The sequence below is a fragment of the Vulpes lagopus genome, chromosome 12 (assembly GCF_018345385.1).
Source record: "Vulpes lagopus strain Blue_001 chromosome 12, ASM1834538v1, whole genome shotgun sequence".
Classification (NCBI taxonomy): domain Eukaryota; kingdom Metazoa; phylum Chordata; class Mammalia; order Carnivora; family Canidae; genus Vulpes; species Vulpes lagopus.
The window spans coordinates 82,116,198-82,238,093 of NC_054835.1; the positions used below are offsets into that span (position 1 = coordinate 82,116,198).

At 38.4% G+C, this 121,896-nt stretch overlaps 2 protein-coding genes and 1 pseudogene across 8 annotated transcripts; 2 read left to right on the plus strand and 1 right to left on the minus strand.

The window, feature by feature from the left end:
- Nucleotides 1-12,070: 12,070 nt before the first annotated feature.
- Nucleotides 12,071-12,215, minus strand: LOC121474337 (annotated as a pseudogene).
- Nucleotides 12,216-16,137: 3,922 nt separating this feature from the next.
- MOB1B (MOB kinase activator 1B) lies at nucleotides 16,138-76,323 on the plus strand. 7 transcript variants are annotated; one of them, XM_041724080.1, is made up of 8 exons: nucleotides 16,169-17,398; nucleotides 17,846-18,153; nucleotides 18,388-18,655; nucleotides 54,462-54,628; nucleotides 59,526-59,619; nucleotides 65,364-65,497; nucleotides 67,632-67,795; nucleotides 70,345-76,323. In XM_041724080.1, exons 3-8 carry the CDS (start codon nucleotides 18,615-18,617, stop codon nucleotides 70,420-70,422), a joined length of 678 nt encoding a protein of 225 aa, XP_041580014.1. In that variant the 5' UTR covers nucleotides 16,169-17,398; nucleotides 17,846-18,153; nucleotides 18,388-18,614; the 3' UTR covers nucleotides 70,423-76,323. The 7 variants fall into 7 exon arrangements, 6 of the variants coding, with proteins under 6 accessions (XP_041580012.1, XP_041580014.1, XP_041580015.1 ...); XM_041724082.1 differs by lacking the exons at nucleotides 16,169-17,398; nucleotides 17,846-18,153; nucleotides 18,388-18,655 and adding exons at nucleotides 23,286-24,150; nucleotides 25,598-25,693; XM_041724081.1 differs by lacking the exons at nucleotides 17,846-18,153; nucleotides 18,388-18,655 and having other exon boundaries at nucleotides 16,779-17,398.
- Nucleotides 76,324-82,289: 5,966 nt separating this feature from the next.
- On the plus strand, nucleotides 82,290-113,266 carry DCK (deoxycytidine kinase). Its single transcript, XM_041723735.1, has 7 exons — nucleotides 82,290-82,569; nucleotides 87,401-87,516; nucleotides 104,500-104,693; nucleotides 105,729-105,876; nucleotides 107,447-107,562; nucleotides 108,316-108,406; nucleotides 111,028-113,266. Exons 1-7 carry the CDS (start codon nucleotides 82,479-82,481, stop codon nucleotides 111,052-111,054), a joined length of 783 nt encoding a protein of 260 aa, XP_041579669.1. The 5' UTR covers nucleotides 82,290-82,478; the 3' UTR covers nucleotides 111,055-113,266.
- The last annotated feature ends 8,630 nt before the right edge of the window (nucleotides 113,267-121,896 follow it).

A 121,896-nucleotide genomic window follows, 5' to 3' on the forward strand; every position in this document is an offset into this window, starting at 1 on the left:
AGTTTTAGCAAGAAGTAAGTCAATTTAGCTAGGAACCCACCCTTGATATCTAATCACTCTAGATACCTGATCAAATTCCTCATCCTCCACCATTCTCCAAAGGATACCTGAGCCCCTTGGCCTGCCTTGAGTAGTAATCTTGTCAGGTTGATTTAGCCAGAAATCTGCTTTTACACTTGATGTTTCCTCTTAGAAATTTTCCATTCACTGACCCCTACCCTGCTCTCTGGCTATAAATCCCTACTTGTCCATGTTGTATTCAGTTCTACACCCTATTATTTTCCTCTATTGCAATAATCTTGAATAAAACCTGATTTTAACATGGTTCTGGTGTTTCTTTGACACAATGTTGTTGCCTCATATGGCAAAAAGGATATTCAGATTATATTAAATTAGCGGTCCTGAGATGGGGAGATCATCCTGGATTATCTGGTCCAATATAATCACAACGGTCCTTAAAAGATGGAAGAGAGGCAGAAGATTCAGAGAATGAGATATGATGAAAGAAGCAACTGTTGGAGTGATAAAAAGCCATGAGTCAAGGATTGTGAACACACAATAGAAGCTGGAGAAGACCAGGAAATGGATTCTCCCCCAGATCCTCCAAAAGGAATGCAGCGCTGGAATTACCTTGATTTTAGCCCAGGGAAACCACTCTTGGACTTCTGATCTTCAGAAATGTAAAATAATACATCTGTGTTGTTTTAATCCACTTAATCTGTGGTAATTTGTTTTACCAACAATAAAGAAATTGATAACGTGGTCTTTTATTTCCTCTTTTTTTTTTTTTTAAACAAATGATTTAGCAAACAATAAAGAAACAAATGTTTTAGCAACATGGTCACTAAAATTTGTTTGTTTTAAACAAATGATTTAGCAACGTGGTCACCCCTCCTCTTTTTTTTTTAACTTTATTTATTTATTCATGAGAGACACACAGAGAGAGGGGGGCAGAGACACAGGCAGAGGGAGAAGCAGGCTCCATGCACCGGGAGCCCGACGTGGGATTCGATCCCGGGTCTCCAGGATCGCGCCCTGGGCCAAAGGCAGGCGCTAAACCGCTGTGCCACCCAGGGATCCCCGGAAATTTTTTTCATGTATCAAATTTATCAATATCTGCTGTCAATATCTGTATGGATTTGGATTCTGGAGTTCTGTCAAGCTTGAGAAGGCTTTCTCCATAATGAGATTATTCTTTTTTTTTTTTTTTTTTTAAAATTTATTTATGATAGTCACACAGAGAGAGAGAGAGAGAGAGAGAGGCAGAGACACAGGCTGAGGAAGAAGCAGGCTCCATGCACCGGGATCTCCAGGATCGCGCCCTGGGCCAAAGGCAGGCGCCAAACCGTTGCGCCACCCAGGGATCCCAATAATCTAATTTTCTTGCATTGACTTTGTGTATTTTTTGTCTATATCTTTTCTTTCTATTCTGTTCCATTGATCTAGCTTGCTTTTCAAGATTTTAAACATTGTATTTTATAATGTTTTAATATCAGATAAACTGTTCTCCCACCTCACTCTCCCTATTTTTTAGAATTTCCCTGGTTAGACTTGCACATTTCAGTTTTTCTGGGAAATCTTATCTTTTTTTTTTTTTTAATCTTATCTTTTTTTAAAAAAACAATCTCCACCCTATTGGTTTATTTGTTGGGTGGAGAATTGCATTAAATTTGTAGTTTAATTAGAGCACTGATGTCTTCATATAATAATGTTATCTTTTCATTTATTTAAATAAAATTTTAAATTGATTTGTGCAAAAACACATTGTATGGCAATTTGAATTATAAATGCAGAAATATTTTGCCAATTGGGGACAGGACAGAAGAAAGTAGAAACATTATTATAACCAGTGCATATCAAAGCAGAGCATAATAAGGGCTATGAATTCTGCTTCTTAGTACTCTGGAGCTTTCCTGAATCTAGAATCACTCACCAGATCTCCTTGAGACCTATTTGTCCCTATTAAGGTGCCCGTTTTGAGGTTTCTTTGACATTCATTCTCCATTGTTGTTCTGTGAGATTGTACATAAAATCTATTATAAATGATCTAGTTGAATAGATTTATTATTCTTTAAAACAAAAAAAATCCAGAAAAAGATACCTTACAATTATGTATCAGTTTACAAACCTCTTTCACTTATATTGTCTCACTTACTCTCTTCATCACCCAGTAAACTAATGAACTTTGGGGATAGAGAACTTTTATTTTTTTATTTTTATTTTTTTATTTATTTATTTATTCATGATAGAGAGAGAGAGAGAGAGAGGCAGAGACACAGGCAGAGGGAGAAGCAGGCTCCATGCACCGGGAGCCTGACGTGGGATTCGATCCCGGGTCTCCAGGATCGCGCCCTGGGCCAAAGGCAGGCGCCAAACCGCTGCGCCACCCAGGGATCCCCGATAGAGAACTTTTAAATGTTTTTAATTTTTAAATTTTCCATTAGAACTTTTCATACACCTTATCTTTTAAATTTTAAAAATCTTTTAATTTTTTTCAATGTCCTCTGAACATGGTTGGGTGTGAATATGAAGTCCCAAAATGCTATAGTCAATCTACCACCAAGTTGAGGATGAAGCTGGCACACAGAGAAAGGCAGACTCAAGGGAACTGTAGAAAATGAAGCTAGATTGTCTGAATTAAGGCCACCCTGAAACCTTCCCAATTTTGAAACTCTATTTCCGTGAACCAATACATTTCTTCGTTGTTTTGACCAAATATAGTTTAGTTTTTTGGTGTGTGAAACTGAAGGCATATCCTCCAATATGGCATCAATTACATTTTTTCATGTATTCAAAAAATCTGAGAATAGGGCCTTAGGAGAAGAGAAGAGCATCCTTGGTTGAGGAGGGAGGGGTCTACAAAGTCTAGACAAAGAATGTTGCCTCCTCAGTCTCTGGGTATGTGTGTAAAAGGGGGTGTAGGTCAGCAGACTGATTGAAAGAGGACATAAGATAAGAGAAAAAGAGGTCAAAGAAAAATTTCATGAACTTACTAGCTCAGCTCCTTCTAAGTTGTGTGAATACCTTTAGCTTGAAAGGAAACTTAGGGCAGCCCTGGTGGCTCAGCGGTTTAGCACCACCTTCAGTCCAGGGCGTGATCCTGGAGACCCCGGATCGAGTCTCACATCGGGTTCCCTGTATGGTTCCCTGTATGGAGCCTGCTTCTCCCTCTGCCTGTGTCTCTGCCTCTCTCTCTCTCTCTCTGTGTCTCTCATGAATAAATAAATAAAATCTTAAAAAAAAAAAAGAAAGGAAACTTAGAGCATAGTCATGAACCCATAAATAAAAATAGTACTTGCTGGTTTCTATAATTAAATTTCAAATAGTACTATATAGAACAGTGTTTCTCAAACTTCAGGTTTTCTCATAATACGTTTAGATATTAGATATTTGTCATGTCTAAGTCATGTCATATTTGTCATGTCTAAGTCATGTCATGCCTAAGTCCTATTTTTACCTAGTATTTTCTTTCAAATAGTAATAATCAAAGATTATTTTGTCCCTATAGGGCCATTTGGCAGTATCTGGAAACTTCGTTTTTTTTTGTTTTTTTGTTTTTTAATTAATTTTTATTGGTGTTCAATTTACCAACATACAGAAAAACACCCAGTGCTCATCCCGTCAAGTGTCCACCTCAGTGCCCGTCACCCATTCCCCTCCAACACCCACCCTCCTCCCCTTCCACCACCCCTAGTTCGTTTCCCCGAGTTAGGAGTCTTTATGTTCTGTCTCCCTTCCTGATATTTCCCAACATTTCTTCTCCCTTCCTTTATATTCCCTTTCACTATTATTTATATTCCCCAAATGAATGAGAACATACACTGTTTGTCCTTCTCCGATTGACTTACTACACTCAGCATAATACCCTCCAGTTCCATCCACGTTGAAGAAAATGGTGGGTATTTGTCGTTTCTAATTGCTGAGGAATATCCCATTGTATACATAAACCACATCTTCTTTATCCATTCATTTTTCGAGGGACACGGAGGCTCCTTCCACAGTTTGGCTATTGTGACCATTGCTGATAGAAACATCGGGGTGCAGGTGTCCCGATGTTTCATTGCATCTGAATCTTTGGGGTAAATCCCCAACAGTGCAATTGCTGGGTCGTAGGGCAGGTCTATTTTTAACTCTTTGAGGAACCTCCACACAGTTTTCCAGAGTGGCTGCACCAGTTCACATTCCCACCAACAGTGTAAGAGGGTTCCCTTTTCTCCGCATCCTCTCCAACATTTGTTGGAAACTTCGTTTTAGTTTATCATTACTGGATGTTCCTGGAATCTAGTAGATATAGGACAGTGATGCTATTAAAAATCCTAAAATACACAACATGGCCTCCCAAAGAATTGTCTGGTTTACCATGTCAGCAGAGGCAAAAATGAGAAATCCTGATTTATTTATTTATTTTAAAAGATTTTATTTATTTGGGAGTGAGAGAGAGAAAGAGATCACAAGCAGGGAGGAGGGGTAGAGGGAGAAGCAGGCTCCCTGCTAAGCAGGGAGCCAGATGGAGGACTTGATCCCAGGTCCCTGGGATCATGACCTGAGCCAAAGGCCCTTACTTAACCAACTGAGGCACCCAAGCGCCTGAGAAATCCTGATTTAAATCAGTTTCTTTTGGGAGTGGCTGGGTGGCTCAGTTGGTTAAGCAGCTGCAGGCTTGGGTTGCCATTGGAGTCCTGGGATCAAACCCAAATTCGCATCTCAATAGATCGGGCTCCCTGCTCAGCATGGAGTCTGCTTCTCCTTCTCCCTTTGCCCCTCCCTCTTGTCCATGCTGTCTCTTGCTTTCTCTCTCAAATAAAGAAAATCTTTTTAAAAAATCAGCTCATTTTCTCCTAAACTTCGTAATATCTAACATTTATTAAGCAACACTATATTTTGAATATTTTTCTAAATGCTTAATATGCAATGTCTCACTGAATCCACACATTAACCTTCTGTGTTAATTTACCATTAAACCTGTTTCACAAGTGAGGAAACTGAGAGTTACTTAATTTATCCAAGGTCTAATAGCTAGTAAGTAAGTAGAGGAATCTGAATAGTATGATGCTAGAGATCCTGAGCTTAACCAATGGGATCTACTTTATATTACTACTTAAATGAAAACCAGTATTACATGCTTTATGCAGTAGAAGAAAATATAAATAAATTCAGTGAGAGCACAGTGTTATTAAGCTGTAGCTGCATATTGTTGCCTACATAGAAGCCTCTGGGTCTAAAGCCTGTGGCTCTTCTTAAAACCAGAGACTTAGTGTTAAAGAGGTATTAAAGATATATTATTATCAAGCCAAAACTTTCTCCTTGATATAATGAGAAGAAATGAAAATAAAGGGGAATAACTTTATTTCTTTTTTTTTTCAAGATTTTATTTATTTGATTATGAGAGACACAGAGAGAGGCAGACACACAGGGAGAGGGAGAAACAGGCTCCCTGCGGTGAACCCAATGTGGAACTTGATCCCAGGACACTGGGATCATACCCTGAGCTAAAGGCAGACGCTCACTGAGCCACCCAGGCATCCCAGGGAATAACTTTCTTAATATGTGATCCGATATTATATAATACTGTGTTTGGGGCACCCAGGTGGCACAGCGGTTTAGCGTGCCTGAAGCCCAGCGCGTGATCCTGGAGACCCAGGATCGAGGCCCACGTCCCTGCATGGAGCCCGCTTCTCCCTCTGCCTGTGTCTCTGCCTGTCTCTCTCTCTCTCTCTCTCTGAATGAATAAATAAATAAATAAATCTTAAAAAAAATACTGTGTTTGTGTGACTTAAAATCCCAACTCTTCAATAAAAAAGCCCTGGGACATTTTGATTCTCCATGAATTAGTACCTGGGTTCAAATTCTGAAATCTCCTACTTGCTACTGGTGCTATATTAGATGTGATTTAATCTCCTACTTGCTACTGGTGCTATATTAGATGTGATTTAATATTTCTCATTCATAGAACTTGGACAGTAACGTCTGTCTCAGAGGGGTGTGGTGAGAATTAAGACTCTGAGATACAGAGTCTTGCAAGATTCCTGGCAGAAAATTATACAGCATAAAATAAATATTAGTTCCCCTCATTTCCTAAAGACTCTGTGGTCTCTTTCAAGTACTGGCTTAGATTTTCATATGCTTCCACGATTATACAAGCTTTCTAACAGCTATGGCAGTTCAGGCAGGCCACAGTTGGCTCAGAATATTCTAGGAAACAAAGAGCTGCCTTCAGCCCTATCCAGAGTAGCTACTGAGGCCTCTTGGGAGGCACTGGCCTTTTGAGCCATGCTGTGTAGCCACAAACCACCCCTTTCCACCCCCCTGCCTCCTGTGAGGGGTGTTGATGATCCAGGGAAGATTTAAGGAAATTGTAAGCATGAAGGCCCCGTGACAGTGATTTTAATAAATGACACAAATCCCTGGAGGTTGCCAGAGGGAGGAAAGACACTGGAGAAGGAGGAGCCTTTGTTCCTTGGAACAGAGTTGTGGTTCCATCTTAATTTCTTTACACATACACCTGCTCCGATTTTATTTTATTTTATTTTTATTAATTTTTTTTATGATAGTCACAGAGAGAGAGAGAGAGAGAGAGAGAGAGAGAGAGAGGGGCAGAGACACAGGCAGAGGGAGAAGCAGGCTCCATACACCAGGAGCCCGACGTGGGATTCGATCCCGGGTCTCCAGGATCGCGCCCTGGGCCAAAGGCAGGCGCCAAACCGCTGCGCCACCCAGGGATCCCCACCTGCTCCGATTTTAGACCTGCCATTTGACCATGCAGTCATTGAGCTATGGCTAAAGGCTGTATATTAAATATTCACAACACTATAGAATTTAGTTTGCAATTCTGTGGTATCAAATAAAGCAGAGTTCAACATAGCATTGGAACTACTGTCCGCTTGGTGGTCAGAAGAACTTTTTTTGTCTTTACACTGTGACTCTGGAATTTCTTCCCTACTCGATTCCTGATACCTTTACTCTTCTAAAACATTGCTTTAATAAGGTTTGAGATTTCATGCCATAATTGGGGATCGTCAAAATGCAAATACAACTAGAGTTAATGCACTGACAAATTCAGAAGGTCTCCTCCCCACTAGAATATAAACTTCTTGGGGTCAGGGAATTTGTTTTGTACCCTGCTATATTCCCCAAGTGCTGACAAAAGTAATAGCATATGGTTAGTACTACTAAATATTGTTGAGTTAATAAATGAGAGTTCATACTATGGCAATCGGTTGTAGCAGTCAACATTTCCTTTGTTTACATGTGTTTTTTTCATGCTTCTGGGCTTTACATATGTGGTATTATTTTTCTTTTTTCTTTAATTTTATTTATTTATTCATGAGAGACACAGAGAGAGGCAGAGACATAGGCAGAGGGAGAAGCAGACTCCCTGCGGGGAGCCCAATGCAGGACTCAATCCCAGGACCCCAGGGTCACATCCTGAGCCAAAGGCAGATGCTCAACCACTGAGCCACCCAGGCGTCCCCTGGCATTATCTTTCTGTAATGCCTTCTCTCTGCCTCTTACTCCTCTATCATTCCTTCTTTTTATTTTTTTAAAGATTTATTTATTTATTCATGATAGAGAGAGAGAGAGAGAGAGGCAGAGACACAGGAGGAGGGAGAAGCAGGCTCCATGTGGGGAGCCCGACTCAGGACTCGATCCCAGGACTCCAGGATCGCGCCCTGGGCCAAAGGCAGGCACTAAACCGCTGAGCTACCCGGGTGCCCCTCATTCCTTCTTGATCTGGAGAAAGTCTACTAATTCTTCAAGACTTGATTCTTTGGTAAAAGTCTCTGTGATCTTTATTTTCCTTCTCAAATTAACTCTTTCCCCAGCTGAGCTCCTTTAGCTCTTTGCACATAATCCAGTTAGATTTTGTGTTGTAATTATTTGTTTATAGGTCAAGCTCTGGCATTAGAAATGAGCTCCTTGAGGGCTGAAATCTATATTTCTTTTGTATCCTCCTCTCTAGCATGGTGACTAGTTTATGGGAGATCTTCAATAAGATCTACTGACTGAATGAATAAATCTTGCAAGTGGTCCTTTATAGTAGGGTTCCAGAAAGGTCTCAGATCCCTCATTAGGAGTGCATTACAAGACTACTTCCTTTAAATGCCTTATTTTGGATAGGAAATCTTCCTGATCATTGTGGTTTCATTCTACGACAGCCCTTGCCCTGTACTCAATTGAAATGATCAGTGTGGAAACATAGAGCCTATAAATAAGGGATCTGGAAACGGTCAAATTTCAAGGTGGGACTGATCATCCTGGGCTGCTTCTCTACAGACGCATCCTGGTTACCTTGATACTGTACTAACCTTAAAAGTAGTGATATTTTGGGAGGGTTGAAATATTTCTTCCAAGGAAAAAATAAACAGGTTGACTATCACGGACATATTCCTATTGGTGCAGTATAGAGGAATTATATTGTACAAAGGAGTAGCTCACGTCTCCAGCTATACGAGGATTGTGGCCTTCTCAGGTTGCTATGGTTGTGACCATGACAACTGTGAAAAACATGAGAGAATGCCAAGAAGAGGGTGTGGTAATGACCATAAGCAAGAAAGAACAAATGGCTGGGACTAGGGACTGCCCAGGGTCCCTAGAGTCCCTAGGCAGGGATTCAAGACCATATTGGAAGATCTGAATTCCATATTTCATTGATGTGAACCCTCAACTGCTCATAACTAATCTCTATTATTTATCCATTCTGCTTTAAGGAGGGGAATGGAGACGGGGGAAGCAGCTGAAGAACATAGGGCATAACCCAAAGGGCTGCAGCTCTTGAGAACAGGCACTATTTAATTAAGCCAACTGTGAATTTGTGTGGGTGAAAGTAACAGCTGCTGCTTCTTAGGATATTTTTAAGTTGCAGCCAGTTGGGATACTCTCCATGCCTATATATGGTCTTTCATGCTAAAGGACTTCATGGCGATGGGTGGGCTAAAAACATAGACTCTTTGAAACTGTATCATCATCTCTTGGTCTTTGACAGCACATAAGCAGCTTGCTCTTAGGGAAACCTTAGCAAGGTTAAAAGCTGAGCTGCTCATGTGACATACTTAGTAGTGATTCCTCTATCCCTCATCCTCCACATTGTTGCTAGGCCTCTTTGAGATTAAAAGAGAGACTTATTTGTTTAGTTCCCATACACTTTCAGGCTGCTTAGCTACCACATCTTGTGCACATCTTGTGCACAATGTGCACTCCAGGCAAACAAATTTTAAGGGCACAACGGATTGAAGCGGCAAGCAAGCCTACCAGATTGAGCCCCCTGAGCCCATGTGCGATATGAGGCAAATGAAAACACAGCTGGTAGAGTTAATTTTAGGCTTTCTGACCTTAGAAATGTCCTATCAATTCGGGAAAAGCAGCTTTGAATAGGTTCAAAAAGGACCCTTCTCCCAATGCAGCTGCCTAGAAAAGTGGCTACATGGTCTAAGTTTAGTGGGAAAAACCAATTAATAATGGACCATAATAAACTTGATAGATCAAGAAATTCAACATTTATTTAGCAAGTGCAAAGTCCATGCAAGAAATATTTTATGATTTTTGTCCTATGAACTAAGATTCTAACACTTGTACAGAAACTAACGCCTAAAAAGTTCTAAGACTGGCTTCTTGAAAACAAAAATCAATTTCGATGTCACAGTGCTTCAAAACATCACAATTTGGTAAGCAATAACAAGAGGGTTAATAGTTTTATTTAATCATGCTGTTTATAAACATAACAGGAATTTAAATCCAAGGATAAATATGTACTATTCATTTCTTAATGCATAAGAACCAGCACTCTGGTAACCAAAATAGATGAGGTCCCTGTAATAAATACTCACATATAACATGAACTTTTCCTTCCTGAAAGTTATACAATTTTTTTAAATTTTGCTTTTATTTATTTGATTGCCTGTATTTTCTAATGACCTATAGGATTCATAATGTTTTTTGCTCCAAGAGGCCATAGTAGACAATAAATGCTTGTTCACTGGATAAGTGATTTGCATCTCATCATTGTCTTAAATTTAGCATTCCATTGCGCGAACCTCACTTTCAAAAGAATGAACAGCTTGAAGGGGAGGGTACTGGGTAAAGTTTAGGATCAATGGAAGATTTATTCTTCTATTATAACACATTACATAAACTTTGTGTTTTGATACTTTATGGCTTTTAGTGATAAATGAATGCACTGAGACACACCAAGCTTCATGAACCAATCTTTTATACTTCCATTCTTTTCTATTACATCAGAATAATATGTCCTTGAGAAACATTTATAACCATACACTGGTTGTGAATACATGTTTGTCTGTAATGAAGCAAGATATAGAGTTGAAATCTAAAGAGCATTAAAAAGGGTTAAGTTGAATTGCTAGGTATGTTACGTGGGATTGTGTAGCATGCCAAAATTCACTTAGGATATTTTCATTCTAATTTAGGTCACCCTGGGAACGGGGGTAGGGAAATGGGTTCTACTGAATTCAGATCATGCTTATTAGCTACGTGATTTTGAGCAAGTTACATACATAACCTCTTAGCATTAGTTTCCTTACCCATAAATGGGGGGAAATAACACCTAACATCAACCTTATGGGGCAGTCTAAGGAATAAATGACATAAGGATAAAATATATGAAAAGTTTAGCAGAGTGACTAGACTATTAGAAATATTCAATATATGATAGCTATAAAAACAATCTTATGTAATAAACTAATTAGGTGGAATAATTACCACATCAATCTAGATGCTATGTAATCAAAATACTCCTGTACAACAGAATGCATTTTATCAGGTTACTAAAAGATTTGTTGCCCGGGTATACTTTTTCTAGTATATACTGTTTGGGTGTCTATTCTTTCACAGTCAGATCACATTTCTAAATCAGAAGGGATCAGCTACTCAAGAAATACTGAGGCCTAGATTTAGCCACAGAGTTTGAATTCAGCATTTCTTCTCTCTGGCATTAACAGCATTTGTTTTTACTTTTACATGTTAAAGAATATCTTAATATATAGGCAGAAAAAACTGGCCAATATGAGGGCAAGGAAAGAATGCTCTAGTCCAAAAAATCATTGTCTACATCAGCAAATTTTAAATTCCCATCATTAATAATACTTCTTATAGGCCTCTTCAAAAGGAGACTTACTATTTATTTTTCTTTTTTATTATGGGAAAATTCAAAACTAAACAAGAGTAGACAGGAGAGTATAATGATCCTCATGTACTTATCACCTGGTTTTGATGGCTATCAACTCATGGCCAATCTCCTTTTTTTTTTTCTTTTCTTTTTTTTTTTTTTAGTTTATTCCTGAAAGACACACCAAGAGAGATAGGCAGAGACATAGAGAGAGAAGCAGGCTCCATGCAGGGAGCCTGATGTAGGACTTGATCCGGGGTCTCCAGGATCACGCCCTGAGCCAAAGGCAGATGCTCAACTGCTGAACCACACAGACATCCCAACTCATGGCCAATCTCAATCCATCTATACTCCTACTTCCCTCTCCCACATAATTTGAAGCAAATCCCAGGCATATTATTTCACCTGTAAATATTTCAGTATATATTTATAAAACATAAGGACTTTTTGAAAAAACACAATTACAACATCATCATCATAACTGGGTAAGTGGGGGCATCTGGGTGGCTCCGTGGTTGAGCATCTACCTTTGGCTTAGGGTGTGATACCAGCGTCCTGGGATCAAGTCCCACACTGGGCTCCCCGCAGGGAGCCTACTTCTTCCTCTGCCTTTGTCTCTGCTTCTCTCTCTGTGTCGCTCATGAATAAACAAATAAAACCTTAAAAAAAAAACTGGGTAAATGGCGATCAGAAACTGGAGATATCTGGGAAGGGAAGTAAAGAATGAACAAACTCAGATGCTTACAGGTAACACTTTGCTATGTTTATCCTCATTGGGCATATAAATTTCTTTTTGGAAGCCCATCTTATGGCTTCAAATACTTTTTTTAAAGATTGTATTTATCAGGCAGAGAGCCCGGTGTGGGACCCGATCCTGAGGCTGCGGGATCACACCCCGACCAAAGGCAGATGCTCAACCGCCCAGCCACCCAGGTGTCCCAAACACTTTTTTTTTCCAAACTATCAAACTCCACTCATTGGGCCAGAGACTCGTGTGTTAGGAGAAGACTTGCCCCTCCTGTAGCACACTATCTACACTGTGTGTTCATCGGCCAGCCAGTGGCCTCAACTCCAAGCTCTAACAATGTGGGGTTTCTTTTTTTTTTTTTTTTAATTTTTATTTATTTATGATAGTCACAGAGAGAGAGAGAGAGAGTCAGAGACATAGGCAGAGGGAGAAGCAGGCTCCATGCACCGGGAGCCTGATGTGGGATTCGATCCCGGTTCTCCAAGATCGCACCCTGGGCCAAAGGCAAGCGCCAAACCACTGCGCCACCCAGGGATTCCCCAATGTGGGGTTTCAAATATGATTTACTTACTAAGGTGTGTATTCATGCCACTAATTCAGATCTTGACCCCCGCCCTCGACATGCTTTGCACTGTAGGCAAAACTCTACCTGGTACCACTACTCTGCTGTCTAATGGACATCTCAAAGCAAACATATCTAAGATGGAACTTTTAGTTTTACTCCCAAATTGTGACTCATATCTTCCCTATTTCAGTAAATGGGTATTTCCATCAATTGCCAAAGCCAAAATAATAGTAGTAATCTTTGTCTCCTTCATTTCCCCAACCTCCACAATCAATCAATCACCAAGTGCTGTTGGTATTACCTTGAAATTATTAATTTCTTCTATTATTGATACTACACGAAATCAAATCACAACTGAGAAACAACTGGACTATTAGAATAGTCTTCTGGTTTCCCTTCTGACATGTTGGCCCCTTCTGGCCCATTCTCCACAAGAAGAGAGAGCGATCTTTCCAAAATGTTAATCACAGATCATGAACTGATAATTGCTGAAGCTATGTGATGGATTCATTATATTAATTTCTTCCCCTTTGTATATGTTTGAAATTATCAAATTTGAAAAACTGAAATGTTATTTGGATTATTTTATTTTACTTCTCTGCTGACTTCTCACTGTTCTTAGGATAAAATCCAAATGTCTTGCCTAGGCCTATGAACCCCAGCCTGCCCTCTGACAACATGTCCAGCTTTATCTGATGCCATTCTTCTTGCTCACTTGCCCAGGTTATAACCTTTCAGTTTTAAGAACTCCTTAAGCTCTTTCTTATCTTAGAGCATTTGTGCTTGTTATTTCCTCTACCAGAAAATGCTCATCCCCTGGCTCTTCGCAAGTCTGGCTCCTTCTCTGTTTCAGGTCTTAGCAAAAAATGTCACCTCCTTAGAGAGGCTTTTCTTAGCCACTCCATCTAAATTAGATCCTCTCCCTTCACTGGTACTATCACATTATTCTATTTACTTCCTATCTTACCACAATTTATAACTATTGTTTGTTTATATTTATATATATAATTACACTTACTTGTAAATTTGAACGAAACTTTTTATTTTAACTTTTGTAAAATATTTTATTTATTCATTTGAGAGAGAGCACAAGCAGTGGGAGCAGCAGAGGGAGAGGGAGAAACAGGCTCCCCGCTGAGCAGGAAGCCCAACATGAGGCTCAATCCCAGGGCCCCATGATTATGACCTGTGCCAAAGGCAGACGCCCAACCAACTGAGCCACCAGGTGCTTCTGAATGAGTCTTTTAAAAAGATATTTGAAGGTATATCCATACATGTTCTGTTCTATTCTTGTTATAGTGTCAATTCTTTGAAAAATTAGTAAATACAAATTTTAATCATCTTCCTTCATAAACAAAGACTTATTTTGGGGGAAGATTTTATTTATTTATTTGAGATAGGAAGAGAGCAGGAGAGAGAGAGAGTGCATGAGCAGGGGTTGGGGGCTAGGGGCAGAGGGAGAGGGAGAGCAGGCTCTCCACTGAGCAAGGAGCCTGATGCGGGGCTCGATCCCAGGATCCTGGGATCACAATCTGAACAGAAGGCAGATGTTTAACTGACTGTGCTCATAAACAAATATTTATAAATAAAATAAGATTTTGATCAGGAGAGTAACTTCTTGACATTTTAAGAGGAGAGTAATATGAAATATGAATTGGTGAGGGGAAATTGTCATTAGAAACGTCTATTTGAATATACCCTTTGATTCTAAATTTTCCAGTGCTTTTGAAGCTGAATAATTTTGTGACAGCCACAGTATGATTTAAATGTTTAATCTCTGGAATTGTATTCTGTATTATTGACATGACACCTCTATCATTTCTAAGACCTATTTATTTATTTATTTATTTATGATAGTCACACAGAGAGAGAGAGAGAGAGGCAGAGACACAGGCAGAGGGAGAAACAGGCTCCATGCACAGGGAGCCCGATGTGGGATTCGATCCCGGGTCTCCAGGATCGTGCCCTGGACCAAAGGCAGGTGCTAAACTGCTGCGCCACCCAGGGATCCCAAGACCAATATATTTAAATTTTATCAGGTGTTAATTTCAGGTAGCTCTCCTTGAGATATGAAAAGAACAACTCAGCAGGTAATTTGGCAGATTCTCTCCTCTGCTGATCATTATCCTGATTCAGTGTCATAGAATTCTTCTAAACTGTGTTAGAACAAAAGCAAAGCCATATAAGCCACCTACCAAATCAGTGAGCAGATGAGAAGTCCTTTGAATATATTCATATATTCAAATAGTATATTTGAGTATATTTCAAATAGTATATATTCAGCGGGTATATTCAAATAGTCCAACCGGTCCTTTGAATGAAACCCCTGACATAACAGATTTTAGAACTGGAAGATATTTTACAGATCATGTAATAATCCAAGGCTCTCATTTTATTATTATTATTTTTTTTTTATTTTTTTTTTTTTTAAATTTTTTATTTATTTATGATAGTCACACAGAGAGAGAGAGGCAGAGACACAGGCAGAGGGAGAAGCAGGCTCCATGCACTGGGAGCCCGATGTGGGATTCGATCCCGGGTCTCCAGGATCATGCCCTGGGCCAAAGGCAGGCGCCAAACTGCTGCGCCACCCAGGGATCCCCCCAAAGGCTCTCATTTTAACAGGGGTGAGACGGTTGTTTGAACAGGTCAACTGATTTACTCCTCCCAAACATAATTTCCTAATCTGGTTAATTCAAGGTCTTACTTTCAGAAGACCCTTAAGGAATTATGGGATCCCTGGGTGGCGCAGCGGTTTGGCCCCTGCCTTTGGCCCAGGGCCTGATCCTGGAGACCCGGGATCGAATCCCACGTCGGGCTCCCGGTGCATGGAGCCTGCTTCTCCCTCTGCCTGTGTCTCTGCCTCTCTCTCACTGTGTGCCTATCATAAATAAATTTTTAAAAAAAAGGAATTATATAGTAAATTAGTAGTACCAAATCAAGATCTGGGCTTTTTGTCGTAAATCCATTATTTTCACTATATTAAGATGGATTCTTCCCCTCTTCTTTCCTGCGTCTTCTGAGTCTTTAAGTCTCAAATTATTCCAGTGACCTCTGCTTCTTTGGAGTTGGTGTCAAGATTCCAACATTTTCTTCATTTTTTTTATTTTATTTTATTTTATTTTTTTTATTTACTTATGATAGTCATACAGAGAGAGAGAGAGAGAGAGGCAGAGACACAGGCAGAGGGAGAAGCAGGCTCCATGCACCGGGAGCCTGATGTGGGATTCGATCCCGGGTCTCCAGGATCGCGCCCTGGGCCAAAGGCAGGCGCCAAACCGCTGCGCTACCCAGGGATCCCCATTTTCTTCATTTTTAAAACATGGTTTGATTTGCCAAAGTAATAGTGCACAAACGCAACAGAATATACTGCATATTAGTACTTCTTTTAAATAACCAACGCAAGGTGGGTTAATTGCTGCACATTATTTAAGTTTTGTTCAGATACTTTGAAAATTTACTTGTCGATTTTATTAAATTCATTTTTTATCGGTGTTCAATTTACCAACATACAGAACAACCCCCAGTGCCCGTCACCCATTCACTCACACCCCCTCTTTTTGTTTGTTTGTTTTTCTTTTTAATTTATTTTTAAAGCTGCCGATTTTTTTTAAAGATTTAAAAAATTCACTTATTTGACACAGAGAGAGAAAGCATAAGCAGGGGGAGCACTAAAGGGAGAGAGAGAAGCAAGCTCTCCACTGAGCAGGGAGTGCAATAGGGGCTGGATCCCAGGATCCTGAGATCATGACCTGAGCCAAAGGCAGGCACCTCACGGCTGAGCCAGCCAGGCGCCCCTTACTTGTGATTGGATGATTGGATGCTTGTTGTGAGTGAAGACGGACATCTCACCTAAAATGAACGGGTTCTCAAACTGATGACGTTGTGGTAGGTTGGCTGTCAGTGGCAATGCCGGTTAAGGAAGCATTTATGGGGCCCGAGACCACTGCAACCGCTGGGCGCTGCACAGAGCATCCTAGAGGCTGGAAATGTTTCAGTCCCCCTTGCAGAGCTTTGCATTTCAGAGTTAAGGGTTCGGGGCCAGACCTCCCAATCCGTTTAGGGATGCTCCACGCACCTGGGAACGTCAGCACAGCGGACCTCCCAGCTGCCGAGGGCAGCCGAACTGCCTGCTGAGACGGCGATGGCCCCAGACGTCCCCTGGCTCAGGGTTTTAAGACACAACCATAAAATGTCAGGGCCCTTGAGAGCCCACCCAGATCCCTTCCCGTCTGCCGGCCGAACCACGCCCAGCCCATCGCACACGCGTTCAACCTCCTCCTGTTTCTGGGCAGCAGCAGGGACTCCGCAGGCTTCCGTCATCCTCGGAGCGCTGACAGCCGGCGCAGCTCCATCCCTCGAGGGGGGCAGATCCTCCCTCGCTGCAGGACCCCGACATCCCGGGGTCGAAGCTCACCTCCCTCCTGGCTGCTGGACCCCAGCTGGGCAGCTCGGGGCGCTCTGCCACGCCCCCGACTGGGTGCACGGGCCGCGGCGCACCGGGGGGCGGGCGGGGGCGCGAGCTGCAAAGCCGCGCGAGACCCTGGCGGCCCCGCGAGCACCGCGGGGGGAGGAGGTGGGCGCGCGCCGCTCTCGCGAGAGCTCGCGGGAGGAGGGCCGCGGGCCGCGGGGGGCGGGGTCGGGGGGAGGGGAGGCGGCGGCGGAGCAGCGCGAGGGCGGCGGCTGTGCTCCCGGGAGCGGGCGTGCGGCCCTTTCCTCCGCCTCCCAGGGAGTGGCTGAAGCCGGGCGCCTCTCGCTCCCGCCCCCTGTGCCTGCCGTCGGAACGCCAGGGCCGAGCAAGTTGCGCCGCGGAAGAGCCGGCGCCGCCTTCCGCTGCCCTCCTGCCCTCCTGCCCGCCCTCTTCTCCCCCGGCCGCCGCCGCCGCCGCCGCCGCCGCCGCCGCCCCGAGGCCTAGAGACCGCCGAGCCCCAGCCCACGCCGCGGCCGACATGAGCTTCTTGTTGTGAGTAGCCGGGCCCCGCGCGCCGGCTTTGTTCGGGCGGCCGCAGCTCCCGGGCCCCGCGCTCGTCTCCGGGACCCAGCCCGGTCGCTGGCGCTGCCTGGCGGCGGTCGCCCCCCCCCCCCCCACGGGCCCGAGCTCCCCTGCGGCCCCCGAGGAGGCCCCGAGCTCCCCTGCGGCCCCCGAGGAGGCCCCGAGCCCCGACACGCCCGGCGCCTGGATGTGCATCTCTCCATCGCCCCGATCCTCCGCTTGCCCCTCGTCTCGGGTTCGCACGCCCTGCGGGGACACCTGCTCCTCCTCCGTGGGCCTGTGCGTCGCGTGCCGGGGAGCCCCGTCCTCGTTCCGCTCGCCCGTGGCCTTTTTCTGGGTCCCGAGCACACAAGATTGGGCGCTGCACTTTTTTTTTTTTTCTCTGTGACCTCAGCACCCTTTTAACTTTCCTCTTAGGTTTTAGGAGTGGAAAGTCGGGTGCCAAGTCCCGTGGATGTAACACCCTTAAGGAGGCCGCTTTCGGGTCCGGATGCCCTCGAGACAGCCCGAGGTCCTGGGGTCTGCAGAGCTGCCCGCTTCCCCGCGGCGCCCCTTCTCCCATCCCAGTGTGCCCCCCTGGAAAGTTCGGGCCTTATCTTGTTAGACAACCACCGACCAGTCGGGGTGGTGTGTCCGGGGTTGATGAGGTCCGCGGGGAGTTGTTTTGCAAAGGATTTGAAAATGCCAATAACGTCCCGTTTAGGACTGGTCGTTATTTCATTCGCGTATCCTTTATTGCAGACGATTTTAGGGGGGATGGGCAGACAAATGGGATGGCCAAATGGGAGTATGGGGGCAGCAGACAGCCTCAGGTCGTCAGTAAATAGGACACGACACCCTTGGAATTCCTCTTTTGAAGGCTTCGTTGTGATTCACCTCTGTTTAATCTGTGGTTAGAAAGCTCATAAAAACTCGGAGATTGAAACTTGCACCTTATACTCCTTGACTGTCGTGCACAGGATAGCATTTTTCTTCACGACAATAACACTAGCAGTTCCGTCCCGATTTTCTTCTTTCCCCACCTGTAATTTTTAGTCATCAACATTGGCACTTGGATCCTGAGAATTTAATTGACCCTTAATTTCGCGTGCTCGTATGTGGAATTTTAATCGTTTTTCGAGCATTAAGCAAAGCTGGGATCACAGAACATTAACTGGCAGGTGGTGGGCTTGCTAATATTTCTCATATGCACAGGAGCCCTGCCTCGTGTCACCCTGCGGAACACATGTGAGTTGGTGAAATCTCTTTCTTAGGCTCATCCTGGAAGTTGATCTGAGTGTGTCATACAGGTGTGCTAGATAGATGAGAGGACTGGGTGACTTTATGAAGGTCTTTGCTTCCAATTTTAGCTTGAATCAGGATATCCAGGCATCTCAGCTTGAAGCTTCTCATCTAGACTATGTTTTACATTGCTTGTATTTGATTTCTTCAAGAATGTAGAAGCTGTCTTCAAAATAGCAATGTGGATGATGTCCATGACTGCCGCTGATGGGCTTGTGTCTCTTGGAACTCGGAGCTAAATTGGTTGAAGCAGGGAAGAACCATATTTGGCTGAAACTAGGGGATGGAGAAGGTCTTGGTGATATTTTCTGAATACAAATAGAATAGTATCCTATTTTTACATGGCTCAGTATTTTATAGTTACTGAAATGCAGTGCTTAAGTACATTTCTTCTGAAGCATACAAGTTACATAAGAAAAATCCTGACATAACAAATGTGTGTGTGTGTGTGTGTGTGTGTATATATATAAATATATATAAATATAAATATATATATGGCACATTATAGGTTTGTACTCTCTGGAGCACAATTTTTCAGTTAGGTTTCATGTAGCAGTTAATACATTCTCAATATATTTGGCCCTCATGCCTGACAATCCAAAAAAAGTTAATCCAACCTTACTGGTTTTGTTTTTTGTCTACCAGTAGTTTCAAATATAAAGTGAAGACCTCATGGATAGAAGTAATTATTATCAAAGTGAAAGAACAAAGTTTTGATTATTTCATCTATATATTATTTGGTATATCTTCCTGAAGATATACACCTATTTCTGGGGATCCCTGGGTGGCGCAGCGGTTTGGCGCCTGCCTTTGGCCCAGGGCGCGATCCTGGAGACCCAGGATCGAATCCCACATCAGGCTCCCGGTGCATGGAGCCTGCTTCTCCCTCTGCCTGTGTCTCTGGCTCTGTCTCTGCCTGTGTCTCTGGCTCTGTCTCTCCTTCTATCTCTCAAGAATAAATAAATAAAATAAAAAAAAAAAAAAAACAAACACCTATTTCTGTACCAGTAGGTGAGCAGGAAAATTAAAAGTTGCAAGTTAGGAAGTAAATGTAAACATTTTCTTCTAGCTCTTGAAGCCTACTTGTAAGGCTACTGTAAATGATGGAGCCGAGGAAATAGGGGCAATGTGAGATAGGTTTATGAAGGTGCTGACTCATAACTCCTGAGGGCTTTAAGACAGAAGGAGAGAATTATTGGTTAAGAAAGTCGTTTATTGTGCCAGGTACTGATGTAGGCACCGGGTATCATTTATGAACAAAACAGACAAAAATTCCTGTATTAGTTCAGCTTATGTTTTGGTAAGTGACCATAAACACTGAATATCAGTAAATTATATTGCATTGTAGGAGGATATAAGTGCCATGGAACAAAGTAAAGTAGGGTAAAGAGGTTTTTTTGGAAGGGGAGATGAGGTAGATTAAGTAATCCCTAAACGGTACCCAGATAATCAGCAGCAGTGATACCTTTTATAGCTTTTGTGCAAATGCTCAGAATAAATTGTACAGCATCTATAGATATGACTGGGACAAAGCTTTGGTTGTGCTACAAATTGGCCTTTATGTATCTTCAGATTAATAAGCTAAACTCCCAAATGTACATAGGGAAACTTCACGGGAACCTAATTTAACTTTGTAGTCTCAAATCTTTAAACATCCTCAGCACCTGCTGTGTGCTAAGCATTGTGCACGATGTGGAACTCCAGAGTGGTAGACAGTTTATAAATAGTCATCTGTAATTGATGCAATACAGTCATGGAGGTCTAAAGAATATGGAATAATTTGTTTTATTTGGGCTGGAGGAAGGCTTCTTGAAATAAGTGATAGTTAATGGAATGTATAACAAGGGTTCTCTAAAAGGGTATGGGAAACTAGAAGATTTCAGTCAGAGGAAACATCACAGAAACGTGAATTTGCTTGTGAATTGTCCATTTTCAGGTTTGTCCAGGAGGCTATGGAATTGTGGAGCTAGATGGGATCTATAGTAACATAGCTTACTCAACCTCTTTTGGGTAAAATGGCAAAATCACCGACATCAGGTTACCCGCCTAATTATTGGCTTGCGTTGAATTGAAACACAGGCCTTTTAGGGTTTTTCCTCTCTTGGCATTTTATGCACATAACATTCAGGGAAATTTAGGATCAGAGTGAGTTCTCAACGTTCATTCAGAGTACGTTGAGTGTTTTCTGTTTCTAGCATTTTGTAATTGCTGGTCTCTTCTGACCAATAGAATTTCACTGAAATATTTGACTTGGAAAAGACCAAGATATTATTTCCTAATGTAGGGCTACTTGATTGGAACAGAGTTAAAACAAATACTTGTAGTTAACTTTAAAATGGAAGTCTGGAGGAAAGGTGGTTTAGGGATGTGAATGAATATAAACCAGGTCTGTTTCTGTATAGGGAGAATCAGAGAGATCCGTTGGGAAAGGAAGGAAATACTGAGCATTATTCTAGGTAAATTCAATTTATCTTTTCTAAAAAAATAGCAATTTAGGAAAGGAGATGTAGCTGTGTTTATATGTGTCTCTGTCTCCCTCTTCTACCTCTTTCAGTCCTGCCCCCCTCACCAAAAATAACCCCAGCATCTTTGTTTTAAGGCAAGTAAGTTGACTGACTGGAGTGCTTCAGCATCTTCACCTATAAGGAAAAAGATTAATATTAATAATAGTAATATAATAATAAATATTGCTAAGTGTTTACCATGTGCCAGGCACTCAGTGCTTTAAATGATTAACTTAGTTCAATAACTAGCAGAAGAAGAAACTAGCAAAGAGAGGTTAAATAATTTGTTTAAAATTATGGGGCCAGTGATATAGCAGGGGTCTGAGTTTTAGCAGTCTAGATCCAACAGTCCTGCCTCATATCTATAATTGATAAAATTATATAAAAAGATAGTATTCAAAAGGCCTTGTTTTTAGAAGTCTCCCATTCCCAGGTATTAATAGCTCATACTCCTGGACTGTTTGCTAAGGGTCACCAAGAATATAATAGTGGAAGAAAAAAATAGAAGCTTTTAAATTTAAATAATACTTATAATTATTTTTGACTTCCATCTTTTAAAAAAGGTTTTATTTATTTATTCATGAGAGACACAGAGAGGCAGAGACATAGGCAGAGGGAGAAGCACACTCCCTGTGGGAGCCTGATGTGGGACTCAGTCCCAGGACCCCAGGTTCACGACCTGAGCCAAAGGCAGATGCTCAACCAGAGTCATCCAGGTGCCCCTTGACTCCCATTTTTAATGTAAAAATAATACACATGTTGGAGAAATCACAATATAGTGCTAAGAAAAGCGAGGAAAAAAAAAAAAAGGCGAGAAAATAAGTCACTCATAATCATTACACCTTCCAAAATAACTATTATTTGTATTCTGTGATACAGTTTCCTCATCTTTCTTGCCACGTTTCTACCACATATAGACCAGATTTTTCATTTGGGAATTTTTTTATGTCAGCAAACATCATTCTGCAATATGATTTTGAATGGTTGTTGACCAAGTGTTAACAGTTTTGTTTTCTGACAGCCTGATTTACTATGTTATGCTTTTTTGGGGGGAGAGGGAGTAGATTAAGTGTGGTCATCTTTTTAAAACTACAGTTTGAGAATTGTAGATACCTGACTGGGTTTAGTTTACTTTTCCTCTCTAATATAGAATTGCCTTTGCTTTACATTACTGAGTGCAAAATAATTACTATGTGATCACTTTTATCATTATTGATTTTTCTTTTTTTTTTTTTGCCCTCATAGTTGCAGAGTTTTTGTACCTTTGGAGTGTCTAATATACAAAAGCACATGTAGTACTTCTTCTCAGCTGTATATTTGATTATGAGGTATTGGGACAGAATAGCTATGTGTTACTTGAAAAAATAGGAAAAAATGGTACCTTTTAGGAGCGTTAAGTCTTATAGAGAAATTTTTTTAACTCTTCTTTCCACATTTCCATTTTTTAAAATTGAGATATAATTGATATATAACATTATGTTAGTTTCAAGAGTACAACTTGCATTTTTGTTTTGTATCAATCATCTAACTTAAGGCCATCCTTCATAGCTCATTTAGTAAAAAGTGTAGCTGTGAAACCTGTTCATTTGTAGAAAGTGGTTTTTAAATTTTATTTTGAAAGATTTTCAGATTTTTAGAAAAGTTGCAAAAAATAGCCCAAAGAATTCCTACATAGTTTTTATCCAGAGACCCCATTTAGTGTGATCCAATAATGTTATCCTCAGCAAAAGGGTCCAGTCATGACTCATCCAATTTTGTTCTTCAGCCTTCTTCCAACTGAAATATTTCCTTAAGTTTTCCCTTGCCTTTCAGGACCTTGATATTTTTGAGGATTATAGGCCAGTTATTTTGTGGAATACCCTTCAGTTTGAGTTTGCCATGTTTTCTTGTGGTTAGACCTGGTTATGCATTTGGGGCAAAAATATCACAGAAGTGTTACATAGGTTTATCTTATAGCTTCTTATGGTGCATTTAACATATGTTTGCCCATGACTGGAAGTGATCCTTTGATTAAAGTGTCTACAGAGATTCTCCAGTGTGACATTATTATGTATGTTTTTTCCTTTGAGTAATTAATATTTTGTGGGGAGGTGTTTTGAGACTGTGGAACTGTCTCATTCCTCATTTTGTTTTCACCCACTAGTTTTAGTGTTCATTGATGTTTCTTGTCTAACTTATTACTGTGATGGTTGTGTTCTAATTCTGTCAGGCTTTTACATTTATTTGACATTTTTACTGAAGAACTTTATCAGTGGAGGCATTTTGATTCCTATTGTATTTAATGATTTGTAATCTATAATTATTTATGTTGATGCTCATAGTGTTTCAGCTTTGGCTAGTGGGAGCCCTGTTCAGTCTGGTTTCTATGTCTCTCTGCTTGTCTCTTTTTCTGAGTATTTCCTAACTTTCTGGCACAAACAGGTATTTCAGATTTGTCCTACATTTTCTGTGCCCTGTACCTGGAAATGGCCATTTCTCTAAAGGTGTTTATTCTGTTCATTGAAAAATGGTATTTAGAAAACAGAATGTAGGTGATAGGTATGTTAGTACAGTTATGTTGCTGTTCCCAGGCCCTCTCAGCGGATAGTGCTAGAAAATACCGTGTCCACATACATTTACATATATGTATATTTTTTTTCTATCTGTATGTATTGAGTGAGTTCATACTAATATCTGCAGGTCTGATCTGAGTAGCACAGGGTTCATTCTACTTTCTCTCTTCACATATTTTTCACTTTGTTAGTGAAAAATAGGCTCCCATAATCCTCAGCATATGTATTTGCTCAAACGACTGTGCATTGCCATTCTCCTTAACCTTTCCTGGCCACCCTTGTTGTGGCTCCAGCTTCCACATGTCATTCATGTCTCCGGAGCATGTGCTGGCCCCTGCTTCAGCTGTATTATGGTTGAAAGCAGACTGAGACTCCACTGTGTATGGTATGAGTATGACAGTAATCTAATTTTTTTCCTATGAATCCTGTGTTAGGATCAAGACCTCAGAGATGTTGGAAGGATTAAAGATATTGAATGTAAAAGGCCTAGCTCAATAAATTATAGTTAAGTGCAGCAGCAATATCTAGTTCATTATTGATAACTCAGCAGTGTCATGATTGCTAGTAGCTGTTACTATTTTTTATTGACATATTCATCATTCTGATTACTTAAATCATACACAATTTCTGTAGGTTTATAATCATATGTATCAGTGCTACTTTGATTTTTCTGCAGTTAGAACTTAAAAGCAGGAGTTTGAAGGCAAGCAAATATTTGAGTAATGGTTTACCTCATAGCCAAGTAGTCTTATTATTACTATTTATGAAGGAAAGTTTGCATTTTCTTTTATTGCTACTATTATTTTATCTTTCAGCCTAAATCCTTTTGTTCTCAAATTCAAATTTGATGAGAATAGTTCAGTAGTTATAGTATTAAGTATTAGAGGAATATTTTTGTGTGTTTCTTTGTAGAAGTAGATAATGGTATGACAAATACTTTCTTAATAATCAGTGTAAATATAGAATAGGAAGTAGAAGCAATAGAGGTGAAAGCCTTTTATGGCAACTTTTCTGGTATCTTGGTGCCTCGATCATGTTCCAGACAGAGGAGCAGCAGCATGGCCTTTTTGCTCGTAGGGAAACTTTTTGCTTGTTAGTGTCCTGTTAGCTTTAGATTTTACTACTGGAAGAACTCTGTTTAAAAACTCCCCGTGGCTATAGTTTTTACTTATAGTCCAAGTTCCATTCTCCCTAATTCTTCCCCACATCCTGCCAAATATTTAGCTGGGTCTCTTATTTTCAACTCTTAAGAAATGTCACTTTTGAATCCGTGACCAACAAACTGAATTGACAAAACTGTATTCTCTCAACCAGAATGAGCCAGTGTTGAAGAGTGTTGCTTGTGTTTCTAGTCTATTGTTAAGGACTTCCAAAGGGATCTTATCAGTCAGCTTGTTTAACTCTTTAATCAACCTATTGTCAACCTTGTCATTTTTTTTTTTTTTTTCTTAAAGTAAACTCTACCTCCAACGTGTAACTCCAACTTTACAGACTGAGCCAGCCAGGTACCCTAAACTTGCAGTTTTTAATTTTGGAAATGACAAGTTACCAAGAACCAAAATAAAGTTTTTTGTTTGTTTTTTGTTTTTTATCAGACTATATTTACAGCCAAACTATTCCAAAAAGTACAATTCTAAGTTCCTGGATATGTATGGGAACCAAAATGTGCCTCAGTTGAGTTGTACTGATTTTACCTTTTGCTGAAGTGGGAACATAATTTAGGTGTTGGGACTGTATTGCCTAGTGATACCTGTAAGTTCTAGAAATATCTTTATTTATTTATTTTAATGCCATTCAACATTTAGAAAAAAAGTACCACTGTCATTTTATAGCACCATTGGGAAGCAAGGCTGTAGTTGACTCTCTGGTGTCAGAAGACCACCCCTAGGACTGAGGAAATCCATATCTGTACATGATTAAAGCTCTTGGTAAGTCTACTTTAGACCCTTAAAGTGTGGGGCTTTGGGCATCACATGGGAGCATGTTAAAAATGCAAGATTTCAGGCCCAAAACCTTGAATTAGAATGCATTTTAAGATTCCTAGGTGAAAAGCATGTTCAAGTTTAAGAAGCTTTAGATAATAGCAAGTGGACGATGTCTGTATTGAGTTAAATGATTCAAAATAAGGTAAAGAAGAAAAATCCTTGGGATTCAATATTAACACTACCTCCTTTTTTTTTTTTTTTTTTCACGTTTTAAAACAACACTACCTCCTTTTTTGAGACATTCTGTGAAGCCCTGGTGCTCTTGAGCCCTGGTAGAAGCTTGACAAAACTTTAGTCAGGCTCTTGAGCCTTCTTCTAGGCTCATCTGTGTACTTTATAAATTTTAGTTTTAGCAGAGACCCTACTTGCTGAATTTAACCAGAACCCCCTTTCCCCAACTTCAATATCTGATTTAGCTTCGTCATCTACCATTGTCCCTCAGGTGATGTCTGATCACCCTGGCTTGTGTCTTCAGCAAGAATCCTGTTAGGTCAATTTAGTTAGAACCCTTCTAACCCTGATGTTTTCTCCTAGTAATTTTCTATCCACTTATCCCTATACCCTGCTCCTTGCCTCTAATTCCCACTTGCACATGCTTTATTTAGATTTGAACCCCATCTCCCCCAATGCCACTCTCCCCCACTGTAAAATCCCATTGCAGTTGTTGCTATATCTATCTCATTGTTCCTGAATAAAGTCTGCCTTACTATCTTTGACAATTGTCAGTGAATATTTTTTTTCTTTAACAGTTCTCAAGGAGTTTAGGTCCCTTGGTTGTCTTTGCATACCTGTGATTACTTTTATTAATTATTAATTAAGGTTTTTCTCCCCTTCTGAACATTGTTTCATAGATAGGGTTTGTTCGCTATTTTATTTCCCAGGGTGTTAGTACATTGCTTGGTAAATATGTCATCTACTTACCTATCTGGACCAAAGACTTTGAAACCCAGGACCCCTCATTGATAGGCCACTACTCTTTCCATAACAACATTTAGGAAATAAATAAATATATATAAAGAATAGTGGCCCATGAATGAGGAGACCTAGGTTTCAAAGTCTTGGTCTGTCACCAGACATGTGACTTTGGGCACATCATTTAATTTCTTAGCTTCTGTTTCCTCTGTCTACTGGGTGGAAAGGAATGCCTTTTCCATTGGGTAAATGTGAGAATTGAATGAGAATGTATATGGAAGTTTTTATAAACCAGAGAATCCTGTACAAACACTATTACTATCCTTACTCAAGAAGTTCCCAAGCCCAGTATATAAACTCTTTCTGCATTCCAAATTTATTTAGCTATCTTATAAATGAATGGTATTATTGCATAATACAATAATTTATTAGATACCTCCTGTGTCCAAAGCAAAGTGTTAGCTGGTGTTGGGAGGAGAAAGAGGTCAGGAATAATACTTGGAACACCCCGGGAAATTAAAGAGTAAAGGAAGGGAGTGGCTGGAATCCTTTGGATTTTCTTCCTGCAGTTCACTTCAATGTTTCAGGTAGAGATTGGAGTGTGCTAGCAGTGGTTGGCAAAATCCCAAGACATAGAGAACCTCTGTGATATGGTGTTTGCTTATTACTCCAGCCTCATTTGTGCCTTCCTTCCATGTCTTCCCTCACAGAGCCCAGCCATTTTATTTTATTTTTGGAGGGGGAGGGGCAGGGAGAGAGGGAGAAAGAGAATCTGAAGCAGGCTTCATGCCTGGCCCAGAGACCGACTTGATCTCACAACCCTGAGATTATGACCTGAGCCAAAACCTGGAGTCAGATGCTTAATTGACTGAGCCACCCAGGTGCTCCAATTTGCATTTCTTTCAACATGCATTTCTTCCTTGTCTGCCTGCCTCTGTAAATGCTGTTCCTGTTGTTCTGGCTGGACTGCCTTTCTTCCCACCCTCATTTTTTCAGTTCAAGAGTCAGTTCTTCTTCCCTGCCCTGTGCCCCCTTTCCGGTTTGTTACCATTTGGTACCATTTCAGATTCCTTCATGTTCCTTATTATAACCATTATCAAAAAAGAGACCGTATTTGTCCGTTTTCAGGCCTTTCTTCATCAGAATGTGTGAACTCGCAATTTCAAAAGCCGTTTTTAAATCTCTGCCACCTAGCATAGTGCCTAGCACATACTCAGTAACAAATTTTTTTAAAAATCCGTGACATTCAAGTGTTTCCTGGTGGTAGGTGGAGGTGTGAGTGATTTCTTTTATTCTGCTCTGATTTTGACCTTCAAGAGACTTGGGAAATATAAATAGGTGGCTACTGTGCACAGAAAGGTTTGGAACACCTATTTATTGGATCTGTATCTCACAATTTTGTAGAGACCTTGTTATCTTACCCTCTTTTCAGGATTGATATATGCCAGGCACATTTCCTACCTGCCACTGTAAATGGTGTTCCAGTAGTAGTGAATGAGAGTGCTTATTTCCCTTTATCCCTACCACCATTATACTAATAAGAATAATCATCAAAAAAACTTCTTGGCTTCTTAGGCTTTTCATATTAATACCAGGGAAACAAGTTGTTGTTTTTTAATTTTTTAAAAATTAAAGTGGGGCTAGAACTCATGACCCTGAATTAAGACCTGAGCTGAGATCAAGAGTTAGATGCTTGGGCAGCCCGGGTAGCTTAGTGGTTTAGCACTGTCTTCAGCCTGGAGCGTGATCCTGGAGTCCCGGATCGAGTCCCACATCAGGCTCCCTACATGCAGCCTGCTTCTCCCTCTGCCTGTGTCTCTGCCTCTCTCTCTCTCTCTTTCTCTCTTTCTCTCTCTCTGTGTCTCTCATGAATAAATAAATAAAATCTTAAAAAAAGAAAGAAAAAAAAAAGAGATGTTTAACTCACTGAGCCACCCAGGTGCTCCCAAAGTACACAAGTTAATGGTATGGTAAAGAGTCTTCCAAAGAATTCCGCCCCCCCTTTTTTTAAAGACTATTTATTTATTCATGAGAGACATAGAGTGAGAGAGAGGCAGAAACACAGGCAGAGGGAGAAGCAGGCTTATGTAGGGAGCCTGACGTGGGACTTGATCCCGGGTCTCCAGCATCACAACCTAGGCGGAAGGCTGAGCCACCCCGGCTGCCCCTTCTTTTCTAATGGAATAGTTAGGGTACTTGCTTACATTACCATCAGTCTTTTTCCTCTTTTATTTTAAAAGGGTAAAGTAATGCTTTATGTTATAATTTAGAATGGAGCTATTTATTAATAATTGAAAATTTAAAATTAACAGTCATGTAAAAAATAATAGAATATAATTAAAACTTTTTTGTTGCTCAATGTGTTTAGCAGTCATAAAATTAAGTTTTAAAATATTAGTAACTTATTAGGAAGATATTAATTTTCTCCAAGATCTGTACAGATTATGGTCTGTAAAGGGGGATTTTACAAAATGAAATATTTTTTAATTGGATTTCTTCTTAATTATCTTTGATATTTTAATGCAGATAATAAGCTACTGATTTAATGCAAATGGCATGTTTGGGAGGCAGATGGCATACTTGGAGCTGTAAAAATGACTTATAGATTCTGGAAATAGATTTAAAGCAGCTTTTCAGGGCACCTGGGTGGCTCTGTGGTGGAGCATCTGCTTTTGGCTCAGGTCATGATCCTGGGGTCCTGGGATTGAGTCCCACATTAGGCTCACCACAGGGAGGCTGCTTCTCCCTCTGCCTATGTCTCTGCTTCTCTCTGTCTCTGATGAATAAATAAATAAAATCTTAAAAAAAAAATAAAGCTGCTTTTCACCTATTACTTTTAACATATTTATTACTCTTCTCATGGAGTCTGATAGAGAGCTCTGCCAGGGTTTTTCTCTCTGTATTATTTCAAGGTAGAGAGTGGTTTTTTTTCTTCCCAAGGTGCTGTTGAATTTGAAGCATATGCTTTTATGAAGTGCTTATAGTTTTGAGCATTTATAGGCTGATTGTTATGAGTAAGGTATATGGTGTGACAACTCAAGGACATTTTATCATTTTATCAGTAAATACTTCACATATTTGTATATATGAGAAACCCTGATAACCTTAATGGATTTGTTCCCTTTTCTTGTGGCAGTTCTGATACATTTCACTTAGTTAAAAAAAAACTGTGGGTGATGAGGGAAGATTTTTATGATTAGTTTTATGCATTTTTTTTTCTTTTTCTCCTCTTTGGTGGTTTTCACTTATTTGTGTTATCCTTTCATAGTTTTAAATGGCTGCAGTTGACCCATTGCAGGTACTGGGAAGTATTGCTGAATCCCAGAAAATGTCATTTTTTTTTCAGTATTAGGATTAAAGTGGCTTTTTTTTTAATTGTACCATTCCTTGAGTTTTATGTAGTCTTTTTTCTGCCTTGTGTTCCCACGTTTGATTATTATTTACACAGGAACCCTCCTGACATTACACTGGTAAATATAAGCTGCTTGTTAGCTTTCATTTAGAGGAATGATTGTCCTGTGTTTGGGTGCCGTAGTCTCATGCTTAAATCATTGGTGATTGGAAAGATGGAACCCTTGCTTCCCAACAGAAAAGGAGAATGAAAAAAAGAAATATTTTATCTGAATTTCTCTAAAGAAGAATTCAGTTTTTCTGATGACCTACAGTTGTACTCTAAAACAGTATACTAGAAAAAATAAAATAAAACCGTATACTAGAGCCTGTGTTGTCTTCTTCATGGTGTTTGAGATTTATGGTGACTTGTGGAATTGGTAAGAATGAGATCAAATCTCTGGATAATTTACAGTTTTAGAGTTGGAGAAGATTCTAGTCCAACCTCTTTTATTTTTAGATGAACCAGTTGAGACTGTGGGATCTTGTGATTTTCCATGGCTACACTTTGTCAGTTGTATAAACAAATTCTAATGAGACAAATCTTGATTACACTAAGTATTCCAAGTATCTTGTATTTTAGTTGTATTTTTTGACATTACATGATTTTTTTGCTCTTTTTAGAGTTGCTTCTTAAATATGTACAATGTGTAGCTGTGACTCAAGCTTGTATATATGGATGGGCTTTTGCTATAAGGGATAAAGAGATGGTATGAATATATTTAAGTGGTATCAGTTTTTGAGTGCTGACTATGCACAGGGTGGTTCCTTACGTTTCTGTACATATTGTTTAGTTTAGTTTTTTTTTTAATATTTTTAAGATTTTATTTATTTATTTTAGAGAGAGAGAGTGAGAGGTTGGGAGGGACAGAGGGAGATGGAGAAGCAGTCTCCCCATGGAGCAGGGAGCCTAACATAGGGCTTGATACCAGGATACAGGATGTGGAGATCATGAGCTGAGCTGAAGGGAGATGCTTAACTGACTAAGTCACTGAGGTGCCCCCATATCATTTAGTTTTCAGAACCATCCCACATGATAGGTGATACAATTTCTCTTTTCTGTAAATCAGAATGATTAAGTAGTTTACCTAAAGTCACATAACTAGTATAAGCCAAATGAGGGATTCCAGGGTACCCAACTACAAAAATCAAGATTCTGCATGAAATAGATAACGCCCCAAGTTAAATAATAAACAGTAGGGATCTTTGTGCCAGGTATTTTTACTATCTGGTTTCTAATCCTGAAACAACTTCAGCATAACACTTTCTCCATTTTGTGGATGAGGCAAATAAGGCTGTAAAGAGGCTAAGTAACTAAGTCTAAGTGTCTCACTAAGTAGTAGAGGCACCATGTCATTCTAGGGCTATAGGATTCCAGTTAGCAGTCAGTGTTCTCCCATTACTCTGTGCTGTAGGCTGCTTTTACAAATCTCAAATTGATAATGTACTTAATTGATGGCTTTTGGTTTTCTCAAGAGCCATTGGTTCATTAAATTGAATCTGGCAGTTTCTAAAGTGAATGAATGTTTTTGAAACAATTTGATAGTAGAGCTAAGCAATAGCAGCCACCAGCTACTAAACCATTAGGATGAGAAGTCTCCATATATATATAGGTGATTTTGGCTTTCTGATCTATGGTGTACTGTAAATATGAGGAATCATAAATATATTGCATAGTATGCTTTTGATTTTAAAGATAGAACAGTTTATTAACATTTCTGTAAACAATCCATTTTATTGCCATGTTTTCATAAGCATTCACATTTTTTAAATTAAACTTTCATACTTTTAAAAATTTACTTTTGTTGGTATTATACATGCACATGATTTAATTTAGAGTTAAATAGTTCTGTAAGGCTGTCATAAAAACAACCCCTTTTTTCCTGCTTCAGGGTACAGCCATTTGAACTCTTACATCGGACTGTTTTATCTTTATCTCTAATTTTTTATCTCTAATTTGTATTGTTTCTCATTTTTTAAAAAATTTCTATGTGTTAAATATTGGGTTCTTTTTTTATTGAAGTATAATTGACATACAGTATTAGCTTCAGGTGTACAACAGACTGATTCAACATTTGTATACATTGCAAAATGATCACTAAGAGTCTAGTCAATTCATGTGTCATCAAAGTATGATACAGTATTATTGACTCTATTTCTTATGCTGTATATTACACCCCTATGACTTATTATATAGCTGTAACTTTGTATTTCTTGATTCATTTGTACTTCCCCAACCTTCCTCCCCTCTGGCAACCACCAGTCCCTTCTATGTTTCTATGTGTCTAGGCTTTGTTTTGTTTTTTAGATCCCACACTTAACTGAAATCATGTAGTATTTGCCTTTTCTGTGATTCATTTCACTTAGCATAATACCTGTTGATCCACCCATGTTGTGGCAAATGGTAAGATTTCATTCTTTTTTATGGCTTAGTAGTAGTCATGTGTGTGTCACATACTCTTTATCCATTCATCTATTGATGGACACTTAGGCTGTTTCCATATCTTGGATATTGTACAAAATGCTGCAATAAGCATAAGAGTGCCTTATGTCTTGTCAATTTAGTAGTGTTCCCTCCCTCCTATAGATGCTCAGTAAGTGGTGGAATTGCTAGCTCATACGGTAGTTCTTTTAATTTTTTGAGGAACCACCATACTTTTCCATAGTGGCTGTAGCAGTTTACATTCCCAGCAACAGTGCATGAGGGTCTTCTTTTTTACACGTCCTCACCAATACTTGTTATTTCTTATCTTTTTGATAATAGCCATTCAGACAGGTGTAAGGTGATATCTCACTGTGGTTTTGATTTGAATTTCCCTGTGATTAGTGATGGTGAGCACCCTTTCATGTGCTTGTTGGCTATGTCTTTTTGGAAAAATGTCTATTCAGGTCCTTTACCCATTTTTTTTTTAAAGATTTTATTTATTTATTCATGAGAGAGAGAGAGAAAGAGAGAAAGAGGCAGAGACACACGCAGAGGGAGAAGCAGGCTCCATACCGAGAGCCCAATGTGGGACTCGATCCCAGGTCTCCAGGATCACGCCCTGGGCTGAAGGCGGCGCTAAGCTGCTGAGCCACCCGGGCTGCCCCCTTTACCCAGTTTTTAATCAGATTTTTTTGTTGTTGTTGAGTGGTACGAGTTCTTTATGTATTTTAAATGTTAACACCTTATTGGATATATCATTTGCCCATATCTTCTCCCATTCAGTAGGTTGCCTTTAAGTTTTATTGATGGTTTCCTTTGCAGTGCAGAAGCTTCTTAGTTTGATGTAGTCCCCTTTGTTTATTTTTGCTTTTGTTTCCCTTGCCTTTGGAATCAGATCCAAAAAAGGTATCACTAAGACCGATGTCAAGGAGCTAGCCACCAATGTTTTTTTCTAGAAGTTTTATGGTTTCAGGTCTTACATTCAAGTCTTTAATCCATGTTGAGTTAATTTTTGTGTATGATGTATGACAGTGGTCAGTTTAATTTTTTTGTATGTAGCTGTCCAGTTTTTCCAACACCATTTATTAAAGAGATTGTCCTTGGGGCACCTGGGTGGCTCAGTCAGTTAAATGATTCTTGGTTTCAGCTCAGGTCATGATCTCAGGGACATGGAGTTGAGTCCCATGTGCAGCTCTGTACTCAGTACAGAGTCTGATAATTGGTATTCTTTCTCTCCCTCTCCATTCCCCTGTGTCCCTCCCCTGGTTCCATGTGTGTATTCTCTCTCTGTCTCAAATAAATAAATCTCTAAAAAAAAAAAGATTGTCCTTTCCCCATTGTATATTTTTGTCTCCTTTGTTGTAAATTAATTTACTATATATGCATGAGTTTATTTCTGGGTTCTATATTCTATTCCATTGATCTATGTATCTGTTTTTATGCCGTTTTGATTACGGTAGCTTTGTAGGATAGTTTGAAATTAGGGAACGTGATACATCTGGCTTTGTTCTTTTTAAAGATTGTTTTGGCAATTCAGGGTTGAATTCTTGAAATGGGAGAAAAAAATATCACACTCCCTCCTATACCAAGTATATACATAGTTCTTATCCTGCCAGCTTCTCAATATGATTGGTACTTTGTAAACACTGTTGACAGTTGAGCCAAGTATGTACTGTAATTTTCTTTTTCCTTTCCTGAACAACTTTAAGCTGTCTCTGGAAATGTTTTCTTTGTACTCATTGTTCTTTTAATCCCCAATACTCCCCAGTTAATCTTTAAAAATATTTATCTTCTTTTGCTCTATTTTCGTAAGTGCCTGTTGGAGTTTTCTGACCTGCTCTAGTCTGTATTGTCTAATGGTATCTAGTGCTGTTGCATAGCTGTTACTTTTGGAATCTCTTTTCACTTTCATTCTGAGGATTCCCCCTTATATGACTTTTGGGTTGGGTTTCTTGTTTCTTGGGTATCATGTCCTTTCTCTTGGGTTTTCTTCCTTATTTTGGTGGGGCAGATCTCTAAAAACTCCCTAGACATAGTAATTGGAATGTAAATATTTTAAGACCTTATGTGTATAGAAATATATTTTATCTTCATACTTGATTTTATTTTTATTATGTCAGAGTATAGAGTTCTAGGTTGTAAATAATTTTTCCACAGAATTTTAATTTTAATTTATATGAGAGCTAAGCTCCAGCTGTTGAGAGACATCTAAATACCTTTATGATTCTTAACTCATAAAAACTAGTTTTTATTTTGTCCTCTGGACTATTGTAGAGCCTTCTCTTTATACATATAGTTCTGGAGTTTCATAATGGCATCTTTTGGTGTGGATCTATTTTCATCCACCCAATTAGGTTGTTCAGTCTAAAAGTGCATTTTCAATTCTGGGAATTTCCTGATTTATTTCATTGATAAAGTATTTTTATGATTAAATATTTCCTTGTTATTCTGTTACATCTTTTTGGAATTTCTTTTTCTTGGATATTGGACCTCTTAGACTGGTCCTTGATTTTCTGCTTTCCATCTCTTTGTTTTGTATGCTTCGTGTCCCAAGAGATTGTTTACTTTCTATTTTTTTTATTATGTTTTTCATTTCTGCTACCATTTAAAAAAAAAAATTCAAGGGTTGGGATGCCTAGGTGGCTCAGTGGCTGAGCGTCTGCCTTTGGCTCAGGTCATGATCCCGTGGTACTGGGATCAAGTTCCGCATCAGGCTCCCCCCATCGGGGAACCTGTATTATTATTTAGTTTTTTTTTTTTTTTTTTATATAGTGTCCTGTTCTTATTTCATGAAGCATTTTTTTCCTATAAGTATTAATGTTTTTTTGGAATGGAGTAATTTTTATTCTTTTGCATTGTTTATTGTTCAAGTTGCCTTTTTTCTGTTTTAGTGTCTTCTTTCATGTTAGAGGGTTCTTGCAAGTGCCTGGTAACCCTTTGAAGCTTTCTGCTTTTATTTACAAGTAGGACAACTGAAAAGCTAATTGGAATCTGTATAAAGGGTGAGTGGTCTTTGCTGAAGGATAGTGTTTCTGCTGGGCTTTCCCTGAAGAACTCCTAGTATGAATCCTTTTAGGTCTTTGTACATGGGTGGTCAGATTTGTTAGGAAGAGCTCTTCTGATGTTTGCTTGGAGATTATTATCCTGGCTGCAAGGTTTTTAGGATTCTGATGGGGAAAGGTGCAGGGGAGGCTAGAGGTCTTTTTTTTTTTTTTTTTTAAACATTTTTTTTAATCTTTATTTATTTATGATAGTCACAGAGAGAGAGAGAGGCAGAGACATAGGCAGAGGGAGAAGCAGGCTCCATGCATCGGGAGCCCGATGTGGGATTCGATCCCGGGTCTCCAGGATCGCGCCCTGGGCCAAAGGCAGGCGCCAAACCGCTGCGCCACCCAGGGATCCCAGGCTAGAGGTCTTGACACTGATTTTTCACCGTCATCTAATCTCCCAATGTTAGGTATGGTGCATGTGCCATAAGTGTGCCTTGCCTCCCAAATCAGACACCCTCTCTGTTTTGCCTTTTTCATAGGATAACCCTTAGCTCCTAGTCTTTTCTTAGGGTTGGGATAGTATAGAAACACACTGTGCAAATTGCAGAGGGAATTTGGATGTGTAATTTCTTAGACTGTGAAAGTCTTATTCCATCTTCACTCCCATTTCCAGAATATTCTTATTTCTGAACCCTTTGTGGGATCTGTGGTGTAAATTGGGTTGCTTCTAAGTTTAAGATTGGGTTTCCTTAGGTAGGTTAGTTACTTCAGTTATTTATTCATCTACTTTTCTAAATTTCAAAATTTTATTGTCTCTTTCATTGTTTTTGTCCTTATGGGATTATGATTTTTTTAAAATTCACTTTATTATCATTTTTAGTAGGGAGTGGAAACTAATGTGTATTTGTAGCCCAGCCCACATCTTCAACTATCACTCTTCAAAATAGTTTCATTATAAGTTCTAATTCATTTTATTGCCATGCTCTGTTAAGTATTGACAGTTCTGTGCTGTCTCTAAGTGAAAGGAAATTATGTCTCTGTGTTAAACTACTCTGTGTTTTTTGAGTTTTGTTTCAGTGATGTATTAGTAGGTAGTGAGTCTGAAAGTCCTTTTTCCAACTAACAGGCTCAATAACTTATTTTTTTTTTTTTTTCAATAACTTATTTTTACAAGAAAACCGATTAATCCAAATTTGAGCTGTAAGGAACTTTTATTTATTATTTATTATCAATCTTCATTGAATTCCACATTATTCAGGTTATGTTTCTGAAGTATATTTTAGCAAATCTCATTTAAATCTTTAATGTCTTTGACTTTAATTATTCATTGGGTGAAATATATTTCCAAATCAAGAATGATCCCTTTTATTCAAAAACAAATAAAAACCAATCAGCTGTATTTGAAATTATATATATGTTTTTAAAGATTTTATTTATTTATGTTATTTTAGAGAGAGAGAGAATAGGGGGAGGGACAGAGGAAGAGGGAGGAAAATCTCAGGCCGACTTTGAGCTGATCATGAAGCTCCATGTGGGGCTTGATCTCATAATCCCAAGATCATGATCTGAGTGGAAACCAAGAGTCAGACACTTGACTGATTGAGCCACCCAGACACCCTGAAATTATATTTATAGAAGAAAATGGTTTATAACTTTTGTATTCATGTCTGTGATCTCTTCCTCCAGCTCTAATAAATAAAAGAAAGACTTTTCCCATTTTCCTGCACACTTTATCAATTTTTATAGGCATCAACATGAGCTTCCTTATTTTCTTAAGACCATTAATTTAATGCATTGAATTTCTTATGAATGCCATGGTTTTGAACTTTATTCTACAAATATGATCAAAGCTTGCTTTCTTTTAGAATCACTGTTTAATAAATGGTAAACCATAGAATATAAACAATAGATTTTTTTCATTGAATAGACTGCACTTATTCATTCTGAATGTCTGTGTGGCTTTATCCAAAAGAGTACATCTATAGGATTAGAAAATAAGTGTAGAGGGGCACCTGGGTAGCTCAGCAGTTGAGCCTCTGCCTTTGGCTCAGGGTGTGATCGCTGGTCCTGCAATCAAGTCTTACATTAGCCTCCCTGGAGGGAATCTGCTTCTCCCTATGCCTGTGTCTCTGCCTGTCTCTCTCTGTCTCTCATGAATGAATGAATAAAATCTTTTAAAAAAGAAAAAGGAAAAGGAAAATAAATGTGGAGCTGATAGAAGATTTCACAAGAAAATGAATGTTGTCATTATAGCCTGAGAAAAAGGAGACAGGTTAGGACAGGAGTTGTTTATCTGGGTTTATGAACAGGTTTTAGTGCTTTTCTGAATTTCCTGTATGTAAAATATTTTGTCTCTTATATCTCTAGAGAAAGTTCATAAATGTCGTTCAGATTATCAGAAGCTCAAAACAGATTAAGAACTGGAGGCAGAAAAGTCAGTAAAGAAAAAATAATGTTTAAATGTTTTAAGTATATCTATCGTGGGAGGTGTATTTCTATAGTATGTAGCTCAGAGGTATGTCTTAGGCTAATGTTCACTGCTTTAAGTTTAGTTTTGATTTTGTTTATTGAGGTATTATTTACAGTGAAATCCTCAGACCTGAGTTATGTAGTTTGATTAGTTTATTTTTTACATTTTTTTATTTTTAAAGATTTTATTTATTCATCACACACACACACACACACACACAAAGGCAGAGATAAAGGCAGAGGAAGAAGCAGGTTCCATGCAGGGAGCCTGACGTGGGACTCGATCCCGGGTCTCCAGGATCACACGCCGGGCTGAAGGCAGCGCTAAACCACTGGGCCACTGGGGCTGCCCAGTTTGATTAGTTTAGACAAATGTGCACTCCTGTGTAACCCCTACCCTTGTCAAGACCCAGAACATTTTTATCACCCTTGAAGGTACATTAACTTTTTAAAGTAAAACCAAAGGCCATTCTTTGTAGCTCTTCGATATTAGGACACACTTCCCCTTCACTTCATGTAGTTCTGGACAATCTATTGACTAAACGATTGCTCAGTTTTTTTTTTTTTTTTCCAGTTAAGTTCAGTGACCACAATGTGGGGCTTAAACTCACAACCCCAAAGAGTTGCACACTCTACTGACTGAGCCAGCCAGACAGCCCATAAATTTTATTTTATTATTTTTATTTCATTTTAAGTAGGCTCTATGCCCAACATGGGCCTCAAACTCATGACCCTGAGATCAAGGATCATATGTTCTACCAACTGAGCCAGGTTAGCATCCCTTGAGTTGCCCAGTTTTAATGGGGGAAAAACAAATAGTCTCCTACAGTCTACTCTTCACACTTGCTGCTAAATTTCCCCCATTAGACAACACAGCCTTTTTTTTTTTTTTTAAGATCTATCTATTTTATTTTATTTATTTATTTATTTTTATTTATGATAGGCACACAGTGAGAGAGAGAGAGAGAGAGGCAGAGACACAGGCAGAGGGAGAAGCAGGCTCCATGCACCGGGAGCCCGACGTGGGATTCGATCCCGGGTCTCCAGGATCGCGCCCTGGGCCAAAGGCAGGCGCTAAACCACTGCGCCACCCAGGGATCCCAAGATCTATCTATTTTAAAGAGAGAGAGTGCAACCACTAGTGGAGGGAGAGGCAGAGGGAGAGAATCTTAAGCAGACTCCCTGTTGAATGGGGATCCTGATGTAGGGCTCAAATCCCACAACCCTGAATCACGACCTCAGCCGAAATCCAGAGTCAGATGTCCAACTGCCTGAGCCACCCAGGTGCACCTGGACAACATAGCTTCTTAAACTATGATGATCTTTTAGGGGAGCAAAGCACTGAAATGACACTTCAATACTTCAACTCCTAGGTCCTTAAAGAAATTAGGTCATGTGAATTCTTATAGTTAATCATGTTACTCACTTAATCCACAGTGGTTAATCAACATCTGATATAATGAGTGAAAGAGCTGTAATAAACTTTGCTAAAGATAGTAGTTTAAGGAGTAGCAACTTTTAGAAAGATTAACAATTATTGATCATTTATTGTATTAAAAGTAGCTTCTGAAAAAATATCCACTAAGAATAAGAGGTGTAGGACCAACACTTAAACACATGGTGGTAATAAGGGAGGACAGACTGGTTAGCATGTAATTTTCAGTTTGGTTAATACAATAACAGAAGACTGTATGGACTATAGTGGTACTTGAAGGAAGGTATGGTTAATTCTTTAGGGGATGGTCAAGGGTAGTTTCTCTGAAAGATATCTAAATAAACTTATATGTGGATAATTTAGAGAATCAGTATATCAGCCAACTTCTAATTTTCCATCGGTTGGTATCTTTTGGGATCCTTTAAATGGATAGAGAGACTAGAGATTTGGGAGCCCTTGAGAAAATGAATAAAAATCATGAATACAAAATTCGGTGGTTAAGTAAATATTTAGAGTAAGAAACACAATAAATTACATATTTAATAAAGCAAAGTCCATGAATATCACAAAATATAGAAAAATAGCATTTTTATTAATTAACTACCTGGTATGCCTTAATATATTTTTACTTAACATTTTTTTTGGCTGCATACTTTCTGACCTCTTGTCAACAATTTGTGAGATAGGGTTACTGTTGGCTATTCAGAGAATAGAAAGATTATTTACTTTTTCTTCTAAAGGGAGAAAGAGTCATGACTGATAAAAATGTGTTTATTATTAGTATAATTGATAGCTTTCAAGAGTTTCTGGCTTATAACTCATTTTAGTGGGAATGTCATGTACTATTTTTAAGATTATTGTCAAATTTGTGTATATCTCTACTAAGTTTCTCCCATAGGTGACATATAGAATAATATTCCTGTGTCTTTGCCAGTACTCTGTGGAGCTCATATCTAGATGACTCTGTTCCCATACACTAGTGTAAATGAAACCAGATAAGGCAGTGCTTAGGTGGTAGGATACTCCTGGAAGTTAATTCTATATTTAGAGTGGTAATACTTTCATCATACATGGAAGTGATTGAGAACTATACATATCCTGTGAAACCTAAATATATCTCCACCTCAACCTCCCTTTAGCAAAATACCCAGATACCACATTAGCCCAGGAGGAAGTGTAATGGAGCAGGAATTAGAAAAAGCAGTTTTTTGTTTTTTGTTTTTTTTTTTAAGAGAAAGCAGTCTTAACCAATTGCAATTACTTACCTTTTGCAACTTTTGTGAAAACTTAGGACCATGGGAACACATCGTTAGAACCTCCCCAGCACCTTGGAAAGGACACTGACATTTAGGATCCCTGAAGTTTAAACTGTTAGTGTCAGGGTAAATCCAATCCTACAGTCTCGGGCTGTAATTTTGTGCTTGGATGATTCTATTTGTTAATTGACTACCAAAATGTTAGTTTAAAACATAATGTGTGGGACGCCTGGGTGGCTCATTGGTTGAGCGTCTGCCTTCAGCTCAGGTCATGATCCTGGGGGCCAGGATCCAGTCCTACGGGCTCCTTGTGGGGAGTTTGCGTCTCCCTCTACCTATGTCTCTGTCTCTCTCTCCCTTTCTCTATCTCTCATGAATAAATAAATAAAATCTTTAAAGCAAACAAAAAAACACCCCACTATAATATGTATACCACTATACATATGTAGTAATATCTATGTGCTATGTATGTGCTATGCTACTTTTACCTGTTAAGACTGAACCTATTTTTATAAGCCCAGAATATGAATAGAGCAAGTGTTGCCAAGATACTGCTTTACCTTACCATTTTTTTTTTTTATAAGATTGTATTTATTCATGAGAGACCCAGAGAGAGGCAAGACATAGGCAGAGGGAGAAGCAGGCTCCCTGCAGAGAATCTGAGGCGGGACCTGATCCCAGGACCCCAGGATCATGACCCAAGCCAAAGGCTCAACCACTGAGCCACACAGGTGCCTCACCATACCATTTTTGACCTGAGTCCTTTTATCGGTTTAGCTCAACAGACATTTAGCAAAGATCTGTTCTAACCTCTGCCTTTTGCTAGACTCTGGAGGTACAGTGTTGACTTAGAAATAGTTCTTGCTTTTGAGAAACTCATGGTATAGTGGAAAATAGATACACGTGATAGTGTCCTGTGTGAACACAGAGAAGGCTTCCTTAACCCAGTTTAGGCTATCAGGGAAGCCTGCTGAGGAAAATGGTATTTGAATTAATGCTCTTGGGATGAGTAGCCATCCAGTAAGAAAAAGTTCAGTTAAAAGTATATGAGATAAGGAGGAGTAGGCTCTACCTGATTTTATTTTACTTTCTACCTGATTTTAACTTTGTACTGTTTTTTTTTTCTTTTTTCCTAGTCAGGCTGGCATTACTATAAGAATTTAATTTCCCAGCATTAGACCACAGACTTCTATATTTCGCACTGTATCCTTTTGTTTTACTGCTTTATATTTGTAGGCAAATGATAGACTGTAGGAATTGGATTGTATTTGTAGGCAAATGATAGACTATAGGAATTGGATAGACTATAGGAAATCAAGTGTTAACTTGAGATCTATATCTGATATAATAAAAATTGTTCAGGGGATGCCTTGCTCATTTGATAGAGCATGTGACTCTTGATCTTCGGTTTGTGAGTTCAAGCTCCACATTGGGCATAGAGCTTACAAAAAAAAAAAAAAAAAGTAAGAAAGATTGTTCCATTACTGCCAAGGCTGCATACTTGTTTTTGCTTTAGAAAAAAAAATAATCCTATATGACAAGGAAGTACGTATTAGCTTTTAAAGTATGATTAAATTCTTTAAACTATGAGGAGGATGTGGCAACCTATTCAGTTATTAAATATATATATATAATGAATATATCACAGATGAAAAGTACAGTGTAGAGAATATAGTCAATTTTATAGTAACATATGGTGACAGATGGTGACTACACTTATTGTGGTAAACTGTTAAGTAACATATAGAATTGTTGAATTGATATGTTGTACACCTGAAACTAATATAACAGTGTATGTCAGTTATATTTCAGTAATAAAAAAAGTATAAAAACTACGTCCTTAAAAAAAAAACAAAAAAACAAAAAAAAAAACAACAAACTACGTCCTCTCTCCCCTTCCCCTCAGTGGGGAGGAGTAAGCTTGTTTAAAATTGCTGAGATGTCTTGCTTTGATTGACCAGTTTTTTTTTTTTAATTTTTAAAGATTTTATTTATTTATTCATGAGAGACATAGAGAGAAGCAGAAGCAGGCCCCTTGAAGGGAGTCTGATGTGGGACTCAATCTTGGGTCTCCAGGATCACGGCCTGGGCTGAAGGCGGCACTAAGCCACTAAGCCACCCAGGCTGCCCGATTGACAGTTTGTATTTATCTATTTAAATATTTATTTATTTATTTATTCAGAAAGAGTGAGAGAGAGGCAGAGACACAGGCAGAGGGAGAAGCAGGCTCCATGCAGGAAGCCCGACGTGGGACTCGATCCTGCATCTCCAGGATCACACTCCGGGCTGCAGGCGGTGCTAAACTGCTGTGCCACCGGGGCTGCCCTCGATTGACCAGTTTTGTTTTGTTTTTGTTTTTGTTTTTTTCCCAGACAAGCTTTATTGCAAGCACCCTTGGGTGAGGTTCCATGACTCACGTGGGCGGGGGGGGGGGGGGGGGGGCGGTGTCCGGGGAAGTCACACTGGGAAGGAATTGGTGATGTTCTTTTATTGGGTCGGGGTAGGGCCCTGGCTTGTGCCCAAAAAAGGTAAGGTATGTGGTGGTTAGTGAGCATGGGGCAGGGGAAGTGTGTCAGATCATCGCCAAGGCGTGGGTTCCAGTTCATATATGTAAGGTACGTAGTGCTCAGGGCACAGGGGGCGAGGAGTAGGTGATTGGCACTTCCTAAATGGGAAGTTCCTGGGTGGAGAGTGTCGGTCTCCCGATGGTGACCATAAGGCCCGTTGTGAGGGCGGCGGGAAAATCTGTCATCTTAGAGAGGGTTGGTGCAAGGTCCACCATTTCGGTGCCCCGACTTCCCTGCCGGCCCATCATTCCAGCCTCTTTTATATACTGGTGTCAGGGGGCGTTGACTTTGCTCTGGCTTCCTGCAGGCAGTGGGGCGCCGTTGTAGAGGCCATCGGAAGTGGGCAGGCGGAAATAGGGCTGCAGGAGGAGTTGGTTAACTGATATTCTGGTCATTTGTCGCAGGCGCTCTTGTACATAACGTATAAGGCAGGGACCGATTAAGGTTAACAGGAGGAGTCTACAGAGGGGCCCTGCCAAGGGGAGAGGCCAGGTCACCCAGGCTTGAGGGTTTAAGCCCCAAATAGGGTCATTTTGACACCTTGCTCGGATCTGATCTCTGAGCTCCTTGACTTTGGAGGGGACTATGCCCGACTGGTTGACAAAATAGCAGCACTCCTTGTTCAGGTACAGGCATGTTCCCCCTTTTTCAGCGGTGAGGAGGTCCAGGGCCTGTCAGTTCTGTATCAGCAGGGTGACAGCAGCTAAGCTGGTGACTTGAGTCTGTAGGGCGGGGAGGGAGTGGGCTATATGTTCCATGTCTTTGTTGAGTGCCTGGGAGAGGTCGTAAAGAAGTTAATGGAGGTTCCCAGTCCCGCCGCCCCAGTTGCCACCCCAGTTGTTAGTCCTGCCCCTACTAAGGGGAGAAAAACAGCCCTTTTGCTCCGAGGGGTAGGGAATACTTGAGACGAAGAGTTGTTCAGAGGAATAGATGCTTGTGGTCGGAGACAGAAGGAGGAGAGTGCAGTTTAAAGAGTCACTGGAGGTTAAGCAACAAGAGTCCTATAGGGCAGGAGAGAAAGATTCCCGAGGGGGTGCAGTAGAGAGTGGAGGTGTTGTTGGTGGTATGAGGGGTGGAGATGAGGTTCAGGATCGGTGCGGGAGCACCGATAGATCCAGTGTGGACCGTTTTATTGGAGAAATTGGGTATAGGCCAGGATTAGGAATCGGGATCCCGATGATGTTAGTGAGGGAAGAAAAAGGAAAGCAGATCCAGCAATCTTGTCCTCCGGAAACATTTTTCCAGAGGTTGTAACTGGAATTCAGGGGGTCAGGGTGAGCGGTTAGCTGGAGGGTGCTCCCCGTGAGGAGTCGCGATGGATCCCTTTGTATCCGGGTTGTGCTTGCGCAGGTGGTGTAGTCTCTCGAGGGAGTGGTTGCGGGAGGCCCGGTCCTGGAGCCGCTCCCCATCAGACAGTCCTATTTGGGCCACATAGGTCCAGCAGACCTTTCCAGATTCAGGGTGCTTAGTGCGGGGGATCGAAAGGTTTGAGACAGCTCCGAGGTCCAGAAGGTCCTTCCCGGGGCACAGGGCGACGTGCAGAGGGCTGGCGTTTTTCCCTGGTAGCAAGATCTTGGCACAGAGGTAAAAGCCGCGAAGTAGCGCGAGGTACCCGCCCCCCGTGCGGTCACATGGCTCCGCCTGGATCGGGGCTCAGGAGCGTGAGGAGGAGACGAGCACGCGGCCTTGGTGGGGCCACCGTCTGGGACGCCCACTTACTGTGGCGGGGCCGTTTAAGGTTGTCGGCGTGTGCCCGGGGCTGGTGTGGCCCAGGGATTTAGCCGCAGTTGGGGGAGCGAGGATGACGCTGCGGGGCCCGTCCACCGCGTTTGCAGGGGCAGGGCCCGGGGCCGCGAGCCCTGAGGACAACCCGGTGACCTGGGAGCAGTTTCGGGGGAGGAACCTCACCGCCCTCGAGGTCGCCCGGGCCGCGTGACTGAGTCGGCGGCAGCTCTCAGGGCCCGATGCCCGCGGATGCTGCGGGTGCGGGTGCGTAGTTTCCAGGGGTGCCGACGCTTTGAGCCGCCTGCCGGGTTAGGCTGGGCACGAAGGCGGCCCCGCTGTCCTGGAGGCTCGACGCAGCCCGGGACGGGGGTGGCGTGTCCGGAAGCACGGAGGCCGCGACCGCGACGTCCGCCGTCTCACGGCCCTGGGGTGAGCTTCTGTCCGACCACGCCAGGCCCTAAGTAAGCGTCCTCAGGTGGGCGGGGGGGGGGCGGGGGGTCGAGGCCCGCGGGCCGAGGAGGAGACTGTGCCGGGCAAGGGCTCAGCCTCCTCTCGGGTGTCGGCGCCGCATGTTGCGTTTTCCCCGCCAGTGATGCTCAGGCCGCAGAGTTGCTGTAGGTCATGAAAACAACCAGCACCGGGATACTCCAGCTCCCTCGGCTGTACGCGGAGCCCTCAACCTGCGCCCGACGCCGGCCTGGGGGGTGGGGGCAGAGCGCAAGGTCGGGGGGCGGGGCGGGGCGGGGCGGGGCCTCCTGTGCCCAGACGGGCTGAGCCGCGGGGGGGGCCCTGCCCCGGGCCGCCGGGCCGCCGGGCCGCCGAGGGCTGCTCTGCTCCTCCGTCCTGGCCGCCGGGAGCCGCCTGGAGCCGCCTGGAGCCGGGAGCACAGGGCTTGCCCGAGGGGACGCGGCCCGAGGCCCTCCCGCCGCCCGCCCCCCCTCACCCCCCCCCCCCCCCCATTGACCAGTTTCTAAACCAAGGTTTAGTAGGGCGGGACTACAAAGGGTCCAAGGTTGAAAATGAAATTTTGGTGTCAGGATTAGGAATTAACCCCAATCCACCTGCTACTTTTCTTTTTCAAGATTTTTAAAAATTTATTTATTCATGAGAGACACACACAGAGAGAGACAGAGGCAGAGACACAGGCAGAGGGAGAAGCAGACTCCCCGCAAGAAGCCCGATGCGGGACTCGATCCCAGGACCCTGGAATCACACCCTGAGCCAAAGGCAGTCAACCCCTGAGCCACCCAGGTGCCCCCATCTGCTACTTCTTTTGTTGCAATTAAAATCTTTTAGAGTTGTTGTACCAAATAAAGATTATAGATCCGTTTTCTTTCTTTAATATTGGGAGCAGTTGTTCCCTTTGCAGTAAGAAGTTTTTCTCCCCTTTCAACATCATTATTTAAAATTAAATAAACATAAATAAACATTTACTAGGTATCAAGCTCTGTATTAGGTACTTGGGATTCATGGGTGACTTAGACATTTATATTCTTGAGTAACTCACATCCTAGTGTAAAATGTGAACAAATAGGGAATGTTTTGAGCTGACTCTTTATGGATTAATATAAGTGTGGAAGTAAAATTGCTATGGTCTGTATGTGTTCCCCCAATTTATATGTTGAACTCCTAATGCCCAATGTATGGTATTTGTAGATGAGGCCTTTTGGAGGTGATTAGGTCATGAGAGCTCCACCCTCATGATTGGGGTTAATGCCCTGATAAAAAAAGGTTCCTGAAAACCCCCAGCCCCTTCCACATATGAAGATACAGTGAGAAGTGGGCTGGTAGCAGCCCAGAAGAGGGCCTTCACCAGTATCTGACAATATTGTCACCCTCATCTTGAACCCCTGAAACTGTGAGAACTAAACTTGTGTTGTTTATAAGCCAATCTGTGATATTTTGTTACAGCAGCCTGAATGGACTAAGACAAGGATAAAGTGAGGATTGGTGTTTTATTTATACATGTACAAATATGTATACATGCATGTAAATGTGCATATACATATAGTCATTCGTTCATTGAACAATTTAAATCTGTCCATTCCTATACTGTGCATATGTTATGTGATAGCTACCTTAAAACTTAGATGCTTTAAATGTATTCACTCATTTAATTGTCATAATGGTCCTGCCTAATTGGTGATGCCATCTCCAGTATACTATCTAAAAGAGAACAAACACAAAAATACACATATAAGGTGTTACAGGTACTTTAGGCTACAATGAAACACAAGAGAGAACGGAGTTTTCCCTGGGAGGTTAGGAAAAAATTTTATACAAGAAGTGATATTTAAGCTTTCAGGATGTTTTTTGGTTGAAATACCAGTATATTTGGAATTACTGCCAACTCAGTTTCTAGATTGATGTTCATTCTGAGCTTTGCACGTGGAAGTTTCTGTTTCTTCCTTTTAACAGTGCAGCAAATTGTATAGGATTCTGAAAATGGAATCACTGCTGTTGCATGGAAATCACCCAGACATTTGACTCTGGGCACTTCCTAGAATTACTCTTGGGGTTTCAGTACCTCTTTACTGACTAGAATAATGAACTTAGTGCTGGGCAAAAGAAACCGCAGCTTGTATACAACTCAAAAGCTCAGTGGGTGATGGGAGATGAGTGATTAAACTTTAGTGTCTTTGCCTATAGCTGAGATAATGCCTTAGGTCACTTCACAGGTATAGAAACTAACTGGCCTTTGTGTGTGAAGTGCTTTATTATTTTCTAAGGATTAAATTATAAAATGTTATGGGGCATTAAATAGTGACTTGACCAACCCTCTGCTTGGTCTTATATGAAGTCACTGAATTATACTTTGTAAAGTTGTAGGTGTTGTGAATCTGCTCTATACTGAGGGGCATCCCAGTTAGCAGGTTAATATACTGGTGAAATATTCCCTAATAATGTGTTAAAGAGCAAGATGTTAAAATATGGAAAAAAAGTTTCCATGACTAAAGATGTTTTGGAAGCCCTGGGCTAAATCATAAACAATTTTTTTTTTTACTACTATAGGACGTCTCACAGCTTATAAAATACTCATTTACTAATACGCTAGGGTATCTTTTGGCACTGTGCTAACCAGTGAAGATATCAAAATTATTAGTTATCTTTAGTCTGATCTTTCCTCTGAGCCTGAGTCTTATAAATACAAATGCCTACCTAGCATATCCATTTGAATGTCTGGTATCTCAAGTTAACATGTCTAAAACTCATCTCCCCAAACCTGTCTCAATAAATGACCCATCTTCTACCTACTTGAGACAAAAAAAAAAAAAAAAAATAGGAATCCTCCTTGATTCTTCACCATTCTCCATAAATCATGAAATCCAAAAGTGAGTCTTGTTGGTTCTACCTCCAAATATTGAAATCTTTCTTCTTTCTGTTCCCACCTTGAGGGTAGGGTCTTTCTTGTTCAAAGTTACATCTCAGGGCTTAAAACAGTGCTACTTACAATATAGATGGTGGTCAGAATATGTTCTTTGGAAGACAGAATGCAAGAGTGGATAAATGGATGAAAGAAACTGACTTATTGAGGTGATGAGAAGCATTATTTTTTAATAAGCTTATTTTTTTAAAAAATGGAACTGTAATTCACACACCATAAAACTCATCCTTTAAACTATACAATTTAGTGGACTTTTGTATACTAACAAAGTTGTAAAGCCATCGCAACTATCTAATCCCAGAACATTTTCATCACACCCCAGAAAAAACCATGTATCATTAGTAGTCACTCTTATATTTCTTCCTCTCCAGCCCCTATTTTCTGTCTCTGTAGATTTATCTATTCTGGACATTTCATATAAATGGAGTCATACAGGGACGCCTGGGTGGCTCAGTGGTTGAGCATCTGCCTTTGGCTCAGGGCATGATCCCGGGGTCCTGGGATCGTGTCCCACATTGGGCTCATGACAGGGAGCCTGCTTCATCCTCTGCCTGTGCCTCTGCCTCTCTCTCTCTGTGTCTCATGAATAAATAAATAAAATCTTAAATAATTAATGGAGCCATACAATATATGATACTATATATTTTGTGTCTGGGTTCTTTTCACTAGCATAGTATTTTTAGGATTCACTCTTGTTATAGGAGGTATCACTGGGCATTTTCTAGGCTAGGTTTTCTAGGCTTCTCTGTCACTATCTCATCAACATTTTTTTAAATCTATTTTTTTTATTGAAGTATAAATGATATATAATATCCTCATAGTTTCAGGTATATTCTCATCAGCTTTTTTTTTTTTTTTTCAGCTTTTTAATCTTACCAGAATTCCTCAATTTCTGGTCTGCTGTTAGCTTTCTTTCTTACTTTCTAGCAATGTTAGGGATTTTTACTCCCTAACATTAATGATAGCAATAGTACCACTCATAATAGTCACTTAGAAAGACTGTTAGGCATGGGGCACCTGGGTGACTCAGTCAGTCAGTTGAATGTCAGTTGGTTTTGGCTCAGGTCATGACCTGGAGGGGTCCTGGAATCAGCCCTGTGTAGGGCTCCAGTGCTGCTCATGGAGCCTGCTTGAGATTCTCTCTCTCCCTCTGCCCCTCCCCCTGCTTGTGTGCATGCGCTGTCTTGCTCTCCAAAATAAATAAATGAATCTTTAAAAAAAAGAAAGAATGTTAGGGTTAGACAGAAATGTAATTATTTATGTTTGTTCACATTGTTAACTTTCTTGAATGAAGATTGTCTTTTAGCCTATAGCTTTATTATTTTTAGAACATGCTCTACTTGATTTTGGTAATTTCTAACATTTTTTTGCTGGTACATATCTGTCTTTCTGAAAGCATTGTTATGTTAGGCAACCTTTAGGAGAAATTGCTATCTGGCAGGGTTTTATTTATCCTTTTTTTTTAAAAAAAAGAAAGATTTTATTTATTCACGAGAGACATAAACAGAGGCAGAGACACAGGCAGAGGGAGGAGCAGGCTCCACGCAGGGAGCCCGATGTGGGACTCCATCCAGGGACTCCAGGACCACGCCCTAGGCCGAAGGCAGACACTAAACCGCCGAACTGCTGAGCCACTCAGGGATCTCCTTATTTTTCCTTAATGGTAGTTTTAAGTATTCCTATAAATTAGAATAAGTGTGAGGAGGAAATGGAATTAAGTAGTTTGAAGATTGTTTTAAAAATGTGCCTAAGTGATAACTTTCTCAGTGTGAATTAGTTTTGTGTTCCATAAGTGGCTTGATTAAACTGTGCTGATTTAGGAAGAAAGTTGTTTGAAGTAATTGGATAGAAGATAATGGAAGCATCATGTAGTCTTGGGTAGCAGGTAAAAGAATGGACTTTAAAGATTTAAATCCCAGATTTAAATTCTGGCTCATTACACTCTTATAATCTTGAGCCAATTACCTAAGTACGCTTAAGCCTCAGTTTTGTTATCCATAAAATAAAACAATAGCCTGTACATAATAGAATTAAGAAGATTAAATGAGATATTGCATGTAAAATACTTCTGAGCACAAAACCTGCAGTCAGTGCTAGTTAATATTAATCATCATCATTGCTATCCAGATGTAGGAGTTCTTAGCCTGAAGTTCACTGGAACTGTCAATTAACAGGTATTTATCAAGTACCCGATCTTCAGTATTGGATTAGACCTATGGCAGGAGCTACTGATACAAATAGCAGATTGGTACCTGGGGGTGGAGCAAAGAGAATTAATATTATAGTTTTTACCACAGAGTTCACTAGTAAGGCAGATATTATTATTCCCATTTTATAGATGAGGAAGCTGAGGCTTCGTAATGTTAATAACTTGTCCAAGATAATTGACATTCTCCAGTGTAAAAATATACAGATACCTATTTTCTAACCTTTACCAGTGCCCCTGTGTTGAGTTCTCTATATATCTCCTCCCTGCCCCAATTCCTTTAGCCTTAAGATTCTCCTGTCTAAATTTGAAAGTATCAACCTCATTCATAGTTCGATTGGACAAAAAAGGGTTAAATAAAATTAAAGGTAATGATAGATGTGACAGTGTTGAGATGGTAGGAAATAATGGTTTGTGGGAATTAACCTAGGTGTCACTATGGGGGCTAATCTATTCTTTAGGTACTCAAAGAGGAAATAAATAATGCCGTTCAAATTTACAAAAGGTAGATCAAATTGGAAGACTAGTTATAAGGGAGATTTTTTCTTTTTTTAAAGATTTTATTTATTTATTCATGAGAGAGGCAGATCCCAGGGTCTTGGGATCAAGCTCCAATCAGACTCCTTGCTCAGTGGGGAGCCTGCTTCTCCCTCTGCCCTCCTCTCTGCTCATCCTCTTTGTCTCTCTCAAACAAACAAACAAACAAACAAATAAATAGAATCTAAAAAATATACATATATTATACACTTATATGAGGAAGTCCTAGTCATTCTTTTTTTTTTTTTTTAAGATTTTATTTATCCATTCATGAGGGACACAGAGAGGCAGAGACATAGGCAGAGGGGGAGAAGTAGGGGCTCCATCTCAGGACTCTAGGACCATAACCTGAGCCAAAGGTAGACGCTCAACCACTGAGCCACCCAGGTACCCAGTCATTCTGGGTACCTAATCATTCTTAAAAAGAATAAGTTAGATCTATTTCTATCTATACAGCCATCTCCTGGATATATTAAGTGAAAAACACGTAGTAGTATACTATAGCATGCAACAATTGCGTAAAAACAAAACAGGCCCAAGCATTCTTATGCTTGTTTAGACATAGAAATGTATCTCTCTGGTAGGATACACAAGATATTTCTCCTGAGATTCTCCTGATACACAGATTTCTTCTGGAGACAGATGATGGGGTGGGAGGACAACATACTTTTTGTTATTGAAAATGTTTGTGGGGCAGCCTGGATGGCTCAGCGGTTTAGCCTTCAGCCCAGAGCATGATCCTGGAGACCTGGGATCAAGTCCCGCGTCGGGTTCCCTGAATGGAGCCTGCTTCTCCCTCTGCCTGTCTCTGCCTCTCTCTATCTCTCTGTGTGTATCTCATGAATAAATAAATAAAATCTTAAAAAAAAAAGAGAAAATGTTTGTGAATATTTGCATCAAATGTCTTAAAATGCCTTGTGAGATATATGCATTTGGCCTTACATTGTTATTATAAGAGCTTGTACTTATTGATGAGGACTTTTGTGTATATGCTTTCATATTTGTTCTTTTCAACTTGAGGACTCTGTCAGTTGGTCTTTTGACCTAGGAATGGGAAGCAGTATTGATCACCTCTTCCAGGGTAGGGTGGATACTGGTAAAAGTTTCAGGTAGCAGTTGAAAAAGCTGAATGTGGTCTTTAAAAAGAATATTTTAAACATATATGTTGAAATGGTTATTCTGCCTGAATAAAGCAGAAGGGTCAGAGAGAAAGAAAATTAAAGGGCTTAGGAACATTTTGGAAGTTGAATGTATGTGAAAAGAAACAGAGAAGGGAGTCCACAATTTGCAAGGAACTAAAATCACTTTATAAACATTATCTCATCTCTTAAATTGTACCCTTTTGTAAAAAGTTATTTTCCAGACTTTCAAAAAACAAAATAAAGTGAATAGATGATAATTTGTGGTTTCCTAAGTAACATAAGAAAATAGCAAAATGAGAAATAGAACCTTTTTTTTTTTTAATTTCCAGTCTAGCCTCACAATTAGGATTAGATCACCTGAGCCTTGATATAGCAAAAGCACCAAAAAAACCCAAAATATAATTTTTAAAACTTCTATGTGGTGTTTAAAGCATCATCTGGTTAAGCTGAAGAAGAGTTTCTGCACTCTAGTGTTGGTCCTGGGCCTGTGTCTAATGTTTGACATTTGGATTTGATCTGAGATCACTGGAAAACCACTGAGTGGTTTTAAGCAGAGTAGTAATGTCTGCTTGGGGTTTTTACCTTGTTAAGTAAAAATACCTGGCAGGGAGAGGAGGCAGTGTTAGAGTTGAGGAACCTCAGTTTACTCCAACTGAACACCTGAGGAGAGACTTCGGTGTAAAGGAGAATGCCATTGCCTTAGAATGAAAAATACTTGTAATTTGAATTGGATATTTGGGTTGACTGGTAGATTCTCTCAGGAATCCTCAGTACTTTTTGAAAGCGCATCAGATGACTATAATATGTAAGCAGCATTGAGAACTACCCTTTACCTTGGGGAAAACAGGAGAGTTCACGGGGTAAGCTTGGGAGAAGAGGGTAGTAAGTGAAAAGCTGTGGAGAGCTTGGAGAATATTAACTATTTTCATGTGTTCTTTTTGGAATTCCCCTTTCATATTCATAAGTTCACATGTCTGAATGTTTTGGTGATATGGATTTAGTAACATTAAACTTTACAGACTTTCCACTTACCCAGCCTTGTCTAATTCATTCTTTCTTAACTGTTCCTTTTTATATGAAGAGAAGAGGGAAGTGTTGAGAAGGGATGACTGGGATATAATACAGTTGATAAGAATTTGATAGCATTAGCAGAAGAATCCACCTCTTAAAAACTCTTAAAACCTTTTCTAAGACTAGTTTCATTTGATCCATTAAAAAATGCATGTAAAAAAAATAAAAAATGCACGTACGTATCCACACAAATTCAGAAATTTGAGTAAGTCAACCTTATTAATGTCTAGCTATTTATCTGCATATGTGGAATTCTTGATTAAGATTGCTGATGCTTCCTGTAATTGGACAGAACATGTAACTTCTCTTTCTCAGTCTAGGATTTTTGTGTTTTATTGACATAAAACTGTATCTTTCATGAAGTAAATAAATTATTTGTAGTAGGATGAGAGACTTAAAATAGAGGTGAAAAGGAATGAAATGACGAAAAACAGGGATCCCTGGGTGGCGCAGCAGTTTGGCGCCTGCCTTTGGCCCAGGGCGCGATCCTGGAGACCCGGGTTCGAATCCCACGTCAGGCTCCCGGTGCATGGAGCCTGCTTCTCCCTCTGCCTGTGTCTTTGCTTCTCTCTCTCTCTCTCTCTCTCTCTCTGTAACTATCATAAATAAATAAAAATTAAAAAAAAAATGAAATGACCAAAAACAATCACAGAAGTACTTTTTGTTTTATTGATTACAACCTATAATCCTGTGTCATTGATTTTATTTTTTTATTTTTTATTGATTTATTTTTTTAATTTTTATTTATTTATGATAGTCACACACACACACACAGAGAGGCAGAGACACAGGCAGAGGGAGAAGCAGGCTCCATGCAGGGAGCCCCACATGAGACTCGATCCCTGATCTCCGGGATCATGCCCTGGACCAAAGGTGGTGCTAAACCGCTGAGCCACTGGGGCTGCCCCCGAGTCATTAATTTATTGTGAAAAACTGGTTTAATTATAGCTAGAAATTCTTTTTCTCCTTAGGAGTTACAGTAGGGAATGTAAAGAAGGTTTGTAGAAGTTTTGGGTACCAAAATTGTGGCTCTAACAGTTATTTTGCTGGGATTTAATGCAGCCAGTACAGTTTAGGTCTATTTATTTGTAGACTTTAGGATCACCTCAATGTTATTTTATTCAGTAGTACAATAGAGTATATTTTGTTGAAAGTCATGCCTTAAATACTGAGGTTCTTTTGTTTCCTTTTCTGTTTATAGTGGTAGCCGCTCCTCTAAAACGTTTAAACCAAAGAAGAACATTCCAGAGGGTTCTCACCAATATGAGCTCTTAAAGCATGCAGAAGCTACACTTGGTAGTGGCAATCTCCGGATGGCCGTCATGCTTCCTGAAGGGGAAGATCTAAATGAATGGGTTGCAGTGAACAGTAAGTAGCCTGTTTCTCAGTAGATTTTACATTAGGTTAGTAGCCTTGTTGTAGGTGAGTGTTGGGTTGTTGTCTGTTCAGGGATCTAGTTAGCAACCTAATGTCACATATAGTGATACTTCAATCCACTTTAGCCTTTATTTTATTTGTGAATATGGAATTTTATGACATCTTTATCCATCTTCAGTGGAAAAAAAATAACAGCAGCAATTAATATTTATGGAACACTAATTCTATGTCTATTATCCTTTCTATATGGATTGTTTTTATTTCATCTTTATAGCCTCATGATGTAGTTACTATTATTATTTCAGTTTAATATAGATAAGGTGAGACAGAAAGATTAGTTATTTGCCTAGGTCATACAGCTATCAAATAATGGAACCTGGGCTTAAATATATTCTAGAATTTTAGAGACTACACTTCTTTTTAAGTTTTAATTTTAATTCCAGTTAACATACAGCATTGTATTAGTTTCAAGTATACAGTATAGTGATTCAGCACTCCATATATCACTTGTTGCTTATCATGACAAGTAGAATCTACATTTTAGCCACTATACTAAATTGCTTCTTTTAGTAGCATACTCAGTTATTTGTCTGTATTATGCTTTTTTTTTAAAGGCAATTTGATAGTGATCTTATGAAATTAGTAAAATACATTTATGAGATACTCTTGTATTTTCGGTCAGACTTTAAAAAAAATTTTAAATCCAGTGTAGTTAACATACAGTGTTATATTAGTTTCAGATGTACAATAGAGCGTTCCACTAATTCTGTACATTACCCACTGATCATCAGGATAAGTGTACTCTTAATGCCCTTCACCTGTTCCATCCTCCACCACTGCTTCCTCTTTGGCAACCACTAGTTTGTTATCTATAGTTTAAGAGTCTGTATCTTGGTTTGTCTCTTTTCTTTGATTTCAGTTCTTAAATTCCATATATGAGTGAAACCATATGGTATTTGTCTGTCTTTGACTGGCTTATTTCACTTAACATTATACTCTGTAGATACGTCCATGTTGCGGTAGTAAGATTTCATTCTTTTTTGTGGCTGAGTAGTATCTCATTATATATATAATGAAATACATGTACACACACCATGTCTTCTTTATCCATTCATCTTTGAATGGACACTTGGGTTGCTTCCTTATTTTGGGTTTTGTAAATAATGCAGCAATAAACATAGGGGTGCATATATCTTTTCAAATTAGTATTTCTGTATACTTTGGGGAAATATTCAGTAGTGGAATTACTGGACCATATGGTAATTCTATTTTTAGTTTTTTTGAGGAGCTTCCTTACTGTCTTCCAGTGGCTATGTCAGTTTGCCTTCCCACCAGCAGTGCATGAGGGTTCCTTTTCTCCACATCCTCGCCAACAGCTGTTGTTTCTTGTTGATTTTAGCCATTTTGACAGGTATGAGATGATTATTGTAGTTTTGATTTGTCTTTCCCTGATGATAAGTGATGATGAACATCTTTTCACGTGTCTGTTGGCCATCTATATGTCTTCGTAGAAATGTTCGTCTGTTCATGTGTTTTGCCCAGTTTTTAATTGGATTATTTATATTTTGGATGTTGAATTTTTTAGTTCTTTATATATTTTGGATACAAATCCTTTATGGCATTTGCAAATATGTTCTCCCATTCAGTAGTTGCCTATTAGTTTGTTGGTGGTTTTCTTTCTTTCTTTTTCTTTTTTTTAAAGATTTTATTTATTTATTCATGAGAGACAGAGAGAGAGGCAGAGACAGAAGCAGGCTCCATGCCGGGAGCCCGATGTGGGACTCGATCCCGGGACTCCAGAACCACACTCTGGGCTGAAGGCGGCACTAAACTGTTAGGCCACCAGGGCTGCCCCTGTTGGTGGTTTTCTTTGCTGTGTAGAAGCTGTTTCTTTTGTTGTAGTTCCATTAGTTTATTTATTTATTTTTATTTCACTTGCCCAGGAGACATATTTAGAAAAATGTGGCTCTCCTCTGTGTCAGAGACATTACTGCCTGTGCTCTCTTCTAGGATTTTTATGGTTTCATGTCTCGTATTTAGGTCTTTAATCCATTTTGAGTTTCTTTTGTTTTTGGTGTAAGAAAGTGGTTCAGTTTCATTCTTTTGCACGCAGCTGACTAGTTTTCCCAGTACCATTTGTTGAAAAGACTATCTTTTTCCCATTGCATATCCTTTCCTGCTTCATCAGAGATTAATTGACCATATAATTGTGTAGTTATTTCTGGGTTTCCTCTTCTGTTCTACGGATCTATGCGTCTATTTTGGTGCAAGTACCATAGTGTTTTGATTACTACAGCTTTGTAATACACCTTAAAGTCTGGAAGTGTGATATGTCCAGCTTTGCTTTTCTTTTTTAAGATAACTTTGGCTATTCAGGATCTTTTGTGGTTCCATACAGATTTTTGGATTGTTTGTTCTAGTTCTCTGGTATTTTGATCACATTAAATCTCTAAATTGATCTGAGGTAGCATAGACATGTTAACAATATTTATTCTTCCAATCCATATCCTTCCAAGACATTCCTGTTTCTTTATGCCATCTTTAATTTCTTTCATCAATTTTATAGTTTTCAGAGTATAGGTTTTTCACCTCTTTGGTTAGGTTTATTCCTAGGTATGTTATTATTTTTGGTGCAATGATAAGTGAGATTGTTTTCTTTTTTTCACGTGAGCAGGATGAGGCAGGAGAGGAGGAGAGAGAATCTTAAGCAGGCTCCATGCCCAGGGCAGAGCCTGGTGTGGTGCTCGATCTCACCACTGTGAGATTATGACCTGAGCTAAAATCAAGAGTCAGATGCTAAAAAAAAAAAAAAAAGAGTCAGATGCTTAATTGACTTGAGCCACCCAGGTGCCCCAATGGGATTGTGTTCTTAATTTCTCTTGGAAGAAAGCATATTCATTCATAGTCAATATAAATGAATGTTGAAAACAAAAATATTAGGATTGTTATTACTATCCCAAGATTATTATTACTGATAAGTAAATTTAATAAGATTGCTAGTGGAGTCAATATAAAAATTATAAATAGCATCAAAAATGTAAAAAACCTAGGAGTAAATCCAGTGAAACATAGAAAGCTCTACTTTACAATTAGTCCTTTTTGTATTGTTCTTAAGAAATATATTTGTGGGGGCGCCTGGGTGGCTCAGTTAAGCCTCTGCCTTCAGCTCAGGTCATGATCCCAGGGTCCTGGAATCAGCCCTGCATCAGACTCCCTGCTGCCCTCTGCTTCTGCCTCTCCCTCTACTGTTCCTCCTGCTCATGTTTGTACTATGTCTCTCACTCTCAAATAAATAAATAAGATCTTTAAAATATATATGTATTTCTGGAGGTGGGTTGGGGGAGGGGTGAAATAAGCAAAGAGGATTAAGAGTACATCTTATGTGATAAGCACTGAATAATGTTTAAAATTATTGAATCGCTGTATTGTACACCTGAAACTAATATGCTTCTGTGATTGCTGTTTATTCTAAACTCACCTGTTTCTGGTCTCCATTCTGTTCCATTGGTCTACTAAGACCACAGTGTTTTCTTCATTGTGCTTTATAAATTTTAATGTTCATCTTGTTCTTTTAGAATGTGTTGTATATTCTTAGCTTTGTATTTCGAATACATTTTAACTTTTTTTTTTTTAATTTTTTTTTTTTTTTTTGTATTTATTTATGATAGTCACACAGAGAGAGAGAGAGGGGCAGAGACACAGGCAGAGGGAGAAGCAGACTCCATGCACAGGGAGCCCGACGTGGGATTCGATCCCGGGTCTCCAGGATCGCGCCCTGGGCCAAAGGCAGGCGCTAAACCGCTACGCCACCCAGGGATCCCACATTTTAACTTTTTTGATGGCTATGGAATGGCATCCCACTATCACTGAAATTTGTAATTCCATGATTGCCAATGTCTTTTCATGTGCTTTTGACCATTTGGAAACTTCTTTTGTTAAGTGCTGGTTCAAAACTATCTCACAGGGCAGCCTGGGTGGCTCAGGGGTTTAGCGCCATCTTCAACCCAGGGTGTGATCCTGGAGACCCGGGATTGAGTCCTACGTCGGGCTCCCTGTATGGAGCCTGCTTCTCCCTCTGCCTGTGTCTCTGACTCTCTCTCTCTCTTTCTCTCAAGAATAAATAAATTAAAGAAAAAAAAACTGTCTCACATTTTCTACTATGTTGTCTTTTTCTTTTTGATCCATAGGAATTCTTTATATATCTTCTGAATTCAAAAAAAATTTTTTTGAGAGAGAGCATATGAGCGAGGGTGTGTATGTGGAGGTGGAGGGAGAGAGAGAGAGAGAGAATCTTTTTTTTTTTTTAAAGATTTTATTCATGACAAGACAGACAGAAAGAGAGGCAGAAAGAGAGGCAGAGACACAGGTAGAGGGAGAGAGAGAGAAGCAGGCTCCATGCAGGGAGCCCGACGTGGGACTTGATCCTAGGTTTCCAGGATCACACCCCAAGCCAAAGGCAGCGCCAAATCGCTGGGCCATTGGTGCTGCCCGAGAGAGAGAGAGAGAGAGAGAGAGAGAGAGAGAGAATCTTAAGCAGACTCCACATTGATGTGGGGTTCCATCTTACGACTCTGAGATCATGACCTGAACTGAAATCAAGAATTGGCTGCTTAACTGACTGAACCACCTAGGTGCCCCCAAATTTTTGTTGGTTATATGTGTTGCAAAGCATTTCTCCCACGCTGTGCTGTTTTTTTTTTTTTTTAACCCTCTTAAGGGAGTCACTTAATAAACAGAGCCCCTAATTTCAGAGTAGCCAAATATTGTAATTCCTGTGTATACTTTTCATCTCTTCTTTGTAGAAGAAAGAACACTGATAAATCTAGGATTTTGCTTGAGTAAAATTAAAATTTAATTTTTTACTCATAACTGATATTTTACTTTGCAGCTGTGGATTTCTTCAATCAGATTAATATGCTTTATGGAACAATCACAGATTTCTGTACAGAGGAAAGTTGTCCAGTGATGTCAGCTGGCCCAAAGTAAGACATGGTTCATGATTAATTCTCGTTTTTTCTTAAAAGTTCTTAGATAAGAAGAGAGTTTCTGACCATATAATTTCTCTACTTAGCATCTCCGTCAGTGGTTCACTAATGACTGATATATTAAAGTCCAGATTTCTTAGCCCAAGCTTTATTGCCCTCCTAGTACAATTCTCCTTCCTGCCTTCCTCTGTTTGCTTATGAATCTCCTCTGGTCAATCCAAACTAGATTACTGGAAATGCTTATTTCCTCCATTATTTACACTCTGAAAACCTGCACATTCCATTATTCTCTTGGATACTTTTCTTCCCATCTCCCTCCAATCATTTTTTGGTAATATTTCAAGAAATCTTACCCATCTGCACGGCCCACATCAAATGTTTCCTTGTTTATGAAACTTTTTGATTTTTTCAGACTAAATTTGGTCTGTTTAGCTTCTTTGTCATTGTGATTACACTTCTTTGTTATAGTACTACTATTTACACGTGTCTTATTTAACTTATTAGATTCCTTCTTCGTTTAAATCCCTTTTGATGTAAGAACAGTGCCTGCCACCTAGTTAGCACTTGGTAAATGTTTGCTTGGATCAATAAATTTTTGAAACTGGATTTTATTATTTTTATGGCTGATAATAACAATGACTGCTGCAATTTATTTAGTGTTAACCTAAAATGTTAGGCCTTTCATGCATTTCATCTTTTATTTCATATAGCAACCTTATGAGGTAAGAAAAGAAATGGAGACTGAGAAAGTTAAGTAACATGTCCAAGGACCTATTATATGTAAGTAGGCAGAACCAGTATTGAAATCCATGTCTCTTTGTAGTGCCAGTACTCTTACTTGCTACATACATTAATAACAAAATATTATTTTATTATAAGAAATATTAATTGATACTTATAAGACATAAAGACAGGGAAGTTTTTTTTTTTTTAATTTTTTTTTAATTTATTTATGATAGTCACAGAGAGAGAGAGAGAGAGAGGCAGAGACACAGGCAGAGGGAGAAGCAGGCTCCATGCACCGGAAGCCCGACGTGGGATTCGATCCCGGGTCTCCAGGATCGCGCCCTGGGCCAAAGGCAGGCGCCAAACCGCTGCGCCACCCAGGGATCCCCGGAAGTTTTAATTTTTTAGTGCTTTTTTTATAAAGTATTCCTATACCCCCATTACATTCAAGATAGAAATATCAAACCAAAACAACACTGCCCAAACTTACTCATGCTTAGGAGTGTTATCATTATAAGTTGTGACCTTAGTTTGCTAATCAATTATTGTAGAATACTTTTGGTGACTTATAAATTGGAGTGTCAGAGTCAGATTGCTAACTACCCAGGAGATGCAGTTTTATTACTTCATAGTCATACTTTACTTTTTTTTTTTTTTTAAACCAATTCACATATTGAGCAAAGTATTACCTAGTTGGAGTTGTCTGCCTTGTCTTTCAAATTAATTCCAAACGAGTTTAGATGTTTCTTGGAATCCAGTTCTTTTAAAGAGGCCTGACTGTTTGCCATCATCAAAGATGTTGAAAAGAATATGATTTGAATATTTCTTAAGGTAATTTGTCTGAAAGAACTTATTTTCAGACTATTTCAGACTTTGAAACTTATAATAATTTTAAGTGCACAGAAAAGTTGCCAGAGAGCACAAGGAACTCCCATATCTCTTTCACAACAGATTGCCCAGTTATTAACATTTTACTGTATTTGCTTTGTCACCTACTCTGTGTGTATACTCATTAACAGTATTTTTTTCTGAACCTTTTGAGCAAATTGTAGACAGTAAGGCCTCTTTACCCCTTCATATTCAACCGTGGATTTCCCAAAAGCAAGGGTACTCTTCTACATAACCAGTATACAAAACCCTCCAAGTCACTCCTTCCAGTCCACAGACACCATTCACATTTCATTACTGCTTCAACAATATCTTAGTTTTCCCTTTTTGGTCCAGGATCCAGGATCCTATCTAGGAATATGTATTGCATTTATTTGACTTATGTCTTCAGGTACCTTCAATTTGAAATAATTCCTCAATCTTTTTCTGGTATTGCCCTTTATATAGAAAAGAGTTAACAAAGCAGACCTCTTGAAAGGCCTATATTCAAAACTGATCCATGGATAGCAACTGGGAACTTGGTTTTCAGAAGAGTTCCCACCTTCCTAACTGTTAAGACTGGCTCATAGTGCTTAAACTCTTTGTACAGACAGTATAGTTAATGCTTTCCTTCTGGGAATCTAGAATTTTATTAGGTGCCTGCCACCCAGAAGATGACTACTTGACCATCCTCAATAAATATAACCTGATTGAGTCTCTGATGAGCTTACTAGCTAGACATTATTTAACATGTGTTACCATAACTGAGTCTTGGAGGAATTTAAGTGTGGCCCTGTGACTCCACTGGGAAAAGACTCTTGGAAACTTGTGCTTGATTTTCTCTGAATTTTGCTTCATTCGTTTTTTCTTTTTGCTGATTTTGGTTTGTGTTCTTTCACTGTAAAAAATCATAGCTCTGAGTACAACTGTGTGCTGAGTTGTGTAAGACCTCTTAGCAAATCATCAAACCTGGGGGTGATCTTAGGAACCCCTGCAGAGTCTAGTCTGTCTGCTGTTTCCTTATGACCACATTCAGGCTATGCATTCTTGACAGGACACCATAATTTTTTTCTCAGTGAATCATATCAAGGGGCATATAATGTCAACCATCGCATCATTGGTGATGTTAGCCCTGATTGCTTTATCATCTTAGCATCTGCAAGGTTTCTTTACCTCTAATTTGTCATTCCCCACCCCTTTGAAATTGACTAGTATTTTATTGTGAGGTTTTCTGATATACCAATATCCTGTTCCTGTGAACTAGGGAGAATTACTGCCACTTAGAATACTGCTGTGATCACTTTCCCCACAGAAACCTTAACTAAATGGCTAGTTAGGAAGAATATACATAATTCTTCAAAGTGACAGATGCAGGCTCTTGATACTACAAAAACAAAAAATGATCTTTCTTTTCTTCTTTCATCCTTTTATTCTTTCTTTCCTTCTCTTCCCTCCTCTCCTACTTACCCTCCCTCCCTTCCTTCCTTTTTTTATTTTGAGAATCTTAAGTTTTGTCCATTATTAGGGCTGACAAGATGCAGTGGTCATTGTGCTTTGCTGTTGTTAGCAGAAGATGCTTGGGATTTACCAAGGAGAGGCATTTGTTAGTAGCTTAGTATGGGCTCTGCGCAAGGTGTTATTAAGTGATGGCTCAGAGGATTTTGTCAGTTATTATTTGTTATTATTATTAACCAAGAAATGATGAATATTTTGCCGTTCATACCATGATGACAGAAATAAATTTCGAAGAGAATGATCTGTCAAAAAAGGAATAAAAAAATCAATGTGGGCAAAATACAGTTACAGGATGAAGTCACTTAAGTAGAAACATGAAAAAAAAATGGATCAGGAAATCATAGTTCTAGACTGTAGAAGTATAAGCAGTATGTAGTTTTATTTTTCAAAAAACACTAGCATATTCAAAGTATGTTTAAAAAAGCTTCAGAATATTGGAAATGATTTTTAGGTCAACTGTGTCTGCTTTTGATTTCTGCATTTAAAAATGAATATGTAACACCTTATCACTAACAAAATGAAAAATATGATTGGGATGGAAGGCAAAAATGTTAAGATTTCTTAATATGTGGGAGAAAACATGGATGAATCCCTGTCTTTAAGTGAAAAATAATGATGCTAAAAGTTCCACCATTTGTGGTCTCTGTCTCCTAGAACGAGAACAAACAAGTCTCCCTCAGGATTTTAGCTTTAATTTAGGAAGAATCTCTTGACTGTGAAAGTGATTAAACAGTGGAACAGAATGCCACATGTTGGGGAATCTCCTTTTGGAGACCTTCAAAGTAGACTTGACAGTCAGTGCTGTTGCCCAGGTTTGGCAGTAAGGTGTGCTGTTAGAATGTTTTTTCAGGTGTATTGTGTTTAGGTTTATTGTTTAGGTGTAAGAATGGAAAGCTTCAAAAAAAAAAAAAAAAAAAAAAAAGAATGGAAAGCTTCCTTATTTAACCTATTTCAAGATAATTTTCATCATTTAAAGTACTCTGTATTTTTCTGTTATATTTTCTTTCACCTTTTTTGTTAGACTCACTGACCTATCATTTTGTCAGTCCAGACTGGAACTGCAACAAGGTTAGAATAACAAAATTGATTCAAAGTGGTAGAAGTAATCTTTTGGAAACTAAAAAACAAAATGGTAGTTCAGTTTAGAGATTTTTATGCTTTGGAGTTTCAGCTGTGTGTTTATTTCTTATCTTTTTTTTTTTTTTAATTAAGATTTTATTTATTTATTCACGAGAGACAGAGAGAGAGAGAGAGAGAGAGAGGCAGAGACACAGAGACACAGGCAGAGGGAGAAGCAGGCTCCATGCAGGGAGCCTGATGTGGGACTCCATCCAAGGTCTCCAGGATCACACCCTGGGCTGAAGGCGGCTCTAAACCACTGAGCCACCAGGGCTGCCTGCTTATTTCTTATCTTAAAAATCAAGTTGTTTTTTGTGTGTGGGTGTGGGGGTGTGTATAAGTCTATTACCATTTTTGTTAAACTGTTTTTAGCTACTCATTTACAAGCCTCTCTCCAGTCTATTTTCCTGTATGATACAATATGGAAAGTATCTTTCATTTTAGTGCCCATTGATCAATAACAGTATTCTTTGATACAGTATTTTTCAAGTGGTAGGTGCACATTAAATGTTTATATCAAAGGATAGTGTCTGTTAATACCCAAATCCTATCAGTATCTTTATTTGGGTTGCCATCTTTCTTCTTCTTCTTCTTCCTTCTTCCTTCTTCCTTCTTCCTTCCTTCTTCCTTCTTCCTTCCTTCTTCTTCCTTTTCTTCTTCCTTTTCTTTCTTCTCCTTCCTTCCTTCCTTCCTTCCTTCCTTCCTTCCTTCCTTCCTTCCTTCCTTTCTTTTCTTCTTTCTTCTTTCTTCTTCTTCTTTTTTTTTTTTTTTTTTTAAGATTTTTCTGTTTTTATTCGTGAGAGACATAGAGAGAGGCAGAGACATAGGCAGAGGGAGAAGCAGGCTTCTCACAGGGAGCCTGATGTGGAACTCAATCCCAGGATACCGGGATCACGACACAAGCCAAAGGCAGATGCTCAACCACTTGAGCCACCCAGGTGCCCTGCCATTTTTCTTTAAAGACATTATTTAACTCTTCAACCAAATGTACTCAGATATTGACTTATTCTCCTCTTCATACATCTTACTTTGGAGCTTCCATATTAATTCTCTTCTTAATCCAAAATTTAAAGTCTCAAATTAAAAGAATTGTATTGCATAAGGAGACATGTTTTTTGAAGGAGAAAACAACCATAAAGGTTAAAGAAGGTTATCAGAGAAGCAAAGTAGGAAGTTAGCTAGATTTTCTACTATGGCAATGTATGATTCTATAATATAAATATGATATCTAAAGAAAAGCTTACAAAAAATGAGTTTGATGGGCTCTGCTTAGTTTGGATCATGATAAATGCAAAATAGTCCAGTAACAGTTTAAAAACCCTAAATTTAAATGCCAAATATCTTTATTTAGAGGAGATTGTTTATTTTTATTTTATTTTATTTTATGTGGAGCAGATTGTTTAACACGTGTGTCCTGTGTACATTCATAATATACATACATATATAATTAAAAAATACACATTTTGTATGAGTATATATTGATATTTTATGTTCCTATTATCTTTCCAATACAGATATGAGTATCATTGGGCAGATGGAACAAACATAAAGAAGCCTATTAAGTGCTCTGCACCAAAGTATATTGATTATCTGATGACTTGGGTTCAGGACCAGTTGGATGATGAGACATTATTTCCATCAAAAATTGGTATAATTGTTTTGTGTAATTGGAATCCATTATTTATCTAGTTTTATATATTTCTAGAGCTTATTGGCTCTCTAGACTACTATAGGTATCAAAATATTTTTAATTGTTTACATTTAAAATTATTTTATCTCTTTCATACCAGAGTTTATCATGAATATTAAGTTAAACCTCCCTGTAATTTTAAATGACAATATCAGTGTATCTTGGATAATAACAAAATTTGGCCTGTGTTCTAGAAAAAAGAGACTGTATACTGGATAGGCAGCCAGTATCATCTGTCACGGTCATATCCATTTCTTGTTTAGGGAACAAGCTTATATTACTTATTTCCAGTTTTACAGTGTATTTGTGGCAAAGAGGGAGTTTGAGTTTATAATGACAGTGTGAATCTTACACACTGTGAAATCAAGCTAGGTGAGAAGAAACAAGATTTGAGAGGTTAGCCTGTTACCTGCTTTGAATGACTTTTGCTTTTTTTATATTTGCTCTTAAGGAAATTATATTTGCTTTCTAGTAGAAATTGTTCACATCTAGATAATTCATATGGTTTTACTCTCTAAAACTTCTTATAATGTGTTTTCTGAGAAAATTAAGAATTTGTTCTATCAACAGACAACTTTTTTAGTATATTTTATGCTTTTAGAGTTTGGAAGAAGGGTGTGGTAGAGGAGACAGCAATGTAAATAGTTGCTGTTATTATGGATTGTTTTAAACACATTTATTGAATGTCTTAACTACTTTGGAGCCTTTGTAATAAGAGGCTGTTTTTTAGGACTGCCTTACTTATATACCTCATAATCATTTTGGTTAAGTGCCTTCTCCTTTTATCTCCCATAATATATTTTGTAACTTTTTATTTTGACTGAATTTCAGGCTTTTAGAAAATTTACAAGAATTATGCAAAGAATCCCTGTTCTCCCCCCCCACCCCATTCTGCACTCCCCACAACTTCATGTTTTCTTTTTCCTGAACTGTTTGAGAGTAAGTTGCATGCATGATGTCCTTTATTCAAATATGCTTTAGTGTGCATTTTCCTAAGCATGATGTCCCTTTATCCAAATATGCTTCAGTGCATTTTCTTAGGAAATCACAGTATAACTATCAAAATCAGGAATTTAACAATGATACAAGAGTATTATTTAATTTGTAGATCTTATTCAGATTTTTCAAAATTTCCCAATAATATCCTTCATAGCAAAAGAAAATCTCTGACATTTGTTTGTCATGTTACTGTAACTTTTTAAAATATGGAATATGTGTACTTCATTCTTTTTTGGTCCTTCATGATACTGACCTTTTCAAAGAATATAAGCATACTATTTTATATAGTGTCCTTTCATCTTGGTTTGTCTTGTGTTTCCTTGTGATCTCTCTCTATATATATTTTAAGATTTTTTTAAAGTAATCTCTACGCCCAGCATATGGCTTGAACTTAAAACCCCTAGTCATGTGGTCTGCTGACGGAACCAGCCAAGCACCCTGGTACCTATAATGTTTTTAAATGAATGGTAGGCAATGTGATGACACTGAATCCAGTAGTATTAGGATTTGGCTTGTGTATTACCAATTTGGCTCATTTAGCCAGTGTAACAAAGGACATGGAATTTTTCATTTTTCTAGTCTGTAATTGTTTAATTGCTATAAAAGTGCTCTTATTCATAAAACAATGAGCCTCATTGAGAGGAACTGCAGCTAATTTCAGAATAAATGTAGACCTGGAGTTGTAATGAAATAATTTCCATCAAGAAAATATAAAAACATATTGCAAGCTTTGTAAACAAAACCGAACATGGTTAGTACATTGTGCTTAACGAATATTTATATTGAGACTTGATGTTAAGAAATATGAGGGTATGATTGTGAGTTTTAGCTTCATTACCATCTTAGGCATAAATCTATTTCACATTTTGAAGTGGCAGGTATATAAGAGACTTAAGGGGCTTATTCCATGGAACTTTTGAGGTTTATTTTCATTCATGATATGTTGAGAACTTCTGAAAAGTACAGTGGGTATTTGGTAATAATTCACAAATACTTTTGAGCTTTGTCTTATTATTTTATATTGCCATTTGTTGATAAACTCATACTACCTTGTTCTTTTGTTAATAGAGAGGGTTGTTTATCTATTTATTAGGTGTCCCATTCCCGAAGAATTTCATGTCTGTGGCAAAAACTATCCTCAAACGCCTCTTTAGGGTTTATGCTCACATTTATCATCAGCATTTCGACCCTGTGATCCAGCTTCAGGAGGAAGCACATCTCAATACATCATTCAAGCACTTTATTTTTTTTGTCCAGGTAAGTTGAATTAGGAGGCCTTTTTTACTCAGTAAAACCAGTTATCTACAGAGTTCCAGGGTGAATCTCGCATCTATACTGTTAGGATAAAATTTGCCGTATCTCTCTAGCCTTTATCTTTGTATGCTTGCCATGATGATAAGGCCTTTTGTTTCTGATTCCATTCATCTCCAAGTTGGTGGCATGCCAGTCTGAAATGGATCTGAGAGGTGTCTTGCCTTGAATTTGCTTCAGTTAACAGGCTGTAATGGAGGGGCTGAGTTAGGAATCTGGCTCGTTTAGCAGGCCTGTAGATAAACTTGGTCTCTTTAGCATTCCTCCTAATCGTCTTAACCATCAATACCTGCCTACTCTAGATGTTTTTTTGTTTTTGTTTTTTTCAGCAAATTCTGTCCTGGAAATGGGCTTTGAATATAATACCTTTCCCCCCTCCTTTTAAAAACCATATTCTGAATAATTTTTAAGTTAGGTTCTACTCATTATACCTGAAGAACAAAGATGTTCCAAAGAGTGTTGCTATTCCAGAGGTCCATTAGTCTTTTTTCTGACTCCAGTTGACCTCTTCTTCCTTCTCCCTTTAGTTCTCAAAGGTGTAGACTAAGAGAAGTTGGATATTTTCATTCTGCTATGATAATTAGATCACTACTAGGCAGGATTGAAAGAGGTGGAAATGGTTAAGCTGATCAGCTTTTTTTTTTTTTTTTTTTGGTGGAGGTTGAGAGAGTAGATGGTAGGCAGAAGTCCAAGTCTTGAATCTGTGTTTTTTATTTATTTTTTATTAAATATATTATTTATTTGAAGGACGGTGAGCCAGAGAGAGAGAGAACCCAATCAGGGTTCTCCCTCTGGGAGGGTCAGAGGGAGAAGGAGAAGCAGACTCCTTGCTGAGCACAGAGCCTGTCATGGGGCTCAGTCCCAGGACCCTGAGATCATGACCTGAGCTGAAGTCAGATGCCCAAAAACTGAGCCACCCAGGCGCCCCTATATGATCTTTTAGAGTGCAATGTTCTCTCTCAACTGCTACCAAATAGTAGGGGATTGATAAATACAGCATTTGCCACATCTGAGCCTATTTACATCACAAGATACTGTGACTTTCTTAAAGGTAGGTCCATTAGTTATACAGTGACCCTTTGACTGAGTAAGAGGTGCTCTGACCTGGGCCTCACTGTTAATAGAACCCTATTCTGGCCCTTCTCCAGCTGTACTCCCCACAGTGTAAGGGACCCATAGGGCAAAGAACATAACTCCCATCCCACTGGTCTGTGCTTAGGTACCTGACACTTCAGAATTTCCTTTTCACATGGTCCCAGTTGTATTTCCAGCATGTTCACAGATCTTACCCTTGGGTCCATTCTTTCAAGGGAAGGTGATATCTCTGATAGGTGTACCTCTAGATCTAAGGGGTAGTCAGATGGCAGCTGTTTGTGAGAGTGTGTGACCATGGCGTATTTAAACCAGCCAGGTGTCACAATCCTACAGGCTGAGGCCCCTTGAAGTGCAGGGTGGAGCTGGGGGTTGGAAGATCAGGGACAAGGGTCAAGGACAGACTCTCCTCATGTTACTACTTTCCAGTGCAGAATCCTGAAGAATTTTGAGAGTTCTAAATTTGAATTTGCTTTCCTGGTCACTATGAAGGCATATTTGTCAAGGCAGGAGAATAGAATATGTTTTATTTAACAATGTATTAGCTTAATGTAAAATTTAATAGTCATGTGATATATATCAATTTGTGTTCTTAGTCCAGGTCCCACAAACCTTAGGGGTAGGTTTGCTCTTAAATACTCCCTAATGTTTCCCCTCAGGTTGGCATATGATCATGCTAATAAATGAATGAAAATGGGAACTCAGAATGTCCCACCAGGACAGAATATCAGAAGATCAGAAGTATGGATGGTTGATGTTTATTATTTATTAGCCTTACAATTTTATAGTTCAGGGGAAATCTATTCGGAACTGAACTTCAGAATGAGAGGGGTGGAATTTCTAAAGAAGTAAAAATTAAATCCAGGCTTTCTCATTTGTTTCTTAGAGGATTTAATTTATCATTTGTGGACTTCACATTAGTTACGTTATTCTCATACCACATTTTATGATAGCTTGCAGATGTTAACTATTTCACTTTTCATATAATACTGAAATTTGCCTGAGAGTTTTTGGTCCCCACTTGGTTGACTATATCTAAATGATACTCAGGTTATTCCCTTTAACAAGAAGTAGCAGTGGGATTCACTTTATGCCAGGGATTACATGAAGCAGTTAACACACGGAATCACATTTAGTCTCCATGGTAATTTTATGAAGTAGGGGGATTTACTCTAGTATTGTTACAGACACATACAAACATAATATCCAAAGTGCTTAAGTGATTTGTCTAAGGAAGTCACAGAGCTAGGGAAGAGAAAAGCATTTAAAAAAAAAAAAAAAAAAGATTAGACTTTTATTTACCTTGAAAGCTAATTTCCAACAAATGTTAATAGAAAATCTGCTTTTGGAATGAGATGCAAATAATATGTTTTTACTATTTTTTCCTGCCTTATCATGCATAGGAATTCAACCTTATTGATAGAAGAGAACTTGCACCACTCCAAGAACTGATTGAAAAACTCACCTCAAAGGACAGATAAAAGGATGAAGAGCTGTGCAAGTTGTTCCTCAAATGAAGTGTGTGGAGTGTATTTGGATTTTGTTGTTTTATTTTTATCTTGGTCATTTTTGTCTTAGGTTTGGGGGGCTTGTTTGGGTCAGTTTTTCTTTATTCTGAATAAATTAAACATATTCTATTGCTAGAGGAAGCCAAGAACCATTCTCTATATATTTCATAGGGGTAAATTTTGTCTTAGTGGCATACAGTTTCTGTTTTTTGTGTTTTTTAACTTGGTTTGATTACTTGCAAATTTTTTGATAATACTGTGTGTTGAAAGAAAATGCTTACTTAATTGGATTGCTGATGGATGGGGGTCCTGTGTTGTGTAAATTGTGGCCAATTTTTGGAAGTCCCCAAAAGACTTATGTTTTTAAGTGCCTTGGCAGGCTCACTTCTGAGGTACAAAGCACAGACATTGAACTGAACAGGGCTTGAAATACTAGGAATACTACCCAGGGCACTTACTGATGCATGTTTTAAAATATCTATGATAAAAGCCATAGTTTACCTAAATTGGTGATCTCCAGCTTTTACTACATTGAAGAAACACAGTTTGTAAAGGTGTGCATGTAGAACATAAAAAATTATTATTTTTGATATTGATGATAATTAGCAAATGCTTACAGTTCTACAAGCAGGTCTTTTTCCATCTCTTTATATCTGTGATATTGAAACTTGAGGATGTTGAAGTGTAATACCTATTGCATTTTAGCTTCTTTCTACATGTTAACTGCACTGTAGGTGTAAAAATTCAGGTTATATGTAGGTTTACCATCTTCAGAGGTGATGCTGAACTGTGAGGTTTCTTAGCAATTGCCAAATGAGCCATAAGTCTACAGAATCCCCTTCTACTTTGAAGAGGAGGGGATGGATAGGAGTGTGTGTTTGGTTAGGAGGGTTAATTTGTATGGGGAGCTATAGATGGGGTTAAGTATGGTGAGTCAAATTCGAAAAGTCTTGTCTTAAAATCCTTGAATAGAGTGGCATGAAGATTTTAACCAATTTCTTATAAACAAAGTTTTAGAGACTTCCTTTTAGGAATCAACTTCCATGGGAAGTTAAACATAAATGATTAATTTTAGGTATAGACGTTAAACATGGAATTTGAGGACTGTTTCGGGAAATTGATCACACTCCAGCATTTCCATTCAGTGAATGGAGCTGGTGTTTGCCTGTCATTTTAAAATGTTACAGTAACTTCTTTGCTTATGATAGGTCCAATTTGAAGCATTCTGACTTCTGATTTTTCCACTGTGAAAGGAAATCTTTTTCTTTGCAGTGATATCAAAGTGCTAATTCAGTAGTATTCACTTTTCCATCTTATTTGTCATGACTTTCTAGTAAATTATTCCCATGAGTAAAAAGTTGAGAAACTTAGTTTTAAAAAATAATATTAGCATTTTTCACTGTAGTTTTATTCTTGAGAAATATATTTTTCAGACTTCCAGTTTTAATTTTGTCATTTCTAGTAAATCTCTTTCCGTCAGTTTAAAATACATACCTTTTTCCTTGTAGAATAGAAATCCTGCTCTGAAATTATATAGACTAAAAATGATCAGTAGGAAAAAATCTAAAATGAAATCAGTTTGTTTTTGCCATTAGCAATGAGAGCAGTGATATAATTTAGTGCCATTAAAATTATGATCATTAGGAACTGCCTTTTTCTCCATTTCATTTCTAATAATCATTCTTCAAGTACCAACAGTAGAAGTAACAGGAGAGCCTGGCAGAGGCAAATCCATTGGACATTCATTGGTAATGTTTATTGACAAATTACAGTGAGAACTAGCTAATTTCCTTAAAACAAATCTTTTGTTATCCAAACAGGTAATATCAGCCACTGTGGGTTGATTCAGAAATAAAATTTGGTGTCAAGTGATTTTGGGTCCTATTTGTTTATGAAAATGAAGCCCGTGATTTTTCAAGTAGTCTTCCATACTGCATTTGACTTTAATATCAACGCAGTAACAAAAGGGTTGCAATAGCCAAGTGTAGAAAATAGTGAAAAATTGTTCTTGCTCTTTTTAAGCCTTATACAAGTAGTACACAGTAAAAATGGAAAAGTGTTTCTATAAATTAATGTTTAGTAGTAGGCCCTACTTTCCTACTGTATGTAGATAGGAGTTTATTGTCACTGTGTCATAATCTCAGGTGCCTGCTTCTGAGTATTCCTTTAAACAGAGGTATTATTAGGAAGTAAGGAGATGTGTAAGTGTATATATGGTAACAAAGTAGAGAAGTTCTCCCAGGGAGAGGCCTGGCATTGTACATGGTGTTACATGGCTATGGGTAGCATGTAAGAAATAGCTGATTTAACAAAATGTTGCTTTGATTAGTTCCCATGAGTGTTAGTAAGATGCCCTTTATAGAATAAGGATCAAATTTTGGTTTTGCAGTGGAGTTCGCTTATAAATGTATATTGGATTCTTTCCTGATCTCTTAATTTAATTTATAAATAAGCAAGATAATGATTTCCCCCTTGTTCCTTATACAGAAATCTAAAGCAGAAGTTGGTTTTCTCATCCAATAATAAAAGCATAAAATACAAAATAGCTAACATAGTATTATTGTGACAATGCCTTGGTTAAATGTTGAAACGAACCAAGTTTTAGGAATTATTTTAAATGATGGAGTAATGGTGGTGGAGAGAAATTAGTAACAAAGAGTGAAAATCTTTCACTAAGCAGTAGATGGTGCTACTGGATTTCATTTGCTGACTTGATTATTTTGTTTCCCATAAAAACCGTGGCATTAGACTGCATTCAAACAGTAGTGTGTGTTAGTTTAGCTGGTAGAGGCTTTGGTGATCAGTTTAATTTGAAAGATTTTAGATTGCTTTCCTTTTTTCATTTGTACATTCTAAAGGGTCAGCATAAAATGTTTTAGGTGGGAGAAGACAGGTTTGGTGTATAATATATCTCAGACTGAGTTACTGCCTGGCTTATCAGGAATTATAAAACACCGCAATCTCTTATCTTCAAGAAATATAGATGATGAGGATATTTATATTTTACATGTAATCACCAAACCCCAAACTGTTTTATGTATTAGCATTTTCCTTGCTTATAGGAAAGTAGCAAAATGACATTTCTTTAATACTTTTGTGTACACCCTCTCTAAGAGAGGTTTTGATAGCCACTGAAATGGTAAAATATGTGAGATACAATTATTAAGTTATAGGACTTTCTTTTAAAATAAGTATGTCATACCTTAAACATCCAAATGAGAGTTGATCTTCAGAGTGATTCCTTAGGGAGCTCTATTCTTTCCAGCTATGTTTTGAAGGTATAATGTTTTTGGAACATTTTTAGAGATGCCTTGAGAATTGGTTTATGACTATGCAAGAAAATCTATTTCATCATTTTAGCGTGCATGAAATCTTTTTTGGCAGCTTAATATGTATGACCTATCTCAGTCCCCAAACCAACTCAACTTTGTTGTTTCCGTAGAACTTTAGTTCCCTAATGGTTTAGGGAAGTTCAAAAGACTGGCATAGATAGATAGATAGATAGATAGATAGATAGATAGATAGATAGGACTGGCATAGGTTCTAAATTTGCAGAAGACAATGTTTTGAGCATTGTTAACATCATTTTAATAAGGAAATATTTTCCTGATATCACTACTTTGAAGTAGACAGTATCATTTGGATATACAGGTTTTATTTAATTTTTTAAAATTCAGTTTAATTACCTTACAGTTAAATATAATAATTAAAAATCAAAATCTATCTCGTTTTCTATTTTTGTTTCTTTCCCTGATAACTTTTGAATTTTATCTTCACTACCGTAGGATAGTTTTGATTAGAGATAGGAAGAAAAAATGGATCCAATATTTAAGATAGAAGTAGCTTAAGGTGACAACAGCCTTTACCTTTTAAACATATTTTCACTCAAATAAACAATATGAATTTAAAGACGGCAGAGCATTGTACAAATTGGTAAATTTTATATAATAAGTATGCTGAGTTTTAAGCCTGTGTATCACAGATAAAATATTTAAAATTGTGTAATCATTTCATACATTTATAACTTGAAAATTTTGAATGTCTTTTTTTAGATGTGGGACCAGAAGTATATTTGTAATTTGAAAATGTGACTGCTTACCAAGGGGAAAACTTATTTTGAAACTTACTTGAAATACTAAAGAATAGACCAATTTTTAGAAATGCTATTCTGGATCTGTATTTTAAGAACCACTCCTAAAATAAATATTAGACTTTTGTCATAATGTTAAGATTCACCTGGCAATTGTTAAATTGCTGTCTTTTTCAGCTATCACTTTAATGGTGTATGAGATTAATATTTAGAGGTAAATATATGTCAAGATTTAATGGACAAGTTTAAGATACAATAATTCTGACTGCAATTTTTTTTTTAAAGATTTTGTTTATTTATTCATGAGAGACGGAGAGAGAGAGGCAGAGACACAGGCAGAGGGAGAAGCAGGCTCCACGCACGGAGTCCGACATGGGACTTGATCCTGGGTCTCCAGGATCAGGCCCTGGGCCAAAGGCAGCCCTAAACCTCTGAGCCACCGGGCTGCCCATACAATTTGAATTTTTAAGGTGTTCCTAATGAGTTAACCATAGCCTATTTTAAAGGAATAGTACTGTGTTCCATGTTTTCCACTTATAGCTGAATTGGTACTTAAATTTTGACAAAAGGGAGAAAATACAGATTAAAATATTGAATAATGCCAGTTTTGCAAATACGATGTAACCTCTTTTTCTGCATGTAATGCTATGCAATAGAAAATTTTAGATACAGTTCTCAAGATGGCCTTTTTGTGTTCTATGTTTGTCATCTCTTTCTCCTTAAATTACTTCTTACATTATTGACTTCCCATCTCCTGAACCCCATCGCACTAAGAAAACAAATAGGTTGATTTTGCAGGTCCTCTTTGTTAGTAATTCTGAGGTATTTTCTGTCAATACATTGACAGAAGTTTTGGAAGGTGCAACTTATATAAGCATTTTTGGTTTGTTTTGGTTGATAGCTTCCTTTAAATCATGTCACTGAACCTGAGATATTAATGATTTAAACTTTTTGTTAGTATTTAATTTTTCTGTTTATTATTAAATCTTGTATGTTGGTGTTTTGCGTATGTTTTCATTTTTATTTTGTTCTGAAATCCTTGTGCAGGTTGTAAAATAGATTAGTGCATTTTCATGTTAAGAACATGTTTCTCCTTAAATTGTTCTGCAGAGATAACTATTTTTAGGGAAATAATTTTTTACAGCCACTAGATTGTATTTGTTATTTTTGTACACGCATAACTAAGGTGGTAAGGGCCCTAATCCTGTGGGGAACACTTAACTTTTGTTCTATTTGAAATTTTCCTATACATGATTCCTTAAAATTACCAAGGAACTGTCATGAAATCTAGGTTGAAAGAGAATACAATAAACATGACAAGACTTGAAGGTTGAATAGAGATCATTTCTGAGGACAAAAGTAGAATACTGCCAGTGCCATATAATGGAAGCATAGTGGCAGCATTCACACTATGTAAATATTGCAGAGAATGTGAAAGACAGGGATCTTGCTCTCATGGAGATACATAATTTTTCTCTGTTTTAAGTAGCTGGATTGGGAGAAATGGTCTAAAATATGAAATGCAACATGAACGCTATATTGAAAACTGTGCCAAGATTACTCAAATTCTGGTTATTACTGATCAGTTTAACTGCTTCATCAGTTTATTTTAAAAGGGGATACTGAATGTCAGAAAATCTGTAATATGTTTAATTGAGAGATGTAAATAATGATACAGACTTGTATGTGATGGGATGGGAAATATTTAAATTCTAGGTTTTTTTTAAAGGAAAAAACTGAATGTTTATTTAAAAAAGTAATAAATAGTTATGTTTGACAATGAATCAGACTTTGCATTACTGATTATTTTTGCTCTAGGTGTTCCCACATTATTATTATTATTTTTAAAGATTTTATTTATTTATTCATGAGCGACACAGAAAGAGAGGCAGAGACATAGGCAGAGGGAGAAGTAGGCACCATGCAAGGATCCTGATGTGGGACTCGATCCCGAGACCCCGGGATGACACCCTGAGCCAAAGGCAGACACTCAACCTGAGCCACCCAGGTGTCCCTAGATGTTCACACATTAAACACATTCCTAGAGAAATACTGTAAGTATGGAATATGTTGGACATTTAAAATTTATGTTATGCCTTTTTTAAAGATATTTATTTATTCATGAGAGACACAGAGAGAAAGAGACATAGGCAGAGGGAGAAGCAGGCTTCCTGCGGAAGCCTGGGACTCCAGGATCACATCCAAAACCGAAGTCAGATACTCAACCACTGAGCCACCGAGGCATCCTTATGCATTATTTTTTTTAAAAAGATTTGTTTAATTTAGAGTACACGCACATGTGTGCATGAGTTGTGCATGAGCCTAGAGACAGGCAGAGAGAGAATCTTGAGCAGACTTCCCGCTGAACACGGAGCTGGATGAGGGGCTCCATCCCACAACCCATGAGATCATGACCTGAACCAAAACCAAGAGCCAGGCACTTAACCAACTAAGCCACCCAAGGTTCCCTGTTAAGCATTATTTTTTATAATGTTCACAACAACCCCAGAGGTATCTCAGTGTCTTACACACCAGAAAACTGAAGCTCAGGAATTATACAAGTCACTGATTAGGACTAGGATTTAAAGACCTAAATAGGTTTGCTCTTGAAACCAGTGCTTTTTTTTTTTTTTTTTCTTTAAATATTCTATTAACATGAGGATAGTTAGTAAAATAATTATATGTTGGTCTTTCTATCAAGCCTTTATCTAAAATTTTGTTTTCATTACAGACCATTAAGGAATATTAATAAACAGTATTGGAAGATCTTCATTTTATTCTGCTACCTGAGTTCCAAAAGGCAATGTGTATTTAGAGTATTCTTAGAGTATCATTATTTAGAGATATTTATGTTATGTTTAGAGGCATTTGTACCAGATCACCACAGTCTCCCAGTGTCACTAATTGGTATTTGTAGAAGAGTCTACTCACTCCTCCCTCAGTACATACCCATGTAAAAATTAACTGTCTTTTGATAATTAGATTCATCTCCCATTGTACTAAATTTAAATAGTTACATCTTCATTATGTAATATTTGGAATTATAAATTTTGGTATCAAGTTCTAAATATTCCTTTAAGCAGCTGTGTTAAATAAATACTAATATTTTAACTCCTGTTTTAAACAGCCCAATGAGAACAGTGTCACATTTTCTTGATGACTAGAGTTTACCTTGACCCACATACAGCATAATATATCTTCCTTTGATAAGGAGCTATGTAGGACTGGTGGCTATGGCCTTCTACCATGTTATTTTGCTATTGCACATGAGATTTGCCGGAAGCACCCTGACTCCCCACTCTTGCTTCTATTATTTTTTTTTAATTTTGTTTATTTTATTAACTTATTTATTTTTACAGATATTATTTACTTATTCATGAGAGACACAGGGAGGCAGAGACACAGAGGGAGAAGCGGGCTTCGTGCAAGGAGCCCGACGCAGATCTCAGTCGGGGCCTCCAGGATCACGTCCTGGGCTGAAGGCGGCGCAAAACCGCTGAGCCACTGGGACTGCCCCGGCTCTTGCTTTTATATTTTGCTCTGCATTCGTGTACTTTTAGGCAATAATGAAGGTTACCAGAAGTAATTTATAACCAAGCTTACTAAGTCAATAAATACCATTTTACAGAAGTTGTTGGGCTGGTGTATACAAATGCATGGACTGTAACCACTACTTATCAATGTTCAGGGACTATTTTTTTTGCTTTTGTTCTCATTTTCTGAGTTGGTTTAGAGTTTTCTTAATAAACCTACATGTTAAAAAAAGAAAAGAACCTATATGTTATCAGTCAAGATCCTGTCTTTAGTTAATACCAGCATTCTCACAGCAGAAAAGGAATTCCCAGATTCCTTTGGTGAAGGAATGGCAGGGTGAAGATGGTAGCATGCTCACAACTGGCTGGTTGCTCCAATGCCCTGCCTTTATCTGCGATTCCAAAATCTTGGAAAACTGAAAGTATTTTCTTGAATTTAGTGCAAACTTAACCCCCGATCTGAAGTTAATAGTCTTTATCCCACTTAATATGAAATCTCTGTTTCACTGCAAATTATCTGTGTATTTAGCACCTCTGCATGATGGTGAGGGATGGTTACATAATATATGTATTACACGATTGTATTTCTTTTCTAACATCCAAAATATTTTTGCATTCTGAAGCATCTGGCTACAAGGGTGTGAGATAACAGGTTGTGGATAAAAATCAAGTAGATTAAAAAAAAAAGGTGTTATATATTTTAGAGAGAGAAAGTGAGCAGAGGGAGGAACATAGGAGGAAAGAATCTCTGCACCGAGCCTGGAGCCTAACACAGGGGTCCATCTCATGACCCTGAGATCATGATCTGAGCCAAAACCAAGAGTCAGACACTTAACTGAGCCACCCAGGCGCCCCCAAAACTAAGGAGATTTTTTAAAAGATTTTATTTATTTATTAGACACAGAGAGACAGAGAGAGAGAGAGAGGCAGAGACACAAGCAGAGGGAGAAGCAAGCTCCATGCAGGGAGCCCGACGTGGGACTCAATCCCTCGTCTCCAGGATCACGCCCTGGGCTGAGGGCGGTGCTAAACCGCTGTGCCACCCAGGCTGCCCAACTAAGGAGATTTTTAAGAGTTTTTTTTCTCTTATCTCTTCCTTGCATCATCCAAAGATCGTTTAGGAAAATGGTAAATTATGCTGAACCTGATGCCAAGAAGGCTAGGTTTCCCTTATCTACTTCATATTTTAAAGGAACACTTTGAAGCTTTGAGGAACTCAAGTTCTTACAGCCAGAGTTTGGCAGAGCTGGAATTTGAAACTAGTCTTTAATTTTCCACTGCTTAAACCTCTCAATCATGGCATTTTACTACTTTTCTTGTGTGTCTTTTGTGGAAACCACCCTTGGTATTCCCACTCCTCAACTCTAAACATCTTCATCAGATCCATATGAGATTTCTTCCTTTCCTTCTACTTTCCTGTTTGAAGGTCTCAGAGACTCACCCTGCCTTATTCCTCTCTCAGTACTGCTAATATCTGTACCATTTCATGGTTTTTCCTAAACTTGGTGTGGAATATAACACCTAGGGGCTTTTCTGGCTTCCTCACCATCTCTGATGACAAGTGTTCAGGCTTTTTTCATTTCAAAGGTCCTGCTGCTAATCACTAGGGGTTTAACAAAAGTAATAGCCATAAAATAATGGCAAAATAATTATAAGGATGTTAACAAAGAATGATTTTTGCTGTTTTTGTCCTAGAGTTCCCCATAAATTCATATTTTGATTTCTGCCTTTTTTTCTTAGAATGGATTCACCTTTAAGGCCCCTTCTGACTCTACCATTAAGATGCATTTCAAGTCTGATGGTAATTGCAAGGTAAAAAAAAGAGTAAGGGGGCCTTTGGTTTCTGTAGACCATTTGATCTCAGGAACTTCTAGATTGGGTAGTGTATTTACCAGATCTTTGCCAAGATTAAAAACAAATACTGGGAATTTCTACGCTGCATCTATCCCCAGCTAGGTGAATCTTCTAGCAGAGTTCATAGCACATGGGTAGGCATTCCAAAATTCAACTTTTGTTAACTATGTGCCAGCTGTAGGGCATGCAAAATTAAGCTATCTGTAGTTACGCTGAACAGAAACCTACCCAGTGTGGTAATTTCTGCAGAGATAGCATTGTAGAGGCAGAAAAATTTCCCTTCTTCCTAAAGTCTTTGCCTGGTTTATTTAATTAATTTATTTATTTATCTATTTATTTATTTACTTTTAGTTTTTTTTTCTTTGCGTGGTTTAATAATTACATTGACTCAAGACAGATTAACAGGAGGAAACCAAATTTAATTATGTACATACAGGAGCTTCATAGACATATGAAATTCAAAGGAATGACCAAAGTAGGTCACTGTATCTTTTAGACAAAAACAATAAATTAGAATGGACAAGATAAAGAGGTTTGGGTTTGGAGGTCATAAATTGGGCAAGTAGCAAGGTTTTGCTCATAGGCCTTCTCAGCCCTAAATCGTGTAGTTAGTGATACGGGCGCCTTGTACCCTCCCGGCACAGGGAGAGCAGCATCCACATAGATTCATCTCCTGCTTTTAGTGGGGACAAAGGAGGGGCTGAGTGTCCTTCTTTGCACTATTTCTAAAGTACCTTTATTTCTAAATTATCTATATGCCCTAGTGGCATATCTTGGGGTGGCATATTCTCTTGCAACATAGGTGAGATTCAGATCAAATGAAGAGGGGTTTGAGGGATGTGCAGTGGCATCTGACTTCGTGAGTTCCCGTGCGGATCCACTGTCGGACCTTGAGACTCGGAGCTGGCAGCTTCACGGCACCTGCTCCCTCCGGGCGAACCGGGCTCACGCCGGGATGTCCCGCCCCGACTGCGAGGTGACTCCGCAGCAGCTCTGGAGGCACCGCGTGGCGCGCAGGGAGAGTGCGGCCCAGCTCCTGGGGCCCGGGTCAGCCCGACGGCCGCCCCCCGGCTGGTGGGGTGATGGCCCGGGTCAGCCCGACGGCCGCCCCCCGGGTGATGGGGTGATGGCCCGGGTCAGCCCGACGGCCGCCCCCCGGGTGATGGGGGGGTGATGGCCCGGGTCAGCCCGACGGCCGCCCCCCGGGTGATGGGGTGATGGCCCGGGTCAGCCCGACGGCCGCCCACTAGCTGGGGGGTGATGGCCCGGGTCAGCCCGACGGCCGCCCCCCGGGTGGTGGGGTGATGGCCCGGGTCAGCCCGACGGCCGCCCCCCGGGTGGTGGGGTGATGGCCCGGGTCAGCCCGACGGCCGCCCCCCGGGTGATGGGGGGGTGATGGCCCGGGTCAGCCCGACGGCCGCCCCCCGGGTGGTGGGGTGATGGCCCGGGTCAGCCCGACGGCCGCCCCCCGGGTGATGGGGTGATGGCCCGGGTCAGCCCGACGGCCGCCCCCCGGCTGGTGGGGTGATGGCCCGGGTCAGCCCGACGGCCGCCCACTAGCTGGGGGGTGATGGCCCGGGTCAGCCCGACGGCCGCCCACTAGCTGGGGGGTGATGGCCTGGTCTTTCCACCCCGCGCTGCTTCACCGGGCGCGCCGCGAAGGCGGGTCCCCGGCGCCGGCGCCTCCCAGCGACCAGGCCCGGGAGCGCCCGCGCCCGCGCTCGTCCCCCAGCGTCGGCGGCGGCCCTGGGCTCCGCGGGCTTCCGGGACCCCCGCCCCGCGTTCCGCGCTCCCGCCTGACCCGCCCCGCCCGCGGCGGCGGAGGAGGAGGGGCCGCGGGGGCGACGGCGCGCGGGAGAGGGAGAGGAGAGGGGAGGGGAGGAGAGGGGAGGGGAGGGGGAGGGAGGGAGGGGGAGGGAGGGAGGGGAGGGGGCGTGGCTTCCCCGCTGGGCGCGGGAGACGGAGGGAGGCGGAGGGGAGGGAGGGGAGGAGGGAGAGGGGAGAGGGGGGAGGAGGGGGAGGGGAGGGGAGGGAGGGGAGGAGGGAGAGGGGGGAGGAGGGGGAGGGAGGGGAGGGAGGGGGGGAGGGAGACGGGGGAGGAGGGGGAGGGAGGGGAGGGAGGGGAGGAGGGAGACGGGGGAGGAGGGGGAGGGAGGGGAGGGAGGGGAGGGAGGAGAGGAGGGAGACGGGGGAGGAGGGGGAGGGGAGGACGGAGAGGAGGGAGAGGGGAGACGGGGGAGGAGGGGGAGGGGAGGGGAGGGGGGGAGGAGGGGGAGGGGAGGGAGGGGAGGAGGGGCAGGGAGGGGAGGGGGCGTGGCCTCCCCGCTGGGCGGCCGCCCCGCCCCGCCCCGCCCCGCCCCGGCCCCGCCCCCGCCGGCAGCGGCCTCCGCGCGCCAAAATCAAACCCCGAGACCCGGCGGCCGGCGCGGCTGCGGCTCCTGGGCCCCGGTTGCGCGTCCGGCACGTTCGGCGGCGGCGGCGGCGGCCCCACGCGCACCTGCGCCCCCTCCACCCTCCCCGGCGGAGGCGCTCGGGGCCGCACGAAGCCCGGAATGGCCACGCCGCCCAAGAGAAGCTGCCCGTCTCCCGCGGCCGGCCCCGAGGGAGCCCGCATCAAGAAAATCGCCATCGAAGGGAACATCGGTGAGGAGGCTCGGGACGGGCCCCAAAGCTGGGGGGCCGCGGCGCCCCCTCCCGGCCGCTCCCCCGCCCCGCGGGGAGGCCCCTGCAGCCGCGCCGTGCGGGTGCGGACACGGCCTCGGGCCGCTCCCCCCCGAAGGCTTCCTGCGCGGCCCGGCCCGGCCCGGCCTCCTGCCCTGCCCCGCGGGCGGCGGTGCCCCGGGGCGCCAGGTCGTGCGCGCCAGGTGCCTCCTCCGGTTGGCCTGTTGGGGTTGCGCAAAGGGAAGGGCTGTATTTGGTTTTGCTTTTGTATCGAGGGTGCTCCTGGGGTGCAGTTTCCATACATTAAATTGCCTCTTTAGGTGTCCCCTTCAACGAGGTGTGACACACATCTAGTGCTGCTTTACTTCCGTCATGAGCAGGATTCAGTGCATTTCTAGCACCTCGAAGCTCCCTGGTGCTCCTCCGTAGTCCGCGCCCTCTGCATTCCTTCCCCTTGCAACCACGGATCGGGTTTCTGTCTCTATAAGGTTTGCCTTTCCCCAGAATGTCATATAAATAGAATCACAGACTGTGTAGCCTTTTGTGTCTCACTTCTTTCATTGACCATAATTAGATTTTTCATGTTCTTGTATCTGCGGTTCTCTTTGCTGAGTAGTGTTCCACTGCATAGATATACCAGTTTATTTCTTCCCCAGTTGTGAACATTTGGATGGTTTCCAGTTTTAACCATTATAGATAAAATGGCTCTAAATATCTGAGTACAAGGAAAGAGCTTTTTAATGACCTTAATACCGTGGAGTTCTCACCTCTTCCCCCACATCCAAGTAAACATTGGCTTATGATTCAAAGACCAGTCCTGTTTCTGTTCCTAACCCAGATGAGGGTGGACTATACCATGCATGTCATTTTGCAAGGTACGTCTAAACTTACATTCTTCTGTATTTCCTACCACAGGAAACCTATGCCTGACACTTCCTGTTCTGATAGAATTTTTTTGGCACCAAGTTGAGTACTGGCCATTCATGCATACAGCAAATGTTTTTTTTTAAAAATTCTTAACACATTCAAAACTCTTGAACTTCTTTAAAAAGATGAGGCAAAGCAGATGGGTTAGCAGCATTCCAAGGAGTTGAACACACCCTCAAAGAGGAGATGTTGTTGCATTGTTCCAGTGAGGGCATCAGTCCCAAAAGACTCTCATTTGGTCTTAGGATAAGTTCTTTGAAGTTGAACGTTTACTAGTAGGATTCCTTCTAGCAACATACTGGATAAAGAAGAACATGTATATAGGAGGAAGTAGTTGAACAAAGCCATTTCTTTCTTTCTTTTTTTTTTTTTTTTAAGGTTTTATTTATTTATTCATGAGAGGCAGAGACATAGGTAGAGGGAGAAGCAGGCTCCCCAGCAGGGAGTCTGATGTGGGACTCGATTCCAGGACCTGGGGAATCTGAGCTGAAGGCAGACACTCAACCACTGAGCCACCCAGGTGCCCCAACAAAGCCATTTCAAAAGTAAATTTGAATGAACAACCCCAAAGATCAATAACACAATGAATTAATCCCCTTCCCTTTCTTAAATCCAGTTAAGCAACATGTCATATCTAGAAAGTTACTACTCCTTAAACATCTTTAATCTTCCCAGCACCTGAAATAATTTCCTAATCTGTCACCTCATCACTAGTGTCTTGACTAGCTCCAGAGGAGACTTAGTATATGCAAATGTAATTTTGTTATTCCCTACTTAAAATTCTCTGATTTCTCCATTATCTACACTTGAATGAGTTGCACACCGATGGCTTGCTTTTGCACAGTAGTGGCATGTGTAGATTTGGAAAACAAATTTTAATGAATTGCTAGCACTTAAAAATTTTGAGATTTCTTGTGAACATCTAGATTCTTGCAATTTCTTACAATAGCAGAAGATCTGGTAACACTGGGCCTGTGTTTCTCTAAGATAACAATTTGCTAATATTTAGATGGGTTATGTTCCTTACCGCTTGCTGTCTTAACACTGAAGCTTTGTCAGTTGCTATTAATGTGCTTGTACTATTGTTCCTGTCTCTTCCACCTTATTTGCCAGACCCAAATAAGTATAAACATACAGATTGCTAATATGTATGTAGAATACTATTTTGTGATTCCTAGAATTTGAACTTTAACTGGTCATTTTCCTTTTGTACTCATGTAACTTAACTTCTCATGTTCTCTGTTACTAAAATATTCCCTTGTGTTAGATTTACAGAGGGCTTACCTGCTTCTTCTCATCATAATAGTTTATAGAGATGATTTTTGGCATCATAATGCCTGCTTGACATTAGTAATTCCATTAGGTCCCATGACTTTTTAAAGTATTAACATCTGTGACTTTTAGTTCTTGTTCTCCTTTGCTTTTATAGAATATTAATTTATTCATTGGCTTATTTTCTAGATCCTCACTTTCCCTCCAAAAGTTAAGGAACTAGATATTAATCTGATTAGGAACTACAGGTAACTATTGTTACTCTCTTTGAATTAAGGAGTAATTTTATTTTATTTTTTAAAAGATTTTTAATTTATTTATTCATGAGAGACAGAGAGAGAGAGGCAGACATAGGCAGAGGGAGAAGCAGGCTTCTGGAGGGGAGCCTGATATGGGACTCGATCCTGGGACTCTGGGAATATGCCCTGAGCCAAAGGCAGACGGACACTCAACCACTGAGCTACCCCAGGCATCCTTAAGGAGTAGTTTTAAAGAGTACCTGTTTTTGCTCTTGAAATTTTAGAGTATGACCACATAAATTTTTTCTGTTTTTAGGGACATCAGAAGAAAGCTGAATTTTTTAGCTTTACATGTTTTCAGACACTGGCTGTTGCGTGATTTTTAATGTGTTCCTTGGACTCTCTTTCTGAACATCATGTTTTCCTTTCCTTCCTCCATCTAGTTCAGTGAATGTCCATTGATCATTTTATATGCTTCCATTTACCAATCTAAATGTTCCATACAAAATCTGTGGTCACCAGTCTTTTTTCCATGATTAAATCTAACGGTCATCTAGTTAGATTCTGTGGTGATAATAGGACTTTGTATTTTGCTTCTCAGCAGTTCTCTGTTACCTTCTTATTGATCGCCTTCATCCATCCCTGTTTTTGCTTTGTGTGTGATTTAAAAAAACAAAACAAAACAAAAACAACGTATTTAAGAGAGAGGGTAGGAGAAGAGGCAGAGGGAGAGAATTTTCAAGCAGACTCCCCACTGAGCTTGGGGATCCTGATGCAGGGATTGACCCACAACTTCTAAGGACCTCTAAGATCATGACCTGAGCCGAAACCAAGAGTTGGGACACTCAACCAACTGAGCAACCTTGGTGTCCCTCTACGTGTGATCTTTTAAAGTTCTGGTTTTTTTCTTCTTTTCTATTGCCTATGTAATGTCCTAGGTTTGAATATAGTCCTTCAAGTCAAAAGTAAGTTCTTTTTGCCATTTTTGGATCCAGTTTATAAGGATGAGGAAGCTTTTCCTGTAAGGTTGCAGAAGCTGTTTTTTAATATTTTAATATCTCTGTGTGTTTTTATTTACATAGGGAGAGAGAAAGAAACAGACAGAGAGAGAGTGAGAACACATCATGTTGACTAGAGATGGCTAATATAACCGCATTTGGTGACTTCAGATAGGAAGGGTGTGGTGGTCATCAGGAGTGTTGCCACCCTGTTACATTCTAGGTCAAGGCTTTCCTTACTATTAAGTAGAATGTATTACAAAGTAATATTAAAATAGTCAATATAATATGTCCTGATTATACCTGAATATTTCCTTTATTTTCCCTACGGGGTATCTCATTTCTATCTCACTAGAAACTAGTGAATAATCAGGGAAGCAAAGTACATACAACTTTTTTTTTTTTTTTAAGGGTTAGATAAGTGCACAGAATCATGAAAGTGAAGGAGAGAAAACATGGCTATTTCTATTTCATGGCCTTTGCAAAAATGTTTTTATAATTTCTATTAGTTATTATGGCTTAATGTTGTATAGTTATACAATTAATGTCATATAGTCACCCTGTCTCATTATTAAACTCTAGGTATTAGGTGGATCTTTATATTGATTTTATAGTTCATTTGGCTGTTTCTGAGTTGGTTTTAGATAGGAAAAATTTAAACTTGTTTGTAAACAGAGAATAGAGCCAGAAGACAGAAAATTTTGAAAATGCAAGAGCCTGTAATGATTGTCACTGTAGTTATAGCTTGTTTATCATGACAGTTTCCATAAAGAGGGTATTATTATTTCCATTGTATTATGAAGAAACAGGCTCAAGGAGTTTCAGTGACCTGCCCAGAATCACATATCTAATTAAGTAGGAGAATAGCCTTAACTATTTCCCACAAAGTTATCTCTAATTACTTGGTTAAAGAAAGTGTTTTCTGCCGTAACACCTTGCCCACAATTTTACCAGGTTTTATTTTATTTATTTATTTTTTAAAAAGAGACTTTATTTATTTATTCATGAGAGAGGCAGAGATATAGGCAGGGAGCTTCCTGCAAGGATCCTCATGTGGGACTCGATCCCGGGATCACTCCCTGAGCTGAAGGCAGATGCTCAACCACTGAGCCACCCCGGTGTCCCTTCACCAGATTTTAAATTCTTCTGTTCCATGGTTTCGATAAGCTAAAAAAAAGTAACAAATATGCTTAATACAAGTGGGTAGGAATTCTTTTAGTTTTCATTAAAATAAATCTGAAGAGAAAGTTTAGGAAATTGAATATTTTTGTTTTTTGTATTGTTTGCTAGTATAAATTTTGTTAGAGCTGATGACTGTTTTGGCTTTTTTCTCCCACTAAATCTCCTTCCTCATTTTTCCTTTTCCTCTCCCAACAGCCTCAGGGAAGACAACATTTGTGAATATCCTTAAACATGTCTGTGAGGATTGGGAAGTGGTTCCTGAACCTGTTGCCCGTTGGTGCAATGTTCAAAGTGCTCAAGGTGACTGTGAGGTATGAAAATAAAATTAGCTAAATAGAATAAATATCCTTTGTTTTAGAGGACCAGTGGTATTTAACCTTTTGTTTTTTGTTTTTTTCTAATAAAATTTTCAAATCTAGCTTTAAGTATCTTCATCTTCATACATAGATATGTGTATATGTGTGTGTATAAATATTCACTGACCTAAGCCCTTAAGATTTATGTACTTCATTGCATCTAAGTAGAATTTTAGGAGTTTTTAAAAATTAATTTAAAAGTTTAAAAGATTAAATTGCAAATTAAATTTGTTAGGTAGCTTTTTACATTTTGTTTAAAAACAAGCAAAAACAAAGACAAAAAAAAGTTACCCAGTAACTGAATTTTATTAGTTTAACCTTTTGAAACTTTTGTCTTAAAAGAGACAAGCATCCGTTTATTTCTTTGTACCTTTCATTCTTGCCAGACTTTCACCCTAGACACAATTGTTAATTTCCCAGCGCTTTCCATTTTACATTGCACGTAAGAAAGAAGGAATAATAGTTAAATTTCATTTTTTATTGTATGTGTATGAAGGAAAGGGATCTGATTGCTAGGACTTTCATTTCTGGAGAAATGAGACTTGAAATTGAAAGCAGCATAGCAGAAATCTTCAAAATGGAAATGTGTAACTTTTTTAGAATTGAGGAGAAGATTGGACAAAAATGTCTATTTTTTTCAAGTTTAGCTGTTGATCTGAGGAATCTGGGAATAATAATTGTGTACTTAAAATGTAAATCATTAGCAAGATATTCTATAGACTTAGGATATATGGTTTTGAATAACTAAAAATATTTTGTCACACGCTGATTTGTCAAGCATAGTTAGCTTTAGGGACACAACTTAGTACATTCTGATCCTTAGAATAATCCAGGACTAAATCTTAAAGGAACTTCCTTTCCATATGGACTCCATTTTCTTTTCTTTTTTTAAAGATTTTATTTATTTGAGAGAGAGGGAGAGAGTATAAGTGGTGGGGGGAAAGTCAGGAAGAGGGAGAAGCAGATTCCCCCCTGAGCAGGGAGCCCAGTGTGGGGCTAAATCCCAGGACCCTGGGATCATGACGGAGCCAAAGGCAGATGCTTAACTGACTGAGCCACCCAGGTGCCCTTGGACTCCATTTTCATAAGAAACTGATATTTCAGCTTGGTCTTTGGGGAAAGACTGGATTAGCCATAAGTAGAATTTTAAAGTGGGTAAATTTATTTGCTTCTTTCTTTTCAACATTTTTTAATGACCTATGATATAACTCTAGAAAAGCATATGAAACTACTTGAGTTTGAAGAACAATTGGGAAGCTAACCATAGCCAGGTCAAGAAATAGATTATTACTGATATTCTAGAAGTCCCTATTCTTCCTCAGGGCACAATATCACCTTTCCTAGGGTAATAACTCCGCTAAGGGTAATCACTCACATAAAATAATTCTTGCAATAATACTTTATTTTGCTTTCCAGAAATACTTTGACTATACATGAACAATGCATGAACATATCTCTAAAAAAATATAATTTAGTTTTGTCTGTTTTTGAATCTTATATAAATGAAATCAACTATAATCTTTATCCTCTTGCTTTTTTTACTTTGTAAGTATGAAATTTGTCCATATTGTTGCATACAGTTGCAGCTTGTGCATTTTCATTGCCATATAATATTCAATTATATTTATATCTCACTGTTTGTTTATTCTGTACCTTTGATCAATTTTTGAGTGATTTCTAGTTTAGTTTCTGTAAAAACAGCTGCATACATACAAGAGTTTCTCTAGGAATAAAGTAAAATCACTGGCTGGTGGGCTATTTGTATGATGCCTGTTTTCCAAAGTGGTTATTATCAGCTTCCTAATTTTTGTCATTCTGTTGGGTGTTTAATATTATGTTTTAAATCTGTATTTTGTTGATTGCTAATGATATTGTGATTATTTAATTAATTTATTTGCATTTTGATTGCTTTTGTGAAGTCCCTGTTCAGGTCCTTTTGTCATTTTCCTTTGAATCTTCTGTCTTCCCTCCCCTCTGCATTTTTATTTCCCAGAGTATGTCTTGTTGGCCTTTTTCACTGAAATGCCCTACTCATGTTTGCTTACCTTCAGAAATGAGAGACCTCTGTTCTAAAAATACCTCTTTACCCCTCATTTTGCGGTAAACTATCAGTGCAGTTATTCTCAGGTGTTAGATAAGAACTAGACAAATTAAACCAATGTCAGAAATACACAAGAGATTCTTTTATTGAGAGAATGTTAGACTAGATTGGATTAGTTGACCTCCACTTAAGGCCCATTCTAGTTTTAATGTCATAAGCTTCTAACTCATTAAATATGAATAACTAGTTCTCTGGCACATTAAATACCTCTGCCTTTCATTATACCTATAATATGGGATGCAGAAACTGATGCCAAAAATGCCAAAAATTTTAATTTTGTAGAGAGAAATGTAATTATCAGATTCACCGAATTCGGTCAGTAAGTTCTCTGTGGAGGCCCATAATTCTCAACCAGTGGAAGGAACTCATAAGAATCCAAAGTTTTATTAGTATGCTTATAAAATGACAGACAATCCCTTGGGAAGTTTAATATGAGAAATGGCTCCTAGTTAACAATGACTGCCCTAGTGAATTACCGTTAGCGTTAGGATTATATTGACCCTTTTAGTTAGGTTCGAGAGAAGAGATTGAAAACATTGCATTAATATATGTGAGAAGACAAATTTATAGTAAGTCGGTTGTCTACCAACCCTAGAATCAGGGCCCAGGGGAATTAGTTATATTATCTTAATGACTGATATCATCAGACATTGATGCACCTTTGTCTCTATTTTCAGACTCCTGGTTTCACGGATCTGATATTCATGTTTATGGGTAGGGGCAATTTCTTCCCACGTACTAGAGTCAAAATTCCAAATTGATCTTTATAACTACCACATGGATGAACCTATACATTCATCATACAGTTTAATCTAGTCATGTTTCCGTAGTATTTCAATTTGATAACCTTAATTGGTACAGATTCTTGGAGGATAGTTTTATTTTTGTATATAAATTGGGGTCTGGTTATGATGTTGGTCCTTTGTACTTCTAGGTGGCATTTCAGACAATGTGGATAGTATTTTGGAGATAAGGTTGTGGAGTGTGAGGATGGTGGGGGACAGGTTCTCTGTATCTTTAGATATTTTCTTCTTTTATTCCAGACCTCCACTAAACTCAGGAAATGGGATTTTCTTCCTTCATCCTGCAGCTCTTCTCCCCCAGACCTGTTTCTGTTCAATTCCTCACCATTTTAGTGTGAATCACCCATGGTCTAAATCTTAATTTTGTTAGAAGGTTGTCAGTAGTGAGAAGTAGACGGTCTTCAGACCCAACTTTGGCAAGGCCAGTCTACTTGGGATGTTCTTCATTTATCTCACTCTTTGGCAGTTGCTGTAGAATTGGAAGAGTTGGGTTATTGGTACCTTTGATCTCTTACCTTAGCCAGTAACTTAATTTGCACCTTTATGCTTTGCTTGCATTTTGTTTTTTAGCTGTTTTATTTTTTTTTTACCTGCCACCTAGTGGCTGAAATGTTGCTATACTATTGATAAACTGCACCAATTTTAGCAAAATAATGAGACAGAGTACCTAAAAAGATTATGTAGCTTTCCCTCCTTTCCTCTCCCACGATAAGATTATCTTTAAAGGTCTACCCAGATGATCACCAATCTTGGAATTGAAGCTTTATTTCAAATAGTTGCTTATTTGGTGGTTTATATTATTATTTAGGCCCAAAGCTTTTATTTAATCCCTTCCATTTAGCTTATTTTTGAGATGGACAAATTCTTAGGGACATATCTCTGCTCTGTCCTGTTTTTCTTATTGAATTTAAGTCTTAAGGGATCTTTGTTAATTTTTTAAAAAATATTTTATTTGGGATCCCTGGGTGGCGCAGTGGTTTGGCGCCTGCCTTTGGCCCAGGGCGCGATCCTGGAGACCCGGGATCGAATCCCACGTCGGGCTCCCGGTGCATGGAGCCTGCTTCTCCCTCTGCCTGTGTCTCTGCCTCTCTCTCTCTGTGACTATCATAAATAAAAATTAAAAAAAAAATAAAGAAAAATATTTTATTTATTTATGCATGAGAGACACAGAGAGAGAGGCAGAGACACAGGCAAAGGGAGAAGCAGGCTCCATGCACGGAGCCCAACATGGGACTTGATTCCGGGTCTCCAGGATCACACTCTGCCTGGGCTGAAGGCGGCACTAAACCGCTGAGCCACCGGGCTGCCCAGGATCTTTGTTATTAATTGTGAAATACTGTTTTACTTTTATCCAACACTTCTTACCACTAAGAAGCCACTGAAAAAATTAGAATTGTGATAAAGAAGGGATAAAATATACTTGTTTTTCAAATAACAGCATTTTTTAATAAGTCATTCTTGAAAATTAGTTAGGAATGAGTAGGAAAGTACTTCTACTTATACCTTCTGAAATATCTTGATAGCTTTTTTGGCTGTTTTATGATTATCTTGTTTGGTAGATTCTGATCTTTTTTGATTGAACTTAATTCAACTCTTGCAATGTTTACAAAATTAGATTAGAATTAAAAGATAAATGATTTTGTATCTTTACTCAGTATTACTGTTTTTCACTTACCTTGACAATAATATGTGCTTTATGCAAAATAATGAAGTATTCTATCATGAAGTGAGTTATAGAATTATAGATATGAATCACAGAAACAGTAAAAGTTATCTGTTATCCCATCACCTTATCTGTATCTTATGTATAGTTGACATAGTAATTTATTATATCTGATATTGGCAGCGGGGTGGATACATAATTTTAAAAAATATACAGTAATACAGTAAAAATATACAGTAGTATTCAAACATTGTTTGAAGTTAAGAAAATATCATAGATTACCAAAGGAAGGAACTAAAACTCTCCTGGATTACTCAGAGAAGACTGCAGATCTTACTTGGCACAATAGTATACAATTTTGTGCTTTGCTTTTTTCTCTCTCATGTTTATTTCAAAGGTAATTAAAAATGTCAGAGTTTACTATAAATAATTTCTAAAGGCAACCTAACTTACGTGCATGTACCAGTATTTACATAATATAAATGCCTAATAATAGTGGAATGATAGCCTATTTGCTTAGTAATGTGATAAACATCTTTGTGGTTAAATCTGTAATCCAAGTTATTTCTTTAAGACAAATTTCCAAAAGTGCAGTTAAGTAGGCCTAAGAATATAGATTTTAAAAAGTAAATATAGCTAAGCTGCTTTGCAGAGATGTTCTATCAACTTTTACATAATATAATTTGACCCTGAGGCATTCAGATATTTTTATTTGGGTCCTTTTCAGAGGGGAATGAACTGAAAAAATTACACTCAAGTTGGTAAAGATGATATACAGTGTTTTTTTGGATACATTTTTAATTTGAATTTTATTCTTAATGTTCATAGTTGCATACAAAAACCCCCAGCGATTTGTAGTCTCTAAAACTTCATGCATAGAATCAAAAGAAAATATTTTATATGGGCTCTTAGATTATCCTGAAAAACTAGAAAATGATTTCCTGGCTCAACTGTTAATTTTTTAATTTGGTGTGGTTGAACTGAGACAACAGCTAACATCTTGAAAGCTATAAAACTGTACTGTAGATTTTTAAATTTTGTTTTAATTTAGGCATTTGTATTTTTAGAACAACTAGCTGGTTATTATTTTTTCAATTGGGTTATGAGTCAGAATTAGTTCTCTAAATTATTTTCATGTAGTAGACTTTGAAATTACTTTGGGCCAGAGTAAACAAACCTGGAAAATCCAAATAAAAAGAGTCTTTTTTTGTGTGATTAATATTTTCATTGTGGAAAAAACACATCATAAACTTTACCATCTTAACCATTTTTAAATATATGGTTCAGTAGTGTTAGGTGTATTTACAATGTTGTAAAGCAGATCTGTTGTAAAACAGATCTTTTCATCTTGTAGAACTAAAACTATATTCATTAAACAATTCTCCTTTACCCCTTTTGTTTAGCCCCTGGGAGCTACCATTCTTCTTTCTTCTATCTATGAATTTGACTACTTTATTTAATTAATTTTTAAGATTTTATTTCTTTTTTTTTTTTAATTCTATTTTTAAGTAGTCTCTGTACCCCCTCCTCCTATGTGGCTTGAACCTACAATCTCTAGATCAAGAGTACATGTTCCACTGACTGAGCCAGCCAGGTGCCCCTGAATTTGACCACCTTAGATTCCTCCTTATAATTGGAATAATACAGTATTTGTCCTTTTGTGACTGGCTTATTTCACCTAGCATATTGTCCTCCAAATTCTTCAAAAAAAAGTTTCAAACTTCTCACTATATAACAAGCCCATTTCATATTATCTATGTAACCTATTTTGTTATCTTTGTGCATAGCAAATTTATCCTGTTTTTCAGATGAGCTGAGTTCACTTCTAAGGATATTATTAAATGTCTGTATCAGGTAGATTTAAGGTAATGCTTGCTGCTATCATAAGCTCTAAAATCTCTGTAGTTCAAAATAATAAATTTTATTTCTGAGAGAACAGTGCAATATGGTATTTAGTGGATAACGTACCATGCTGTGATGCAGCGACCCAGGCCCTTTCTAAATTGTGGCTCATCCAACCTCTAGAACAGTGCTTCAGACTTTAATGTTTATTAGAATGACCTGAAACATTTGTTAAATCACATACTTGGGCCCTTACCTGCACCTAGTGTTTGATTTAATGCATCTGATGTGGGGTGGGTGCTAAAAATGGGCATTTCTCACAAGTTCCCAAGTAATGTTGCTGTTGCTGTTACGGGGACCATACTTTGTTACCCCTGCCTGGAGCTGAAATTGAGAGCTTCTGCTCTAGGATCTTGGTGTCCTTTGCTTCTAGCTGATGGAGAAAGAGAGGAACATCACATTTGAGAGGTTTTTAGATTGAAGCCTGGAAATGGTATACATTGTTTCTGCCCTACTTTCCTTGACTAGAATTGAGTCACATGGCCATGCTCAACTACAAGGGAGGCTCGGAAATAAAACCTGGTTTGTGTCCAGGAAGAAAAGCAATGTGGCTTTAGGGAACACATAGTGGTGTTTATTTTTTAATGTAACTTAAACTCAAAATGCCAAGTTTAATTAATTTATGTGGAAGAGATCTTCAACAAATATTCTCTATTTTCCACTTATAAGGTAAAAAAGAAGTTGATAAACTTCATTTAGCTGAAAAGATTCATTTGTATGAAATATTTTTTCCCTGGAGGATGCTGAATAAATAGGAAAGTCAATTTATAATTAACAAAACCTTTTCAATGAAACTTAATAAATTTATTCTTTAAGCAGTTTGGGAAGGCAATTAACTACACCCTTATTTCCGTTCATCATCTGCTGAGTTTTTTCTACACAGACTTATTGTTGACAGTTAGCTTCTTGCTGTTTTATGCTTTTTTTTTTTTCTTCAATTTTGGGAAGAAGATTCAGTTAATTATGTGGTTTGCGGTATGTAATTTAAACTCTGCCTCAAAGTGCCATGTGTTTGTGTGGTTTTTAGTTCTTAACTGAAACTTTGAGGTCAATATTTATACTTCTGGATTTTTTTTTTTCCCCAGAGGAAAACCACCTACTTTGAGCGTGAACTTCTAGAAAGTGTTCAGGGGTGTTTATTTGGGCTAGGATTGAGAACAGGAATTAAGCCATCATATTTTATTCCTTATATTCCTTAAGATATAAGATTAAAGACTTCATACGACTTTATTTTGGAAACCTTTAGCTTGATGTTACAGAAAAGGCTGGGGAAGCATCCTTTGCCCACCATAGGGACCTCTGAAGACAGCTCCTTGTTTCTTCCTTTTGTCTGGGACTTTAGATACATGTTTGACCCTACAGTGCACGCGGTAGATAAACTGTCTTTCTTCTAAAAACAAGAGTATTCAGGAAAGTAGCTGTTAGGACAGAGCTCATTCTTGGTTTTCTGACAGGTAGGGAAATGATCATTCCTAGTTCACAAAGGAAGGACTTGTCTCCTAAGATGTTTTGCCTTCTGATTCTCTGGACTATGAATACGAGCTCTTCTTTGCTAAAGCAATTGCAGTTGAACAAATAATAATGGAGGCAAAATAAATGGAGGCATTAGGCTTATATGTTTGATTTGGCATGTGTTGATCCTCTTAGGGATTACTGTTTGGTCATTGGAATTTAGAGAGAGGGAATATTAGGAAGTGACAGTGACTGGCATATCCCAAGGTATGTGAGATTGTCCTTTTTTGCATAAATAAAATTGGAATTGGTTTTATTTTCCTTTCTAAAATTAAAAGTTTAAAAAGGGAAGCATATGCTTAATGATAAGATTGTAGATGAAATTCAGTTACATTAAATGCTGTTGTAATAAAATTTTACATATAACCTGAATATTTAATTCGGCTACTAGTTACAATATAATCTTAGAATGCACTTTAGTTTTTCTAAACTTTTCTTTGTCAGTAAAATGGGAATGGTAATAGGAAAAATCAAACTTGTGTAAGAATTAAATAAAAAAACAAAAATGAAAGTCCATTGGGTTGGAAAGACTATATATAGTCAGGGAGTGTTTTATAATAAGTTAAAGTACATGAGATATTTGGGAGATTCTTATACTAAAAAATTATTTATTTATCTGAAATTCAAATTTAACTGGAGGTCCTGGGTTTTGTTTTTTTCTTTCTTAATCTGACAACTCTAATACTAAAGTATCCTAATATATTCTAGTACTGTGAAAGAAAGAATATTGCCACAAAAAAGAAGGAATTTCAGTGACTTCTTTCTGTTCATCCTCTTATCTTGATTTGGAAAGTGTGGAATGGTAGGGTTTATTGACTTTGACCTATAATTGTGAAGTGGCATTAGTGAAGTGGCAGTCCTCTGATGCTCAAAATTACTTCTATGTATTTTACAAATTAGAGGTATATTTAGAATACCAGGTCTCTTTAAAAAAAAATCCACATATTAAATTAGATATCCCCTAATGAACACTACTATAATCAGACTATATAAAAATCTAATAACAAAAATAACAAAAATTTGACTGTATAGAATATTTTAATGGATATTGTGGTTGGGGGAGAGACTGGTAAATAGGTACTGCCTAGGTATCAGGAGTTTTTGAGGATTAAAGAATACTAGAAGAGACCTAAGATGACCTTGCCAATTTAATTATTTAAACACATAGTACTGGCAGCCCCGGTGGCGCAGCGGTTTAGCGCCGCCTGCAGCCCGGGGTGTGATCCTGGAGACCCAGGATCGAGTCCCATGTCGGGCTCCCTGCATGGAGCCTGCTTATTCCTCTCCCTGTGTCTCTGCCTCTCTCTCTCTCTCTCTCTCTCTCTCTCTGAATAAATAAATAAACCTTTAAAAAAAACCACACACCTAGTACTTTATGCAGAGTTGGTACTAGGCTAGAGATATGAACAAAGTAGTGAAACATTTTATTTTATTTTATTTTACTTATTTTAGAGAAGTAGAGAGGGGCAGAAGGAGAGAGAGAAAATCTTAAGCAGATTCCCTGAGCACTGAGACCAATTCAGGGCTTGATTCCAAGAACCTAGGATCACGACCCAAAGCGAAACCAACAGTTGGACACTTAACTGACTAAGCCACCCAGGTGCCCTGAAGTGAAACATTTAGTAAGCTTTTGTGATATTTTGTAAGAGCAGTAGGTAATTTCACTGTTTCTAGAGGTCAAATATTGAGAAGAATTTTAAAATTTCTAGTTACAGAATGCCAGATTCATACATTTCTTTGTCAAAAATTTGAGTAGGAGTGAAGTAATCCCATTTAGAAATTGAGCTAACAATTTGCAAACATAAGAATTTTATCTATTGGGTCAGATCATGACTAATTTTATCTAGCATTTGATCTGTAATTATGATCACAGAGTATTATATGGGAATGTGTGATTGCCTTTCCTCCAAAGTTTAGGGTTATATCAAGAGTACATTTGGGGCTCCTGGCTGGCTCACTTGGTAGAGCATGTGACTTTTGATCTCTGGATCATGAGTTCCAGCCCTGCATTGGGTGTAAACAACAACAAAAAAATCTTTAAAAGAACTATTATTATATTTATCAACATGAATTTAACAATTTCGAGAAATTTTAAAGCTGTGAATGTTCATTGATTTATGGAACAAAATCACACTTTAAAATTTGGGTCTAAATTTTTTTTTTCTAGTTTTAGTTGATCCTCATACTAGTACATATAGAATTGGTAAACAAGTCTGTATATACATATTTTTCAGGATTTTGGTCCACCTCTTTTCTGATTATATCTAGTTATGTCAGCTTCTTGTTCATTTTAGTTAACTGTCGCTAAATTTGCTAAAATCTAATTTACAAGTCTTCATTTGCCTTTTTGTCAGTCACAAGGAAAAGTGGCTTATACAAATTCACCATTTAAATCACTTGTCAAGAAGTTGGCTCAATTTTATTTTCTCCAGAAAGCACTAGAATTTGAAATAACCCTGAGAGGTATTTTTCAAATTTACTGATTATAGTAATGAAGTTCCATTTTTATAATACTTTAAAATTAGGGGTTTAATTGGACATTTTCTACATTAATTATTTAGGCTGATCAGAATATATAACTATATATTGTTATATTATTTAGTAAAGATTTATTTGAAGTAGATACTATATGTGTGAAGTTTTTAGGAAGTAAACTGCTTATTGAATCCTAGGAGTTCTTAATTATTTTAAGATATAAGGCAGCATCATTTAAAAGCTAACTTTATTTAAATAAGCAAGTGTATATACACTATATGTGTGTGTGTGTGTGTGTATATATATATAAAAATATATATGTAGTCTATGATTATTGAGGAACCAAAGACTTTTAAGTAGATCTATTAATATTTACTACGTTAGAAATTTAACTTGAAACACTTAAAAAATTTGCCAGCTAATTCATTTAAAAATCACAGTTGTAAGCCCATTACATGTTAACTAACATAAATAACTATTTTCCCAAAAAAAAAGAATTTAGTGAGGAAAGTGAGATTGTTTTACATTTTGCATATCTTTTAATGTGTGACTTATTAGCAAACCTGAGTTCTCATATCTGCTTCTACATTCCAACTGTTGCAATATCATGTGTTATGTAGCATCTAGAAAATTGCACATTCATAAGAGAATGAGAATGGAAAAAGGTACATTTGTTACTAAAATCTTTTTTTTTTTTTTTTAGGCTTGTAGACCCCTCTCAGGATCTCAGGCATTACCCTGCCACACTTTGACAACCTCTGTTCTAGATAGTATCTTTAATCTGTAGAAAATAAAAAGACTCAAAAGAAATTCTATAGAAGGGCAGCCTGGGTGGCTCAGCGGTTTAGTGCTGCCTTCAGCTCAGGTCGTGATCCTGGGGTCCCAGGATTGAGTCCCGCGTCGGGCTCCCTGCATGGAGCCTACTTCTCACTCTGCCTGTATCTCTGCCTCTCTCTCTCGTCTCTCATGAATAAATAAATAAAATCTTAAAAAATAAAAACAACTATAAAAAAAAGATTCTTTAAAAAAAACCCTGCATCCAAAAGATTAGTAATTCCACTGTGTCATCACATCTGGTTTGTGTTCATATTTCTCTATTGTCTCCTAATTTTCTTATAGTTTGTTGATATCAAGAGTCAAAGTTCACATGTTATATTTGGTTGATATGCCTTTTAAATTTTAATCTATTGGTTCCTCTTCCTTTTTTTTCTTTGCAGTTTAATACTTGAAGAAACTGGGTCATTTGCTCTTGTACACTTTCCACATTCTGGTCTTGGCTGAGTGCATCTCTGTGGTATAGTTTAACATGTTTCTCAATCTCTGTATTTCCTGTAAATTTGTAGTTAGATCTTCTAGAGCTTTGATTAGATTTGGTTTTAGTTTTTTTTGGCTAGACTTCTTAGGTACTGATGTGTATTTTCTTTCATGTTTCACCAGCAGCATGTCTTTTTGTGATGTCAAAATCGATTAGTCTGTTCAGGTTTTGTCAGCTTATAAAATTCCCTCTTAGTTTTTCTCTAATATTTTTAGGATCTATTGCTAATTTATGCCCTAATGTAATATATCGTTCGGTGTTGGAAAGGTGATATTCTAATAATCAAGGCTGTTAGCTAAGATTCTTCAGTCAAAGAAGACCATTTCCTCTTCTACTATTTCATTAACCTGAAGTAACATTTGTAAAGAAAGGGCCAGAATAAAATAAAGTTTTTTTCTCATTAATCTTTTGTTTTAATGGGTCTTAAAATTCTGTGACAGAATTTTGGTCAAGTGGTTTCCATTAAAAAGTACTGATTTTAAAAACTAATAACTTAAAACTGCCACACACGCACACACACACACACACACACACACAAACCCAAATGGTCCACAAAACAGTGTCCTTTCCTTCTGAAGGTTTTACGATGCGTTGTCATCATTAACCAGACTTTTACTATTCAACTTCAATGGCCCATTGACACAGTCCTGAGACCTTCTTCCACCACCGATGGAGACTGGGGTGCAGGTGTCGGGGATGATATTCATTCCGCCTTCGGAGCTTTCTGGGCAGACCCGGTGACTTGGCCAGCCCCAGCGGCCTTCTTGTCCACTGCTTTGATGACATCCGCGCAAACAGTCACGAACAGCAGAACAGCCCGGAGGAGGACGGTCAGAGAAGCTCTGGACACACGTAGGTTTGCCAGGAACCACATCAGCAATGGCAGCAGCCCCAGATTTCAGGACTTGGGACCATCTTCCAGCTTTTTTCCAGAATGATGATCTGTCTTCTCCTTCAGCTCAGCACCTGCCGGCGCTGGGAGCTGCGTGACCATCAGCACAGGTGCGTGTCCAGCGCCGACCTGGCCCGGGTGGCTCAGGATAACCCCCTGAGCCGGGAAGCCGCTGCTTCCATGGTGGGTCATTGCTGCTGTCGCCAGCCTCGTTGCCACGACGAACATCTCTGACAGATGCGCTCTTGACCTTGAAGCCCACGTTGTCCCCAGGAAGAGCCTCACTTCATGGTGCATTTCCGCAGACTTTCCTTCAGCTGTGACATTGACCGGAGCAAAGGTGACCCCCGCGCCAGGCTAAGAGCACCAGGCCCGCTCGGCCCGGGCCAGCACCGACACCCCCGATGCTGTGGACGTGCTGGAGAGGCAGGTGCGAGGCCTGTCGGGCGGACGGGTCGGCGGCAGGACGCTGGCCCGGGCTCCAGCAGTGTGGCCCGCGGGCTCCCGTCTTTAGGGGGACTCTCCGTCCCTGGAACCAAGGCCTGTGAGCGCTTGGCTCCAGCACGTGGTCCCCATTCCAGCCAGAAGCTGGCACCAGTGCTCCTGTGTCGGGTTGTAGCCAGTCTTCGGAATGTAGGTGCTGATTGTTGGTGTTAACAGAAGGATTCCACGGAGCCACCCCACAGCCAGAAGAGATAGGAGGAAGTTGTTAAGGAAGGCAGAATACAATTTTTTATATTTTTTCTCTATAAATTTCCAGAATAATTAATTGGTGACCTAGCAACCTGTAAAGATGTTTAGAGAGTTTTTTTCCCCCTGGTTTTCTTTAGATTATGAATTTATAAATGTATGCCTTCCATTCACCACTCCTTTCAGATGTTCGAAGACTCCTGTCTTTTTGACAAGTGGAAGCCCTTGCCCTTGGTACAACCTCAGTAGATTTGGATAGTTTACTTGTTCCCTGGAACAAGATGTATTAAGCTCATCTTGTACATTTCTTTCTTCAGGCATAGAATCAGGTATATGACCCTGATTCCTTTCAGTGGGAAATGGTATTTAGACATAATCTGGGTGACACTTATGTTTATTTCTGCAAGCTTGTCATTGTTTATAGTCCTTTTGGTGGGCAGAGTTAGGAAAACTGTATCTTACAGAAAGGAAAATAATTCATGAGTTCTAGATGCTAGTTCAAATTCCTAAATAAGATTACAGAAATTGGGGTACCTGGGGGGCACAATTGGTTGGGCATCCCACTCTTGGTGTTGGCTCAGGTCATGAGATGGGGCTCCGTGTGGGGCCCCACATGCAGCACGGAGTCTGCTTGAGGATTCTCTGTATCTCTCCCTTTGCCTCTTCTCCTTGCTGTCCATCTCTCTCTATCTCAAATTAGAAAAAAAAAAAGATTACAGAGATTTTACTTTATTTTTCATTCTATATTTTTTTTCTTAAACTGGAAATATTGGTTCCAACAATGTGATTATGAAATCACAAAATGCTGGGGAGACCTTGCTCTGTTTTATTAAGAAGATAGGCTCCAAATGCCTTAAGGGGCCCGGTAGCTAAACAAATAAATCAGGCCTGTTGTGAGAATCAACAGGAAATATGTTAAAATGGAGGCTGATAAAACAGAGAGCATATGTCCCACCTGATGGAAGCATGTGTGACGTGGCTATAAGTAGTTTTTACTTAGAGAAAATACAGACATAGTATTGCTTGGTTTTCACAATAAATTTTTTTTTTCATTTGAGTATAGTTAATACACTATTAATGTTACATTAATTTCAGTTGTTAGCATAGTGGATTCAACAAACTATCTTGAACTGTGCTCACCACAAGAGTATCTACTGTCTGTCACCATACAACCTTATTACAATATCATTGACTATATTCCCTATGCTGTGCCATTTTTTCTTGTGACTTACTCATTCCAGAACCAGAAGCTTATATCTCCTACTCCCCTACATCCATTTTGCCCATCCCCCCTCCTCCTCTTCTCTGGCAGCCATCAGTTTGTTCTTTGTATTTATAGATTTAATTCTGCTTTTTGTTTATTTTTTATTCATTTGTTTTTTTTCAGATTCCACATATAAGTGAAATCATATATTTGCCTTTTTCTGACTTATTTCACTTAACGTAATACCGTTTAAGTGCATATATTTTTTTTGAGTTAATATTTTTGTTTTCTTCGGGTAAATACCCAGTAGTGGAATTACTGGATTATAAGGTCATTCTATTTTTAATTTTTTGAGGAAAGTCCCTACTGTTTTCCACAGTGGCTGTACCAATTAGCATTCCCACCAATAGGGTATGGAGATTCCTTTTGCTCCACATCCTTGTCAATACTTGTTATTATTTTTTATTTTAGCCATTCTGACAGGTATAAAGTGATATCTCATTGTGGTTTTGATTTACATTTCCCTGATTAGTGATGTTGAAGATCTTCTCATGTGTCTTTTGGCCATCTGTATGTCTTCTTTGGAAAAATGTCTATTTAGGTCTTCTTCCATGTTTTAATCAGATTGGGTTTTTTTTATGTTGAGTTGTATGAGTTTTTAATATATTTTGTATGAGTTTTTAATATATAATCCCTTATCAGATGGATATATCCTTTACCAATATCTTCTTCCATTCAGTAAATTGCCTTTTTGTTTTGTTGATAGCTTCCTTTGCTTTGCAAAAGCTTTTTATTTTTTATTTTTTTTAAATTTTTTAATTTATTTATGATAGGCACACAGTGAGAGAGAGAGAGAGAGAGAGAGAGAGAGAGAGGCAGAGACACAGGCAGAGGGAGAAGCAGGCTCCATGCACTGGGAGCCTGATGTGGGATTCGATCCCAGGTCTCCAGGATCGCGCCCTGGGCCAAAGGCAGGCGCTAAACCGCTGCGCCACCCAGGGATCCCAAAAGCTTTTTATTTTGTATTGCAATCTCAATAGTTTATTTTTGCCTGAGGAGACGCATCTAGAAAAATGTTGCTATGGCTGATGTAAGAGAGATTACTGTCTGTTTCCCTTTTAGGTAGTTTTATGGCTTCAGGTCGCACATTTAGATCTTTAATCCATTTTGAGTTTATTTTTGTGTATGGTATTAGAAAGTAGTCCAGTTTCATTCATTTACATGTAGTTGTCCAGTTGTCCCAACACCATTTACTGAAGAGATGGTCTTTTTTCCTATTGTATATTGTCACCTTCTTTGTCATAGATTAATTGACCATATAAGCGTAGGTTTATTTCTGGGCTCTCCTCTTCTATTCCTTTCATCTATATATCTGTTTTTGTACCAGTACCGTACAGTTTTGATTACTACAGCTTAGTAGTTTATCTTGAAGTCTAGGATTGTGATAATGTTACAGAAAGATCCAAGTTCCACTGCTCATTGCTCAAAAAGCCAATACTCAAGATGAATTTTGATTGATAATATGAACTTTATTCAGGAGGTCCACCACCTGGGGAGAAGGTAGAGTCTTGTCCAAAAGCCGACTCTGAGATTTCTGCCTGGCCCAAAGATTTTTAAAGGAACTTTAGAGCATTTAATCAGTAAAAAGGGAGCACAGTGGTCTGTAACACTTTTTGACTGCGTGTAGACTCTGTGGTGCCAGCTATAGATATTATGGTGGTTGTGATTGGTGCCCAGGGTGGCGGGGGAGGTTGTGCAGGAGAGTTTAGTTCTGAGTTTTTCTAGGAAATAATAAACGATCTGTAGATATACCAAAAAAGTTAACTGATCACTAGGGCTAAAGTTGCTTGCTAAAACTTACAGACTACTAAACTGTCTGGAGGGGCTGAGGCCATGGATTCAATGTGATTTTTCTTTCTCATGATTGCTTTCGCTATTCAGGATCTTTTGTGATTCCATAACAAATTTTAGGATACTTTGTTCTAGTTCTGTGAAAAATGCTCTTCTGGTTTTTGCATTTTTAAAAAGAAGATATAAATCTAGGTGTATTATGTGAAATTATTTAGCTTTTAAATATTGACAACTAATTCCAGTTTTTAAAAGGGCCAAACAAGTATTTTCTGCCATAGGCTTTTGTTTGTGACTTTTTGTGGAAAAGCTCTAAGGAACTGATGGTTAAGCTGGCCTTTCAAGTTCTTCTAGACCTCAGGCATCCTGAAGAATACCCTGGGAAAGAACAGGAGGAAGAGGACTTAATCATGTTGGTTTTGCTAATTGTGATGCATTTATTTATCTAACTTCTCTTTTGGGCTTTTTAAAAAATTTAAATAACTATTGATCATTAATTTTGCTCTTTGTTTCTTTTTTCAAATTCAAAATAGGAACTGACAACATCTCAGAAAAGTGGTGGGAATGTTCTTCAGATGATGTATGAGAAGCCTGAACGGTGGTCTTTTACCTTCCAGTCATATGCGTGCCTTAGTCGAATACGAGCCCAGCTTGCCTGTCTTGATGGCAAGCTCAAAGATGCAGAGAAACCTGTATTATTTTTTGAACGATCTATATATAGTGACAGGTATATATAAATGAGTTGCACTTGTCATTTTGGAATCATGGCTTGGAACTGCAGCTTTTTTTTTTTTCTGTTTCCTGGTAATCAAAACAAGGCTGTCTTGAGGATTTGAAATGCAACATTACCTTTAGCAGTTTAGTAATAATGGCTAATGCCATTATTAATTATAGGGAAGTTCTAGTGTTAATTAAAGTTGCTAGCTTCCGTGGAAACTTTAAGGAATATGATAGCCATCTCATTCAGATTTGCAGAGAAGTATTTTTTTCTTCTAACCTTCTTAAAATCCTCATCTCCTCTGGTTAAATCTGGATCTGTACTCTGGACTTGCATCTTCAGCAAGATCAAAAATCTCTAAGGGGGGGATTTTTGATCCTAGAGTTACCCTGCTTATGCAAAGATTCTTTTAAGCTAGAGTTGGCTCAGAACAAATGTTCTCAAACTTTGGTCTCAGGATCCCTTTTCATTTTAATAATTATTGAAGAGCCCAAGAGCTTTGTGTCTTATTGATATTTATGTTATTAAAAATTAAGATTGAGAAATATAAAGAACATTTACTAATTTATTTAAAATTAGTAATAATAAACCTATTACATATTAGCATAAATAACATACTTGTAAAGTTATATTTTTCAAAACAAAAGAATTAGTGAGGAGGATCATTTTATATTTTTGCAAATCTCTTTAATGTCTGACTTAATAGGAGACAGCTGGGTTCTTATTTATGCTTCTGTATTCATCTGTGTGCCATGTTCTTTTGGTTGAAGTATAGCATATACAGTAATCTGGCCTCTCATGGAACCCTTGAGAAGATCTTGGGGACTACCAGGGGTCCTTAAACTACATTTTTGAGAACTGCTGGCAAAGAACATATTTCCTGTAGTTGGAGATATTCTGTTGATTTTTTTCTGCTGTCTAAGGCATTATCTGCCATGGATCTTGGGAGAATGTTCCATGTCCATTTAGTAGATTTACTTTCTCTTTTCTGTTTCTTTGTGTTTTTTGGAAAGGAATTATGTGTTGATATAGACTCTCTTTCAGGTATGTCTTTGCAGCTAATCTGTATGAATCTGAGTGCATGAATGAAACAGAGTGGACAATTTATCAAGACTGGCATGACTGGATGAATCACCAATTTGGCCAAAGCCTGGAACTGGATGGAATCATTTATCTTCGAGCCACTCCAGAGGTGAGACTCAATAAAAATTTGCTTGCTCCATTGACAATTTAATATTTAGAAATCCTTTTGGTGGCACGCAGTGAGGGCAGTTTAGTTGAACTCCACTCCCTTACTCTCTACCTCTCACATCCAAATTAGAAACTCATATCTGTGTAGATAGAAGCATTCTCTTTGTCAGCAAAGTAGAAACCCAGATTTGGCAAGTTGCTCTTTTTATGTCTTTCTTTGTACCTCCTCAGTTTTGTTCTTCATTATTTCTTCCTAACTTTTGCAAAGTCTTTTACCTGTTACAGCTAGATTGAAATTTTGCTTGAGTGACTGCTAGAGTATAGGCATCTTGGTGTGAGACGGGGTATTTTAATTACTGTTGGATTTCCATTGCCTAGAACAGGACCTAGATACATAGTAGGAGCTCAGCAAATATTTGTGAATGAATTGCAAAGTTGATGGAGGTCTGTTTCAAGAAATCTTTTATGTCTGTTCATGGCTTGGACTGGATAGCAGCTTTAGTTGAGAAGAGACTTAGAGGGCTCTTTCTATTTTCAGTTAAGGGAGCTTACTTAAAAATGTGCCTTTCGTGATCGGTTGTAATATAACTGTTCTTACTTATATATGAAGTTATGTAATGAATCCAGGAAGACCAAGTGGATGCCTTTCATAAAGCTAACCTAAATAAGAGCTTATATTTATTAAATTCTAGATTTGGTGCTTACATTCCAGTTTTTCTTTTTTTTATTCCTGTCTTCCCTAAGACACAAAGAAGGCTCTGAATAATATAAATGTCATGAATCTAGCCTGAAAGAATATTATGTTATTATTGAAGCTGAATTTTTAAAGAAACCAGGTTTCTGATTCCAAGTGATGACTTTGTTCTTTTTAATATAAAGGAAGCTTGAATTTAACATCTATTTTGAAATTCACTTTTGTTTTTGAGAATAATTTTTTTTATTTTAATTACGAAAATAGGGACGCCTGCGTGGCTCAGTGGCTAAGTGTCTGCCTTCGGCTCAGGGCATGATCCTGGGATCTGGGATTGAGTCCCATGTTGGGCTCCTTGCAGGGAGCCTGCTTCTCCCTCTGCCTATGTCTCTGCCTCTCTCTTTTTCTCATAAATAAATAAAATCTTAAAAAAATTACAAAAATAGTAAATGTCAATATAGCACATAAAGAATACTAATAATTTCATTTTGTTAGAAAGTATAGTCAGTATCTTAAAGTCTAACACAAGTCTAACTTTTATTTCATCAGTATTATTTATAATATCTTTTGATTGTAGGATCATGTAAGTATTTGAAAAGAGGATTTATAATACATTTTACCAAGCTTATTTTGTACAATATTTTTCAAGTATGGATCCCATAAGTTTATAGACTTACTCTAAAAGTACTAATTGGTTTAGAGTCATCAAATGATTGAAAAGCACATGAAGGGAAAAATGAACTATTTCAACTTTCTAGAAGGAATAAATGGCGATTTTGGCTAGTGTAACTCAAGAGACACAAGAGAAGAAAAATTTAATGGCAACAGACAAGAATAATTATTCCTTGCCCCTAACCTCTTTCTTATTGTTTGCTTTTAGAAATGCTTGAATAGAATATATTTGCGGGGAAGAAATGAAGAACAAGGCATTCCTCTTGAATATTTAGAGAAGCTTCACTATAAGCATGAGAGCTGGCTACTGCATAGAACACTGAAGTAAGACTTCCTTATTCTTATTTACTATTTAAAGACCTTTAAAATAAAAATTTAATCTAAAACGTGTACAGATTTTCATTTTCAACCATTTTTATTTTAAACTTGTATTGTAAGATCTACCAGAATTAGGTGTCAATTGTGATTCTTTTTATTGTAATGAGATCCTATTTCCTTATAATTTTTATGGCTAATCTTCCCCAGTGGTATTGATAGCATATAATTAAGTGATGAAGTAGGAAATATACCTGTGTATGTTACTTAGGTACTCTCTTTCAGAGAGAATTTAAGATAAGATACTTCAAATTTATTTTTTAGATCAAGGCTTAGGAGGTTGTATAACACAGTTGTTAAGAGCATGGATTTTGTTGTCATTAGTCAGATCTTGGGTCAAATCCAGACTGACTTGTTAGGCATCCTCTGAGCCTCAGAGTGGCTTCCCTGAGCTTTAAGTTTTCTCATCTTCAAATGCAGACATTCCTTATTTTATGTTAAGATTTTGGTTTTTGAGGATTATATGTCATAATGCCTAGCTTTATATATTTTACATTGAGATTTTTAGATATTATTAGTATATAGTAGTAAATCTAGGGAAGGAAGAAGGGGCTTCCAGATAAAGTACTTGCAGAATAAATTTAATATAAAATGATTGACAACATTTTGATATTCCAGAGATGGTATAAGAATAAGTTTTTAGTGTTTCTTTTTTCTTTATTGCTTTTTAAAATTCTGTTCACCTCTTTCTTTTTAAAACAGAACCAACTTTGATTTTCTACAAGAAATCCCTATCTTAACTCTGGATATCAATGAAGACTTTAAAGACAAACACGATGGTCTTATTGAAAAGGTATATTTATACAAAGACTAACATTTGTCTAGAAAAGTGTTGTGACTTGTGGGAAAACAATTTTCTAACAGGAAAGAAAACAAAATTATACTGAGACCGTTAAGAGCTTTAGAGGGATTTAGACTTTAGATTCTAATCCTAACTTGAGATTCTAGCTCTGTGCCCTTAGCTAAAATGAGGAGGTTCTTTTATCCTTCTGTCCCTTTATCTGTAATACAGGGATGATCACATTAACAAAAGTTCTTGCTCCCCTCCCCTCCTCTCCTCTGCTGTTTCTTCTTCTTCCCCTCTTCTCTATATCATCAATCTTTAGGTACTTGAATAATGAACTACTTGTGAAATTAAATTTATCTTTTTTAACTTAATTCAGTATGAAAGATACTTGAAGTTGTAGGATAAAGATTTCATTCATTTTTATATTAAAGTCTTGAAATTAAAGGACTTTTAGTTTTGACTTTCTGTGGGACCTTGTCAATGATGAATTGGCATTGCCTGATCATTGAGTCATTGTCTTAATCAGACTTAATCTGTCTTCTACATATTTGGGAGCTGACTATATTCTGTTAATGAGTGGTGCCTGTACTGATAAAGGGACTGGAGAAAACCTATTGATGTACACTTGAGAGAGAATAGTAACGGGAATTGTATAATAAATATCCTACTATCCATGTTAATTAACTTAGTGATGATCCAAGACCTAAAGATGAAGCCACATTTTTTTTTGGTTTGTTTAGTTTTGAGAGAAATTTGATTTTTTTTCTCCTTCACAAAATGTCTGTTATTTACTATAGTAGGAAGGTGACGTTCATAAATGATAGATCTCAAAAATTTTGAAAATCTCAACACTTATTATTAACTACTCATATAGTTGTTTTTCCCATGATATATGTAAAGTAAAGCATATCTGGAAAATTCAGATGACCTCTTTGTATCATAATGATGTTAAAAATATAGGATATATATGGATACCTGGGTGGCTCAGTCGATTAACCGTCTGCCTCCAGCTCCAGTCATGATCCCGGTATCCTGGGATCAAGTCTCAGGTTAAGCCCAACATTGAGCCCCACCATGGGGCTCCCTGCTCAGTGGAGAGTCTTCTCCCTCTTTTTCTGCCCCTCCCCCTGCTCATGCTCACTTGCTCTCTCTCTCTCTCTCTCTCTCTCTCTCTCAAATAAATAAATATTTTAAAATTTTTATTTAAATTCAGTTAATTGGGGCACCTGGATGGCTCAGTGGTTGAGTGTCTGTCTGCCTTTGCTTCAGGTCCTGATCCCAGGGTTCTGGGATTGAGTACTCCTGCATCAGGCTCCCTACAAGGAGCCTGCTTCTCCCTCTGTGTATCTGCTTCTCTCTTTGTGTCTCTCATGAATAAATAAAATCTTAAAAAAAAATAAAATTAATTAATTAACATATAATGTATTATTGGTTTCAGAGGTAGAGGTCAGTGATTCATCAGTCTTATATAACACCCAATGCTCATTACATCATGCGTCTTCCTTAATGTCCATCACCCAGTTACCCCCTCCTCCACACCCCCTCCCATCCAGCAACCTTCAGTTTGTTTTCTATGATTAAGAATCTCTTATGGTTAGTTAGCTTCTCCCTCTCATTCTGCCCTTACCCCTGCTTATGCTTTCACTCACTCTCAAATAAATAAAATCTTTAAAATATTTTATAAAATATATAGGATATGATTCATTTATGATACTATGAAATTAAATGAAATACAATTAAATCAGCCATTGTAATACTAACAGCCAACCAATATTTTAACTGAGTGAATCTGTAAAACCACTTTTTAACTTTATCTAATACTTATGTATTTTGACTAAGAATCGTATATAAATGTTATTGTTTACCTTTAATTAATACTAGTAGTGGGCTTTCTTTTTTTCTTATTGAAGTATGTAACTGACATACAATGCGATATATAGTTTCCGGTGTACAACATATTTATTTGACAATTCTATATATCATGCATTGCTTACTACTACAAATGTAGTTACTGTTATTATGTAACATTATTACTATAAGTATTTTTTTTTACTATAAGTATTTTTAAGATATTATTTCAAGGCAACAATCTTCCTTTCTTCAGAAGAATTATGTGTCATCTAGAATTTATAGAGAATAGAATCTTTTTGCATTGTGATATTGGTTAGTTGATTAGGTTCATTCACAACTTATATGACCTTTCCTTGCATATTAACATTACAGATATGTATACATGACTCATATTTGTGCTTCAGAAGTATTATAAATTTTACATGTCTGGACCTTTCAGAGTTGTTTAAACCATCACAATTTCTAATACTTTTGGTGCTGAAGCTGCGTGTCAGTGGTCTATGTTATTATAAAGAGACTGAAATTTGTGTTATGGCTGTTATAGAACTGTATGAATCTTAGATGAAAACTTAATAACTCCTGTAATGACATTTTAGGTCATTTATCTTTTACTACTAAGATATTAATATATCTTTTGAAAATAAATACTATGGCTTTGTGATGGAGTTACTTAGTACAATTGAGGTCTTCAGCTGTTATATACTATTAAATAGAGATGGATATTAGACATTTCAAATTAGTCAAGAATTATATTAATATTTATTTCCTCCCCTCAGGTCAAAGAATTTTTGAGCACTTTGTGATTTTGCTGAAGACTAAAGGCAGTCACGTGATTCTAGATACTTCAGCTTTGTGTATCTTCATAGCTCAATATTCATACAAGTCTCTAGAAAACTCAGGTTTTTTACCATTTTTGTTCCAAGAAAAAAATTGTTTTGATGAATTCTGTATAAAAGTTTATGAGCAATTTCATTTCTTTTTGGCTTTTTAAAAATAAAGACGTCGAATTATCTCTCACAACAAGAAGTCTGGAGGTAGATGGTTCCAGAGTAAGTACTGGCTGAACAACATCATGAAAGGACCCAGCCTCCTCCTGTCTTTCCCTTCTGTTACTTTCCTAGGCAGGTTGGCTTTTTTTTTTCTTCCCCCTGGTGCTTCTTATTTCACTGGTGAACAGTTTCTTAAGTGGGAACTTTAATGTTACGTAGTAAGTGTTAGTGTGTGCCGTATAAATTAATGCACCGATTACAAGTTGGAAAGCGGAATTTAAGAAATCCCAAAAAAAGGATTATGAAGTTTTATTTTAAATACTTTTGATCAAGCGTCTCTCCTTCCATCTTAATTTATGTGGAAGATAAGACCAGTTTAGTATTTAATCACTTCATTGATATTTATGAATGTATCTATAATTCATTAATAAAGGAGCAGGTCAGACTTTGTTCCCATTTTGTAATGGCATAACCTATCTTATAAGTAACTAATCTTTATTCTGCTTTTGTTTTTACATTTGTGGTATGGGTGAGACTTATCTTTTTGCATGGGATTTTAGAAGATTCGAGAGGAAATGATAACATGTTTCTGTATTTAAAAGATAAGTGTAAAGATTCAATTTATATGGAGCTTAAAATAGCTGCCTATTTTTTTCTCAGACCATTCTCTTAGAGTGGATATTAAACTTATAGTTAAAAGATTGGTTTAAAATATGATTGCCTTTAATTTGTTTGAGGTGAAAGTATGGTTTTCCCTACGTTTCTTTCCATTTTTATTGGTAAAAATTTAGTGGAACATAGCAAGGGATAAGTTTTTCCATTTTATTTTTTGTCGACTCTACTGGGAGTGAGTAGTTTCTCTTCTTTTCCTTTATACTTACTTGAAAGGTCAAAAGAGAAACTGAAGACAAGGTAGATTATCTTCTTAGATGCATCATCTCTTTTATCCTAGCTTTTACTTCCTTCCCTACCTGCTTTCCTTACTGTCTGGATTAATTAGGCAGCCTGCTACTTTATTATTATTTTCTGTTTTTGTTTTTATTTATTTTTTAGTAATTTCTATACCCAACGTGGGCCTCCAACTCATAATACCAAAATCACGAGTTGCACACTCTTCTGACTGAGCCAGCCAGGCACCCTGACAGCCTGCTGTTTTAAAGCTTAAATGAAAGTCACACATTTCTACTTTTGAGAACATGATCACTTTTCACTTCACAGTTTGCTTTGCTTCTCTGTAGGGGTTATACCTTCAGTTTTTTTCCTCTTTTATATGTTCTGTATCTTGAAAGTATTATCATTTTTGTTAAATATATATTAGGAAATGTAATAATAAAGAATACAAGGGGGTAGAATAGTTGTAATTTTTAAAACTCTGCATGGATTCATTTTAGGTCTGTAGGTAAAGGTTTTTCTCAAGTTTGCTTAGTTAAGGTGTGCAGTGTTTTTCTATGTATTTAACCTTTCTACTTGATGTTTTAGAAAAATTCTGTTTTTGAAATGAGAAGAGTCACTTTGACTTTGAAACTATCATTTTCCTTTTTAAAATGTAATTTTTTGTTCTGTGTTTTTGATAATTAAAGATGATAATTTTGTAGGTTAAAGATTGTAGATGCACTGATCTTGAGACTTTGTCTCAAGGCCTATACTCACCACGAATATTGAAACCATTTCATGATATTGTATGGGGTTTGTTTTGTCTGTATTTGATACAAATGAATTTGTTTACTAAATATTAGTTTAGTAAATAAGTGTAAATCTCATGAACTGTGATGGAGCTATACTCATTGAAATGATTATATCTTTTTAAAATTAAAATTTATCCTACTTTTGAAGAAAAATTATGAATATGGTTTAAATAAATAACATCGATTCTGTTTTAAGTGAAGACATAATTTAGAGATTTTTAGTAACTTCTAGAAATGTTTGATTTAATGCCTTTTTAAAATCTGTAGAATTGAAAAAACCTTTAAAAATTTGTTTGTTAAGATTCACAATAAAAGCTGTACCATTGGTGGGTACAAGAGTATTGAGCCTAGTGGTCTGCAGTATCTTTTTTTATCCTATTTCCCATATTAGATCATCTTACATCAGACTATATGGACTAATTTTTATTGTTCGCTGTTTTAATAAGGTAATTTTAATTGTGCAAGACATTTCCTCATTCAGAGTAGTCTCATCTTTTATGTCCGAAACTGAACACTATATACTGAACCCTGCTAAAAATTAGGTCTCTCATATTTTAAAGGAGAAAAAGTCCCAAAGTACTTTTTATAGAAAAATGTAAATGTTATTACCTCCAGAAATGCTAGACTACAGACCTTATTTGGATTGTATCCGTCCTATCTCTCTCTCACTCTCTTTTTTTAATAGACTTTATTTTTTAGAGCACTTTTAGGTTCATAGCAAATTAAGTAGAAAGTAGAGTTCCCACTATACTCTTTTCTCCCATATTTGTATGGCCTTTTCCACTATCAACATCCACCACCAGAGTGGTACATTTGTTTTATTTCATTTTTTAAAGATTTTATGTATTTATTGATAAGAGACATGGAGAGAGAGGCAGAGACATAGGTAGAGAGAGAAGCAGACTCCCTGTGCAGAGCCCGATGCAGGACTTGATCCCAGCACCCTGGGATCACGCCCTGAGCCAAAGGCAGATGCTCAATCACTGAGCCATTAAGGCGTCCCGGTACATGTGTTTTAATCAGTGAACCTACACTGACACATTATCACTCAAAGTACGTAGTTTACATTAAGGTTCATTCAGTGTTGTGCATTTGTGGGTTTTGACAAATGAATAATGACATATATCCACCACTGTAATGTAATACAAAATAGTTTTGCTGCCCCCAAAATCCTCTGTGTTCTCTTCATCACCCCTATCCAACCTCTAGCCACCACTAATATTTTTATTGTCTTCATAGTTTTGCTTTTTCCAGAAAGTCATATGGTTGGAAGCATTTAGTATGTAGCCTTTTCTGTTAGGCTTTCACCTAGTAATTTGCATTTCTTTTCCTCCATGGCTTCTTTTCATGGCTTGATAGCTTGGTTTTTTTTTTTAGGACTGAATAATCTATTGTCTCCATGGATCATAGTTATCTACTCTCCTGTTGAAGGACGTCTTGCTTGCTTCCAAGTTTTGGCATTTATGAATAAAGCTGCTACAAACATCTGTGTGTAGATTTTTGTGTGGACATAAGTTTTCAGGTCACTTGGTGAATGCCAAGAAGTACAATTGTTGGATTGTATGGTAAGAGTGTTTTAGGTTTTTAAGAAACTTTGTAATGGTCTCCCAAAATGGTGGTATCATTTTGCTATTCTACCAGTAATGAATGTGAATTCCTACTGCCTGGCAACTTTGGCAGTACTTGGTGTTGTCAGTGGTTTAGATTTTGGCCATTCTAATAGGTATATGGTTGTATCTCATTTTAATTTATAGTTTCCTCTAACTAGGGGTGGTGGAAGGGGAGGTGGGCAGAGGGTGGGGGTGACTGGGTGACGGGCACTGAGGGGGGCACTTGATGGGATGAGCACTGGGTGTTATTCTCTATGTTGGCAAATTGAACACCAATAAAAAATAAATTTATAAAAAAATAAAACATGAAAGAGAAAATTATAGTTTCCTGATGACATAATATCAATCATCTTTTCAAACATTTATTTGCTATCTGTGTATCTTTGATGAAGTATCTGTTAAGGACTTTTGCCCATTTTTAAATTAGTTTGTTTTCTGGTTGAGTTTTAAGAGTTGTTCATATACTTTATATTACAGTCCTTTATCACATGTGTCATTTGCAAGTATTTTCTCCCAGTCCAGTCCATGGTTTATCTTACTTTTTTTTTAATAGATCTTATTTATTTATTCATGAGAGACCCAGAGAGAAGCAGAGATGCAGGCAGAGGGAGAAGCAGGCTCCCTGTGGGGACCCCGATGTGGGACTTGATCCCAAGACCCTGGGATCACGACGTGAGCCAAAGGCAGACGCTCAACCACTGAGCCACCCAGGCGTCCCTATCTTATTCTCTTGACATTGTTTTTTACAAAGCAGAAATTCTCAATTTTAGGGAAGTCTAGTTTATTAATTATTTCTCTTATGGATTATATCTTACTTTCTTATTTTTAATTAATTTTTTGTCCTATATCTTGTGTTGTTTCTAAAAAGTCATTGCCATACCCAAGGTCATCTAAGATTTCTCCTGTGTTATCTTCTAGGAGTTTTAGAACCATGCATTTTACATTTAGGTCTATGATCCATTTTGAGTTAATTTTTGTGAAGTGTGTAGGGTCATTGTCTAGATTACGTTGTTTTTTTTTTTTGTATGTGAATGCCTACTTGTTGCAGCACCAAAGATGACCTTTGTTTCATTGTATTGCCTTTGGTCCTTTGTTGAAGATCATTTGATTGATCTGCTTGTCTCTTCTTTTGCCAATACCATACTGTCTTGATTAGCTTTATATTAAGTCTTGAAGTTGGATAATCTGGTGTTTCCTGGAGGCCTGAGCTACTTAGGTTTAATAATATTTTGGAGGCTTTTTGAAGCTATCCTTATGAGGTTTTTTTTCATTTATTTATTTGTACAATGAAATTTTTTCTCATCTTCAGTTAGTTCAATTAATTTTTTTCCTTATTCATTGTAGTTCTTGCAATCTTGTCTCTAATTATGAAATATATTAGTACTGAGATTAGTAATGTCAATTCCAGTCTTCCCTCATAAGAACTGTTCAGTTAACACCATTTTGCTATGTCTTGGGAAGTTCTATCACCTTACAGACAATCACCCTTTTTGCTCTTGGGTACAAAGGCTTTCTCTTTTCCAAAATACACTAAACAAGAATGCAATAAAAATCAATATTTAAGCATTACCATCTCAAACAAAAACATACTAATATACTTAACATTTTCTATACAGAGGTTATCATTTTGAAAATGTGAATTATGTATCAGGTTATTTTGCTCTGTATAGGTATATCAAATGAGAAGAATGTACAGGATGCATCTTCTAGGACTCTATTCTGTTATGTGTCAATGGCATTTCCATAGGTTTTGAAGTTCCCTAAATTTAGGGGTTTTTTTTCTGTTGTGTTGTAAGTTTTAAGTGCAGTTCGAATGCAAAATAACTATTAGTCCCCCAACGGTGGAAAATTGATGGGGGAGAAAGCAGAATTTATCTTCCAAAGAATAATTCCTTTATTTCTTTCCTCCACTAACCACCACCATCAGGTTTTCCACTTTGGCAAGTACAATAAACCTTTTTTTAACAATATATTTTATGTAAGTCTGTATTGTTTATTGTTATAAACTTGTTCTTATTATTCAGTTGATTTTTTTTCGTATCTTGGTATATTGTATAATGGTATGTAATATTATGTAATATAATGTAATCTTGGTATGTAATATAATGTGTCCAATTAAAATTAATGGGAAAAGTTTTCAAAAAACCTTTTCCTTAGTGACCGTGCTTTCAGGAATAAAGACAGTAAGTGAGGGATAGGTATATGTAATATAAATTTGAATAAATTTTACCTAGTCTCCTCCCACCATTATTTAGATTATTGTGGCTGCAGCTCTATAATTGTATGTTTATTGACTTATAAATTCCTTTTTTATTTTTTTAAGTGGGCTCCACACCCAGGATTGGAGCCCAGCATGGGGCTTCAAACTCATGACCCTGATATCAAGACCTGAGCTGAGATGAAGAGTCAGGTGCTTAACCAACAGAGCCACCCAGGTGCCCTGAGTTATAAATTCTTAATATGATATTGATGTTCTCAGGATATATTCTATCAATGAAGATGTGGATTTGGTTCAGGGATTTCACAAAAAATTAACACCCAAGTTCTAATTTTTTTTTTTTTTAATTTATGATAGTCACAGAGAGAGAGAGAGAGAGAGAGAGAGAGAGAGAGAGAGGCAGAGACACAGGCAGAGGGAGAAGCAGGCTCCATGCACCGGGAGCCCGACGTGGGATTCGATCCAGGGTCTCCCGGATCGTGCCCTGGGCCAGAGGCAGGCGCCAAACCGCTGCGCCACCCAGGGATCCCAACACCCAAGTTCTTTGGCTGGTTTTAAATTGATAAATATTGAAGTGTGGTTTTTTAAGAATTAAGTCCATCCTCAAGGGAGTTTATTAGCAATATGGCTATCCTTTGAATTTACTTAATTTTAGTTCTATGCCTAGTATATGATAAATACTATACCAGTTAGTATCCACTGCACTAGGATAAAAGGTGACACTTAGAAGTCAACCTAGGTAATAGTACTTTGGTTTTTGGTTTAGGTTTCTTTTTTTTTTTTTTTTTAAGATTTTATTTATTTATTCATGAGAGACACAGAGAGAGAGAGAGAAGCAGGCTCCATGCAGGGACCCTGATGTGGGGCTCGATCCCGGGACTACAGGATCACACCCTGGGCCAAAGGCAGGCGCCAAACTACTGAGCCACCCAGGGATCCCTAACTAAAACCCTTGGTTTAGTTTTTATCATGAGCTTAAAAATGCTTTATATATAGAATAGTAAGTACCATAAGTAAGGTAAAAGTACCATCTAAGATATTATAAAATCCTTTCATATACCATCTTCTAGCCTTACAAGTCTGTAGTAGACAGAATTTACCACCATTTTACAGATGTGAGAGGCTAAAGAATTTCTCAAGATCCCACAAAAATTAACAAAGCGAAACAAGAATCCAAATATTTGACTTTATCATGTGGGGTCATTTTATTTAGTCAATAGTGACTCTATTTTTGCCTCTTTTTTTTTTTTTAACCTTTGCTCTTTGTATCTAAGGTCATTTTTCTTTTCTTAATTCTGGGCAGTATTTAATGCCTGTTTCAAATAGCAATTTAAGAATAAAAATTTGATAACAAAAGTAGTTAATAAAGCCCATGGTTATTTCATAGTTAAATCAGTAGTTATAGTCATTTGCCACATGAGGTCATTATATACTTGATTCTTCTACTCTGGCTATAATCCAAGCAAAATTATTTTGATGGTGAGTCATTGGAAAAAGATAGGAGTTGATGAAAGGTCTTTTGTATTGCCAGGGCAAAAGCATTAATTGATTAATAAATATTTCATTGAGTGATATTTTATGTGTTTACATGTAGGGGGAAGAAATGTGCTTTTGGATTAAATATAGGCAAACAAAAGGCCTGTTAGAATTATTTTACTATAAGAAAGTCCACTATAAAACTCCCTTCTGCTTCTCTGAATATTCGATTGAGGAATACCAGTTGTTTCTTTTATGGAATGGTACTTGGTTAATTATGCTTAACAGGTTGATAGGGAATTTAATATTCTAATGTTTACTCATTAGACTATGTGAAGGGCTGTCTTGCCAAATTGTTTTCCATTTATTTAGCACTTGTGTATACAAAGAAGCATGCATTCATTTTTATTATTCTCTCGAACTATATGGAACTCAGATGGTTATTTTTCTAGGAAAAAAGATTTGCTTAACAAAACCAAGACCAAGAAAGTGATTGGATAACAAAAGTAGTCAAAACCTGGTCTTTGATTGATCCATCTTCTGAAATGTATCACCTTTAAAAAAAAAAAAAAGATTATTTGAGAGAGGGAGATAGCAGGTACAGTCATGTAGGGGGGGAGGGACAGAGGAGGAGAGAATCTCTAGCGGACTCTCCACTGAGTGTAGAGCCCGAAGCAGGCTCTAGCTCACAACCCTGAGATCATGACCTGAGCTGAAATCAAGAGTTGAGTGCTTAACCAACTGAGCTACCCAGGCACCCTGAGATATATCACCACTTAATGTTAATTGGCATAACTTCAAAATATTGGTGGTGACACTGGTGCTTTGGTGGTATTGAATATATCAGTATGTCTGTGTATGTACTGTTTTTACCATCATCGTTAGTTTAAAACTAACATGGTTCATTCAGAGGTAAAGCCTCTCCTAAAATTGCAGTTTTGTCCTTGCTGTTATGGTCAGCTAGAGTAGAATCACTTTATGCTAAAAGAGTAAATTAGGAAATTGGCTAATGTTACAAAACAATTTATGTTCCACTTGGCATAGAAATGCTATTTTGTTATGTTATAAAGTGCTTAGAATACTAGCTATCTGATGTGGGAACAGCATAGCCAATATGGGCATAAGTTATCATTTTGCTGATGGTTGACAAGAACTGGTTGTTGGATTAGTTAATGAAATAAATCTGTTAAGTAATAATTAACAGACTGACCTTAGACAATTGAATATTGTCCTCTTCAGAATAGTTACTTTGAGAGACTATATGTTTATCTCAAAGATTCTGCCATTATTCAAAACCCTCTTGGATCTGAGTTTAGAATTTGAGTCATATAAAATATGATTTGGGTTCTTTTTTGTGTGACTGGATATAGTGTGTATGTGTGTTTGTTTATGACCATAAATCATTGGGGACAGTTTAGTGAATAAAATGTATAGTAAAACAAAAAAAGCCACTTTGGGCCATGAAAGATGGTAAGACACTTAGATCTCTTTTCTCGTTAAGTTTATGAAATACATATGAATGAAATTTATGTTTTTTGCTAAATCAAATGTATTGACTAATGGCAGACTCTAGACTGAATATATAACCTCTTTTAAACACCAAAACATGTCCTGTTATGTTTGCATCTGGTATGCACCGACAATCATTATTAAGTTAGAATTTATTTATGATATTTTTTAACATCACAGTGTTAATATTGGTTAAGAATACAGGGTCCTGGGCAGCCCCGGTGGCGCAGCGGTTTAGCGCCACCTGCAGCCCAGGTCGTGATCCTGGAGACCCTGGATCGAGTCCCACCTCAGGCTCTCTGCATGGTGCCTGCTTCTCCCTTTGCCTGTTTCTCTATGAATAAATATCTCTATGAATAAATAAATAAATAAAAAAAATACAGTGGATATAGTCATTTGTTTCTAATAATTCCACAAAATTATTAAGTTTCCAGATGCTTTTAGCCACCAAGACACTGAATGAAAACATTTACTGAGAATTGTTCTAAATGCTTTATAGATACTACACATTACACAACTTTATAGGTACATACTACTGCTTATGTCCCTCTTATAGATAAGGAAATTAAAATATATTGCCTGCCTAAGGTTATAATGACTTACCCAAAATTAGACAGTAAGTGACAGGGGCAGGATTAGAAGCCAGCAGTCTGTCTTAGGACCCTGTATTATTTATTTATTTATTTATTTAAGTGGAATAGTTATAGTATGATCCCCTTTCTTTCTCTCTCTCTCTCTCTCAATAGATGGATAGATAAGTAGTTACAGAGATAAGTCTATATCTATCCATTACTATAGATAGTATATACCTCTCTCTGTCTATATGTGTATTTACATACATATATATGTGGTATGTGTGTATAGTATATGCTTCTGTAGAGAGAGATTCACCAACCTTGTGGTTGCCTCTGGTGAGTAGGATTGGAGTGGTGGTTGAGACTCTTGGGAGAATGTCTTTGGTATAAAAACTAAAAAATTCATTGAAAATTAGGCAATCTGAAAATATTTTATTAATTTCCTACTACACACCAGGGTCTGATGAAGGAACATTTAAATTGTTAGGAATTACTCTTTCCCTTGAGGAACCTTGAAGCTATGTCAAGGGGATTAGATTGCTACCTAAGTTCTTAGCATTTCCTTTATTTTTAATTTCTGTATTTTAATTTTTGAGTGATGCTGAATATAAACATTTTTGGTGTCTTTATTAATGTTTAGAAAACTATAATTTTTCACATGTGAATATAAAAGTTCTAATTTTAAAATGTAGAAGTAGCTTAGCTTTTTGTAGTCAGATTATAAAAAAATAATAAATATTTGTTATAGGAAACTCTCAGGAGAAATTTATGCTTGATATTCCCCTAACACCAAGAGACCTTCCTTCTCTTGGGAAGTAGATGAGATTAATAGGCTATGGCTTTAAGTATTGTTTTCAAGCAAAGTGCAGAAGGCTCTTTGTGCTCTTTCCTAGAACATAAGTTGCAAACAAAACAAAACAAAACCCAGAACTCTCAGTATCTATTATAAAGTCTATTTGTTTAGAAATTGCCCTTGTGGGATGCCTGGGTGGTTCAGCAGTTGAACATCTGCCTTCGGCTCTGGGCGTGATCCCGGATCCAGGATCGAGTCCTGCATTGGGCTGCCTGCATGGAGCCTGCTTCTCCCTCTGCCTGTGTCTCTGCCTCTCTCTGTGTGTGTCTCTCATGAATAAATAAATAAAATCTTAAAAAAAAAAAAAAAGAAAAAGAAAAGAAAGAAATTGCCCTTGTTCTTTTTATTTTTGTAGAAGTGTGAAGTCTATGACTCTTCTCTTATTTGAATAAGAATATTAATATTTTTTAAAGATTTATTTATTTTAGAGAGAGTGAGCGTGAGTGGAGGGACAGAGAGAGAGAGAGAGAGAATCCTGAAGCACACTCCCTGCTGAGTGGGGAGATCATCACAGGCCTCAATCCCATGACGCCTGAGATCACAACCTGAGCCAAAACTAAGAGTCATTATCTCAACCGACTGAACCACTCAGGTGCCCCTGAATAAAAGAATATTATGATTAGTGTTATGAGTCTAATATTTCTGCCCTGGGTTAGTGATAAAAAGGACAATGCTCAATTCCTCATGCACCCAAATTGTTACCCAGATGCTCCTGCAAGGGTTTGGTATG

Coding starts and splice junctions, on each gene's coding strand:
- DCK (XM_041723735.1), top strand. CDS start 82,479: ATGGCCACGCCGCCCAAGAGAAGCTGCCCGTCTCCCGCGGCCGGCCCC. Junction 87,517..104,499: donor GTGCTCAAGGTGACTGTGAG/GTATGAAAATAA, acceptor AATTCAAAATAG/GAACTGACAACATCTCAGAA. Junction 108,407..111,027: donor ACGATGGTCTTATTGAAAAG/GTATATTTATAC, acceptor TCCTCCCCTCAG/GTCAAAGAATTTTTGAGCAC.
- MOB1B (XM_041724077.1), top strand. CDS start 45,169: ATGCTGCGGGTGCGGGTGCGTAGTTTCCAGGGGTGCCGACGCTTTGAG. Junction 45,381..54,461: donor CCGACCACGCCAGGCCCTAA/GTAAGCGTCCTC, acceptor TTCTGTTTATAG/TGGTAGCCGCTCCTCTAAAA. Junction 65,498..67,631: donor ATTATTTCCATCAAAAATTG/GTATAATTGTTT, acceptor TCTATTTATTAG/GTGTCCCATTCCCGAAGAAT.